The 144,179-nt window shown below is 37.3% G+C and overlaps 11 protein-coding genes and 1 long non-coding RNA gene across 12 annotated transcripts; 5 read left to right on the top strand and 7 right to left on the bottom strand.

Annotated features, from left to right (window-relative positions):
* Window positions 1-1,043: 1,043 nt before the first annotated feature.
* LOC128209153 (uncharacterized) lies at window positions 1,044-3,438 on the top strand. The gene has a single exon (XM_052913052.1). The coding sequence runs from the start codon at window positions 1,776-1,778 to the stop codon at window positions 3,426-3,428; it is 1,653 nt and encodes a 550-aa protein (XP_052769012.1). The 5' UTR covers window positions 1,044-1,775; the 3' UTR covers window positions 3,429-3,438.
* Window positions 3,439-4,933: 1,495 nt separating this feature from the next.
* LOC128209152 (poly [ADP-ribose] polymerase 1-like) lies at window positions 4,934-28,714 on the top strand. The gene is made up of 25 exons (XM_052913051.1): window positions 4,934-5,045; window positions 9,319-9,339; window positions 9,595-9,718; window positions 10,141-10,259; window positions 11,680-11,819; window positions 12,011-12,085; window positions 13,054-13,147; window positions 13,539-13,655; window positions 14,172-14,254; window positions 14,756-14,875; window positions 15,422-15,523; window positions 18,034-18,185; window positions 18,497-18,642; window positions 18,799-18,871; window positions 22,601-22,678; window positions 22,963-23,095; window positions 23,196-23,394; window positions 23,709-23,837; window positions 24,135-24,218; window positions 24,523-24,684; window positions 25,451-25,630; window positions 25,938-26,090; window positions 26,499-26,626; window positions 26,823-26,884; window positions 27,567-28,714. The coding sequence occupies exons 1-25, from the start codon at window positions 5,043-5,045 to the stop codon at window positions 27,758-27,760; spliced, it is 2,871 nt and encodes a 956-aa protein (XP_052769011.1). The 5' UTR covers window positions 4,934-5,042; the 3' UTR covers window positions 27,761-28,714.
* Window positions 28,715-32,917: 4,203 nt separating this feature from the next.
* On the top strand, window positions 32,918-38,134 carry LOC128208102 (beta-galactoside-binding lectin-like). Its single transcript, XM_052911445.1, has 4 exons — window positions 32,918-33,237; window positions 35,561-35,643; window positions 36,122-36,341; window positions 37,361-38,134. The coding sequence occupies exons 1-4, from the start codon at window positions 33,214-33,216 to the stop codon at window positions 37,472-37,474; spliced, it is 441 nt and encodes a 146-aa protein (XP_052767405.1). The 5' UTR covers window positions 32,918-33,213; the 3' UTR covers window positions 37,475-38,134.
* A 77-nt stretch (window positions 38,135-38,211) lies between these two features.
* Window positions 38,212-70,194, bottom strand: LOC128208101 (WD repeat-containing protein 81-like). Its single transcript, XM_052911444.1, has 28 exons — window positions 69,993-70,194; window positions 68,050-68,228; window positions 67,684-67,840; window positions 66,273-67,553; window positions 65,943-66,113; window positions 64,729-64,769; window positions 64,336-64,468; window positions 61,698-61,891; window positions 57,183-58,012; window positions 55,288-55,445; window positions 53,208-53,733; window positions 52,803-52,942; window positions 52,485-52,604; window positions 51,978-52,248; window positions 47,732-47,911; window positions 47,384-47,498; window positions 47,013-47,104; window positions 46,531-46,741; window positions 46,117-46,187; window positions 45,915-45,974; window positions 45,182-45,302; window positions 44,977-45,079; window positions 43,761-43,891; window positions 43,480-43,541; window positions 42,996-43,135; window positions 42,265-42,367; window positions 41,814-41,914; window positions 38,212-40,674 (listed from the first exon to the last, which is right to left on the bottom strand). Exons 1-28 carry the CDS (start codon window positions 70,077-70,079, stop codon window positions 40,546-40,548), a joined length of 5,907 nt encoding a protein of 1,968 aa, XP_052767404.1. The 5' UTR covers window positions 70,080-70,194; the 3' UTR covers window positions 38,212-40,545.
* A 2,941-nt stretch (window positions 70,195-73,135) lies between these two features.
* LOC128207454 (uncharacterized) lies at window positions 73,136-74,957 on the bottom strand. The gene is made up of 2 exons (XM_052910378.1): window positions 74,722-74,957; window positions 73,136-73,962 (listed from the first exon to the last, which is right to left on the bottom strand). The coding sequence occupies exons 1-2, from the start codon at window positions 74,755-74,757 to the stop codon at window positions 73,153-73,155; spliced, it is 846 nt and encodes a 281-aa protein (XP_052766338.1). The 5' UTR covers window positions 74,758-74,957; the 3' UTR covers window positions 73,136-73,152.
* A 1,248-nt stretch (window positions 74,958-76,205) lies between these two features.
* LOC128207916 (52 kDa repressor of the inhibitor of the protein kinase-like) lies at window positions 76,206-76,610 on the bottom strand. The gene has a single exon (XM_052911107.1). It carries the CDS (start codon window positions 76,608-76,610, stop codon window positions 76,206-76,208), a length of 405 nt encoding a protein of 134 aa, XP_052767067.1.
* Window positions 76,611-76,801: 191 nt separating this feature from the next.
* Window positions 76,802-78,342, bottom strand: LOC128208306 (uncharacterized). The gene is made up of 3 exons (XM_052911864.1): window positions 78,017-78,342; window positions 77,566-77,785; window positions 76,802-77,134 (listed from the first exon to the last, which is right to left on the bottom strand). The coding sequence occupies exons 1-3, from the start codon at window positions 78,340-78,342 to the stop codon at window positions 76,802-76,804; spliced, it is 879 nt and encodes a 292-aa protein (XP_052767824.1).
* A 3,590-nt stretch (window positions 78,343-81,932) lies between these two features.
* On the top strand, window positions 81,933-85,849 carry LOC128208307 (aplysianin-A-like). Its single transcript, XM_052911865.1, has 6 exons — window positions 81,933-82,026; window positions 82,220-82,418; window positions 83,421-83,525; window positions 83,746-83,973; window positions 84,223-84,334; window positions 85,175-85,849. Exons 1-6 carry the CDS (start codon window positions 81,933-81,935, stop codon window positions 85,847-85,849), a joined length of 1,413 nt encoding a protein of 470 aa, XP_052767825.1.
* Window positions 85,850-90,455: 4,606 nt separating this feature from the next.
* LOC128208308 (aplysianin-A-like) lies at window positions 90,456-95,945 on the top strand. Its single transcript, XM_052911866.1, has 7 exons — window positions 90,456-90,668; window positions 90,833-91,030; window positions 91,236-91,431; window positions 92,166-92,270; window positions 93,943-94,170; window positions 94,644-94,755; window positions 95,154-95,945. The coding sequence occupies exons 1-7, from the start codon at window positions 90,548-90,550 to the stop codon at window positions 95,826-95,828; spliced, it is 1,635 nt and encodes a 544-aa protein (XP_052767826.1). The 5' UTR covers window positions 90,456-90,547; the 3' UTR covers window positions 95,829-95,945.
* A 3,696-nt stretch (window positions 95,946-99,641) lies between these two features.
* Window positions 99,642-104,810, bottom strand: LOC128209952 (uncharacterized). The gene is made up of 4 exons (XR_008257086.1): window positions 104,453-104,810; window positions 102,382-102,766; window positions 101,924-102,098; window positions 99,642-101,654 (listed from the first exon to the last, which is right to left on the bottom strand). It is a non-coding gene; the product is annotated as an uncharacterized LOC128209952 (long non-coding RNA).
* Window positions 104,811-106,331: 1,521 nt separating this feature from the next.
* On the bottom strand, window positions 106,332-113,625 carry LOC128209951 (senecionine N-oxygenase-like). The gene is made up of 5 exons (XM_052914225.1): window positions 113,584-113,625; window positions 110,775-110,930; window positions 110,382-110,546; window positions 108,446-109,148; window positions 106,332-108,265 (listed from the first exon to the last, which is right to left on the bottom strand). Exons 2-5 carry the CDS (start codon window positions 110,926-110,928, stop codon window positions 107,920-107,922), a joined length of 1,368 nt encoding a protein of 455 aa, XP_052770185.1. The 5' UTR covers window positions 110,929-110,930; window positions 113,584-113,625; the 3' UTR covers window positions 106,332-107,919.
* A 1,152-nt stretch (window positions 113,626-114,777) lies between these two features.
* On the bottom strand, window positions 114,778-118,893 carry LOC128208309 (flavin-containing monooxygenase 1-like). The gene is made up of 4 exons (XM_052911867.1): window positions 118,740-118,893; window positions 116,033-116,356; window positions 115,744-115,896; window positions 114,778-115,001 (listed from the first exon to the last, which is right to left on the bottom strand). The coding sequence occupies exons 1-4, from the start codon at window positions 118,891-118,893 to the stop codon at window positions 114,778-114,780; spliced, it is 855 nt and encodes a 284-aa protein (XP_052767827.1).
* Between the last annotated feature and the right edge of the window lie 25,286 nt (window positions 118,894-144,179).

A 144,179-nucleotide genomic window follows, 5' to 3' on the forward strand; every position in this document is an offset into this window, starting at 1 on the left:
AACGTACTACCGTCTATATAACGGAATGTTATACTTTGAACGCACATCCGCCGCCTACAGCGGACCGTTACAATACCTTGCGGATACATGCAGTCACTGAGTCAGCAAAACACTTATAAGCAAATTTAACGACTTTCGGGCCTTCGTCAAAAGCAAGAGACTGGAAACTACCGGTGTTGCATCTTTGAAAAAACAAGGATGGTTTCCTCCAGAACAGCAATGCAGCCAGGGCAAATATTCTAAACGAACAGTTTCTCTCTGTATTTACCCACGAAGACACCAGCAACACTCCAGACATGGGACAGAGCAATACTAGTATACCATCTATGCCAAACATTTCAGGGACAGAGCAATACTAGTATACCATCTATGCCAAACATTTCAGGGACAGAGCAATACTAGTATACCATCTATGCCAAACATTTCAGTTCAATGTAATAGTGCTTACAAGCTGCTGATGAACATTACGACAAATAAAGCCACTGACGCTGATGAGCGTCATGCCTTCGTCATTATTTAAGTTGAGATTATTTAAGTTATTTAAGTATATATGCACTGTGTTGTTTGTGGAGTTTTGTGCTGTTAATCCATGTTTCTTGTTTTCTGATTTATTTTTTATTTTTGTGTGTTCTACGTCTTTGGCGTTTACCCTATGACATTAAACGGGGTTTATCTTTATACTTTTGGCTACTGAGCTTGTTTCTGTAGTTTTTCACATAAGTATATATATTGCAGCATCTGCTACATACATACGTAATTAGCCACAGCCTTAGCAAAAGTGAATATGACTGGCGGGATGCCTCGGTAGTTCCACTTTGCAAGAAGGACGACCGACACCAAGCATCAAAGTTTCAAATTCTTATTTCTTTATAATATTGATATGTCTTCGAAATATATACAGCGAGATCACTGCGTGAGATTGGTTGATGCAAGGATCCGCACTCTACACCTTTCTGGTCGATTGACTGATTATTTAATAGCATAATATGTTGATAATTTGCTCTAGAATTATTGTGAACCAGTCTGCATTATCTCCCGCCATATTTTGCTGGACATTTTTACATTTTTTGCTAACAACGCATAATTTTGCATTAAAAAATGGGTGATCACTCCGATTTGGGGTTCAAAGCTGAATATGCAAAAAGTAGTCGAGCGTCCTGCAAAGCCTGTAAAGGTGGCATCACGCAGGATAGCTTGAGGCTAGCTATAATGGTTGTAGTGCGAGTGCACTCTTTGACCTGTTGACACATGAAGTGCTGACGTCACTGGTCTGTGAGCACATCACGGGGAGTTCGAGATCAGCTGTAGAAGAAGCAAGACGTACTTTGATATACTGCTTAATAAAAGACCTCACGTGTGCTTTCCCTAAAGTTAATGGTAAGCTAGGTTTGGTCTAAGTAATAATAGGGAATACTTTAATGGTGGCAGCGGTGTTTTATTAAGCCGTTCCAGTGCAATTGTTGCTGAAATTCTGCAACTTTTGTTGGCAAATTTTCCACGAGAATTTTCCCGCGTTTGAAGCCACATTTTTTCGTCAATTTTTGGCCATTGTTAATTTTCTTCTGGTCTTACCAGTTGATTATTTGATTCTACGTCGTAGTCTCCATGGACTGCCACTAACCCGGCCCCTTCGTTTGCTTTTGTTTGTTTTTTGAGGCCTTTTCAGCGTCCTTAGCAACTTTTCGGACGGGAAGAGTAGCCGGACAGAAGACAAACAAGGTCGGTAGTTGTACAATCAAGTTAATCTTCTACTCAGGAGCATTTGATTTGTAAGCATGGCCAGTAATAAAGTGCTTGTAAACTTCTTGTCTGTTGAAGACTTGCAGACAATTCCAAATATTGGCCCAAGGTTAGCATCTACTATTGTGGATTTGCGTGAGCATTATGGCAATCTCACACCAGAAAGTTTGCAGACAATGCTTCGGCATAAACTGCCGGACACTGTCATGCAAGAGTTGGATTTCACCCCAAACAGAGACTTGGTCGGCAACACCTGCCCACCTCCTCTAGGTGTACAAACATCCCATACCACCCCTCTTGTTTCAAAGATTGAGACAGAGGTTGACGGGTTTGAGACCTTGGTTGCCTCTGCACAAAAGCAGTTGAATGACCGCATTGATCAACTTACATCAATGCTACCAAGTGTCCCACAGCACTATAAATCTGATCATGCATTGCCACGCCCCAGTGTTTACAATCAGACAAATGCCCCTGTTCCAATGGCCCACCACTATATGCCAACACCACAACAGCTGAAACCCCAGTACCCCGTTCAACAAAGGTTGGACCTGGGTAGACTGCGAGAAAGCGACAGTGACGAGGATGTCCAGTCAGCGTCTGGTATCCCTCGCTCATACAGTACCCGACAGAAAAAGGTACGTATGCATAAAAGCAGTCGGTTACCTCACTCCAAACTCCTGTCCCTTCACCGTCTTGATTCATCTCCTGATGAGTCCGACACTAGACAAGCCCCAATGATAAAGAGTGAGCAAGTCAAGTTACACTCCTCCTTGCCTGATAAGGACCATATTTCGCAAAAACATGCGGAATACCCCCAAGAGGTAGTACAGGCGTCCCCTCATGGCCACTCTGTGCGCAAGGGTAGTCATGCATTGAAGGATATACCTAAATCTCTGGTATATGATGGTAAATCGAGCTGGCATTCATTTGAAATGAAGTTTCAGCAGTGTGCGCAATCATTTGGCTGGAGTACAGATGATTGTAAACTCTGCTTATTACATTGTTTGTCAGGGAAGGCACTCGACAAATGTGCTCGATTGCTTCAATGCAGTCCAAAAATGCCTTACCGTTCTTTATTGAGCAAACTTAAGGAGCGGTTCGGCTCAGAGTTTCCCGCCTCTGCGCAAGCCAAGTTCGCTGACGCTTCCCAGGAAAAAGGTGAGTGTATCGAAGACTGGGCAGATAGGGTACAAGAGTTAGCGGCTGAAGCTTTCCGGTCACTGCCGGAGACCTTCACAAACCAGCAGGCGATAGACCGCTTCTGTCAAGGCCTGCAAGATCGAGAAGCTGGTCATAGCACCTTCATGCGTAAGTATACAACCATTGAAGAGGCCATGAATAACATCAGGTTGTTTCAGCATTCCAAGAGTGCTATGGGCAAGAAAAAATCTATTCATAAAGCAGTAGATTATGACGAAGATGTAGCAAATGTCTACGCCGTTCAGAATCCTTCTGGACCTGCGTTAGACATGAGCGTTCTCAAGAGAGAACTACAGAGTCTGCGAGAAGAGGTGAAGCGGCTTGGAGAAGCTAGGCCCACTCAACCGCGGAGCAGACAGCAGCGTTTCAACCGTCCGCGAGGTACGTATGGCTGTTACATTTGTGATAGTAATTCGCACTTGATCGCTGAATGTCCCCACAAGAAGGACTTTAAGGCGTTTGTTTTAAACGCAAAAGGGTCAGGATAGGGAGCCAATCCTTGACCCAAGAATACTCCGGCTCAAACCCAGAACAGCGAAACGAGGTATGTAGCAAACTTGTTTCTAATGAGACCGTACCATCCAATTCACTACAAGACGCCCCGTCTGCAGTCATTGTTTCATTAAATGAGACCACAAATGACATACAGTCAGAAGAACAAGGCGAAACACCTTCTCCTTGTTTGACACCAGGTACTCTGCCAGCTGATGGTACAGTACTTGCCCCTCCTGTCAAGGTTTGTTTGTTGAAATCCATATCAGCATTAGCAAAACCGGTATGCGAGTTTGTTCTGAATTGTGACGTGTCGGACAATGTTGTCAGTGCGAAGCTCTTGCAAATTCAGAACGGTACAGAACATGTCATTGCCTATGGCAGTTACATGCTAACGGAAGAAGAGCAGAAATACTGCACTACGAGAAAAGAGCTGTTAGCAGTTGTAAGATTTACTCGGCAGTATAGACATTATTTGCTTGGTAGACCTTTTAAGGTCCGGACCGACCACTCAAGTTTGACTTGGTTGTTAAATTACAAAGAACCGCAGGATCAGTTAGCTTGTTGGATTGAGGAATTGGCTCAGTTCAACATGGTCTTGGAGTGCCGATCAGGAAAGAAGTCACATCCTGGTCACTGCAATTCATATGTAGCTGGAGTTGCAGTTGGAGATCTTCCTTGCGGTGGTTGTAATTATTGTGTGAGGGCTGACAACCAATGTGGTTCATTTTCCCGGAAGGTAGATGTAGTTCTGATGACAGCGCAGAAGGCTGAGGTTGGGGAAGGTCGCGCCTTCGTGAACCCAGCATCCGGGAGCGTCTGTCAGGGAGTGGGGGCTACAGCCACATTGGGTAGTACACAACGGGCACATAGTATCTCGTGGCCGGAGGGCTCAATGATACAGAGTGAGATTGTGCACAGGGGATCAGCGAGTGCTCAATACATTACAGAGCAACAACACCATGTCTGTGACGACAGTGGCAAGCTGGTGGACAGAGTGGGCTCTCAGCAAATAGCTGTCTCTGAAGTAGCCGTTTCAACTGAGCCTGATACTCAGGCTTCTCCGACAACAGCAGAAAGCAGGACATGGGATCCAGGGGGGCATGAAGTATCAATGACAGCCAACACTTATAGTCAGCGGCTGTAAGCAGTATCCTGAAATACAGGATTAGCTGCCTTCCTTTTCTTCTAGGTGGGAGGGGGAAGGTGAAGTAGATGGGTTTACAAAAGTTAAGCCCATAACACCTAGTTGCAGTTGGTTACTCCATGTAGCCTCACCCAGAAGTGCTGGAAGAAAATATTTACTGATGTAGATATTTTGGTAGACGTCGGCGGCTCGTTCAACTTACTGGTTGGACCTAGCCCTAGCAGTGATCTTGTCAGATACTTATGACTTGATCAGCCTTCTACAGACCCTGGTGCCGTCCCAACAAAAGAAACAGGGGGAGAGTGTAGTGCGAGTGCACTCTTTGACCTGTTGACACATGAAGTGCTGACGTCACTGGTCTGTGAGCACATCACGGGGAGTTCGAGATCAGCTGTAGAAGAAGCAAGACGTACTTTGATATACTGCTTAATAAAAGACCTCACGTGTGCTTTCCCTAAAGTTAATGGTAAGCTAGGTTTGGTCTAAGTAATAATAGGGAATACTTTATGGTGCAGGTAAAGAGGCGTTGTTGTTTTCTAGTTAAAAACATGCATGTACCAATATTTTTTTTAATCAATTCTGACATTAACAATGTTGATGCATTTTCATTTTATTCCAGGCATAAGAATGCAAACACTTTTTATTTGAGAAAGATCCGACTTTAACTGGATTTTATATGATTTGTTTCATGTTTTTTTTAAATGAGGTAAGGCACTTATATTTTAGTCCTTTTTCTGTCCTAAAAAAGGTAAAATCAATATAATTGGTTGAACGTTCTACAAACATACATGCCATATCCCCCGGTGGTGGAAAAAATCCCCACGGAATTTCGACCCATCTCCCGGTCTCCCGGAGTGGGATGAATATCCCTTGGAATAAAAAAAAAGTGTTTAAAATTACGCAAATTTATCAAAGGGTTTAATTATATTAGCCTGTTTACAGTTATATTGCCCGTCTTGTCCTTAAGCTTAATTGGATTATCAACTGATGGTGTGTTTTAACAACACCTATTTGAATTTCATGTTTTGAATTATAAATATAAAAACACCATTTTCACTTTGTAGTCTTCTGTGAGAACTTGAAGTGATATAGTATTAAGTACTATATTCTGTCATATCACAGCAGGTCATACCATTCCATGAACATTTTTTGAGAAAAATGTTGATTTTTCTCAGCATAAAGTGAAGTAGCCAGCTTGTGGATGTGTAATTAGAACTGGCATGTGTTCACAAAACATTTATGGATCTCAATTGAGTTTGAGTATGAAATTTTGATATCAGTGTTACCAAACCTCAGGTTTAAACTCCAAATAAGTCAGATAACCAGTACCTAATTATCACTTTCAAATAGTGTCTTAAATTTAGTACTAAACATATTTTTGAGATTTAAATAAGAAATTAAGTTTCATACTCTTAATTCAGTTGAGAATGGAAACGCTTTGTGAACACGGGTCAGGTGTACTTCGGAGATCATTGAAGTGACAAAAACAGCTTCTGACAATGTTTGGAATTTTAATATTCTATCAAATATAAGAATAGCATTATAGCACAAATGTGAAATTGGTAAATATGAAAAATTGACAAATCTGAGGCACTCTTTTTCGACATCTGTCATACAGACAAACATGTTCAACAATACATGCATTTATATTCTAGAAAATGTATATCTATACATTATAATTAATACACATTATACAGTTCTTAATAAATGAATGGACTTGTATTTACATTTTATGCTTTAGTACCTTTTAAAATTGTCTCATACGCAGTTAATATGGTTGTTTTTGAATAAAAGTCAGCCGCCTTCTATTCTAGATCACTTCCCCCCCCCCCCCCAAAAAAAAATAAAAATAAATGCCTACCTACCTACCCTCTTTTTTTTGGGAAGGAGACCGGAAACGAACCTAATTTTTTTTTGGGCCTTAATACATCAGCAAGGCACATTTCATGCATTGTTCTGATTGAAGCTGACAGAATTTGCGAAAGAAATGTAAATTAGACTGGTCAGATAAAAGGTCGATTTTCATTGGTTTAACTATAATTTTTATCCAATCAGGGAGGATGTAACAAATTAAAAAGTTCTTCAAAACATGTGTCGTTGGGATCAAAAGGATTAATAATTTAAAGGTGACAGTAAATTATTCGGTGAAGAAAAGGATTAAAATAACTAATAGACAATGCTGTTCTTTGTTATCATATGCCTCACATAAATGTTTACATACATGACATTGACCTTCATCGCAAATATCAGAAAATAACAGAACTTCAGAAGAGAAACTGAAAGTAGACAATTCGGATGAAATGACAAGTATTTATTTTTTATGGTGTTGATGTTTTTATTTTTTGATGAATGCCAAAAGGAGATATGTTTATGAACTTATATAAAAAATTATGCATTTGCTTTTGATCAAAAGCAAACAAATATGAACATTTGGGAATTGAAATGAAAAATATTGATAATTTGTTCCATTATCCAATTTAAGAGGATGGTAAGCCCATTAAATTGTTTCTGAAATATATTTTTCTATGAAGTATTGTATTTTGTAAGTATTGTGAGTGCTTTTATTATGCAAATGGCTGTGTCTTGTCTATTGTTGAACTGCTTGAAAAAGGGGTAAACAAGGTGAATTGGCACGTGCGCCATAGCGCTACATGGCAATGATGAAAAGCCTCTGGTATTGTGACCCAAATCCCCTTGAATTCTGGACAAAATCCCCTGGGGAGCCTTTCAAAAATATGGCAATTTGTTTTTTTTTCGTACTTGCGTCTTAAAATACTTTGAAATTTTGCCAAATTAGACCTTCTAAAAAATCCCCCTGAATACTACCAAAATCCCCCTGAATTTTCAGCCTTTCTGAACAAATCCCCCTGAATGGTCTCCAGAAAATATGGCATGTATGTATAAACAGTTCAAAATTGCACCTTGTATACTTTTTAAATATGAAATGCACCTAACTATTATTAACAGTCGTCAAATAATGAAGGTATATTAATGAGTAGTTGACCTGCAATGTAAAGTCCTGACTATTTTATGAGCATGGCAGACTCGAGGCGTCCACCAGCGAGCTGAAAGTAGCAAGCGGATTCCTTGTAAGAAGAATCAATGCGCAACAATTTTGAAATAATCTTTTATTATTACTATGTAAAAATTAATGCCTACTATCAAACACGTATTTGTTTGTCATTATGCAGTGGTCGAAATTAGCACAAGCCTGCAAGGTGAAATGCACTGGTAAAATGGTTTCTGGGCTTGCTCAATTTCTGGGTTTTATACCGCAGGGCTTCTTTAAAATGCTATTCCTAGCAGAAGTATATGTATTCAGGCTTGTTCATCCAAAAGACTAATTTTGATGACTGATTATGTATAAAACAAACATGTTCAGATAACATGAAACACTTACATGTTTTGATTGTTTATCAAGTTTGCCAAATTCTGTAAAATTTGTAGCTTGTGGTCATGTATAAAATGGTATAAAGTGTTTGGAATATTTTGGTCGTTGATGGTTCAGTTAAATAACACCATTTTCGATGAAACTTCAATACGCTGAACACTGCCATGTTTGTTTGGTCAAATTCAGAGAACGTATCTAAATTGTGTTTGCATTAATTACTCTTTTCCATGAAAATTGTTATGATTTATCAATTACGATATAAATAAGGAAAACATGAGTAGTAATTGAACATATCAGAGGAAGCTACAATAATGAGAGTTCAGGGCTGCTGTAATTGTTTTCTTGATACTACGGATCCTGTCAATAACTTGTTAGAAATGAATAAAATTATTTCTTGTATTTATTTCAAAAGAACATTTGAAGCGTAAATGGATATTCTTAGCGGTAATAAAATGGGAGTGGGGTAGATAGTGGTTTCATCATGTGTCAATTTGTTCACTAATTGTGCACATGAAACACCAACAGCACCGTCATTCCTCTAAAGAATTCCAAGAAATAGTGCAAAACATATAACTGTACAGATACAAATATGCCTTTATAACAAGAGAGGTTTGTGCATTTCTGTTTATGTATGAATGGCTATCTATATTCAAGGAGATCTTAAATGGGGGGTTTTAGCAAAAATAATATTTATAGAATAAATGAATTCACTTATGAGTTTTTGTTTTGATTTAGGCTTTGGCTGCAAAATTATGATTGACTTAGTTGAACATGAGATTATATTCAAACAAGACTCTTTAGATAGACATTCGGAGGTGCTGGAAATAATTTTGTATTGTGGAGCTAGGGTGGGTCTTGGAGGGGGTGAGGTAGACATATGAGTCTCTCTACCAGACACAACTAAAATACAACTATCCACATATTATCAATTGGTATTAGAGTAATATTGAAACAATCTATTTTTATTTAACCATCAGTATTATCTTTGATGTCAGTAAATGAACATTCAGTGAACATTCAGTTTGACTGCAATTATAAACAGCCTTTATACTTAAATATCTGTATATTATATCATAGTGCAAGAATGTTATTTGACCCACTGAGCATTGAATGACCTTAACTCCGGCTCTGACATTATTATTGAGAGAAATATGAAGAAGATGTTTTCCTTTTAGTTTACTGCTTCTTCTACTATTTTTTAGTAATCAAACTGTTCTTTTTAATATTTTCCTATAGACAAATATGAATGGGTCGGATATAGGCCAATCTGATTGTTTTTAGTCATAAATTTTGATTTCATCAATTGGAACTTGATTATTAATTATTATTTATCTGTTTTTCTTTTCAGTCACCTATGTTCGATGGGAAGGTAAGTCTTTTTAAAGTTTGGTTTGTCATAGAGGATGTTCTATTAATGTACCTTTCTAATTCTATGAAAAAGTTCAACTGATAAGTTCTGGATAAGTCCTTATACATAAAGATGCGTTTACTGATTAACACAATACATTATCTGCATTGTAATCTTTGTTTTTATTTAGAAATAAAGTATTCTTAGAATGATGATATAAACCCAAAAAGCAAGTATGGTAAAAGATTTTTTATTTCCCCCATTTTTTGTTTGCAGATTCCAAACTGGTTTCATTTCAAATGTTTTTGGAAACGAGCTCGCTGCGGTGGCACCCATGAAATCTACGGCTATGATGGCCTTCGATGGGAAGATCAGCAGAAAATCAAGGAGCAACTTGGAGGTAAAGCATAAATTTTGAACATTATAAGTACTCAAATATGAAAGGTATTGTTTAAAAAAATTGTAATGGGAATGATTTGTATAAGTATTACATTTCCGCCCCTGTAGAAAAACAAGCATCTGTTTGCTCTATTAACGTTAATATTTTAAAGAAAACGTCAAGAAAAACTGAAGAATAAAAAGTATGAGAAAGAAAGTACACAATCTCATTATGTTAAAGCAACAAACACTAACAGACAAAGAAAGCACCAAGGAAAATTTATGATCAAAACAAGCATAAACACCAATTTCAACCAAGTTGGAAACACAAATTCAAGTTAAAACTGGCTGGACTCCATGTATGCACTCCTTATTTTAAACCAATATGTATGCAGGACCATGTGATAGCCGTGGGCTATAGCTAAGTTCTTTTATTGCCTGTAGGTGAGGGTGGGGCAGCTGGGGATGCAGGAACCAGTGGCATACCAGTCTCTGACTTTACCACTGAGTATGCCAAGTCTGGGGCCGCCAAGTGCCGGGGATGTGAGGACAAAATTGCCAAGGTGTGTGTGGGACTGTTTGTTTTTATCTTTGTATCTGTATAGTGTATCTGTATAGGCTAAAACGTATGGCACCACCAGACTTTCAGTCAAAAGGCCAAAGCCTCAATTTAGAATAAAAATTATTGTTGCAGTCTTAATGGATTGAACTGTGATAAAGTTAATGACTTATTTTATCCAAAAGGTCAGCCTACTTTGAGCCAAACAAATTGGGACCTAACCAGTATACATATTCGTATTTTGACTGTTATTCAAAGTAGACTTAAGATACTTGGTGGAGACTGCACTTGTTATTTACAAACTGACAATGAAGAAATGTGCTTTCAGTTTTGTTATTGTTGGTACAAATCCATTCTACAGTTCAAGTTGCTTTTTCAAATCCAAAATAACCAAGAATTAAAGTCTTACCTAGTATATTTTAAAAACAATATTTTCATGGGTGAAAGTTTTCCGTATTAATACGGAATTCCGTATTTTCGGTCTTCTCAGGGGTCATTTTTCTGAATCGTGTAAATCCGTGGAGTTTTTCAGGGGGGTGGAGGGGGTACCCCAAACCCCATCATAATCATCGCGATCTACTCAAAATCGAAGATAAAACAAAGTTAAATTTTCTGGTTTCCCAATTTCGGTCTATAAATAGCGTTGTCATAAGTGGTTAAATACTGTCGGCGATATCAGCCGAACGTTTCCGAAAATAGTCGTTTCTTTTTGTAAAAAAGCATAGTCATTCCAATGTTCTCCGAATAACCTCGGCAGTTTCCGCGCCAACAAAAACTTGGATGGCGGAAAAAGCCGGTTTTCGCCGAATATTTATGGTCAGTATCCTTTACGACTTTTACGACACACCGCAAATTGGAGGCAAAAATAAACAATCAAATAAATCGAAATACTGCTGTCAAAATCGAACAATGAAGTTTGTACCCCCAGGGTATAATACTAAAGAGCTTGAACAGCCTGCGAAAAACAAATGGATGTGGCAATGGCTGTCAAAAGTCGATTCGAAGGGTGTGAAATGGTCCGATTGGTGTTTTACCATTCAATATAAATCTTTAAATGTATTCTGCTTTTCATTTTTTAACTTTTATTGAATGAGTTACAGAGTTAAATGAATTCTTGATTAATGAGCAAGAATTGAAGTATTGAGGGATATTTCTGTCAGGGGCCTTATGTACATGTATGTTGACAAAAGCTGCCAGAAATATTATAAATATACAGCATAGATTTGATTAAAAGACAGGAAAGGCTTTGAAATGTGTTTTAAAATGCTAAATTTCTGGCGCTTCCAGGGGCCTCCGGCCCCTTGGACCCCTGGCCAGGGCTTTGCCCTGCGGCCCCCAGCTTAATTTTTCATTATTTTGAAAATTTGCAACTTTCACCCATGTATTTTATGCTAAAGATAATAATGATACATATGTATTTGAAGGGTGAAGTGCGAATATCAAAGAAGGACTATGAAAGTCAGCGTGCGGTGATGTATGGACCAGTAGACTTGTGGCACCATGTAGACTGTTTTGTGGACAATCGTGATGAGCTTGGCTTCTCTACAGACATGAACCCAGACAAGTATGGCTTATCAGCTGTCATCATCATGACATCATGGCTTAATGGACAAGTTTGTCTTTGTTTATCCAATTATCTAGTAAAATACAGCTTGTAACAGCATTTTCATGCATAAGGTGTTCTTAATTTGATGCTAACATTGTACTTCTACATAAAAAGATAAATCTTCACTTTAAAAAAAAAATCTGCTTCAGGATAAAAGGATTTCAAGGTCTTAAGAAGGAAGATAAGGACACGCTGATAGAGAAGCTGGGAAAGGGTGAAAAAAGGTATTAAAACTTACTTTAGCAAACTAGCTGTTAGTTGATTTTAAGAAAGAATATTGAAATGTAATACAGTGGAAACTCACTAAACCGGAATCCTCGGGATACCGGACTTTTTTCAGAGTCCCGGTTTTCCCCTTCTATTTTCAAGAAAATTTGTTACTTGTCAACGTTATTTAACCTCACAAAAGCGGACGTATATTTGTTCAAACATGTCAAAATGATTTTGTGTATTAGGAATTCGCGAATCGCGTGTCACTTTGTCACTTTGTTTTGACAGCCGGTGCGTCGTTAAATATTGCACCTGTGATGTTGTGTTAACTTGATAATCAGTAATGATGATTGCGCTGTGGATTGACTGCCGCGCGATAATCAAACTTGTGAAAAGGAAATTGATTGAAACATTAATTTGTTTGTTGCAGAAAATAAAGAACCAGAAACGGTTATTAAGTGATCATTTTGGAGGGTTGTTTCTATGATTGAATCAAATTAGAGCGGTGCGTTAATTAAACTATCAAACATACTTAACAAGCATTAAATTATTACGCGAGTTGTTTTATTTTAAGACTTTGAAAAAAAGATGATTATAAAAACGCAGAAATGTTTAATTATGATTATCACTTTTGCATGTGCTTTAATCATGTCTCAACCTCCGTCTAAACGTCAACTTCCCTTTAAAGGTTATCTCAGTTAATATTTTGAGTAAACTTACTCCGTACATCAAATCCTCACTAAACCGGAATCCTCACTAAACCGGAAATCTTGCCCAGTCTGGACCTTGTCCGGTTTAGTGAGTTTCCACTGTATAACCCAATTAGTATAGAATCAGTAGCATGATTAAAGAACACAAATGACAAAAAAAGATAAAAGGATGGACATCTGTGGTATGGCAGGTGATTTGTCAATGCTATTTTGAAGTAACAGTCAATGACATGGAGGTTGCTAAATTAAGTTGACTTATTTTGTGTTTTCAGTGCTGCAGGTAAAAAGAGGAAGGGTGAGGAGGCGCAGGGTTCTGGTGGGAAGAAGAAGAAACAGGAAGAGACAGCGGAGGAGAAGGCTCTCAAGGTCAGTACTCCATTCAGATGTGTTACAATACACATTTCAGGAAAAACATAAAGGAATGAACCAGATAATATTGTCAATGTAACCTGGCAGGAAGTATGACACCATAGCTGTGTCTGCTTAAACAACTGGCTGCATCCATGGGGGTGGCACATTTTTATGCCCCCACAAAGTGGCGGCATATAGGGTTGCCCTTGTCCCTTGTACGTACGTCTGTCTGTCTGTACGTACGTACGTCCCGAAGATTGTTTCCGATCTAATTCTTGAAAACCGTTTGTCCAATCCTCACCAAACTTTAAACACATGTTTGTGACCATAATATCTTGATCAAGTTCCTTAGCCATGGAAATCGCTTTTGTCATTTATTGTTTATATGTGTTTACTATGTATTCAGGAACAGAGTCAGCTGTTATGGAAGTTTCGAGATGGCCTCCAGCGGGAAGTCAACAATTCAGCCCTCAAATTGCTATTGGAGCTCAATAAACAGGACATTCCCGCCGGAGAGAGCAAGGTTTACACTTCATTTCTTTCCATATAGTGGTTGAAAGTTCTAACTTTCACTTGCACAGCTAGTACAGTTGTCTCAATAGTGTTAACGTAAGGGATGGTTATTGTTTAGATGAAACAAATGGAACATGTAGTCGAGTGAGTACAAATAACCATATTGAAGTTATTGTGTAGTCATTGATCATTGGTATCTGATATATGGACTAGATCTTTTGCTGAAAATAAATCTGTTTTTTCTCAAAAATGACAGTGGTATAACTGGTGTAGAAATTTACTATTTTGCCGAAGCTGTTACTTAAAAACTAAAGTCAAACCTCGTTGGCTCGATCTCCATGGGACCGACGAAAATACCTTGAGCCTCTGGAAATTGGAGCCAAGCGGGAATGCTTACCTTCAGTAGAAAGAAATTGGTCAACAATGTAATCGAGCCAACGGTGTTTAACCGTATCTAGAAATACTAATACCATTGAATAAAAGTATCATTTAAAACTGTTGAACTTACTGCTACCATATTTTTCAGCTGCTGGACCGTGTAGCAGACTGTATGGCATTCGGGGCCATTGAGAAGTGTCCCGAGTGTAAGGATGGTCAGCTTGTGTACATGTGAGTAGAATAAGTAATTCTTATTGTTTATTTTTGCTTTACTTAGCCATTAAATCAGCATTTTTTGGGAGCAACCTAGCTGTCAAACTAAAGGTGTAGTAAAGCAAAAGCAAGAATAAATGATAACATTCTATTGAGGTGACTGTCTCTGTATAAGCCAGTGCCCATGTCAATAAATGTTTGAAGGAAATTTGGCCTTAATTTTTTGCCAAAGGTTGTTTTTAATGATTCAATCCCTTCTCATCTTGCAATCCTTCTGGTGGGACATGATCATAAACACTAAAGTAAGATAATGGAAGGATTTATCATGCTAGCTGATCGTTTGAGTGCATTACTGAGTACAAAAAAAACATGGCAAAGAGTGCATAACTGAAAGTTATGCAAACACAATTATTAATAACAAAAGTTACTAATATGTATATATACAAAGTATGTGTAAGCGCTAAATGTTCAGACTTGAGTTATCAATGGTGCATTATCTTGTTTCATTTCTATTTCCAGGGCTGATGGGTACAGATGTACTGGCAACATGACAGAGTGGACAAAGTGTATCCACAAGACCATGACACCCAAACGCAAGGCTTTCAAAATACCCAAAGAATACCATGATGCAGAAATCTTGTATGTTTGTTGTATTTAAGAGTAATGTAGCAAGTAGATTTTTGTTTGATTCAGTGTAAGAGCATAATATATTTCACCTAGTGAGCACCAAAATATATATTTCGTGTGTGGCATTGCAACGTGTATGATATTCATGTTTAATGTTCTCCAGTTCAGTTATTTATACTAATTTTACTTTTTCACTTATGGTCAAGTTCAATTATTTATACTTTTTTAGATTTTTTTTCAATTTGTATGCACTCATAACATCTTTTCGGAAATGACTTCGTTGAAATTGTGTCCAAAATTTCAAAACGGTGAATACCAAAGTGATACATTCACTGTTTTAAACATTGAAATATCAATTTTGTTTCACTTATAGATCTCTATAAACCACCAAAAAGCATATAATAAAATAATTTCTTTGATAAAATATGTTTCTTAAATTGTTGGATCAGTTCATATTTAGTTAATATATTATGGTAAATACTCATAATCCTGTAAAATACTGCTCATTTTGCTCATTGTTAGAGTGTGTTATGATAAGGACCATGTGCATTTATGTAGGAAGAAGTACAAATATGTAAAACGGGACCGAGTGTTTCCTGCAGTGACGGCACGGACCACAGAGGGACCAGTCAGCTCTTCGCTGGATTCCGTAGATGGCGCGTATGTCTTTGCATTGCTATTCATTTACAAATATTTGTACTGCAATGTTATTAAGCACTGAAGTACTGTGAAATGAATAAAGAATTATTTCTGTGTTGTAGTATGCATTGTAAGATCCAATGCATTCCGATGAACTGTTGAGTATCACTTAGTTAATAGTTAGATAACTCTATCTTGAATATAATGCAAATTATTGCCCTTTATTATTAGACTTAGGAATTCTGTTTCAGGTTTCGCATGTAACCACATTTAAGTCAATATTTCAGCAACTACTAGATGTATTGCATTGAAACTTTTTACAAGGGCTCCCAACCATCTAACGTTCTTAATTTATTGAGGAAGATAACTGCTTTCGTGCATTTAATGCAATAATTGCCCTTTATTATTTGTCATAGAAATTCTGGTTAAGGTTTTGCATGTAAGCACAAGTAGATTAATATCTAAACAACTACTTGATGCCTTGCATTGAGACTTTATACAAGGAGACAACCTACTTGAATTACCAAGTTAGATAACTGTATTTTTCAAATGATTGCTCTTTATTTTTCGACTTGGAAATACTGGTTAAGGGGTTCTCAGGAGGGAATAAAGACTCTTTACCTCAAAATGTTATCTGGAGCACTGGTGCACACTGACAGAAACTTCTTTCTTCCCTTTCCAAACCACAGATCTGCTTTGATAATTTTTAGCTCGACTATTCGAAGAATAATGAGAGCTATCCTAGTCACCCGAGCGTCGGCGTAACCACTTATGTTAAAGTTTTTGTAAGAGTTTGTGTACCACCTCAGATATTGACATTTGGCTATGAAATTTGCACACTTGTTCACCATCATGCCCCCACTCTGTACACAGGATGAGGTAACTCTATCAAATATTTTGACAAAATTATGCCCCTTTTTCTACTTAGAAATTATGTTAAAGTTTGCGTATCACCTCAAATATTTTTAAAGTCCATTGACATATGGCTTTGAAACATTGCACACTTGTTCACCATCATGCCCCCAACCAGTACACAGGAGGAGGTAACTCGTATCAAGCATTTTAAAAAATTTGCCCCTTTTTCAACTTAGAATTAATGTTAAAGTTTTTGTACCACCTCAAATATTTTCAAAGTCCATTGACATCTGGCTTTGAAACTTTGCACGCTTGTTCACCATCATACCCCCAACCTGAACACAGGAGGAGGTTACTCTATCAAGTATTTTGAAAAAATTATGCCCCTTTTTCGACTTAGAATTTACGTTAAAGTTTGTGTACCACCTCAAATATTTTCAATTCAATTCATGTAAATATCTCGGCACATCATGTATTGCATTGAAATCTAATCTAACAGTGATCCATGCATGTTTCGCCAAATGTTTTCAATCCATACACCGAAAAGCGGCGGGATAGTCTAGCGCGCTGTCTCTATGACAGCTCTTGTTCTATGTGTTTTTATGCCCCCGAAGGTGGGCATATTAAAATCGCACCGTCCGTCTGTCCGTCCTTCCGTCCGTCCGTGTGTCCGGCTCAATAACTAGTGTCCAGGCTGTAACTTTCCCTTGTATGGACAGATTTTAAAATAACTTGCCACATGTGTTCCACATTCCAAGATGACGTGTAGCGTGCAAGACCCGTGCCCCTACCTCAAAGGTCAAGGTCACACTTAGTGTTTATTCACAATGGAGTGCTGCATATAGGACATAAGAGTATAAGTTGTCATGTCCGGGGTGTAACTTTCCCATGTATGGACAGATTTTAAAATAACTTGCCACATGTGCTCCACATACCAAGACAACGTGTCGCGTGAACGACCCGTGTCCCTACCTCTAATGTCAAGGTCACACTTAGTGTTTATTCACAATGGAGTGCTGCATATAAGGACATTGAGTATAGGTTGTCGTGTCTGGGCTGTAACTTTCCCTTGTATGGACAGATTTTAAAATAACTTGCCACATGTGTTCCACATACCAAGATGACTTGTCGCGTGCAAGACCCGTGTCCCTACCTCTAAGGTCAAGGTCACACTCAGATGTTTATTCACAACAGAGTGCTGCATATAAGGACATAGAGTATAAGTTGTCGTGTCCGGGCTGTAACTTTCCCTTGTATGGACAGATTTTAAAATAACTTGCCACATGTGTTCCACATACCAAGACGATGTGTCGCATGACAGACCCGTGTTCCTTTCTCAAAGGTCAAGGTCACACTTGGGTGTTTATTCACAATGGAATGCTGCATATATAAGGACATAACAGTGTTGGTTGTCAACTATGGGTGGTATTTTTTTATGTTTAGAGGCAATTTAAAATAACTTGCCATATGTATTTGACATGTAAAGGCAAGATCAACTTTTCATGTACTGACCTTGTTCATAGGTCAAAGTCACAATCGGGGGCATTCGTCACATACTGTGACAGCTCTTGTTCTATTTTAGCATTGTCCAATCAGTAAAAAAATCACATAAAATTTCTCATTTTCACTTCTTGTGATTTTCGACCCCACAAATGAACCATTTCCATATTTGACAGAGTGAACTTTCACCCGCTGGAGGGGATGAAGTTCTTGCTGTCAGGCAAGTTCACCAAGCCCAAGGCGGAGATTGTTGCCATGGTAACCAGGATGGGTGGGACTGTGGTCACTAAGTGTGACAAAAAGACCACGGCCGTAATCAGCACTAAAGGTAGGAGAGTGTGGAATTGTTTCTTTCATTAGTTCAGTGCAGGAAGTCATTGAAATCAACATTTGTGAGGCAAATTATGGAAATTGAGGATAACATTATGTTAATTCATGGTTTGATTAGATGTGTATTATGCATCATGTTCCACCATAATCTTCTTTCAAATTTGATGCAAAATGCATGATTAAAAACTAAGAAAGATCTGTATTGATTTAAGGTTTTTATCATAAAAAAGTTTTACCATATTGATTTGATATGTTAATTGCGTTCCCCTTTTAAGAAAGCAAGATGACATATGAACCGACTATTTCCAGATGAGGTAGACAAGAAGAGCAAGTCTATCAAAGAGGCGGAGTCAATGGATGTACATGTTGTAGATGAGACATTCCTGGAGAAAGTCACCAAGGGCGGGGCTGCCCTCCTTATCACTCAACACAGCATAGCTACATGGGGGTCAGATGTGAGTCATCTTGATTTCAAAATCTTAGAATGTTCATTCCTAATGCCTACGGATTAAACCAAAATTTAAGACATACAAAAATAAAGATATAATTGTGATACTTTTCATAAAAGATGATGCGTTGTATTTAATTTGTGTTGCTAAATTGTGATTCAGCCAGAGAAGAGAATAGCCCTGACGGCCGTAACAAAGAGCATTGGAAAGAGCAAAGGTGTCTCAAAGAGGGATGGTAAGTGAAGTTTGGTATTCAATTCATGTCATGTTTAACATGGAGGTAGATACTCGGGCTGTGCATGAGCCGAGCCAGCCTGTCACTAAAACTTCCTATATTATTACGCCTTCTGATGACCGTAGGTTCCCAAGCCCCGCCTGCGGACAGACACGAGATGGACACCAATATTAGTGTAGAACTAATTGTACTTGTATTTGAAGAATAAGAGCAGATCAGTAATTTTGTTTTTAATGTTGATTCAAACTTTTGTTATTTAACCTGTAAATGCTATGGAGGTAGATACTCCGGCTGTGCACGAGTCCAGCCAGCCTGTCACTCTAACTTCCCATATCAAAACCCCTTCTGATGACCGTAGGTTCCTAAGCCTTTCCTGCGGACAGATACGAGGTGGACACTGATTTTATAGTAGAAATGTATTTATGTGCTTATATTTGAAGGATAAGAGCTTCTTATTTAGAACTGTTGTATATATGGGTATTTGCCTTGTTGCAATGATAGAAGACAGGGCTCCAGCTAACCCATTTTATAATGGCCCACCCATAATAACATGAAATCAGAACACTCGAAATAACATTGTACACCAACATTTTTAGCTATACTGGCCAACGGCCAGAAGAGCTTATGCGATGGTAATGTGTACGTCATATGTGTGTGCGTCAGTGCATCTGTAAACAATTGCTTGTGAACACGATACAGTTATCAGTTTTGATTGTATCAGGATAAAACTTGTACAGTATTTAGATATCCACCAGAGCTTGGTTCCTTTTGAAAACCAGCCAGACCCGCCCATGCATGCCTAGATCATGGGCCTTGAAAGTGTAAAAAAAAAAATGCTATTTTTAGCTAAGTTTATTTTTAGCCAAGTCTACATGAGCGAAGTCTATTTTTAGCCAAGTTTACATGTAAAGTCAAGTCTAGGATTAAAGGGAGACAACTTGCTTTTTATGCCCCCACAAAGTGGCGGCATATAGGGTTGCCCTTGTCCGTCTGTCTGTCTGTCTGTCTGTCTGTCTGTCTGTCTGTCTGTCTGTCTGTACGTACGTACGTCCCGAAGATTGTTTCCGATCTAATTCTTGAAAACTGTTTGTCCAATCCTCACCAAACTTTAAACACATGTTTGTGACCATAATATCTTGATCATGTTCGATAGTCATGGAAATCGCTTTAGTCATTTAGGAGTTACGGCCCTTTTTTGCCAAAAATACTTCAAAAATATATGTTTCCAATCTAATTCTTGAAAAGTATGTGTCCAATCCTCACCAAACTTTACATACATGATTGTGACCATAATATCTTGATCAAGTTCGATAGCCATGGAAATCGCTTTTGTCATTTAGGAGTTACGGCCCTTTATTTGCAAAAAAAGACTTGAAAAATACGTCCCGAAGATTGTTTCCGATCTAATTCTTGAAAACTGTTTGTCCAATCCTCACCAAACTTTTAACACATGTTTGTGACCATAATACCTTGATCAAGTTCGATAGCCATGGAAATCGCTTTAATCATTTAGGAGTTAGGGCCCTTTATTTCCCAACAATACTTAAAAAATATCTTATCCGATCTAATTTTTGAAAAGGATTTGCCCTTGTGCAGATTATCCTGAATAATCATTATGGCTTATTTTCTGTGACAAAAAATCGAAGTGGGGGCATCCGTGTCCTATGGACACATTTCTAGTTGGTTCTGCAGTTAATTTTATGAATTACTCTCCCTTGTTCTTGTTGAAAAGCCATTCTTTAGCTCTTTTGGCCTGTGTCTGTCGTTCACGCAATCATCAAAACACAATTGGTTGTGAATGTTTGTTCAAATTATGCCCCTAGGGTCATAACTGGCCACGCCCCAGGGTTCACAGGTTTGGTATACTTAAATTGGGAAATGTTTGAAAATCTTTTTGTTTGTTTGCGCATCCATCTAAGCACACTTGCTTGTGAATGTTTGTTCAAATTATGCCCCTGGGGTCATTACTGGCCACGCCCCAGTGTTCACCGGTTTGGGATACTTATATTGGGAATGTTTGAAAATCTTTTTGTCTGAACCAGCTATGCAGACCCTTGCTATTTTGAATAAGGCATAATTTAGTGGTCCACTACCATGGTTGTTCAAATTATGCCCCTGGGGTCAAAACTGGCACTGCCACAAGTTTCCTAGAGACTTATTTAAGAAATATTTTCAAAATCTTCTTGTTTCAAACCACAAGGCTCATATTTGTTGTGGAGCATCGTACAATGACCGTCTAGCGAAACAGTTGAAATTATGCCTGTGGGGCCACAGCTGGCCCCACCCCTTTTGACCTCCTTTTTTAGCTCGACTATTCGAAGAATAGGTGGGCTATATTACTCACCCTGGCGTCGGAGTCGGCGTCCGGTTAAAGTTTTAGGGCAAGTTGGGATTTTCACTTATAAGTCCAATACCCTTCATTTAATTGACTTAATACTTCACACAATTGTTCAGGACCATCACACAATAAGTTAACATAACTCCATATTATCCTTAATACAAGTTATGGCCCCTGATTGACTTAGATTAAAGTTTTAGGGCAGGTTAAAGTTTTAGGGCAAGTTGGGATATTTATTTAATAACTTCTTTACCCTTCATTCAATTGACTTAATACTTCACACAAGTGTTCAGGACCATCACCCAATGAGGTTACATAACTCCATATCCTTAATACAAGTTATGGCCCCTGATTGACTTAAGTTAAAGTTTTAGGCAAGTAAAAGTTAAGGGCAAGTTGGGATTTTAATTAAAAAAACTTCTATACCTTTCATTCAATGCACTTAATAAAATTCAAAATTATTTACAACCATCTTACAACAAGAAACATAACTCCATTTTAACCCTAAATACAAATTATGTCCCTTGAATATTTTTATTTTATTTTAATTTCTTTTGACATTTTTACATTCTTAACCATATTTTTACCAAGGGAAAACTAGGAGGGCTATACTACATGGCCCTTGATTTTTTTTTATATTTTTTTTTTTTTTTTTTTTTTTTTTTTTTTTTGAAAGGCATATTTATATATTCTTTACCACATTTTCATAATGGGAAATCAAGTTATTTGTATGATTTGTGTCATTTTTCGGGTGGTGGGAGGGCAGCATCAAAGTCACCTTATGTATTGAATAATTTTAGTTAGGTTTGACATAAATAGACCAAACGTGGTAATATTACATTGTTATTGTATTCACTTCTTAGTCAAAGCGGTGAAGTCGAGCGCGCTGTCTTACGACAGCTCTTGTTTATTTTAAAGTTACAGCAATGAAATTTGAACCATGTGTGCAGTTTTGCAAATGAGCATCAGTGTTGTCCTCGGATGACCTTTGACCTTTTGACCAACTTTTTTTTATTTTAAAGCTACAGAAATGAAATTTTGACCGTGAGTACAGTTTTGAAAGCAAATATTTTTTTTCCTCAGATGACTTGGCACATATTAAAATAGTTAATGCAACTTACAACACTTTCTGTCCTCAGATGTTGAGCGTGCAACGATTTCAGCTAACCCAAACACAAAACGTGAACTATATGTTTGTTGCCTATTACCCATACATATACATTTTGTATGCTCTGGATTGAAAATGAACACAAGAACCATGCCAGTAGATCATAGGCCCTCATGGGCTTCTTGTTATATTGTAGCATATATTTCTTGTATTGGTTGCAGTGATTTGATTGCATTCTGAAGTGCTGAAATGAGATTGGACTGAATTGAATTTCCATTTATAGAGACCATGTTCACCAAGAATCTGCCTGACAAGCTGAAGATGACTGTGAAGGGAGGTGCAGCTGTAGACCCAGACTCAGGTAAGATTTTACTTGATTCACCTGTATTTCTCATCTGTTAATAAAAATTCAAAAATCACGATATGCTTGTAGTTCTGTTATAACTTTTAATAGATACTGAAAAAAAGGAGAATAAATGTTGTTAACAAGCAAATAAAGTTTATTCCTGAGATTGGCTCACTGATGTTATTTTGACATTTTATGTAAAATGGGACATTGTTTTGTAAGAAGTGGCTGTCAAAATTATATAAATTGTCATTGAGAAAACCCCCTCTACAAATAGCCCCCTCCCATCCCTCTGATAGGTGTGGCAGACAAGGCCCATGTGATCCAGGATAAGGACGTCATCTACAATGCTGTCCTAGGATTGGTCGATGTCGTCAAGGGAACTAACTCTTACTACAAGATACAGGCCCTAGAGGGAGACAGCAAATCCCTGTAAGTGAGCATGCTTTAATGATGGTTGAAAATACTCTTTAAATAAACTGAATCTGATTATTCAATGTGTATGAGCATGGTGCATTTAAACATGTTACAGGTGGTGGGTGTTTCGAGCCTGGGGTCGCGTGGGCACAACAGTCGGGGGCAACAAGGTAGAGAGATTTGGTTCCCGTGCCAACGCCATCGAGCACTTCAAGGGGCTGTATGGTGAGAAGACAGGTAACGCTTGGGAGGACAGGAATGACTTCAAGAAATACCCCAACAAGTTCTATCCCCTGGATATTGACTATGGAGCGGTATGATTATTCATTTATTGCCAAGGTTGGGAATGGGTCATTTTTTGAAATATCTTGTATAGATAGATTCATGATTTGTAGAATTGTATGTAATAATTTTTTTGATCTTCATGTGTGTATGTATAGGGTTAGGAGCTGTACCTGTAAGTTATAGCTTTTGAAATTAACATTCCCATAGAGTTGAGCAGTGTATCTACGCTTATGACCATCAATCAACATATTTTGTGATTACTGCTACAGAAACTTGTACACCAAAAAAAGTCATAAGAATGATTGAACTCTGAAATGTTCTAATCCTTGCAAGGTTTGTTTAGGATGATGCAGGTGATGTGAAGAAGATCAGTATGAAGGGTTCCAAGTCTAAACTTCCCCCGTCCGTCCAGGACCTCGTGTGCATGATCTTTGATGTGGAGAGCATGAAGAAGGCCATGATGGAATTTGAGGTAAAGACTGGGATTGAGACAAGTTTTCTTTAGAGTCGGTCAGACAAATACGGTAACTCAATTAGTTTTTAGACCGTTGACCATCTAGCAAACTTGAAAATCAATTTATGTTATGAGGTGTGAACCCATTTTTTTAAGGGGCTTCCTGCATGCATATTGATGCAAAGAGGGTTGATTTGTGAAAGTAAAAGTTTTAATTGTTGAGTTTAGATGCTTTTTTACCAAGATTGCATTGGTATAGAACATCATTTAATAGATTATGAAGAAATCAAAAGCAATTTATTTCTGTTTATGTAGATTGATTTGAAGAAAATGCCCCTGGGAAAGTTGTCGAAGAAGCAGATCAAGTCAGCATATGCCGTCCTTACAGAAGCTCAGAAGGTGAGAGACTGCTGTGTTTATCTGTACCATATCTGCAATTCCTGCCTCACTAGTGGTGATAAATGGTTTTAATATTCAAAATGTGAAAATGTCTGATAATTATCTTGATAATTAAACTTGTAAAAATAACTGCTGTGGTTGTTTTAATACTGAAGTATTGGTGGAACTCAATTGCAAGCTCCCAGTTCTTGGAAGATGAGCCAGTGAAATGTATGAATTAAGGTTAAATTCAGTGAAATTTGGAAAAGATAGTGGAATAGAAGTCATCTTTAAGATACTAATGATCTTTCGTTACATCTTTAAGCTGGTTGAGGAGAAGGGTACGCCAACTAAGATTCTGGACGCTAGTAATCGTTTCTATACGCTCATTCCTCATGACTTTGGCATGAAGAAACCACCCATGCTGGACACCTCTGATATTATCAAGACAAAGACAGAAATGCTGGATAACCTGCTGGAAATTGAGGTATGTTTTAAAATGACATCAGAGGCAAAAAAAAAATGTATAAACTACAATGTAAATAGACTACGATGGCTCTTAAGCACCACTTACTAAGTGCTGCATCGCAAACAATTATTGACAAAATGCAAATTGCGAAAATGTGTGACAGAATTCATTGGGCATTTCTATAATCTGATCTCTGAAACTGGCCTGTTATTTAAAAAAAAAAAGGGGTTTTCAGTTTCCAACCTCTTTCAAAAATGTAAATCTGCTATTTTAAAATTCTTTTATTTGCAGAGAAAAGTAACAATGTATCATTTTATGTCTCTGTATCATAAACAATGTTTTAATGTTTGACTTTATAGATAACAGTCAAAAAAATTGTTTACATTCAACTCCATCAGTTTTTCATATGTTAAACAGACGTATATGAGCTGTTATATCCACTTAACTGTTTGTATAACCAATGAATGAAAATGAAAAAGACATGTGCAACTATTTATTTGTTTTATATTTCAGATTGCCGTTAAAGGTTTTCCTCAATAAAAAATAGTTGAAACTTGTTTTATGAATATGGCTGGGATTCACATACTCAACTATTTGAACTACATATGATGTCAGTTCAAACTGACTTTATTCATTTTGATGGATGAAGAATTGCTTGATACCAGTATCATATTCAAAACATTTGTAGATTATGTGCACAGGTAGTGTCTGTGTATTTTAGGATCAACTTTCATAATGTATGAGATACATGTATAACAACTACCTGTATGTTGTTTTCCACCAGGTTGCATACAGCATGTTGAAGGGTGGAGATGAAGGGGAGGACCCTATCGACAGCCATTACAAGAAGTTGAAGACAGAGATTGTGCCCCTTGAACCTGGGGAAGAGTATGATCGCCTCGTTACCTATGTAAAGAACACGCATGGTGCCACCCACACCATGTACGAGCTCGATGTTGAGGAGGTATGTTGGCCTACGATGTTTCATTTGCTTCATCATGATAACATTTATGGTTCATGTGTTTATGTTAATATGCATCTATCCAGGGATTGAGCACAGGATCCCCTGCTTGTATGTCAGCAGCTCATTCAACTGCGTCCTGATGACCTGTGCAATACAGTTCAGAGATGTTTACAGGAAAAGCATTATATGAGACTCTTTGCAAAGCTAACATTCATGCTTGCCATCCCGGTTTTCTGTAAGCTGTTATTACTGTGGGTTGTAATTGTTTTTTCTTATGAGCAGATGACTGTATGTTTCATTCTTGTAGATATGGAAGATAAAGCGTGAGGGAGAGTTTGGGCGCTACAAGCCATTCAGGGACCTGCCCAATAGGCAATTACTATGGCATGGCTCCCGAACTACAAACTTTGGAGGTATTCTGTCACAAGGTCTTCGGATTGCCCCACCAGAGGCACCTGTGGTGAGTGAAACAGTGTTGAATGAGACAATGTCTTGGGCCTGTTTTCCTGGTGAAAAACAACCCTTTCTTAAAGTGCTGTTTGCACATCAAAACAAAAATGAGATGTTCATGTTTTAAAAGAATACTGAGTGTAATATTGTGATCTTTGAATGAAGATTGCCCAACTTTCTTTCAGACTGGCTGCATGTTTTTCAAAGTTTTGTTTACACATTTAAAAGATATGACTTTTTAAAAGAATACTGAGTGTAATATTGTGATGTTAAAATGAAGATTACCCAACTTTCTTTCAGACTGGTTACATGTTTGGGAGTTTTGTTTACACATTAAAAAGAAATGAGACGTTCACTTTTTAAAAGAATACTGGGTGTAATGTGATGTTTGAATGAAGATTACCCAATTTTCTTTCAGACTGGTTACATGTTTGGGAAGGGCGTGTACTTCGCAGACATGGTATCTAAGAGTGCCAACTACTGCCGCACCTCCAAACAGGAACCCAAGGGCCTAATGATGCTGTGTGAGGTCGCTCTGGGAAATATGTAAGTAGAAACGCTTAGAGCTGTTGCAACTTATTCAAGTCAGAAAATGTGTCTGTATAAATCTTTCTTATTAAGTGCAAGCTTTTTTACCACTCAAAAAGGGTTCTACTGATGTTTAGAGAGTTAGAAATGTGGAATGAAAACTTCAATGATTAAAAGCATTCTACTTGTAAATGGTGTAACAAATTGATTGCAGGTATGAGTGTACCAGAGCAGAATTTGTCAACAAACTTCCTAAGGGGAAACACAGCTGCAAAGGTAGGAATGGTTGCATTTCTGAAAACTTGGTTTAGATTTGCTATTAATACATGGTACCGTAGGTTGTGCAGTTTGTGGCTGCCAAACAAGCAACATGTTCCATTGATTCTTGGTTTCATTCTGACAAGGGGGATGAGTTTTAAGCTAGATACATTCTGGCAGAGAGATCCCTCTGACACACTGAACACTACTGAATTATAACACAGCTGACCCAGTGTTGTGGGGGTTGTTTATAGACGGTAAGACCATACCAAATTCTTTGTTTAGCTTAAGGTTCAAATTTAAAAATATATTGGAAGAACAAAGTTCTTTAACAAAGACTAATTATCTTTTCTTTTTAAACAATCACCAAATGGATTTACCTATGAGCTTTTAAGGGCATATATATTTGTATGTATGTAACTAACAAGAAATTTAGCCTTTCACAGTTAACATATTTTTTTATTGTCTGATCTTAACTCATTTTATCATTTATGATAGCAGCTCAATATTCTGTTGAGTAGATTCATCATGGGTTGAAAGTGGAATACCAACCTGCCAATGGCACTAAAAATAGATCAAACTTGGCATGGCGGTAAGGTGAGCACTGTCAACTTGATGAGTAATATTCCATTTCCAGAAACCACTGACCTTTAGATTTTACATAATAACATCACAAACATTTTTTTTTCTGCCATTTCAGGTATTGGGTCAACATGCCCTGACCCTGCAGGCTCCTATGTAACCCCAGATGGTATGGAAATACCCATGGGGAAGGGCATGCAGGGAGGGTATAAGGGGCAAACCAGTTTACTGTATAATGAGTTTATAGTGTATGACGCTGCACAGATCAACATGAAGTACATGTTCAAGATGAACTTCAAATATAAGTGGTAACTCTGGAAAGCCGTACAAATGGTTTGAGACTGTTAAAATCCATATTACTGGTAAACATTGGAATTGTGGCTTGAGACTGTTAACAGATTGGAAATCCAGCCTTCATGAATCAGAATGTGTAATTAACCCATTACTGATATATATCCTTTAAATTCCAATACAATCCTTTAGGTGTGTCATTTTTGTAATGGTCACATGTTGTTGTTTTAGAGAACTGCGTTGTGATCAAACAATATAGTTATGTAGTGTATTAGTCTGCACAACCCATGTCCCGACACGATCATAATGACCAACATATCTGTCCTACTTTTGGCATATATTTTTGTGATGTGCGATAGTGCTTAGTTGTGTTTATTTCATGCATTGCATTGTTAAAAACCAAGCATTTTTCAACCAATTATAATGGTTTATGGCACTGTTGTATAATTTCTCTAGTATTAAAGTGATTCATCATTTTGTATCATTTTATGTGGTTGCTACTTTAAGGGTATAAGGAATGTTTGGGTATTAGGAATGTGTGTTTATTGAGTAGAATGATTCTTGATTTCAATACATTGTTTTGTTCACGTCTCTTCTTTTTAATCCTAAATCATGTCATCATTGTATTTGGCGTAAGGTCAGTTGAACCATCTAAATTTAATTTAACAATAAACATCTTTTCAGTAATATTTAAGTTGCTTTATCGTTTGAATGCTGGCCATTCTAGGTGTTTGTTATTAGTAAGAGTTAAAGTTTTTGGAATGTATGAATTGGAGGAATTCAAAAATTGTTAAGAACTTGTTTCATCTTGTTGTAATGTTTTTTTTATTGTTTTTGTTTTATGTAAATAGCATGAATGCATGTAGAAGTGGGGATTTTAATCTGACTATCCACAATAACTTTTTACTTACATAACCATCACCTATTAGAGTTCTCGTTAGAATGTTTTTGAATAAAAAAAGAGAAAAAAGTTCAGTTTGTGTCCTTCTATATTGTGGAGTACAATCGTTAAAAAGTAAACTCCCCGTGGGAACTCTATATGTAAAGTTAACTGTTAAATAGCAATTCGATATTTTGCCTTGATATGACTTTGTCACATAAGTATTTATATATATAATTACATAATATACATAATAACTGCATTACCACATACATTTTTTTTTGCAGGTGCCCTATAGTAATCAATTGTCTATCCATTTGTCTGTCTGTCCTGTGCAAAGTGCTAAGCGTTAGTTATTGTGATAAGGTGATTGTTTGTCATCCATCCGCCGACAACACTTTACTTCAAACAACTTCTGCTCCTAACCCACTGGGACAGTTTCAACCAAATTTCACAGGATGTTCTTCGGGAGGTCCAATTCCAGATTCCTTATAAAAAAGTGGTTTCATGGGACGGGGCTAGTTTTTACTATATTCCTATATGGAAAATCTCGCTTCAAAAACCATTAACTTGATTTCAAAATATTTCCACAGAAATGTTCCTTAGGTGACCCATTGATCAAATTTATTGAGTATTTTCTTTATTTTATTACATGTTTTTTTATAATCTTTATTGATTTAAAATCATAGAATATGTGCTCTCTTGTGACAAGTTATATAACTCCAACTTAATTATTGCAAGAGTTATGGCCCTTAGTTACCGTTTTAAACAAATACATTTTTTTATGTTTTAATACGCCCGTTTAAGAAAACAGGAGTTATTATCCCCCATCGAATGGAAGATTTCGGGAGGGGGATATTGTTTTGGCGTTGTCCGTCCGGTACCATATCTTGGTAGGCATTGATCAGGAAATGATCAAACTTGGTCAGAATGTTCCCCTTGATCATATCTCAACCACTTTTAAAAGTGGGTCACATGGGATCAAAAACTAGGTCAGTAGGTCAAATCTTAGAAAAATCTTTGGAACATACTAGAGGCATTATACATGGTCAAATATTCATTAAACTGAATTAGAATGTTTTCCTTGATGAAATCTTGGACTTATTTATAACTGGGTCACATATGATCGAAAATTAGGTCACAAGGTCAAATCTTAGAAATGTTTGGTCCGGAATTGTAACGATTGGTCGGATTATGTTCAAACTTGGTCATGATGTACCCCTTGATTAAATATGGACCGCTTGTAAAAAAGGGGCATGTGCGGTCAAAAATTAGGTCACTAGGTCTAATTTTAGAAAAATCTTTGAAACACATTAGAGGCAATATGTATGGTCTTATATTCATGAAACTTGATCAGAATGTTTTCCTTGATGAACTCTTGGAGCTGTTTGAAACTGGGTTACATGTGATAAGAAATTAAGTCACTAGGTCAAATCTTTCAAAAATCTTGTCCGAAAACTATTTTATGGTGGTGTTTGGTCTGATTAAAATAAAAAATGGCCAGGTTAAATTTCGACTGCGTTTTAAAATTGGGTCATATGGGTCAAAAACTAGGTCACTAGCTCATATCTTACAGAAATCTTGGGAACACTCTAGAGGCAATACATCTGCTCTAATTTCCATGAAACTTAATCAGAATGCCTCGATGAAATCTTGGAATAGTTTGAAACTAGTAGGTCATGTGGGGTCATAAATGAGGTCACTGAGTCAAATCTTAAAAAAACCTTGTGGACACTCTAGAGGCTATATAATATTTTTTGCATATATCTGGACCAATCTTCATGAAACTTGATCAGAATGTTTGCCTTGATGAAATCTTAGATTAGTTTGGAACTGGGTAACATGGAGTCATAAACTAGGTTTCTTAGTCAATTCTAAATGTTACATTATATACAATTTTTTTTTTCTTTTTCAAACAGTTGCACTCAAACTCATATATATATATATTTCATCAACAATTGATTTCCATTCCTTGACTAAGCCCAATCAGGCGAGTGATATCAATTCAACGAATTTGCTTGTTGATTTATCTGCAGCGCAGGGCAGGATTCATCCAGTATGTTGTCTGGTCAATGACTTAATATCCCTTTGTCCAATCAGGTGATCAATATTTAGAGCCATCTTGGCCCATTAATGCCATAACAATTTAAGTCACTCAAGAGTTATCACACTTCAATTATAGAAATTACCTAAACTTTGTCTTGCCTAATCAATTATTTTTTAATCCTTTGTCCTATCATCACCAATTTTGGTCAGAATATATTGTACAGGTTCTATAACTAGCCATATTGCTTAAGAGTTATGACCAGTTAAGTGGCAAAAACTGTCTTAACAGTGTCCGTTCTCTAAAATTGGCTAAACGTACAACCACTTGTCACCAAACTTGATATTTTAAAATAAGGACGGGTGTATTTTGTGCCAGTTGGCACTCATTAATTACTTTCAACCATTGAAAATATTAATTTCATACATACACTTGCAGTCACAATGTGCTAATTTCTAACGAGGTATATAACTCCAACTTAAATATTTTAAGAGTAATTGTCCTTTGTATTTTTATAATTCATATTTTTTATTGATAACTTATCAACCAATTAAAGATATCCGCTAAAATCTTCATTCACTAACAGTCACAATGTGCTATTTCCTGGCGAGGCATATTACTCAAACTTAAATATTGCGAGAGTCATGGCACTTGTGTAACTTTTAAGAATTCCACATTTTTCATGTGTTTTTTTTCCTACAACCATTGAAGATATCATTTTCAAACATAAGAAACTTAATGAACATTACAATGTGCTCTCTAAAGGCAAGTAACACACAACATTAATTTCCTAAGATTTATGGTCCTTTGTAACTTTTAAAAGGTACACATGTTTTGTTTTATGTTTTAATACCTCACATAACATTATGCTCTTTTCTGATAAGTAATATTACTCCAACTTAAATATTGTAAGTGTTTTGGCACTTATTACTTTTGTTTCTTAATAAGTTTTAAACTATTGAAGATATTGACTTCAAACTTCATACACTTACTCGCAGCAACAATATGCTCATTCTGACAAGTTATAGAACTCAAATTGTGTGTCATTATACTTATGGCTCTTTTTAACTTATTTAAAAATAATACAGTTGTTCTGAATGCTAATATATTGAAACTTGAAACATCAATATAGAGATGGCAATGCAGCCTTATTGAAAGGGAAAAAAACAGATCCAATATTAACATGTGCATATAATAGTGATAAGTGGACGCAACTTACTTATTTAAAAAAGTAATACATGTACGCTGAGCATGTCCCTTTGCTTAATATTCCTCTGCTTAAACTTGTATGGTTTGGTTAGGGTATATAACATATTTAAATATAATCCAATGCATTTAAATATATCTGAAATATAAAACAGTCCTGATGAGATAGACTCATTTTCTTAGAATTGCTCATATTGCCATAGTAATTCAACTTCACTTTAAACATGCCCCTCAAACCAATCCCATACTCTAATATGCTATCATTAGGGGCCCTTGTCACATCGTGTGATGGCTCTTGTTTTGTCTAGTGCGCATTTTTAACTTCTTTGTCATGTGTCAACTTGACCTTCAAGATATAAATCGTCATATATTACCATGACATTTACAATCAAGTCGTCATGCATTTGACCTTGACCTTAAGGGTCACGGCTAAACAGGTCATTGCCATCATTTTCACTAAAATACTTCACCAGGTCATGTAATTATAATATCATGACGTAGACCTCTACGATGTAGGACGTATAATCCTATTATGCTGTTGTATTTTAAACTGAATTGTAGGAACATGGGTATTATGTATATTAAATAGCGAGTTACTTGTATAACTCGGTGGAATAGTTATAATGATACAACAGGATCTGCCTTTAATATAGGTGCGACCAGCCTATTGGTCCTTTCAGACATGGCGCAGAAATATACGTTAATCAACCAAATGCGTTACAACACATGCCTTGAAACGGCATTCCTGCCTAAAAGCGTTGTGAATGAATCTACGATCCCGACAAGCGGATAGTAATACCCATGGATTTACGATACATTCGCAATGTAATAACTACGTTACCCTTCACAAATAGGCCTTGGACGACCTTATCTAACGCCCAAATATTTGCTACAGCCCACGACATTGAGGCCAAGAGAGGGAACAACTCTGAAATGGTGACAGTTTGATAAGTTGAAGTTAACAAGCAATCTCGAGGTCCATTGCTCCCACAGTGGAAGACCATTGCCAAATCTGAAATCGTTAACTATCCCTTGTACTGTTGCGTCATAACTGAATGGTGACTCTATCCGTGTTGTGAACTGTTTAAATACTGCTGCAGAGTAAAATATTTGTTGAAGGTGATAAATCTGTACTGGATTAAAAGGACTGACATACTTTTATAGGATTGGTAACTTTAATTAAACTGATAAACAATCACGCCCTCGACCGGGCCTCTTATCTCTGAAGAGTTCATTGATTATTTTATCGTTGGTAATAAATCAAAACTAGACTATACTATTTCCACCGCGATATCGACACTATCCCGTGATACAGCGACTCAAACGGACTGATAAACGGACAAGATGGTTTTCAAAGTAGAAGATCCGGTAAGTGCATCTAATTTTTCTAATTTTACCTTTCGTTATATTGCTATTTATTATGTGAATTGTCTAATAAACTCATGAATAGCTTCAGGCGCATGCAAATACTACACGTATTTAACGACACTGAACTAATTTCCACGTATCGTTTATTAAACTAAACAAAGAAGGACAATAAACGTAAAGATGTGTACTTTCACACGTTTCAACGCCAGAACATGCTGGAATAAGTCGACTGTTTAATACATAGGTTAATATTTCGTATTAGCATGGGAACGTTGCACGTTGGTTTGAAGTTATCTGATATATCTATATGTTGACCGAGATTATTGACTTGACAGTTTACGTTTTTACCAACGTTACGTGAAAAAGAAATCTCAATTTCCTGGAATACCAGCGGTCTCAGTCACCCGGGACAGCAGCCTGGGACAAGATGGATTAGTTAAAGCGGTATTCTGTGAATTTCAGATACCGTGAACTATAGCAAACGGGTTAATAAATCGCATAAAAGTCTACGTACACGTTGCTAACACAGTATAACTATCGTAGAACCGGTTTGTATATTTAAGTAAAGGAGCGCTAAGATGCCTATGTCACTTTCTATACACGCTGGATATATTTAGTTCATTCGTACCAACTATTAGTAGCGTCTACTACATTCGAGATTTCGAGCAAAATACTAGTACCCCATTTGTTTTCGTATGTGTAGCACACTCTTGTGTATCGAATATTGCTCTAAACCTTATTGAATATCGAGCTAACCAAAACTGACTTTTCATTCTCAAAGCTGGCATACAGGTACCACGCCCACATAAAAGGAAAATAATCATGAATGAACTGGTTCCCCATAAAACACGTTATCTCTGACCCCACATTACAACTTGACATGGACGCTAGTATTCAAACAAACACCAATGTTATCAGGTTTGTGAAAGGACAGATTAGGACATTCTTCCTTTGTCCATCAATATCTTGTCTGTATGGCTTATATAGTTGCGTCACCATAGATACAGTTTGATTCTCATGTTAGGGTGTATGCATAGCGGTTAAGCGGTAACAAACTGCACTGAAGCTGGGATCAAACGTCAAGTAGCCCGTCATCCCCGTTGATTTCGTTAGTAACAATTTAACGTCTATGGGTGCGTCCTGATCATAGTAACAAGCCCCAGATCTGATGCGCATGAGTATATTTAAAAAATGCCAGAGTTACATCTTCTGCACTACAAGCGCTTAAATGATCACGGGAGACTCTATGCTACGTATGGTTTTATTCCGTTCATAAATGTGGATATTGACACCCAACTCTTGAAAGTTCGGCTAGTTTAGTAGACTACATATATAGATATCACATAGTTTCGGCCGGTCACTATATCTGAAAGGCAACAGTGACCGGTTAACCACATTTCGTTTGCCCGGGCTTATCGGTAGGCTGGCCGTGGCCCAAAATGACCACTTCGCTTTCTTTGTAAACTCGCCAAGATTTCTAACATTAAGGCCATAAATCGCACTTACTAAGATAAAAGACCACCTTAAACAATTTAATAAAACTATAAATGACTTCTCAGTTTGATGTTATTTAGCAATGCCGGATAATGTTAACGTTGCTGGTGATGACGCTATGATTATGGTTCAGTACATGCGTGCAGGGACATGTTCATGGAACGCATACACACACAAAAAACCTGCCAAATATGAAGTAGTACATTTATATTACTCATTATGCACGCAAATTTGTCTGGGTCACACCTTATCATTTCATCTATTGACCGATGATTTACCGTGTCTAATGATATCTTCCTGGGGCTTGACGGGCTTAGAATTATGTTTGCATAGACGTATGGGTGTTTGTCTCCTGAGTGGCAAGTTTAAACAAAACTGGATGTTTACTCTTTCGTCTGTTGGCGAAATAATGTATCTTTTGAGATCACTATTTCAATCTTCAAACCAATTTATTACGTTCGCGCCCACTTACATGGTTTTACAACCTGCACTGACACTTGTATTTCAATGCAAAGTGGGTTGAGGACAGAGTGCGTAGCATCAATGGTACTCTTTCAATCGACCCAAACTCATATTTTATTTACCCTGCTACATAAATCATAACCATTGACAAATCATTGATCGAGTCCCAAACCGCCGAAACTTCAATATGTATACGCATAGACATGTATCCATTTGTTCAACTTTTGGCTAGTTTGCACATAGAGGCATTATGATTGATCAACAGTTATTACTTCTTTAGGTTCGTTCTTCTTCTTCTGTAGTAATTTCTACGTTCAGATTATAAAAAGAGAGTAATGTAACGCATTTCCATACCTTGCCATTTCAGGATATTCCTTTTGTCCAGTACATGGACACAGACTGGATCCAGAAAATCAACATCAAAGGCAAAGCTCCGGCCGGCGCATCCAGGTACGTTGACAAACCCTCGAGCAGTTACCATAGCTTTGAGTTGACGGCACCGTCGTGGCAATCAGTATCATTCTCTTAAAATTGTTTGCGTATTGATGTACATGTTTTGTGTCTACCCGAACCAAAGAACGACGAGGCCTCAAGATAGATACATGTTGTGGCGGTAGTATAATTGTATATATTTCTACTGGAGAACGCGTTCTAGATATGGGTTTAGGGGTCAAACGCGATCATAATGAAACATTAACTCATGTTTTAGTACAATAAGGACATGCGGCGCTATATCTTTCATTATGGTTAATTAAACAAGCGCCTGGCAAAACAAATCGTCTTAATGCAGCTCTTGTGCGTATAAAAAAGAGCTGTGGCATGTTTCACACGAGCGCCGCGGAGCGAACACATCGCTGGCAACGTCACCAAGGCTAAACAAAAAGCTAAAATAAATTGTTCCGCTCTAACAAGCCTCTTTCGCCCACAGGTTTACAATCTACCTGCAGCAGGGACCGGAAGACGAGCCAGAAGAGGTCGCGTTCGTGTTTGACGCGCGCTTCAATTTCGGCGCTTCTCAGAACAAGATCGTAACTAACTGCAAGATCGATGGCGCCTGGCAGACGGAGGAGGACAAGGACTGTCCCTTCCCCTTCAATGAGGAGGAGGACTTCAAGATCAAGATCATCGTTGATGACGACTCATTTAAGGTATGGTATCAAACTCCTCGACTATTTATTTGATATCAGTTTTAATGACAGATCTCTTGAATTATGATCTCTCAGTGGGTCAGTTATGTGTAAACTGCGTCAAATCAGCATTTCTGATATCATTTTCCTCAAACTGACAACCTATCATCTAACACCTGTGTGTAATTTGTGATAAATTTTCTTAAAATAGAATGAGCTTTTATGACAGAACTAGATTAGACGCTGTTTAAATTAATATAATATGTATACAGCTATCAAGAGCTATCGCTTGTTGTCAACCAAAAACCTACACGTTTTAAATGTACAACTTGATTCACTGTTGTGTATTGTACAAGCACGTTATCTCTAACGTTCTTGTTTGAATTGCGTCAGTGAAACCGGGACATCCTGCACGTTTTATGCGTTTAGGCAAACCGTGATTTACAGCACGTAATATGCGATGTAGACAATTTTTTTTTATAAAACCAACATGAACTTTGCATTGACACTGCACGCCAAGTACTGGTTGCGTCGAAAATGATTCATGTATCAGCTTGCTCATGGTGAAATAGTAACGGGGTGTTGTTTAAGAGAAGGAACTGATTAAGTCTACTAATATGAAATGGATTTGCGCTTTAAGCTCCATTTACGACAGGTTATATGTACATGCATGTTTGTCTTTAATTTCATAACCATGCATGGGTGTAATTGCTGGACAGGACATGTTTGTTCTTGGACTTATAGCCACAGCTATACCTGTAGGATGTAACTGTTTGTTTATGGATTGATTCATGTAAGATGAGAAGAATTCTTGTTCGTTGACTAATGGCCACAGCCTGTTGGAAAGAATTATTTGCTTATGGTCTTATACCTGTAGGATAAGAATAATGCTTGTTTGTGGACTAATGACCACGGTGCATTTACAGATAATTTCTGTCCATGTATTTGCTTGTAATTGAATGTCCTCAGGTGTGTTTGTCCATGGTTAACTGTCCACATGTGTAATCCTTGTCCATGATTCAATATACCTGTATTTGCAGGTGAAGGTAAATGGTGAGGATTTACTGGAGTATGAGCAGAAGCTGTCCGCGAAGACCATCAACTGCATCCGCATCCAGAACGACGTGAAGCTCACATCCGTCAAACTCCAGTAGCCACCTTATAAGAAATTACACTGACCACTGGCCAGGCCCGAGTTCCAGCTGTGACTTTCAATAATAAAGATATTCTTAACTGGCCGAATAATTGTAGCAAGTTTAGAGGAAAAAATGTTTACATATACGAGGACAACTTGATCAACCGAATCGCGAGTTTGTTGAAAGGCGTATAGAAAGAATGCTATTGATGAAATGTTCTATAACGGAACGCATGCGGCTGCTCTTGGCTTAGCTTGACCAGTGGTCTTGGATTGTTTTTCCATCTGTAGGCAGCAGACTTATTTCTCCAGGTGGCTGTGACCTTATGATACTCCTCTTATTTTTGTACTGTTAATTGTTCTTTTGTATAACTGATATATCACCTTCTAACATACTATTCCATAGCTTTGTTTAGAAGTCAAGCCATCTGGTATGTTATACACAGACCATCAGATGTTTTTGAATCTATCATATTGAAACTTTATAATTATTTATTTAATTGAAACAATACCAAGCCTTCATTATGTAAATCATCAACTTGTAAGGCATCTATGGAATAGACAGGCAGCAATTTAATTGGTCCATTTGTTTACTTGTTAAAAGCTTTATTATTGGTGCTAATGTATTCTGATGTATTGGGCATTTTACTATACAACTGAATAAAATAACTAATAAGTCTATACTGTTGGCTTTGTTGTTTTCCTGCAAGTACAGGGCACTAGTTCATGCATAAACTGATCAACATATCAACAATGTAGTTTTCATTTCTTTAATAATAATTTATTTATGTTTCTTTGCATCTTGAATTTTGATTGCACAATATACAAATGTAAAAACAAACAAAAACAAAATATAAAACATTAAAAACAAACTTGTCATCAAATTGGTTGATAGTTAGTTGCCTTGTTATATTGGAATAGTTCAAGTTATTATGGCATGCATGTACAATGCACATAAATGTACATGTTTCATATAATATACATATTATATGTACTGTTGTATCTGGCAAGAAAGAACTACATATACACACATACATAGATGCAAGGGTACTTAAAACAGTTCTGTTATATGGTAAATGTCATGTAGACCATAACATGTACACACAATCACTTTGTTGTAACCCCACAATATATGACCCCTGTAGATACAGGCATTTCTGTATTCCTTCTAACCATTATCTTTAACTGTCAGAGTAGTCTGCCCTTGGTACATGTTCAAGGCACTGGCACATTTATTTTTACAGGTCATTTCTAGTATTACATATACGCCCATAAACACAGACACTTTAAATTGAATTGTTTATTTAATAACTTAAGTTCTTACTTAATTCCATGGTCAAAATATTGGCCAGTATACATTAGATGTATATACTATAAATTATACAAAATATTACTCCATCAACTTCTATGAGTTTCATGTTTTGCAGTTAAGGCTTGACCGACATGTTCCAACAAAGGTTTTGAGAAAATAGGTTAAGTTTACCATGTTATATCATTTATAACAGACCATTTTGAAGTACAATCGTTCGTATGTGAGGTTGTCTACGAAAACGAGTCCTGTTGACGTGTTCCAGTTAACAGCAAGAACAATCTTCTACCAAGAGATATGTTTACAAATAAACTTATAACAATGAGTATAATTTAATACAAGATCCTTTTCGAAATTATGTAAAACATTGCCTTCTTAAGAGGCATGAAACCTTGAAAAGATGAAAAGGTATCTTTTCCTCCATAGGACTAATTTTCACTTAAAACATCACATATATCTGTCTTTGACAAAGAAGTGTAACATTAAAAAGAACTACACATATATACATGCATATATCTGTCTTTGACAAGGTGTAATATTTTGAACACCTTTGCAACCTAAACTGAAGTTTGGTCCCTTTGGTGTAATTATATTGCTGAAAATACCCTTAACTTTATAACAAAATGATACAACACAAGCTACATCAGATACAACACTATTGCACCAATCCCGCACTTAACATATTGATATAGTAGAATTAAAATGCAAACTTATCAACATATATGATATGAACGTTCAGTTATGGCAAGTAGAAAGTCATTTGATGAAATCCTGAAAGTCTTGAATACAAACAGGAAGTTCACACTAACTAATAAATGGTATAGTTAAGATTAATAATATCATAATAAGAATAACTAACCCATAACTTCAGGCTGTAGGGACGTGCTTGTTTAAGCTATGGTTTAATGATTTCAGACATATTGGATTGGAAACGATGTTGATTTATATATCATGACCAAATACAACTGCCCTTACAAATACAACTGCCCTTATCAAATTTCTCAACACTAATATTACTCTTAGATGCCGGTAATGAGGCCGAGAGCATGATCTCTACACTTAATTTGAATGCCCAGAATAACAAACTGTGCGGAACAGGTGTTGTAATTACTCTTATAATTTCACTCCGGTCTGTTTAAAATTAGTCATGAGCAAGTCCCACGTGCTTACATGACAGTTAAAATGGCTACCAGAATGAGATGTAGTGAGTAAACCAGGTGTTAAATATGTATTATTGGAAAGTTTTGAGTACAAGCTTACAAGCTCTTATTTTTCCAATCAGGTATTTCTGTTATATAATATTCACAAACTAAAATTACCAAACTGGCCAGAAATGTGTTGAGTTTAAACAGCATCTGGATGGGAGCTTTGTGATCTATACTGAGTCATAGAACTTAGAAGCATAAACAAGTACAAAATGAGACATGCCAGAATGTTAATATAGACCTTATTACTAAGTAGCATAAAAAGTAGATCTTAATAACTATCAGCCAACAACATAAATTTACTACCTCAACTTTTGTTCCCAAACTGACACCTATACTGGTTTGTATCTTATATCTGATAGACAGGCCTTATAAGTCCGTGTCTGATCAACGATACCCTGAGTCTGAGTGTTATCCCAAAGTCTTAGACATGGTAAGATGACGTCTACAGTTGCAGATCAAAAGTAAATTGTCTGCCTTCAGCGGCGAGCCACAGACATCCATGGATGTGAACAACCCGAGAAATGCTGTGACACTGACTACTGTCTATTATATATGAATTCTTATTGTGTCAGTTTAGCAGATGAGCCTGATAAGCCCATTGTCTGCTCCCAGCAGCAGGCTCCGGTTGAGGGGCAGGATCTCCATGCTTGTTAGGACCCCCTTGAAAACCTCGCTACGCAGCTTTGTGCTGGTAAAGTTGGCCTGAATAACAGAAATATTATGGCCTTAAGGTTTTACAAGCGAAAATAAAAACAACAACAAGGGAATTCAAAATCATTTTAGAGTTTATAGAGTTCTGGCGAACACAAGATCGGGATGTACAGTAAAAAAGACAGACAGATAAACAAAGTGGAAACTACATACTCTGCCATTGGGGAGCAGGGAACATAACACTAGGTAAAAATATATCAATATAATTATATAGCTGATCCCCCCCTCATATTCAAGGAGCAATAAATGATATCAGAAGAATGACTGGAAGAGAATGTTTTTGAAACCAGTGATTGTGTGATTGATTATAATTTGAAATGGGACTGATTATAATTTGAAATCCCATATGAATATCAATAAAAGGTCAGTATGAGAAGAATTTTATTAGTTGCAAAATAGCTGCAAAAAAAAGTTTCCGAGTGCATATTTATGTAGAATTGAAAACAGTCTTGATTTTTCTATAAACCCATCCAAATTTAAACACATTTCATATTCATGTATTTCATACGAGTAGTTAAATATGATTATAAAATAGAACATAGCATTTCATACTGGCTGAAATATTGCTAAAATATACAAGAAGAACAAAAAGGTTTTTTGACAGTGATGAGATTGTAGACAAGATCTCAGTACCAGCACAGACATGTCACAAGCATATTTAACAGGGATCATATTTTCTCTGCTGATACTGACCACTATAATACAAATCTTCCATGTACCAGGTCACGCGATGTCAAGTTTTTGCACAATAATGCACAAGTGCATCTCAATGCACTGGCTACATAATATTTGCAACAGCACAATCTCAAAGTTATGCGATCTTCTCAATTCAGGCCAGACCTAAAACCTGGAGACTTCTGATTGAATCCCCACGTCAAGTCCTGTCTATGCGGACATCCTTTGAAGACATGCAGTGCCATTGCGATAGGGAGTGCCTTATACCAGTGTATAAACAGTATACCAAAAGGAGAGTTTGCAAAGGCATTTTCAAACTTGATTTTACCACTCAAAAAGTGTGTGGATACCAAGAGAAAATATTTTGACGGGATAATACTGCACAGACACAATCTTTAACGTTAACGGCTGCTGTTGAAACTACATTTTAAATGCTCCTCATAAAAAGCACCAACCTGAGTGTCTACAGCAGTGTGGACCCCTATCTTGTTGCTGGTGCTGGCACTCACTATTTGGTTCTTGTAGAAGTTCACACAGTGGACTGGTTCCGTATGACCTAGAAACACATACATGTATAAGGTCTGTGTACTGTGGAAACATATGCTAGAGTTTCAAACCAGAAGGTAGATATATATAGTATAAGGTATATGAACTGGTTATAGGAAACTTAAACACCAACATTCATTATGTCCAGAAAAAAGCAATTGTTATCTTCTACTACACAGTCACTAGTATTATTAACGGAACAACAATGGACATAGACTAAGAACATCCTGATATCATATTTGAGAAAATGAATAAGCATTACTTGTAAGAACAATGGTCATAATACGACAAAAGCTTATTTTAACAGAAGACATTTACCACCCATGTTTATAAAGTGAAAAAGCAAAGAAAGTGTTTTACCTCTAAAGCTGCAGAGTTCCTTGGTGGAGCCGTCTACAGGCCAAAGTTTCATGGTCAGGTCAAAGGCCGTGGACAGGAATGATGTCTTGTTATGGGCCTTCAACTGAAATGAAATGAATTTTTCTTCTTTTGTTCTCAACATATTTTATTTTTGAAAGAAACATACAAAGTATGCAAGGTCATATATACAGTATCAAAATATAGGACTGGACTGAAAGATGGTAAACAACTTATGAAAGTCCTTTCCCACTAATTTAGTATGTGAAGTGGTAAAGCATATCATGGCGTTTCAGTTAATATTAACTTGTAAATATTAACATTTATTTAAACATTTATCAGACCATCCAAAACAATCTGTTTCTGATATAAATACTAAAAAATATGGGTAGGTAGGTTGGAATAGTTAAGAATCTGAATATCATTTTTACACCGAAACCTATCATTTGTGCAAGGAACTAATGGAAATACATGTATATCCCAATAGGAAAAAACAATAATGGTAACTTTTCTAAAAACATTGACCACAAACATATAAGGGTGAGAGCAAAACATTAGGGTAGGTCTAAAAAATGGAAACGAATAAAAGTTCTTTATACGCATTAGGCATTACCGCATTAGGCATTAATGTATAAAGTACTATCCCTTGATTATTGTATAGTTTTTATCAATTTCCAATTTTTAAATAATAGACTTCCGTGTGATCAGGCTGTTTAAGGTAGCTGTGTTCTTACCTGTAATATCTCGCCATCATGGGCCTTCCATGTGCCCAGCAGTATGCCAGTGTGGAGACTGAGTAGGGAAATCACGCCCGCTGAAAACCCTACTGCCACCCATGACCCATCAGGGCTGGTTGCTATGTTCCTTATCAAGCCTGTATACGATAAATGCTATATGTTATTGTGCACAAAATATTCATGAAATCATATCAACAAAATCATGAAAAAAATAAATACATTATATAACTACATGGATACAATTTTAAAGTAATTTTATTAGAAATTTCATAATTTAAAACTATTATAAATGAAACTGTGGAAATTAGCATCAAGACATCGATTGAAAGTAAAAGCTATAACACTTATAATGGAATACTTTACTTGCAGACATCCATATATCATATCTGTTTTAAACAACTAAAGACAAAGCCATAGTCATGTGTTTTATACATGCAAGTCCAAATGCCTACAAGTACTTGAGAATAAGAAGAATTTTTACCATGTGATCCAATGACACACTTGTATTCATGTGCATATCTGGCTGACCTCATGTCCAGGAACCTGCAATACAGTGTGAGTTTTGTGAGTCGGAATGACAATTATCGGATATGCAAAACCACACATATTATTACTACACAAGTTTTCATGCTACCTTTGTTTTCCATTGAGCAAAACAAACTGATGACTTTGTATGATGAATGCATGTATCTACATGTATGGGCACAATATTCAGCAGACAATAATTTGTGTTCATATAATTTACAATGAGCATATTCTTACCTGAGTGTGTTATCTGTAGTAGCTGTGACCACCACGGTGCTGGGTCCGGGGATTGGGGCAAGGGCGATCACAGGACTGTATTTTTGTGATTCCAGCTGACGCACAGGGTCTCCTGTGAATGGGTCCCACACCTGAACACAGTGGACAGTATTGTTAATATTATAGTATTAAGACCAGGGAGGTATACAGGATACACTTATGGGACAGCTGCCCTGGCATTCCAGAGAACTGGTCTTATACCCCAATAGAAATAAGTCAATTTAATGATAAATATGAGAAATACAGTTTGATTTAATGTTGATTATATCTAGGGATGCAAACGAATATTCGAATATTTGATCAAATGTTTGGTATACGAATGTCAAAATCAGTATTCGAATATTCAATGATTTGTTCAATAAATATAAGAATAAATATTTTGCCTTCAACTCTGTTGTTGTGTTTAAAATTCGTTTGTCTTGTTTTTACAACGATTGTCCCATAATACCAGAGGTGTGAATGTGATGATAATACACTATACATGCGTCATATGTCATTTAGGGACATATCATAGGGTACTTTAAAAAGTCCCCGTAATTTTACAATAACTGGCTGTAAGTCAAGTGAAACAAAAATCCAATTATTTTCGGTAAATTAAATGCCTCTACTAATTAAGGAATAAACTAGTTCCAGAGTTGTTTTTTTTTTTGTTTTTTTTTCTAGTAGAGGTCAATCCCAGAACGAGGCCGTTCGTCCCACGGAAAGACCCTCCATTGGCGTATGGCGCAATTTGACCAGAAATCCATCGAAGTTCACGTTGTTTACAAATATGAAGGCAGAGGAATATAAATTCAAATATTATGTATTACTTTTTGTCTTTCTGAAATGAGGAATTTCAGAGGCTCATTTGGTGAAATTCAGGGTCGGCTGTGCGTAGCGGTTACAACAAAGTAGAACTAAAATGCCCCGGCTGTTACTTAAGCGAATATTATAATAGTTTACTACAAGTTTTAAAATATGTAGTTTGGTAATCAAATATTCGAAAATTCGTTCGAAAGAATTACCGAATATTCGAATATCAATTTTTTCATTTGTTTGCATCCCTAATTATATCATAATGATATGCAAACCTGTTTTTTTATTGGTAATCTCATGAATCTAAAAATAACAATATCATTGCATGAATTCATAACTTATCATTTCATGACTAGACAAAATATGTAGTAACACTTCTTACATGGACTGTACTATCACAGGAGGCGACCAGTTTCTGGTTCTCCATGTAGGCGACAGAAAATACTGACTTCTTGTGGAGGTTATATGAAAATTGGCTCCGGCATCTGAAATATGCAATAAAAAAAAAATGTTTAAGGGTGATGACAAAGCCTTGTCATATATAGAAGTTTAAAGCCCATAAAAACAATGAAATTAAGAAATCCTACCTCCCTGTTCCATCCCCAAAGCTTTGTATGGACCAGAGTTTCACTGTTTTGTCCTTGCTGGCACTGATGAAGGAGTTCTCATTGTCCAGTCTTGTTATACATCGAATACTGTTGGTGTGGCCTACAGGGGAGAGATGTTGGTTGTACATCCAATTGGCTTAAACTCTAACTTAAACACAATGTCAATTACCTTATTGCTTTTTCTAGATCACTGGCCCATTGCCAACATTTATTCATTTCTATATTCAAATTATGCACTGATTGTTTTAAACTGTGTCAAGGTTAAACGCTGTTAACATCATTTTGGTTGACTTAAAGCTTTATTGCTCTGGATGGTCCTTGAACACACCTGTATTCAGCAGTATTTCTCACAGGATTTGAGACAACTGTTTCAGCTGCGTTTGTTTAATTTAAGTATATGGTTATAGTTTACACTAGTTAGTTAGTTAAAGATGCCTTTTACAGCATTGTTTACTTCAACTAAGTTTTCAAAAAGCAGCGCAATGTTGTATACACCAACTAAAAAAACAAGGAATAGTTCCAGTTTACGACAATTTACAAAGAATTTGCAAATTAAACTCTGAACCATTAAGTGAACATTCCTAGTTCATGTCTTAAAGTAAAGGAAGCCACAACCTGGTTTATATTGTTAGTAAAATTATGTGAACACGTGAGTGTCGAAGTTGAAATGTAGGTGTTTTTGTAAAAACATTTTATATAATATCTAATTCACCTTGGAATGTCTGAAGTTTTATCTGCTTGAAATTGAACAGTGTGTCTCTCTCATTCAGACCTGGAACAAACAAGCCACAAGATGAATGCTTACATATTACTAAATACATGTAAAGACATGCAATGATACTGTACAGGATTCATGTTAGTTTAAATACCATTACTAGAAATTTATTCTTTTACAATGATGTTTGCGATCTTACCAAGCTCATGTTCCCAGTAGGCGAGCCAGTTGCCCTTCAAATGTCTGAGATTTTTGTGTTCAAGGTCATCACTGGAAATTCATGTGTATATAGGTCAATATATTAAAAATATCATCTTACAGGTTGAATGTTGATTACTAACAACGGCTGTTAAAATAAGTTACAGGCCTGATAGTTTTTTGATACTTTCATTTAAAATTAAACAAAGAAAAGTAATATCTGAGCATAATAAGCTTATTACAAGGATCAAATTTTGAATCATAACCCACTGTATAGAGCTAGTATAAATTCTTGGGTAAAAACAAGGTATTTTAAGGGAAGACAAATTGTTTTAAACAATATTGAATATTTACAAATCTCCATTACCAAGGAGCAGTACCAAATACACTAAGCACCCAAAAAAGCGAGACTTACCTACGGGTGTCCTCGGGGTCAATACGAAGGATGCCTCGGTGTTTGGCATGGGGTCGAAGGCGGATCACCTCCGGACTTGGGGTCGGGGCAGGGTCCTCCTGTAGACACAGCTGGTTCCCAACAAGGGCTACATTGCTGCCTAGATCTGTATCAGCCTGTGTACCAGAGAGGTCTGCTGGGCTCATGTCTGATGGAACTGGACCAGTGGGGTCTACAGGGTCGAGATATGTGAAAAAATTGTAAACAACGACACATATTATTTGGTACGACAGAAGAATCCGAACACACATAGTTACCATTATGAAAAGCAGAGCATAAACTTAATGATACTGATTAATTTTGCCATAAAAATTGTTTATCTTGTGCACTCTTATTTTCTTTAAATCTTTAATAATGGCAACAAGAGCAACTCAAGATGTTTAGACTTTGTTTGGGCATTTAAAACTCAGTCCCAATTATGCCTCATCTCAATCCAAGCTCACCTTCATTATTATCACTATAGAGGGCACTGTCATATTGGGCACACAGCCGTCGGATCAGGTCGTCATTGGGTAGGGCTCCCTCCATGTGGTGACTGGAATATCATCATTTCATAAGACTGGAGATCAAAACATTAGCTTGTTCCATTACAGAGTATTAAATGAAATGAGGAAATCAATCACTTGCAGGTACCGAATGTTTGTCTGAATTATGATAATGACCTAAAACTAAAGCTTAAGCAAAGTCGCAATAAACAAGTATCAGATAATGGTAACATTCCTCTTTAAATAACCAGATGAGCTAAAGATTCTTTTTATTTGTGCAACTTTTTTCTATCAAAAATCTGTACATATAGCACATGTTTTACACTTACCTTCCAAACACGGATGTGAGGGGAATATATGCCGCCAGTGCCAGCTCGGGGCTATACGTCTGTCTGAACTCAGACAGTAGGATCTCCTGGCTGGTCGACCGCCCATCTACCTCATCTGCAATGGAAACAGGATAAATTCAATACATATAGTACAGCCTCCAAAACTCTCAGTACAGTGGCATGGATTTATTTTTATTAAACTTTTTAGGTTTTTTAAAGTACAAACGGAATTAATGTTTCAAGACTTTATTCAATATGAAAGTCAACAATACAGTAATAAATGAGATCATGAGGTTTCCCCCTTTGAAAAAATCACCACTCTGTTGTGATAAAATGAAGCCAACCTACCTCGGTCATCCATCGTGTGTATATCAGTGAGGCTGTAGTTCAACCAGGGGGCACGCCATTTCTTCACGTGGTCTGTGGGCCTTGGGGACGTGTTGATGTTGACTGGAGAACCAATCATAACCTGGTTTGTGACAGTGTCCATCTTGATGTTTAGATACGACTCATCCACTGAACTTGTGTCTGTGAATGAGAACAGTCTTATACAGTTTGAAGCAATTTTGTTTCAGCTATGCATCTGTGGGCCAGATGGGGGAGGGGATAATTGGACAAATTTTCTTATTGATAATTGAATCAAAATGGACATCTACTTGATCATCAAATCAGAAATAATCACAGAGTATTTTCATACTAAATATTGTTATGATTTTTATATTTATTTCAACAACTTCTATGATTTACAAATTCAAAAACTTAACAAACATATTGAATGACTGAACAAGAGGCCCAAAAGGGCCTATGCTCTACTGGCATGGCTCTTATGGTCATTTTCAATCCAGAGCATGTACGTTTGAGTAATAGGCAACAAATATATAGTTCACTTTTAGTGTTTGGGTTAGCTGAAAATGCTGCACATTCAACATCTGAGGACAGGAAGCGTTGTAAGCAGATTAGTTGCATGAACTATTTTAATATGTGCCAAGTAAAGGTAATCTGAGGGTAAAAAAATATTTGCTTTCAAAACTGTACTCATTGTCAAGAGTTCATTTCTGTAGCTTTAAAAATAAAAAGTTGGGCAAAGGTCAAAGTTATGGACATCCGAGGACAACATTAATGCTTGTTTGGAAAACTGTTCACATGGTCAAAATTTTAATACTTTCAAATTCCATAATCTAGGCATGCATGGTCGGATCTGGCTGGTTTACAAAAGGAACCAAGTTCTAATGGATATCTAAATACTGTACAAGTTTCATCGAGATACAATCAAAACTGAAGACTGTATCGTGTTCACAAGCTAGTGTTTACACAATAGCATTTTTTTTATACTATCAAGGGCCATAATCTAGGCATGCATGGGCGTATCTGGCTGGTTTTCGAAAGGAACCGAGCTCTAATGGATATCTAAATACTGTACAAGTTTCATCGAGATACAATCAGAAATGAAGACTGTATCGTGTTCACAACCAATTGTTTACACAATAGCACATAACCATCGCATAAGCTCTTCTGGCCTTTGGCCAGTAGAGCTAAAAATAGAAGAAAACAAGAGCTGTCACAGTATGTGACGAATGCCCCCGAATGTGACATTGACCTATGAACAAGGTCAGTACATGAAAAGTTGATCTTGCCTTTACGTGTCAAATACATATGGCAAGTTATTTTAAATTGCCTCTGAAAATAAAAAAAACACCCATATATGACAACCTACACTCTTATGTCCTTATATTCAGCATTCCATTGTGAATAAACACTCAGTGTATCTTTCACCTTAGAGGTAGGGACATGGGTCTTGCACGCGACACGTCCTCTTGGTATGTCGAACACATGTGGCAAGTTATTTTAAAATCTGTCAATACAAGGGAAAATTACAGCCCGGACACGACAACCTATATGCTATGTCCTTATATGCAGCACTCCATTGTGAATAAACACTAAGTGTAACCGTGACCATAGAGATAGGGAAACGGGTCTTGCATGCGACACGTGGTCTTGGTATGTCGAACACATGTGGCAAGTCATTTTAAAATCTGTCCATACTAGAGAAAGTTACAGCCCGGATTCGACAACCTATTCTCTATGTCCTTATATATACAGCATTCCATTGTGAATAAACACCTAAGTGTGACCTTGACCTTAGAGGTAGGGACACGGGTCTTGCACGCAACACGTCCTCTTGGAATGTGGAACACATGTGGCAAGTTATTTTAAAATCTGTCAATACAAAGGAAAGTTACAGCCCGGACACGACAACCTATACTCTATGTCCTTATAAGCAGCAGTCCATTGTGAATAAACACCTAAGTGTGACCTTGACCTTAAAGGTAGGCACATAGGTCTTGCACATGACACGTAATCTTGGTATGTGAAACACATGTGGCAAGTTATTTTAAAATCTGTCAATACAAGGGAAAGTTACAGCCTGGACACGACAACCTATATTCGGTGTCCTTATAAGCAGCACTCCATTGTGAATAAACACCTAAGTGTGACCTTGACCTTATAGGTAGGGACACGGGTCTTGCACGCGACACGTCGTCTTGGTATGTGGAACAAATGTGGCAAGTTATTTTAAAATCTGTCCTTACAATGGAAAGTTACAGCCCGGACACGACAACCTATACTCTATGTCCTTAAATGCAGCACTCCATTGTGAATAAACACTAAGTGTGACCTTGACCTTAGAGATAGGGACATGGGTCTTGCACATGACACATCGTCTTGGTATGTGGAACACATGTGGCAAGTTATTTTAAAATCTGTCAATACAAGGGAAAGTTACAGCCCGGACACGACAATCTATACTCTATGTCCTTATATGCAGCACTCCATTGTGAATAAACACTAAGTGTGACCTTGACCTTAGAGGTAGGGACACGGGTCTTGCACGCGACACGTCATCTTTGTATGTGGAGCAATGTGGCAAGTTATTTTAAAATCTGTCCTTACAAGGGAAAGTTACAGCCCGGACACGAGTTATTGAGCCGGACACACGGACGGACGGAAGGACGGACGGACGGTGCGATTTTAATATGCCCACCTTCGGGGGCATAAAAAATGTACGTTCATAGCACCAACTTAGATATAGGATGTAATCTCTCAATAAATGATAGTATAGTACTAAACACATATTTAAAAGTAAACTAGAGCTATCACTGAAGGTGATTAATTTGATACCCCCGAAAGCCGCCTCTCATTATGATTAATCATTGTATAAAGTTTTATGAAATTCCATCTAGTAGTTTTCAAGTTACTGTGCGGACAAAAGTTTGACAAAAAAAAAAACACAGAAAAGGGCAATAACTCTGTAATTTGCTAAAATAGTGTAATGATTCATGTACACTGAACTCCTTCTCATTGTGCTGTACCATTGTATAAAGTTTTATTACATTCCTTCCGGTAGTTTTCAAGTTATGCTCCGTACAAGAAATAAGTAACAAAGGGCAATAACTCTGTAATTGGCTGAAAGAGAATTGCGGTTCCTGTACACTGCACTTCCTCTCATTATGATCTATCACTGTATGAAGTTTTATTAAATTCCATCCAATAGTTTTCAAGTTATGCTCCGGACAAGAAAAAGTAACAAAGGGCAGTAACTCTGTAATTGGCTGAAATAGAATTGCAGTTCCTGTACACTGCACTTCCTCTCATTATGATCTATCACTGTATGAAGTTTTATTAAATTCCATCCAATATTTTCAAGTTATGCTCCGGACAAGAAAAAGTTACAAAGGGCAGTAACTCTGTAATTTGCTAAAATAGAATTGCGGTTCCTGTGCACTGCTTCCTCTCATTGTGCTTTACCATTGTATTAAGTTTTAATAAATTCCATCTAGAAGTTTGCAAGTTAATGTCTGAAAAAAAATGACAGAATAAAAACAAATAAAGGGCAATTACTCAGTAATTAGCTAAAGTAGCGTTATGGTTCTTGAACACTGCACTTCCTTTCATTGTGCTTTACCATTGTATGAAGTTCCAATCAATTCCATCCAGTACTTTTCAAGTTATACTCCGGACAAAAAAAAGTAACAAAGGCAATAACTCAGTAATAGGCAAGAATAGAGTTATGGTTATTGTGCACTGCACTTCCTCTCATTATGCTCTACCATTGTATGAAGTTTAATCCAATTCCATCCAAGTTATGCTCCGGACAAGGTAAATTGCAACGGACCGACCGACAAACCGACTGACCACAGGGTGACTCCAATATACCCCCTTCAAACTTCGTTTGTCGGGGGTATAAATATTGAAGTTTGATGAACATTGGTCATGAATGATCATAACTGAATATAGCCAATGTTGGGCAACCATGGACAATTATTTATTTATATTCGATAATCACGCCATCACTTATTATACAATGTCATTAAAGAATATTTGACCAGAAACGCAATTCACAAGACATAATTGCATGAAAGGCTATTTATGAGAGTACTTAGTAATTTGAAATATATATAATAATTCTAGAATACTGATTTCAACTTTACTTTTACTTTTTAAATTTTCATTTTTTTTTTTTGCAAAATGAATAAGATTGATGAATTGCACACTTGATAAGAACTGAAGTGAGCACATTGTGTTGATTTATTACCATCTTTGAGCATTTCTGAGGAGCAACTTTTCCACATCCCATCCGCGTCCATTGTTGAGTACACCTGATCAAATGGGGCAAAGAACATCTGTAGGGTGGGGGTGAGAAACCTTCGGGTGTTCTCAAAGCCCAGTCGCAGGCCTATGATGTACAGTAGGTCAATTATCTTGTACAGGATCAAGGAGCGCATGGAAGCACCGCTCGGGAAAGCTGTTGAGGCTGAGGAGACCAGCTTGAGTATTGGCCTCAAGGCATCACGTATCACAGAGTCCTGTAAATGAGATGAATAAAACACTAATTCATATGCAATGATAAACATTGTTCAAATGTATAGTTACATTTAATTAAATTGATTGATCAAAACAGTGAAATCTTCATCATTCCTGAAAATACTAAGTCACAAAGAGTTATGCATCCTAACTTTTATAACACTGTGTTAAACCTACCCAGGAAAATATAATGTATTTTGAACAACCATTACAGATATGTACAGCCTATAAATCTTACCAGTAGCACCTGCATGAATGTTTTATCCGTCAGTAAGGGGAGCATACTCCGTAACAGGACTACAGCAGCCACCAGTCCGGCCTCCGCTCTGATAGTCAGGCGTTTCCGGGCTACATGGATCTACAGAAAAAAATAATTTGAGTGAATTTATGATTTTTTTTGGTTTAGCTGTTTTTTAAGGCTTATTCAGTGGTCCAGATTAGCCCAAGCCCACAAGTTAAATGGTTGTATGCTTAGCCACATAGTATTGTAAGGAATCTGGCATGCTGATCAAAATTCTAAATTGGTGCCTGCCTACGAACAAATTGATGTACAAACCATGTCAGTGATGCAGGGTAGGTACTGTATAAGTATGACTTGCTCCCCATATATACAGGCCACATAGCTGAGACACTCAAGCACCTTGTGGGCATTACTGTCACCCTGGACCTGCCGAGTGGACTGGGCAAGGCTTGAACCTGCATAACATGTAAGGATGGGGAGGTACATAACAACTTGTGGATATAAATACATAAATATCCTGTACATTATACTCAACTGTGGTTAGATATATGTACAAGCCACATTCCTTATATAATTAAATCTCAATAGAAATCCATGAAGTGTATAAAAGAAACAATATTTGAAGGGTGACAATTAATGCATTAATTGCTAGGATTTTTCATTAAAAGATTTTAAATCATATGGTAAATGCTGTTTACAAAGTTATGAATTTTCACCTACACTGTTCATGTACAGGTTCTATCTGTTCCTCTGCAAGGTAGCACAGTGCCAGCATACGGACAAGATTCTTGGAGAGAAACTTGGCTGTCAGTAGGGGCCCTAGGCGATGTGATAACCATTTAATACTCTCAGCAGCAACGTCACAGATGTTTATAGTGTGACTGTAGTGGATCTGCTGAAACTCATCCGTCTCACTCCGGATCATGAAGGAGCTTAATTTTGATTCCTCCTCTCCATTTTCTACTACCTCTGCTTTTTCCTGATCATTCTGGTGTTCAGTACTTGTGTTTAATTGACTTCTACCCCCATACAACTCCTCTTCCATTTCAAAGTGCACTGAGTGGCTGTGTTTCATCTTCCTCTCCTCGCTGGTATCTTCTGGCTCCTGTGAGGCCCTGCTAGAATCCTCTGACATATCGAGAATGTGGGAGATACTGTGGACAGAGGCCTTGTCAGAACTGCTGGGATCAGTCCGCCCAGAGTCATCATCCCTATTGGCTTCATATTCATAGCTCTGCTGGGACATCTGGAATTGTACAAGAGTCCCAGATTTAAAAACAATAGCACCGAAAGCAGATTCCAATGATCATCCATTTGTTCTCATTTAACCAAGGGACATGAAAAAATTTCCCTCAGAGTTATTGGACTTCCCATGCATAAGTACATTGCTAGTGGGTACAAACATAAGTAATAACTTTCATATGAATATCTTTGTTATGGGAATCATTTTTTCATGACTGGAACTCCTGTTCAGATGGCAAAACCAAGGCTATGACAATACCAACTGTCATGCTATAAACAGGTTTCAGAGATCTATTGTATTAAGAATTGGCCAAGTGATTTAATTGCATAAACACAATGAAAACATCTTTCCATGACTTACAAAATGCATTAAATTGTGTTTTAGCTTGCAGTAAGGTAAAATAAACAAGAGATGTTTGTCAAACATTATTCTCCCCTGAGCGCCATGTTGTCAGGATTATAAGGACAATTGATTGAAATATGCATGGATCAAAATGACAGCTGATTTGTCAATGACATTGGATGCCATTGAGGCATTGAAGATTATGACCATTCAAAATGTGAGGATAGAGTGTGTTATCAGCTGGTCACCAAAAATCTAAATGTCAAGTTTGAGGGCCGTGGGTGCAGGCATTGACAAGTTATCATACAGACAAGCTTTTTTCGCTCAATGTCACTGTGACCTTACCTTTTACCCTATGACCCCTAAAATCATAAGGGGTCATCTACAGGTCAGACGCAACTCCAAGTCAAGTTTGAGTGCCATGGGTGCACGCATTGTCGAGTTATCACTCGAAACATTTTCGCAATCAAGGTCACTGTGAACTTGACCTTTGACCGGATGACTCCTAAATTCAATAAAGGTCATCTACTGGTCAGGCCCAACTTCCATGTCAAGTTTGATGATGATAGGTTCAGGCATTGTTAAGATATCACTGGGAGAAGATTTGTTAATTTTTTTGCTTTAAAGGTTGCTGTGACCTTGACCTTGGCCCGATGACCCCCAAAGTCAAGAGGGGTCATCTACTGGTCAGGCCCAACCTTCATGTCAAGTTTGATGACCATAGGTCCAGGAATTGTCGAGTTTGCTTTCAAGGTCACTGTGACCTTGACCTTCGACCCCTAAAATCAATAGGGGTCATCTACTGGTCAGGCCCAACCTCCAAGTCAAGTTTGAGGGCCATGGGTGCAGGCATTGTTGAGTTATCACTCTGACAACCTTTTATCATTCAAGGTCACTGTGACCTTGACCTTTTGCCCAATGTCCCCGAAAATCAATAGGGGTCATCTACTGGTCAGGCCCAACCTCCAAGTCAAGTTTGATGACCATAGGTCTAGGCATTGTTGAGGTATCACTCGGACAAGCTTTGGTCTACCGATGGACCTCCAGGACCGACAGACCGACTGACCTACCGACCGACCGACATGTTCAACGCAATATACCTCTCTTCTTGGAAGGGGGGCATATTAAAATACTGACACATCATGCTAATTTTTTGCATTATTGTGATTTTACAGAAATATTTTTCTACTGCAGAAAAGACTCTTCACTGCTCACCCTATCTGTACTGAGGGAATCCTCAGACTTATTGTGGTGTCCCAGAATGAGGCTAGGGAATGCCCCCTCCAGCTCTGTGACATCATCGTCCTCTGCGTAATCCCCAAGGTAGTCTGGCTGCTCATCCTCTCTCTGGTCCGGTCGAACATCCTCATCTTCTGCGAAGAGTAATTGTTAAATAATGTTATGAATGGCTGAATGGTTCACCACTTATTTAAACATTTACCAGATGCCAAAATGTTTTGGAAAGGTACTTATAATAAGATATTTAAAACTAGAGATTGCTTTTTTGAAAAAGCGCATGTCTCCCCCATTGTGTGGTCGTAGGTGAGAAATAATCAATGATGGATCCCAAAATCAATAGGGGCCATCAACTAGTCATGACTAACTGGCATACCAAGTATGAAGTTCCTGGGTGTAAACGTTCTTGAGTTATTGAGCAGAAACCGGTTCTTCACCTCAAGGTCAGTGACCTTGACCTTTGACCAACTGATTGCAAAATCAACTAGACATCATGACCAACCTCACTTCAAAGTTTGGTGAACCTAGATCAAAGCATTCTCCTGATATTGCACGGAAATATTTTTTTACATTAGAGGTCACAGCGACGTTGACCTTTGACCTTGTGACCCCCCAAAATATAGGAGTTTTCTAAACCTCATGATCAACCTCCCTACCAAGTTTGGTGAACCTAGGTCAAACCATTCTCAAGATATTGAGCGGAAATGTTTTTTACATTGGGGGTCGCCGCGACCTTGACCTTTGACCTAGTGACCCCAAAAACAATAGGGATCTTCTACACCTCATGACCAACCTCCCTACCAAGTTTGGTGAACCTAGGTCAAACCGTTCTCAAGATTTTGAGCAGAAATGTTTTTTATATTGGGGGTCGCCGCGACCTTGACCTTTGACCTAGTGACCCCAAAAACAATAGGGATCCTCTACACCTCACGACCAACCTCCCTACCAAGTTTGGTGAACCTAGGTCAAACCATTCTCAAGATATTGAGCGGAAATGTTTTTTACATTGGGGGTCGCCGCGACCTTGACCTTTGACCTAGTGACCCCAAAAACAATAGGGATCCTCTACACCTCACGACCAACCTCCCTACCAAGTTTGGTGAACCTAGGTCAAACCATTCTCAAGATATTGAGCGGAAATGTTTTTTACATTGGGGATCGCCGCGACCTTGACCTTTGACCTAGTGACCCCAAAAACAATAGGGATCCTCTACACCTCACGACCAACCTCCCTACCAAGTTTGGTGAACCTAGGTCAAACCATTCTCAAGATATTGAGCGGAAATGTTTTTTACATTGGGGGTCGCCGCGACCTTGACCTTTGACCTAGTGACCCCAAAAACAATAGGGATCTTCTACACCTCATGACCAACCTCCCTACCAAGTTTGGTGAACCTAGGTCAAACCATTGTCAAGATATTGAGCGGAAATGTTTTTTACATTGGGGGTCGCCGCGACCTTGACCTTTGACCTAGTGACCCCAAAAACAATAGGGATCTTCTACACCTCATGACCAACCTCCCTACCAAGTTTGGTGATCCTAGGTCATGCGGTTTTCCAGTTATCGATCGGAAACGAAGTGTGACGTACGGACGGACTGACGGACTGACGGACTGACGGACTACCGGACTACCGGACTGACGGACAGGGCAAAAACAATATGTCTCCCCCAGAGAGGGGGAGACATAAAAACAACAAACCAAATGAAAAACATTGTGACAACAGGAATTTGAATACTTCAAACACACACTAAAGAAAAAGGTATTGATAAAGGTCTCTTTAGTTACCAATGAAGTATGTTATCAAGGACGGTATTTAAGCGCAAGACTCTTCAGAAATGATTAATGAAAGGCAATCAATTCACTTGTGCATACCAACTTGCATTGGATCCTGTTCGTCATCATTTTCTTCACATTCAGGTATTTCTTCATTTATCTGGTCCTCTGCTTCATCTTGATGGCTGCTATGGTGATCACTGTTGCTAGGAAACCCCTCCTCCTCTTTCTCTTCTTCCATGTCATCCTGTGAGGTATGAGGGATAACCACAAAGTTTTTGTATCCTGCCACAGCTTCCACCAGGAGGGTAGAGAAATTAGACAAGAACGACTCTAGACCAAGATGGAGCAACAGTTGAACCAGAAATGATCGATGGTAGAGTTTCATGTGTTTTGGTGTTGAGTCTTCACCACTGTATATTCTGATAAGACATGGCATGAGGTTCTTGGCCAGCTGGGCCGGACCCAGCTCTCTTCCTACATGTCCCAGGATGGACCAGGCTGCCTGCACAGTAGTCACTGGGTCCTCAAACAGGTCCCTGATGTAGGGTAGAAGGATCTCAAACCCTTCATCTGATATTCTACCACTGTTTTTCCTTAAATACAACTCCAATATCTCAACTTTCTTTCTGAGAAGGATTTTTTCTACCTTATTTTTTTCTCGAGCAGATTTCAGCTGGTTGAGTTTATAGCTGACATCCTTGTCAATGTTTTTCATGTTATTGATGAGCTCATACAGCCCACCAAAGTATGGAGGGAAGGGCAATACATTACAGCTTGGTTGAACTAGCAGGGCCGGGGTAGGTGGGGGTAGACCTAGGCTGTTCACCATGGGGTACTCGAACAGCAAACCACTAGTATCAGTTTCTTTACCTTGTTCCTTGAAGTTTTCAAGATTCAAGAGAATCTCAGCAGCAGTGTGGATAATTCTGCAAAGGAAATAAAGCTAAAAGATCCATTCACCAACTGCTTAAGCTACATGTATGTATTTATTATGTCCTTAAGTTAAGGCTTAACATTACCATAAATTATGTTTAACAAGAGATGTTTGTCAAACATTATGCCACTCTCAGCGCCATGTTGTCAGGATTATATGGACAATTGAATGAAATATGCATGGACCGAAATGACAGCTGATTTGTCACTGATATTGGATGTCGTTAAGACAGTTTTATGATTATGACCATTCAAAGTGTGAGGATAGAGTGTGTTATGACCATGACCTTTGCCTCTATGACCTCAAAATCCATAGGAAAATCCATAGGAGTCATTAGCTGGTTACCAAATATCTAAACGTCAAGTTTGAGGGCCATGGGTGAAGGCATATACAAGTTATCACACAGACAAGCTTTTTTGTCAAGGTCACTGTGACCTTGACCTTTGACACCTAAAATCATAAGGGGTCATCTACAGGTCAGACGCAACTCCAAGACAAGTTTGAGAGCCATGGGTGCAGGCATTGTCGAGTTATCACTCGAAACATTTTCGCACTCAAGGTCACTGTGAACTTGACCTTTGACCCAATGACTTCTAAAATCAATAATGGTCATCTACTGGTCAGGCCCAACTTCCATGTCAAGTTTGATGATCATAGGTTCAGGCATTGTTGAGATATCACTGGGAGATTTTTTTTGCGTTTAAGGTTACTGTGGCCCTGACCTTGGCCCGATTACCCCAAAGCCAAGAGGGGTCATCTACTTGTCAGGCCCAACCTTCATGTCAAGTTTGATGACCATACGTCCAGGAATTGTTGAGTTTGCTTTCAAGGTCAGTGTGACTTGACCTTGGCCCGATGACCCCCAAAGATAAGAGGGGTCATCTACTGGTCAGGCCCAACCTTCATGTCAAGTTTGATGACCATAAAACCAGGAATTGTGAGTTTGCTTTCAAGGTCACTGTGACCTTGACCTTTGACCCATAAAATCAATAGGGGTCATCTTCTGGTCAGGCCCAACCTCCAAGTCAAGTCTGAGAGCCATGGGTGTTGGCATTGTCTAGATATTACTCTGACAACCTTTTATCATTCAAGGTCACTGTGACTTTGACCTTTGGCCCTATGACCCCTAAAATCAATAGGGGCCATCTACTGGTCAGGCCCAACCTCCAAGTTGAGTTTGAGGGCCATGGGTGCAGGCATTGTCTAGTTATCACTTGGACAACCATTTACCATTCAAGGTCATTGTGACCTTGACCTTTGGTCCGATGACTCCCTCCTCCCCCCCCCCAAAAAAAATAGGGTTCATCTACTGGTCAGGCCCAACCTCCAAGTCAAGTTTGAGGGCCATGGGTGCAGGCATTGTCCAGTTATTACACGAACAACCTTTTACCATTCAAGGTCACTGTGACTTTTACGTTTTGCACGATGACCCCCAAAAACAATAGGGGTCATCTACTGGTCAGGCCCAATCTCAAAGTCAAGTATGAGGGCCATGGGTGCAGGCATTGTCGAGTTATCACTCGGACAACCTTTTACCATTCAAGGTCACTGTGAACTTGACCTTTAGCCCGATGACCCCCAAAAACAATAGGGGTCATCTACTGGTCAGACCCAACTTCCATATCAAGTTTGATGACCATAGGTCTAGGCATTGTTGAGTTATCACTCGGACAAGCTTAAAAATTATTTTACCATTAAAGGTCACTGTGACCTTGACCTTTGACCTGATGAGCCCTAAAATGTATAGGGGTCATCTACTGGTCAGGCCCAACCTTCATGTCAAGTTTGATGACCATACGTCCAGGAATTGTTGAGTTATCACTCATACAAGCTTTGGTCTACCGACGGACCGACATGACTGTGCAAAGCAATATACCCCTCTTCTTCGAAGGGGGGCATAAAAATGGCTTGGAACAGCATACACTGATTATGATTTTTATAACATCAGAATCTTCATAAATTTTAGGTATTTTAATTTATTTTTTTTATTTGTAACAAAATTATCTTAAACCACATAACTTTCATATCAAACACCTTAAGTGGTCCCGTTTTGTAAAACAAGAGGCCCAAAAGGGCCTATGCTCTACTGGCATGGCTCTTGTGGTCATTTTCAATCCAGAGCATGTACGTTTGAGTAATAGGCAACAAATATATAGTTCACTTTTAGTGTTTGGGTTAGCTGAAAACGCTGCACGTTCAACATCTGAGGACAGGAAGTGTTGTAAGCAGATTAGTTGCATGAACTATTTTAATATTTGCCAAGTAAAGGTATTCTGAGGGTAAGAAATATTTGCTTTTAAAACTGTACTCATCGTCAAAATTTCATTTCTGTGGCCTTAAAAATAAAAAGTCGGTCAAAGGTCAAAGTCAAGGACATCCGAGAACAACATTAATGCTTGTTTGCAAAACTGTTCACATGGTCAAAATTTCATTACTGTAGCTTTAAAAATTAATAAGTAAGTCAAAAGGGGTGGGGCCAGCTTTTGCCCAAGGGGCATTATTTCAAATGTTTTCAATTACATCATATGATGCTCCACATGCTCCACAACAAATATCAAAGGTATGGGCCTTGTGGTTTGAAACTAGAAGATTTTGAAAATATTTCTTAAATAAGACTCTAGGAAAATTGTGACACCCAAGGCAGTGCCAGTTTTGACCCAAGGGGCATAATTTGAACAACAACTTGTGGGACAATATCCGGGGGGGGGGGGGGGGCAGTAATGATCCCAGGGGCATAATTTGAACAAACTTTGTACACTTGGCTGAAAATAGACTTCGTTCATGTAGTCTTGGCTAAAAATTAGACTTAGCTTAAAATAGCATTTTTTATACTTTCAAGACCCATAATCCAGGCATGCATGGGCAAATCTGGCTGGTTTTCAAAAGGAACCGAGTTCTAATGGATATCTAAATACTGTACAAGTTTTATCGAGATACAATCAAAACTGAAGACTGTATTCTGTTCACAAGCTAGTGTTTACACAATAGCATTTTTTTATACTATCAAGGGCCATAATCTAGGCATGCATGGTCGGATATGGCTGGTTTTCGAAAGGAACCGAGCTCTAATGGATATCTAGATACTGTACAAGTTTCATCGAGATACAATCAAAACTGAAGACTGTATCGTGTTCACAAGCTAGTGTTTTCACGATAGCATTTATATACTATCAAGGGCCATAATCTAGGCATGCATGGGCAGATCTGGCTGGTTTTCGAAAGGAACCGAGCTCTAATGGATATCTAGATACTGTACAAGTTTCATCGAGATACAATCAAAACTGAAGACTGTATCGTGTTCACAACCAATTATTTACACAATAGCTTTTTTTTATACTATCAAGGGCCATAATCTAGGCAAGCATGGGCGGATCTGGCTGGTTTTCGAAAGGAACCGAGCTCTAATGGATATCGAGATACTGTACAAGTTTCATCGAGATATAATCAAAACTGAAGACTGTATCGTGTTCACAAGCAATTGTTTACAGATGCACGGACGAACATACTACGTACACATTACCATCGCATAAGCTCTTCTGGCCTTTGGTCAGTAGAGCTAAAAATGTTTAAGTCCTGCAGAATGTTCTCACTTTATGAAATTATAACCATTGGATTTTTTTTCTTTCAAATTTCTGTTATTTTTTTTTTGATATACCGGGTTATGAATATAGACTCACCTTGGTAGACTGCCCTTATCCCGAGACCAGAGTCTCCCAATGGTGTTGTACCTCTCCCGTAGACTGGCTTGCCTGGTGAGGGCCAGCAGCTGGTTCCCGAGACACAGTTCACACATGAGGCAAGCAAACTGCTGTATGTCCCGCCATACCACTCCCATGTTATCATGCAGCTCAGTAAACCTCATCTCTACTTTCTATAATAATTAAAGAAGAATTCCTCTTCAATCAACGATGACTTAAGGTTTGTTTTAGTATAATTAAGTAAAAGGTGATTATTACTGGTAATGTATTTTCTGTTTAAATTGTGGAACAGACCAGGGGTCCTGATTACGAACAGTCTCAAGTCCAAGTCTTGATTCATGCTTGAACAGGGTTTTATACGGGTTTTCACCATTATGATTCACGATCATGTGTGTATTAATAAGGTGCTGATATGTTGCACAGTGAATCTGGGAGTCCCCATGTAAAACAACCACAGGGGCCGCCCCAGGTTTATTGAAGCATGATGGTAAATGAAAAATTAATATTTGACAATAAAATTAATGTCGCTGTGTAAGAAGGCAAAAGGATGGAGAATGTAACCAATCCAAGCAGAACTCCATCATATGGTGTTACATATGAGTATATATATACTTATCAAACTTTACTCATTAGAAAGAGTTTGCCTATGTTAGCCTTGTTATTCACAAAACAACTTCGAAAATACAACAGATTAAAGAGAAATAGTTTCTTAATTAAAATGATGAAAATTTAAATAATTGATTTCAAACAATTGTAGATGAAACACCTAAAAAAGTTATTAAATCTTGGATATTTTCTCATATTTACACCAAATCAGCAAACATAGAAATCGATTCATTTAAATAAAATTCCATTTACAAAAATAAATGCACAAACATCCGTCTATACGTACACTATAAAAAGTGTGTGTGTGTATATATATATATATATAAAAATAAAGTTAGCATAAAATCTTTAATTTCAAAACATTTTTTCCTTCATTGTCTATATGGTCAGCAACTCTCTTCTATTTTCTATATCGTCAGGTAACTCATCAGCACTTTAGCATGTTTGTTATTCCCACGTGGGCTATCAAGTGATGTTTTAAGCAGGGAAACTGTGCAATCATTGAGATCAATGAGACCATTGTTGCATTCTAGGTCATTCCAGGTTTTAAGATGTAAATACATTTGTAATTCCTAAGCAAGGGTAGGTCTTTATGTCCAGGTTACCATATGTAGCAGTTTGATAGTTCAAACAACAAACACAGTGCTCTTCAATATCTTTATATTCAACATTATCGAATGTAGATATAATATCGGAGCGTCCTGAAAATATAAATATAAACAATCATAAGATAATGAATAATAACATGTTTATTAAGTTAACATCGTAAACAGTCTAATATCTTATATGATTTATTCGTGTGCAGTGGCAGATTAAATTAAATGGCTAAAGCATATAAAACACACATATAATACGAGCGATTACAACAACAAAAACAACACAGTACATCATAAAACAAAACATTGACATGGAACTTACTGATTTATGGAATCAAACACTCCTACTCCCTCGTACTCCCATGGTGACTTCTGTTATCCATGCATGTTATCATCTGTTACCAAACCCACATATATTAGTATATGGAAAGAGGCTAAAAGAAAATCACGGAACTGCCATTCTCGTTTTAAATACAAAATCTGCTGATGTCGTAAAAATACATGACAAAACTAAATAAATGCAGCTGAATGAAATAATGATCATTCCAATCCATTGCTAACCCAAGACAAACACAAAAGACTACAAATGCAAATCAATACTAACCATCAGAACATCAGATTCCAAGTAAAACAATCATGTTTTCTAAAACAAAGTAAAACAAACATCTCTGTAGACTTCAACTGTGCACGACAATCAATCAAGCTTGAGAGTTCCCGCTTCTTATTTACAAAGACAAGGGAGAGAAATCTGATTAACTTACTGCATTATCTCATTTGGGATTATCTCTCTTCGACTGTAAATTCACTTGGCTTCATCATTGTGTCACGTGATTTAATGATGCGCTTTGAGTGGATAGTAATTCTTTGTGTACGTTTCGATCTTCATTCATTTTTTGGGATACTACTTTAATGTTAATTCTATCTAAGTTTATCAGATTAAATTATTTAAATAGATATTGCGTTATGATTGCTTCTTGCTTTGTCAAATCTTACTCTGTTATTGGAAACATAGCTTGCAATTAATATAGTCTGCACTTTCTCAAACTATATTTTTGGTGGTAAATCAGCAGGCGACATTTGTTACTATTAATAGGAATTTTCTGTTGTGAGTGTCGAGTTTGTGGCTACACTGAACAGGGTTGAAACAACCCTGTTCAAAAACACTTTTACAAAATAACAGAGAATCATCTTTATTCAATTTGTGTAACAAAAATAAATGTGAATAATTGTACAATTGCATATTTTGATTTAGCAAATGAAACAAACTTTTTTAAGATTTGCAGTTTTGCCTCATGAGTCTGAACTTAAGACTTGAGGCTGTTCATAATCATGGCTCCAGAAATTGATTGCAGTGAGATTAATTAATGGTCTGTTATAATCAACCATTAACATGACAATGGAGGAAGAATTCCTACCTTCTTCCCAGTACAGTTGGGTGGCAGTCTGTCAGCAGTTTTCAAGGTGAATGAATGCAAAGCCTCCAAATGATCCAGTGCAGCAGTGGGATCAAAGTCATCTGGAAGCTTTATAAGACTATGCTCTACATCCCTGTAGAAAATATATGTGAACTGGTTACATGTATGGATGCTAGAAACAGTCATGCATGCATGCACTTCAGATAAATCAAATATATCAAATATAACAATATATTGCTAATGCGTTCTATTAACTATTTACTCAATACAAATGCGATATCAATGCTTGTAATGGTTTATGATTTATAAGTATATAATTGCCAAGCTGTGGTCAGTGTGCTATCAAATAAGCCTCAAAAAGCAGAAACATTCTACAATATCGGGATGAATTACCTGTCAGACAGAGTTGCTTTACTGGAGGATGGATGCATTGTCTGAAAGACAGGGAATGCAAGGATAAGCAGGTGAGAATAAATTCAGCAAATATATACTACACCAAGGCTACATAATACAAGAAGGTAGCACCTGTAGACTACAATGTATGTATATACAAGACTTTCAGCGTCATGCTTCGAAGGATCAGGTCCATGACCCAGGCCCTCATACAGGGGAATCAATCTGTCCTACAACATCACAGTACATTACATTAATTAGTGCTCAACTGGTCATTACAATGTTTTCAAACTTTTCTTCAGAGTGTTATTATGATAATTAAAAACTGCATTATTTTATGATATTTTGTTGAAATGCATTTGCAATTAAGTGTACTTAGATAACCTTTCTTTCATAACAACATGATCACAAAGAGGTTACATCATAGAAGTTTGACAAAACAATGTACTAATATCTGAAAATAGTTCACACATCATGCACATACATTAAGTTTAAAACCCCAAACATTCATCATGCATTTTTTTAAATTACACCAAAAAGAGTTGTTAAAGAAAAACGTTTCCATGTTATAGCATATAGTAGGACATTTTAATATTCTTTTAGGGCGTCTGTAAAGGAAGATTGCTAGTATATAACTAAAGGTGAGGATTAAGATAGTAACAACTGCAGCCAGATGTATATAACTGGTTATTTCTTTGGTTTGGTTCAAGCTAGTCGAAATGATGGTCGATATTTATCCATTTATGACTGATGATGAAATAAATTGCTTGCATGCGCAAACTGACCAAAATATTATAAGTACATGTATCCAGTTTTATACAAATATCCCCTGGTGTCAATGCTGCATTAAAGGCCACATTGTCAATAAGTTTTTAATGAAATTATTAGTTTAAATGTACTTTTGTGGATTTGCCATATCTTACATGTAGTTGCAAATTACATATTTTTTTTGGTCAGAATTGTTGTACAATAATGGAGAAAATTGCTGTGTTTGAGAAACTTGAACTCCCATGTTTGGCAGAAAAACTTCCAAAAGTGATGGCAAGGAACTTTCACTTTAAAATTCTTAACGGAAACCTGCTCTTATATAAACAATTTCTTAATAACAATTTAAATGCCCTACATGTCAATACAACACCCTATATGCAATATGCCCAGATATTTTGCTATGTTGCAATTATTTAGTATATTTTATCATTTTAACCCTTTCTTACCTGAGGTTTGCGTACCCTGATGGGGAGGAGTGAGAGTGTGTGTGTAAAGGGAAGCCTGTGGGGGTGGGGCTGGGGGAACATCTGCACCACACCATGGTTTTGGACCGTTCGGTGACCATCAACTAGGTGCAGGTACACATTCTTACACTTGATGGCGGAGTAGCCACTCAGCTGCATGAAGAATAGAATGGACACATTTATTCACGTAAATATGGTTTGGTATTAACAAAATACTCTGTACCAACCCAATACTTTAATTATTTACACAGGGAGTATCGCTTCTCATATCAATTCAATGTATTAGTTTTCTACCTTTCAAGAAACTTTTACCTTGAAGCCAAATGTAGTGTCAATCCAGTGGTGCAGGTCACATGAGACCTGTTCACTCTCAAGCATGGCGAGATGTCGCTCCACGAACTCAGGGGCAGATGAGCACCAGCTGGGCAGCTCCAGGTCAGGGAGATCTTCATGGATGGAGGTAAATATAGTAGGATCTGTGAAGAACTCTGGGATACACTCATCTGGAGTCCATTGGTACATTCTCTCAATGCTGGAAGGGTACTCATTTGGCACCCATTTAGTTCTAACATATGTGCAGAGTAAATGTTTAGGTGTTCTTCTTGCCTTATACAAATAATAAGTGATGTCAGAGAGAACATCAGACACATGATGTGGGATGTGTTCACTGTCCCCTCCAATCTCTCCCATGGCTTCAAAGGTGAAGTCAAGTTGACTGTCACCTTTATTTAACCTAAACTTTGACATAGTCAAGTCTCTTAGTCCAGAATGGGTAGAGGTGAAGTCCATGACCCAGGGTATTACAGGATGGTGGTTTGGATCTCCTAGCCTACGACCAGCAAGATAGTTCAGGTACATCAGATATCGGAAATTGCTCATTTTATGATGGACCCACTGCTCAGTAATGGATGCCAAGTTGTCAAGGCTGAGGTTTATAACCTGGAACTCGTCCATTACATCCAGAGCATCCATCATGAAGTTCTCTTTATCACTGAGTCTGGATAATTTTCTCTCTAATCTTACTTCACTGTCACATTCACTCATACTACCTGACTGAGTAAGGCCTTCAACAGAACTCACATTCAACTCCTCAGTATAGTTTGATTCCAGATCATTGCTTTGGGTATCCTTTCCAATATTTATAACAGAACTAGAGTATTCTACCTGATTCTTGACTGACACATCCTTAAATAAACCAGGAATGCTTGGGTATGTACAATACACCCACAGTTTCTCATCAATTCTTACATTATCCAACAGTAAATCCCCCACTGATAAGCCAATCCTATGGAATGATTGCATGGCCTGCAGTATCTGGTAGAGCACAAACAGACATTTTGCATGTGAACTTTCAAACACAGCTGGGCTGTAGGCCACTATGTCCCATAAAGAGTATGCAATGTAAGGTTGGATGATATAGAATGTCGACATTGTCTCTATCACAGCAAAGGTTGGAATGGCATTGTTACCAAACATTTTGTCATGGTAACAAGTGTGGTTGCTAGGTAACTCATCAATTTGGTGGTTGTCTGGCAGAGTTATATACACTTCTGGCTTCAGTCTTTGCAAGTAGCTCCGCAGTACATTGCTGAACTGTACAAAAGAAAACCATCTCATGAAACATACAGTAAAGAGAATTTCACATTTTGAACATATATATAAATACAACAAATCATTTTTGAAGAGTTTACCACATATAACTGGGGCAAAATGATGTTTATACCTTATCCTGCATATGGTGGACAGTGTCCATTGGTTGTGTTGTGTAATGCATATGTGCAGCTGACCAAAGATTACTGAAATTTTCCCGTGCTGTCTGAGCTAGATGCTCCGTGCATGTGGTTACGCGGCTTGTGTTGCATAGAGGACCATTTCGTAAGCTGTAATGATAAATATTTCATAACAATTTTACACACAAAAATTGATACATACATCATTCACAAATTTACCTTTGAATCTTTGTTCACGACAATATGGTTGATTACATACGGGTCAGCTCAGAAGTACACATTCCCAACTACAAGTGTCTTTTTTGTTTTAAGATAAATACATGGAGTTGTTGTTATTTAACTTTTCATTATGATCTTACAGTTTGCATGGTTGATCAAACTTCTGCACGATCTTCACACTAATTCTTTTCCAGTATTTTGGCAGCGTTTGGTGAGAGGGAGCAAGAAACAGACTTGCATCATCACGCCCGATCAACGCTGCTTTTGGACACTCCTGCAAAGTCTTTTGATGCAAACTCTTCAGCCAATCCTCATGCACCTGCAGTTTTAACATGATCATACCTTAACGACATGGAACGGCTATTTAGAAACAACTTATAACTGACCTGAATGCTACAGATTAATCATGCTATCAAAATAATATCTCTAAGGCTAAGATTAGTTTTTCGTGTCATTATTTTAGGGTATAATTAGATTCGTCTGACTCCCAACAGCAATATTCAAGTTAGAACAAAATTCATTGAAACTTGACCTTTGATCAGATAAAAATTGTTTAGGTTTTTAAACATTGCTTTATTTGAATGTGTCGCGTTCCAGACAAAGCTAAATCACATGAAAAAAATAAGGACTTCAAAATCATAATATTCAGAGTAACAAAATAAGGTTGGAAATGACTGATGCTATTAAAGAATGAAGAAAAAGTAGTAAGGTAAACTTCTACATAAAAAGTAGTAGGGCTTAATATCGACTGAAATAATCGATATGATATTTGTATTAATACGAAATTAGTAATATCTGATATTTCCCAGTAATAAAATGGATAAAAAATGCATAAAAAATGTATTAATATATTATATATATATATATATAAGGTAAAAACATCTGACGATCAACAATATTTCTTTCTATTCTTATTGTTGACATTGTGTAAAATTCACTCATTCTCTGACTTTTCAACCTCTTAGTCACTTAATCATATTTTCCTTGGTAAATCCAGGAATACTTCTGTACCATGAAATGTATCCAAACTTGACTAGATGATGATGGCTACCAAAAAAGGACAGTGTGAAGCAACTGCCACATGCCGGTATAAACTATAATTAGCATGTATCAGCAGTTAGAGAGTGTCAGAATATCAGAAGAGTGCAAGCAAATACCCTGTCTGTAATCCTTGTCATTAGATTTAATTCATTCAATGCAGAAAGTGTGAATGGAAGTAACAGATGCAAATCATGCGATGAATTGATTATTTTTGTATATAAATTTTATAAACAATGCAATTTCAAATTCAGAAGTAAGATATCTAGAGGCAAAATCATGTAGCTTGAAGCATAATCAAAGAGTTTTAGACTACAGGCTGACAGGACACTAGCCACAATAATGCTTGTATAGGGAACGTCTTTTTTACATTTTCATATTTTGTTTCCAAAATGCCACAAGTCGACTGATTCATACCAATGTAAAATATATTTTTCAACTGTAACTCCACAATATTTAACAATGCATTGTTAAGTAAAAACACAAAAGTTACACATAAATTATTATTTGCCAATACCTTTCTCTTAATACACTTAAGTGTTTCATGAAACACAAATTCCCGTTATCTTTCTGCTTAATATACTTAGTGCTGGTGAGATCATTCTTGGCTAGGAAAACAACAAATGGGATATGGAAGCGTAGAGTTGCCAAAACAAATATTGTCAAAGTCTCTGAAGCAGCTGTTAATATGGACTAACAGGAGAGTTGCCAAAACAAATATCGTCAAAGTCTCTGAAGGGACTGTTTATATGGACTAACAGGTGAGTTGCCAAAACAAATATCGTCAAAGTCTCTGAAGCGACTGTTAATATGGACTAACAGGAGAGTTGCCAAAACAAATATGGTCAAAGTCTCTGAAGCGACTGTTTATATGGACTAACAGGACACCTGTTTACTTCAAATGCTAAAATGATCTGAATATATGTGAAATCCCCATAAAAGAATTAAGAGTGAATGTTTTGGTACTCCACCCCCCGTAATCAGAATGTCGAGAGGAATACTTCTGACAAAATAAAAGTAGAAAACAGTGACATATCATTATTACCAGACATATATATCTCGACAGGGAAACACATTTCTGATGGTGTTTTGGAATAAATAGAACATCTCGAAGCGAACCATCATGTGCCATTTTACACTGGTATCTTCATATGTCAAAGAATGTTTGATGACATTTCAACTATATCGAAACGGGAACGTATTGCTGAAACACCTGGAAACTTTTAGAATGGGGGAGGAAATTTAATTACAAATGATGAAACTCAAAATAAGGGAAGTCACTCTGCTAAATTATTTTAAGTCAGAACGTCTCTATATCAAACGGCCAATTAACGAAATGATATCATTGCCTGGAAAATGTAAAAGGCGGGAGAAAGGAGGATTCCGCCACCTCAGGCCACTATAGCTGTCATTTTTGTGTGAAATAACGACGACAGGACAGTATTCCGAAAATAAAATTCGATTGATATTACAAAGCTTGACTGTAGAAACTAATTAAATAGTACAATTTTTCTTTACTGGGGTAATAGGAGGTTGTCACCCGCACTTTGCACACACACGTCACATTTCGTTTTTCGGGCTAGGTTTACATTAATGTGCTCATTTGTTGTCCTTACCTTGTTTATTACATTTATTTGATAACTCATATAATTTGTATTAATCTATTTTGAATACTATAAAAATATATATTTAAGTGTGTACTTTTAATGATGTTTGTTCTTTAATAAAGGCTTTTATGCTTTGTACTTATTACCTGAAACCAATATATAATCGACTTACTCCCAGTTATAACGGATAAAAGTGTATATTTTCAATGTTCGACAATTTGATATTGTGCTCTTTAATGTAATGGAAACATAAAAAGCATCTATGCTACCCAGACACAATCATTTTCCTCACTTTTTAAATCACGTATCGTAACAAATGTGTTGTCTTCTTTAAACTTGACACTTTTTCTAATATTTTTGTGTAGTTTTCGGGTAAACATAATACATTGGACATTTCATTTAAATCACTGATATATATTCAAATTTGTTGTATAGTTAACACCTTCAAGGAACATAAAAGGGTATTTTTTTATACTGAATTCAACGGTACTGATAAATACACATGTACGTTTTAAGGTCAATTTAAATCTAAGAGGAATGGTGGATCGAGAATTTATAGGTATCAATTTAAGGTTAAATTAAGGTGATTATATAGTTCATTCGCCATCTTGGGTGGGGCTCTAGTACCCGAGCTGTAGACAGTATTTTTCTGCGCCTATATCATATCGCATTTGTTTCGGGTCTTCCGATCCGAAGAATTTTCCTTTCCCACTCATTCCTCCCTCACACAACCATTCGTTTGGTTTATTTGAGTTTATCAAGGTCTGCCCGCGCCCATTGGCTGCATTATGGCTTGACCTCGCCATCACGTCATCACGAATCAAATTGTTTTTAAATGCCATTATATATTTTTAATATAATTTTATAGTGTACAGTTATAATAATAATAATAATAATAATAATAATAATAATAATAATAATAATAATAATAATAATAATAATAATAATAATAACAATAATACTCCATTTATAACATTGAAAAATGCCCCGCTATGATATAGCGCTGTAAATTGCTACATAATTGACCAAGGCTGTTTTTTTTAAAACAATTTTAGAAAACTCGTGTTTTAAATTCCGTATTGAATGACACGAATGTGATAATCTATTTATATCATCACTACTTTTGTGCAAATAAAAAAATAGGACGTTGTTTCATGATGGCGCCGTCATTTATGATATAAACCCGTTTTATTATACACTTTCAGGTGGTTTCTAGAGTTTTACATATGAGAATTTTTTTGTATATCACTGTTTTGAATGTTTAGCCCCGCTCTCGAAATCAAACGTCAGTGCGCACATGGTCGGGGCACAATTCCAACGACGTCATATTCGAAATGACGTTACGTTCGCATACGAAGTTTCGTGCTTTTCTGAAAACTTTCATTTTATTTCACTTATAGGCATATAATAAACAGAAACATTGTTAGTTTCAGTATAAGATCGCAGGCTATCGGCGAAATATTTATTGCGATGAAACAAACAATCATCTTCTCCTACTTTTCCATTTTCAATCCTTCACGTGTTTACCGTTTCCATTTTCATTTCCCCTCCAAACGTTCCTGTTCTTTTTCGAAATTTTCTCTTACTCCGAAGGCGGCGCCAAACCTTTTCCTAGGGTTAACATTGAACCATTCATTCTCAAGTCCGACAGGTGTTTGGCTACTACATTGGTGTTCGCAATGCTCGCTAAGTTGTAACATTTAAACTGACAGGTGTCATAATGTCACAATGATGGTTATCGAAAAGATGTTTGACACATATCTTTCAATCATAAATGAAATAGTTCAATTGACATTTAATGTACTTAAATTGTATTTTGAGCTCATTTTGTATTATTATACAGCGAACTGTTTCTTAAAACCACGCACTTCATGCATACTGGAAAACACAATAAGATTTAAACAAAAACGTATTTATTTTCAACCAAAAAAACAAAAACAATATAAAGGATAATAACAATACGTCATTAGCAATTACATTCACGTACTGGAACAATTCATTACCATCAATCAAAAACTACACTGTACGCACATACATGCTCAAGATACTAAATAGCATCTCAAGTAAAACGTTAGTGTAAACATTGCATAAAGCTAGATGTATAATTATCACGGCTGTCATGTTAATGAGGGACCATGGACGAAATGTTAATTATGTGGACAATGTAGATGGCCGGAAAACGCCTGTTATCGGCCCAGTATGACAATCACCAGGGTCAAGCTTCGCCATAAACGCACTGAGAAACTTGTACAAAGGCAGAGTTACTGACATAGTAACCCAATTACATGAATTACTAAGGACATGTACTTGAATGTGTCCAACAACAACCCATTGAGATCAGTCTCTATTTGTAACTGAAAGTTATTACTGATAATAAACCGTAGCCCTAGCATTCAGTGTAAAATATCTTAAGTAGTAAACAAGGAATATATATCTATTCGACAATCAATTAAATGATAGGATAGCTTAATAAAACAAGACAACAGAAACGTGTGTCAGTAATATTGTCATTGTTTATATGTCGAAATAATTTAATCGCACGTACTATTTCATGTAAGATAATGATTTATGACACAGAACATACTTTCATAATCAATTTTATTTCTTTTCTGAATCTGACAAAGACGTGTTTGAAGAAGACTTGGGTAATGTCTGCAAATCCTTCCAGATTTCGTTGTTTGCCGGGATACCCATGAACAAGTCTGAGGTCTTGCCTGTCACTGAGAGCGGGTGTAGGGTTTTTACTGTGAAGTTCTTGTAGTCCACATCCTCAACTGTTTTGGTGACCTTTTTCCGTTTAAGACAGAACACAGATGCTATGAGTATAATGCAGAAGCATGCGGTGCCGCCTGCCGTTGAGATGACGATGATCATGTTTCTTGACAACCCAGTCTGTTTATCAACCGCCTTCGTCCGATGGTGAGTTTCAATTGCACTGACCGGGCGAGGTGTCTTTGACTCGAGCCAATTTCGAAATTTATCTGGAGGAAATTCTTCGGGGTTGGCATGATCAATATTGACTGAGGTCTCGGTTTCTGTGGGCTTCTGCGTTCTACCAGGCTCGATACTGTTCAACCATTTCGCAAACTCCTCTGGCGGCATAGTGTCAGGACTGATTTCGTTTGTGTTTTTATTAATCGCATCAGGGTATTGTTGAGTTGCTGATGCCTCTGTTGCAGAGTTGTCAGAACTACTTGATTGGGTCATACTCTGCTCCGTAGTATAATCATCCGAAAAAGTTACGAACTCTTCAATCAAACCGATGTTCCTTTGTTGATCTGGAGACATTCCTTGACCGTACAGGAAGTTCCATATGCCACCCGTGGCCGGGGCAATGATTCCGCCATCTGTGGTGCCGCTTTCAATTTTGTCCGTTGGTTGAGCGAGCGCTGAGGCTACCAGTGACACCTGATGAGAAAAAAAAACGTCATGTAAATTGGGCATACACGAGCTGGGGTTTTTTTTACATTAAAGCTGCACTCTAACAGATTGACCGTTTTATCAACTTTATTTTTTTTTCTTGGGTGAGCCAAATTTTGCGTAAATGTCTGGAAACCAGCGATATAAGACTGGTGATAAAATGTCAGATGGCAGTTTTAAATATTAACGCTTAAAAATTGATGTTTGATGGAAAAAGGCGTTACTAACGCGTAAAGAAAATGTAATTTTCGGAAATTTACTATACGATTGAGATATGTTCTATTGTGAGATACCTTATATGAATAATTTTAAAGCAATGATGTCGAAATCAGCTGACTCTGAGACAAAATTTGAAACAATATGTGAAGTCGGTCAATCTGTGAGACTGCAGCTTTAACGTTAATAATATAACATTCCAATCATATCGAACATGAGACACAATTATAAACGTTATGCTAGTTATATGTATAAAACGTCCTAAAAGTGACTGTACAAACACACACAAGATAAATTGATGAAAATAAATTGAAAAGATGAATGGTAATATTTCCAAACCTTAAAATTTGTATGCCTTTAAAATGTTTTATTGAAATAAATATTGTTTAAACTAAACATAAAAACATGGTATTTTGTAAAGTATCGTTATTATCACTATGAAAAACATCAACGCCTATTCTAATTGTTTTTGGGTTTTTTACGATTCATTTGTGCTACAATGTAGATAAAACACGAACCATTAATACTTACTGATAAGAAATAGGCCCATCCATATTTAATTTTCATTCTTCGCTTAATCCGAAATATGTTCTTTTATATAGATATAAATCGACTATAACTTAAAACTGTTTATGAAAATTAGATATCCTAACAAACTTTCACAATATTTCCCCGTTTATAAAGTTACACCAATTCGTTGCTGTCTGTTTCGTTTCTTTTGTTATATACTGGTGAACTATTTTTCCTTTACATCATAAGAGGACTTTCCACACCTACATATATGTGTTTATATTCAACGTAAAAGGAAGTTATTAACCAATGAGTGAAGGAGATACCGTTTCTAAATATAGCGAATGATCAAAGTTGACAGACACGCGCTATTGCTCACTGTCAACATTCTAAAACGTCTACTATGTCTGAACTATTAACTGTTTAATAATTACAGCTATGTAATTAGTAATTAAAAATCAAGACATGTTCATGTATGGGCTATATGCTTGATAACTGCTCACAATGACATGACATGACATGTTTATCAAATGCCTAATTATTTACAAACACGTAACAATGAAATAAATGATTGACATATTTGTCAATCATTTATTTGATTGTTACGTGTTAAATTTAAGGTATTCCAAAGATTCACAAGTGATTCACACATGTGTACTAGATTCTTTAAAATGTCGTTTGAATTATCAATATAACTTACAAAAAGGTTACATGTATAAAATACGTTTGCTCTTATGTATTTAAATTAATATTTGTATATTTTGAGTGTGTGGAGGACGCGATGGAAACTACAGGGAACCCATCAGCCTAAATGGTAACGGGATTGGCCAGATCAGTGTCCATTTATAACTTGCTAAAATAATTTCGGTGGGTTTCCTTATCAGACAGAAGGGAAATACAAAAGCTAATTTTAGTTTATAAGGAGAAAAACAATGGTTTACCGTCATATTTAGTTATTTAGTCAATCTTTCTTACACACTGTTCCAAACGCTAATTCATACTGGTTAGTGGTTAAGATATTCTTATAATTACCCGTCAATACCCCGAAGGACATACTATATATTTTCATAATAGCTGTTTTTTCAAGTGTAAATTTAAAAAAGGGATACAGGGGCGTAGCTGGAACCCAATTTGAATAACTCCCATTTTTAGCGGGGGGTCAGGGGGTCCTCCCCCTGAATTTTTTTGTTTACTCGTGCGATTTGGTGGCATTTGACGCATATCTGGTAACTTGAAATGCAAGTTTTAAGTTAATAATAACTGAAGCAAAAAAGGAAAACTGCAAGATCGAGCAATAAATATTCAAAACATATTTATACTTGGTGGAGATGTCTCCTTCCGAATATATAGGATATACAGATGAACAAGTTGCATTGAGGACAAATATCACATATAGTTTGATTTAAACATGGAAAACATCACAAGCAAATAATACACAAATGTATACATAGTTTATCTTATGGATTTTTTCCCATTCTGAAACATTTTTACACAACAACACACGTTTAAACTTTGACCACTAACGCCAGCCGACGGTCTTTTCTACGTGCAAAAACATCCACTACGTGCTCAGCGTTGATATCTCGCTCTTGATAAATGTTAAGAAGCTCAAGCCCTGAAAGCCTCTCGGCGGTCATCGTGTTGCGGAGGTACGTCTTGACTCTCCTCATCGTGGAGAAGGACCGCTCTGCCGTAGCTGTTGAAACGGGCATGCACATCAACACCATCATGCAAAGTCTTATGTTTGGATATGATGCCTCAGTGGCCACTCGCAAAGATGTTTCCAGGTCTGGATACTCAGCTGGGGATGTTGTGGTCCATTTAGCAATCCATCTTTTACACTCCCGGACAAACGTCTCCTCGTCACACTCTAAGTCTGGACTGTACTCTGCATAAATCTCTGCGGCCATAGCAGGTGTCAGTTCAGTAGCATATAACAAAACAAACATGACCCACTTTTTTATAATTAAACAATAAAATAAGCAATTGATTTAGAGAAAAATATAGATATTCACAGAACTTAACGTTTTGGTACACACACTTTGTTTTTTTACGGAACAATAATATAATTGATGTTTTATTTAACTATACATGTATAACATTACGCACTTCCAAGTATTTTCATTGATATCACATATTTTATTTCATCAAAAAAGGATGAATGAAAAGCTACTTTCGTCGGCAGAAGATATTGTGCAGTAAATCTCCCATGCGGTTTAAGCAGGCGGGTTGTTAACTCAACGACTAGGTGGTCAATGAAAGGAAGGAACCTGTTGACCTTCCAGTATTCTGTGGGTGTTGCCGCTGGTGCGTTAGGCCTGTTTGCCTGTCGCCCCGGGCCTCGAGGAATGGACGGCTCTACCCCAATGTCTCTTGCTAGTGACACAGCCTTTTCGCACAGGTTGTCCAATACTGTTGGATCGTTGCGTTCAGACTCAAATGATATTTGATAGTGACGTAACATTAATCAACGCATTAGTAAAGCGCAGGGCAACGTCCATCTTTCTTTTTGTAAGTCAAAAGATGGGGAAAACATTTAATACATATGACTGCAAATAAGTTCAGTTCATATGTACACACACAAGAATTGAATTGTTTCTGTAAACATATATACAAGCTATGAAATTAGTGCACTGTTTATGAGTGACGGGTCTAGGAAAAAAAAATTACGTGGCCATTTACGCCGATGAAAAGTATAACTATAGTCCGACCAAAAGTAATATCAAGTACACTGGTACATATTGACTTACATATGATTTTGTCGGTTAACCGAGGCGTGATTAACACTATTCTACAACTTTGCTGTCATAACGAAATGAATTCATCCCACAACTAGCCGTTAGGAAAATGAATTAAATAACAAACCTCTAACATAGCGACAACAACACGTGCTTCTTCTGTTGCCTCCAGAAAATCACACGTCTTCTTCTGGAGGAGTTTCGACAGGTGTACGAGCCCTGACAACGCATGTTCGACAGCCACTAGGGTAGTGATGAACTCGAAGTTCTGAATAGAGCGACTGTATCCCGCGGCTTTGCTGTCACCATAGTCGCTAGCGAGTTCGTCCAAGGAACTGACAACAACTCTGGAAATTCATGACACAATTAAATCAATGTTTCGAGAATGGTTTGTGAGCGAACAATATGAACATCAAAAGCCTTTCTATTCAGACGTACATTATTTTAAATAAAAAAAGTGATAAGATAACAGACTAAGAAATATCACATAATTAGGAAAAAATACAATAAACACTTTGAAGAATATTGATTTAGGGCATTAAGGCTTATATAATTTAAGTATGTTTACTCAAGATTACCTAAATGAGCATAGGAAAGTGTGCAAAGCATCCGCCCTAGCTGCCCAGCGGGTCTCGCACAGAGATTGCAGTTTAGTGCGCTTATCCATCTCGACACGGGCAACTTCATCGTTGTCAAGGTTTTCCTGGAAGCGAAGGAGGCGTTTAACGGAGTAGTTAAAAGCAAACGCTATTTGTTGTACGGTAGCCATCATGTTCCTTGCATACATTTCTTTTGATGCGTGGAAAATAGCCAGGTTGAGGCAGTGGGCTTTGCAGTGGGTGTACACAGCCCCAGGAATACGCTGTTGGATCCTTGCCTGTACGCCTCTTCGGATACCGGACATATTGGCAGCGCCATCACATCCCTGGCCACGAATTTTGTTTACGTCAACACCCGCCAGTTAAAGATTTGCTAAGAAGGCATTGGCCAACGTCTCGCCTGTAGTTGATTCGCACTCAGCGAACCCCAAAAAATCTTCGCGTAAATCAGCTCCGTCGAAGTATTTTAGGCACATGGCCATCTGTTCCATAGTGCTGGCATATGTTGCCTCGTCAGCCATAAACCCGAAGCAGGGTGCGCTGTTGCACTTTGACACGATACTGTCTGCGATTTGTTTTCCACAAATGGAAATAAGCTCATTTTGTATATCGGGGCTAAGGTACATAGATCTTGGATCTCCGTGTTCTAGATGCTCTTTTAAAATGGGATCCTGCTTGGCCTGAAAGCTCAATAGGGCCTGAAAATTTCCCTTATCACCTTCATGCCCCCCTCAAGGCAATGTTCTGTTTCCCACAGAACACTATCGCTTCTGTTATACTAACAAGGATCTTCCTGTTCTTTTCAACGACCACATTGTATTGGGATGACATGTTACATAGTATGTCTTTTTTTCGCCCTTCATGATTGCTAGGAAATGATCTGCTGAATCACAGTTAGACAGATGGGCCTCTGATTTCATGTGGCTCAAACTACCTTGGATATGTTGCTCCAATCTCTCAATACTGTGGTGACTAATGTTTTCACGCGAGCATCAGGACCACCATCAGTGACCACATGCTTGGAACGTCGTAGTAAACGATTATATGTACAATTCTACAGATGAAATTTTACATTTAACTTTTATAATGCCGAGCTGGATTGGTTTCAAATTCGCCTGTAACCCCTTAGGGTTCAAGTTTTACACCGGATTTAGGCCATTTAGAATTTTCATTTTTCAAAATCGAAGTACTCCCGGGAGTATGGGAGTATGCCTGGCTACGCGCCTGGGATATCGGCGACAACCTTTTTTTTTCCTGCTCTTTTTTGTGGTTGCATGCATGCATTTAAAATACGTTGTATCAACTAAATTCAACTAAACTTATTTTAATACAATTAGTTTACTGCAAGATGTTCTAAACGTAGCAGTTTATATCAAAGTGATTATTTATTGCTTTTTTAAATATTATTCTGACAAAACGGCGAGGGTCGCTAACATACGTTGTCGTAGAAACTAGTGGCCTTAACCTTTTGTATAAATAAACGCTGAAATATCTGCATACGAATGTGTTTAACGTAAACTATTCTATATGCAATGAAATATTATTAAATCAAAAATTATAAATTTTAACTTAGGTCAAACAAACAGTTACCTAGTAAAACCGTAACAAGACAACGACTCATTAAACATAACTTGGGGTAGCCGAGGCCGTGTCACGTCCGATAAAAACTTACTAAGAATTCACTGGGCATTGATTAAATCACTCAACCTCACACTCGTCTCCAACATTTATCAATACTCATCGCAGCCAGCATCAACTTGAAGGCAATGGAGCATACATTCAACTAAAATTTAACTTCAAGAACTCATTGACCAGATACAGACGTGCACTTGAAATGAAATCGAGTTGGAACAATAGTGCTGACTACTCCGAGGACACGTTGCAATCGTATACGTTGACAGACACGCCCACTTTTGAATACATGACGTGATTGCATCTTACATTAACATGTAAAGGTCCTGTATGTTTTAGTAGTGTAAATTTATCGAATTGTATACAACTGATTTTTCTCCCACCCCAGATAAGTTGATCCAAAAATTTGGCCATGCTGTTAATCCTTATCTTGCCCACGGTTAAAGATAACAAAGTACCCGCATGTAACTACTTTTTTCACTACTCAGAAAGAGTTCCAGCCATTTTTTTTAAAAAATATTTTGTTTATCTGAAGTGGGCGATAAAGCATCTACAATGGCCACTTGTGTGAAGATGGGTTCAGCCATATCATCGCGCAGGGTGTTCTGTAGGAACTCGGTAAACCTCGTTTCCGCTTATACTCTTAACCTTTAAAACTAGCGGTTCCAGGGATAGGCCTCTGCAATCGCCCAAGTTTACTTTTTTTCAATATACGAGACAATAAGTAACACCTAAAAGGCACCATTTCGGACTAGAAATGGTTAAATATTTCCTTGGGGAGTACCTGCAAATTCCCCCCCCTTAACTCCCCTGCCAACACTTTACACCAAATAAAGGAGGGGCACAAGTCAAAAGGTTGCGCCCCTAAGTTACGCACCCTTTAACGTCGAATACTGGACCCGCTCCTGTTTTAGACATTTTTACCCCCCCCCCCCGGAAACAAAAGTATATTCTAAATTTAGCGCGCAAAACGTTTCTACGAAATTTGCATACAGTGACTTTTTTAAAGGCTTGTTTTAACAGTGGAAACTTATCAAAGTGTATGTATATCCAAATAAATTCTCTTAAAACTTTTGACGTTCTTTAACCCACAGCTTATAACAAAATGCATTTATCGTAATTACAAACATGCAACAAAACCAGAGAGTATTCTTAATTTAGCGCCCACGTATCTACCTCATTAGCATATAGCAATGACAAGTTGAGTTAGAGATTACGTTGAACATTCCCTTATATTTCTGTTTAGTAAAGCATGTTTTAGCACACATTATATGATATTGTAATATAGTTATATAATTTCTTTTATTTTCTCTAAATTAGTTTACCCTAAAACATCTTTGACCTTAAAATAAAGCTTATGTTGCTTCATTAAGGCCTGGCCGATTGTGGTTGTTTAATATTGGAAATAAAATCTTACTCTTTGATATGATTTGTGCTGTTTAATTATTTCATTATACTCGTATTATAAAAGATTATATAAAGGTGAGTTTTGACGTTGAAAACCGTTTGTTTTAATGCTGTATTATTCTGTTGTTTTCGACCATTTTAGAAATGGAGTCGAGGACTTTCTGTTATGAAAAAGTATGTCTATTTGACTAAAATCGGTAATTCCTATTTTTTTAAAAAAAAATAACAAGAAAGCTTCAAAACATAGACATAAAAGGGTAAGACAGATCAGGGTTTTGTCATAAAAAAACATCAAGAAAAAGCTTTGGCAATGAGAGGAAGAAACAAACCACTGCTATATGAGCTTTATTGTCTCTTTCTTTTGACATGAAAACGTGTTTCTTAAAATACGGACCGAAGGCTGTGTGTTGTTTGGGTTATCTGAGAGACAAAATATTTCAATATTCGTTAAATTTTATATATATCTTATTTATAGTACTTCATAAATATATACATTTATATTCAGATACTGTCCGCATGGCTGAGTTGTTAAACGAGATGAGTACACTTCAAATCAATAGTTTTAGATGATTATCTTTCAGACATCTATAGATGTCAACACATAGTTTGGTAACTGGCAAATCAGTACCAGGAATACATTAAGTTGTACCAAGCTTGCTGTTTTGAAATGTTCAATTTTTGTGTTGATGCTCTTGCTGCCAAGTTGACGAACTAAACAAATACGTTAGCTACAAATACGTAAGCTACTTTCTGGTAGTGTCGGTATGTGCAGGAGTAATAGCTGCTCTTTTTATTGGTAAAAAATATCAAGACACCCAGAGTAAACCTGTGGAAAATCGCGGTTTAAGTTTCAAATATGGCGTTTAAAGGAAAGCATTGCCGCCATGAGTTGGCTTGCATCATCATCTTTGACCTCCTGTTGATCTCTGTGACTGGATTTGTCCTGGACGGTACGAGAGAGGAAGACCTGACTTCAAATATGCTGAAGATGATGTTATAACATATAATGCGCACCTTGGATGGCATTTTGTTTATTACACAGTAAAGAAGATCTGTATGATACTTGTTTGGTCTTTCGGCTCTCATCGTATACAACGGTACTTTTTTAAGAAGCCATATTTAGTGTTTTAAATCATGTTTCAGACCAAACTTGCGAAGATGTTGCCATCATTGGCGCTGGAATCAGTGGGTCTTATGCTGCCTGGCGGCTCCGGGACCGCAATCTCAGCGTCTCCGTGTACGAATATTCAAACAGGGTCGGAGGTCGGTTCCGGACCATTCGGTTTCCGAATTCACCCGATATCAACGTGGAACTAGGTGCCATGAGGTTTTTTTCCAGCAGGTACGCCTTTCATCCCCTTTGAAACTTTTTTCATTTTATCTTTAAAGAAAAAAAAACTCACTAATTTTGCGTTAACATATATTATACTATTATCAGTTTCGAATACAAAGGTTGAACTTTGAAAAACTCTGATTAAATGTTAAATGTAGAGTCAACATTGGACACAACTGATTGCTAATATTAGCTCCATTTCTATTACTGTATCAGCCCATCAACTTCTTATATCTACGATACAAGACCTTGGTCTAGCGGCGGTTGATTTCAAGCCGGGATTTGGCGTCGAAGGGGATGATATTATGTACATGCGGGGTCAACATTTTCATTCTGGTGACATCAAAAAGGGTCATATACCTTACAATTTGCATGAAAACGAAAGAAACCTGGACCTGCAATATTTCCGGTGGTAAGTGAACAGGCATGCCATGTTTGATACCCATTTTCAACCTGAACTACAGGCCAAGCCAAAATGTCTGAATACAATGTACAAAAAGCTAGTACATTGGTACCAATGACATAAAAGTCAAAATACAAAGACTGACACTACGAGATATAGCATACATCAACTAGCTTTCAAAAATCCAACAATACAAATTTTGATGCAAGACATCAAATACGCGGCTGAATAAGTTCAAGTGTAAAAGGCATATTGTTTTATCATAATTCGAATTAGGGTAAACATAAGTTTAAACGTTTCTAATAGGTGATGGAAAAAGGCAGGGATAGAATGAATTGATATACCCCTGTAAAACATACTATATCAAGTCAGAAACTTGATTAAATAATAAAAATGCACCCCCCACCATCGAATTGCAGCCAATAAGTAATTTCGCATTAAATGTATGAGGAACAATTTAGAAGATACGCGGAATATGTTCCATACACGTAAAGTCGATATCTAGGTGCGTAATTAAGCTATCAGATAATCTAATTTACCGATGCAGCCGGTGATATGTGCAACGGAAATTATAAAGATATCATTTGTTCGTATATACTTTATTTCAGGGATGCGGTTTTGCACGGGACTGACTTCCCGGCCAACGGAACCTTCAACGATTACGCACTCCTTCACACCCGCACCAAAGATGGACTGGAACTGTATAAACAGAGGTGGGCCTCTCGCGTTGTATGCCCTACACTGTATTTATCCATGATACAAACATGGTTTTGTAATCTTATCAATTGTTTAAAACATAACATTACATAGTATAACATAAGAAATAAACTAAACATTAATGTATAATAAATAACAAGTTTTGCCTGAACACTTGAAAGATCTATATACGCATCTTGGTATTGTTTCATGCTTTGAAACACTCTTACTACTAAGTGCAAGGGCGGCGTATTTCACGATGGGAATCAGCAAGGAGATGTCCGACTTCATTCGCGATGTGACAGGATTTCGCTTCTTGTTTGGCGACGTCTCCTCCTCAAATGCCGTACCTGCTTTTAATCCTAATGACATTCGAACAGGACCGCGGGTTGTGCAGACCGTCAAAGAGGGTATGGAGGCAGTCCCGCACACTCTTATGGACCGATTTCTCCAAACGAGCCATAGGTACTCGAACATAGTTATTTCTAGATTCAAGCCAGTTCATCAGTGGTGCATATTGCATGAGGGAATGAATTTGTTAAAGACCATCGCCTAGAAATGTAACGTCTTCTATTCAGTCTTTTAATTATATCCAATTATATGTATAGCTTCCTTTCTGAACGGAAAATACAGCTGTCATATTCTTTTGTTTAAAATACGCACAGCAAATCGCAGATCGCTCGTGTTAACATTGATTTATTTATCCTTTTGCAGCCACAAACTTTATCTAAATCGTGAATTAACGGAGGTTATACGTACAGGAGCGACTTACACGCTCAGGTTCAAAGAAACAGTGACCATCAACGGTATAACTACATATGCAAAAGTAAGTATGTCTAAATAATACAAGTGACTGCACAGGCACGAGCCCGGTAGCCAGAAATTTGACTATGAGCTTGTTAAAGACAAAAAGACAAAAGTTAAAAAGAGGCTCAACGAGATGCACACACAAGAAACAACCTAGATATGTAGGAGAATATCCCGCATTATAACGGTCAATGGAAACGTGAGCTCACAAGCGATTAAAGATATTTCACCATTCCGTGGGTGTATATCACGTGATAAATTACGTCATATATGCTACATCTTGCTTAAAATGAAGACTTAAAACAAAGATTACTTTTCTTTTACTACACCATTTTAAATGAATCAGAGGGCAGTCTTTCCCGCCTTCGTTTAATTACTGTAGTTTGATAAGGTGGTTAGTTTCATCAAACACTGCGACAAACCTATTTTCAAAATAATGTTATGATAGTGCTCCGTCAGACGGCCGCATTGTGAAAAGGTTTTTCGAAGTGTTTTAAGAAACTAAACACTCAATCAAACTCTGGTAAAAGACCGAAGGCGGGGCTCCGTAAGCACAGTAGATTGCGCTATGTTTAATATTAAAATGGTGAAGAAATAGTAAAGTTATCTTTGATTAAAGTTGTCATTTGAAACAAAATGTTGCCTTCCGTCGTAGCATTTATGACGCAATTTATCACGTGGTATACACACACTGACATTATACTTGTTCGAATATTTATCGGCGTGAGGAGCATTTTCATTTTTCTTATCAAATGAAAGATGAAAGCAAGAACTAACTATAACGTTAAATATTTTTAATTACAAAATGTATTTCCTTTTGAAATGACCATAGCCATTTACACAATAATTATTTTTTTAGAATTTAAGAATGGTGGAAGTTTGCGCGAAAAGAGTAATATTATCTGTGCCTCAATTAGCATTGTCAAAGGTCACATTTTCTGGACTATCAATATCTCATGACTTGAGCGACAGCATAGAAAACGCCGTGAAAGACGTGCCTGCCTTCAGGATATTTCTAGCGTACGACACACCATGGTGGAGGATGACCAACGTCACACACGCGGAAACAGATCTCCCAAACAGACAGGTGTACGACTTCGGAACTTCGGCTCGATCGAGTACGTCTGTATTGGCCGCGGCTTACGGAGATATGGACATTGTGAAATTTTGGCGGGAAGTGCAGTCACGTGGGCCTTTTATGAACTGTTTGAACGGAAATGGTACATGCCCCTCGGAAGCAGCGGTAAAGCACGTTACCAACTTCCTGGCAGAAATATTTCAAATTCCATTGGAAAGTATTCCCACACCGGTAGATGGGGCCATATCTATATGGGATCAGTTTCCCTTCGGTGGTGGTTGGCACGTTTGGATGCCAGGATATAACTGGGATGATGTATGGAGAGATGTTATTCAACCATCACCAACCGACCACGTGTACTTCGCCACCGGATCGTACGCTCCTGGCGAGACTGATAGCTGGTCAAACAACGCCCTGGAAACTGTCGAACGGGTTCTCAAGTTGTTAAGTATTTAAGTGTAAGGGTATAAACAAAAGAAATACGACGTCGATCTCAGTGGACCTGCATAAATTGTTCAAATGAGATACTTATACAATACACACTTTTGTAACATTTAAATGCACTTGTTCCTTATCTCTCATACTAGTAATATTACTGAGACACGTGCATTTTGATTTCTATATCGTTCTGAAAGGCGGCTACTGCAAACATACCGGTAAATACCATTGCACCTCTATATAGGTTTTCTAGAGAGACGTTTCATCTCTTCGATTGTGTTCGGCTACCCCCATGTACCCGCAATGGTTGAAACAGTTCACCTAGCTATGAGTAAGATCAGAAATACATGTAACATCAACATTACATAACACTAACACTTACACATTGCTGGAAAGTCACTTTACCCGAGCTAGTTACGTATGATTTACTCCGATAGAGATAAGTAAATAACGCTGCGTCATTAGACATAAAGAGAAAAACGTATAGCAAAAAAAAGTAATAAATATAGTTAATAATATTCTAAAAAAGTTACTGCGCTTGCATCGCCATCAAAACTGCATGCTTAAAACAAAAGATTAATAAAATAAATCTTATAAGATTCAGTCACAAGCTTGCCAAAATATGTATCAGTTAAGATAACACCTTCACCAGACCAAAACAAAATAAGAACAGAAACCACAAACGAAAACAAAACAACACCAAATTCTATCAACACTTGTCCAACTTTTTAAATAAAATAAGTGAGTGGTTATCGCCTTAGCAGGTTTATACTTAATTTTCTATCCATGCAGCAAAACATGGTCAAGATATACAGTGCAGTAAGGGCATTAACCAAGAGAATTTTGTTATTGGCAACACCAATGCACACGGTCGCCTTGTATAATTTCTCTGGATAGAGAGCAGTTTTCTGTTTCTGATAGTGTCAGTTTCTCTTCCTGGAAAAGATAAAGCGTTTGATAGCCGGTTGCAAATATAACTATGGCCACTCGGGCCGATTCTCCGTCCTTAAACAGTACGGTGTTACTTTAAAAATCAAAGCGCTGATAGCGCTGCATGAACAGGGTTTTATACGGATTTTCATCATTATGATTCACGACCATGTGTGTATTAATAAGGTGCTGATAAGTTGCACTGTGAATCTAAGAGTCCCCGTGTAAAATAACCACGGACCGCCCCAGGTTTATTGATGCATGGTGGTAAATGAAATATCAATATTTTATTGACAATAAAATCAATGTCGCTGTGTAAGAAGGCAAACAAGGATGGACAACTTCGTAAATACAACAGATTAAAGAGAAAAAAAAATGATAAAAATTTAAATAATTGATTTCAAACAATTGTAGATGAAACACCTTAAAAAATATTAAATCCTCGATATTTTCTCATATTCACACCGAACCAGCAAAAAAAGAAATCGATTCATTTCAATAAAATTCCATTTTCAAAAATAAATTCATTTCTATATCGTTAGGTAATTCGTCAGCCCTTTAGCACGTTTGTTGATCCCACGTGGGCTATGACGTGATGTTTTAAGCAGGGAAACTGTGCGATCATTGAGATCAATGAGACCATAGTTGCTTTCTAGGTCATTCCAGGTTTTAAGATGATAATGCATTTGTAATCCCCAAGGGAGGGTCTATATGTCCGGGTTACCATATGTACATTAGCAGTTGTTAAAAATAGTTCAAACAACAAACACAGTGTTCTTCAATATCTCTATATTCAACATTATCGAATATAGATATAATATCGGAGCGTCCTGAAAATATAAATAAAAACAATCATAAGATAATGAATAATAACATGTTTATAATTAACATCGTCAACAGTCTAATATCTAATATGATTTAATCCTGTGCAGTGGCAGATTAAATTAAATGGCTAAAGCTTATAAAACACATATACAATACAAACACCATAAAACAAAACATTGACATGGAACTTACTGATTTATGGAATCAAACACTCCTACTCCCTCCCATGGTGACTTCTGATATCCATCTGTAACCAAACCAACATATATTAGTATATAGAAAGAGGCTAAAAGAATATCATGGAACTGCCATTCTCGTTTTAAATACAAAATCTGCTGATGTCGTAATAAATAAATGCAGCTGAATGAAATAATGATCATTCCAATCCATTGCTAACCCAAGACAAACACAAAATATTACAAATGCAAATTACTAACCATCAGAACTTCAGATTCCAAGTAAAACAATCAAATTTTCTAAAACATAGTAAAACAAACATCTCTGTAGACTTCAACTTTGCACGACAATCAATCAAGCTTGAGATTTCCCGCTTCTTCTGTATAAGGCAAGGGAGAGAAATCTGATTAACTTACTGCATTATCTCATTACTGGATTATCTCTCTTTGACTGTAAATTCATTTGGCTTCATCATTATGTCACGTGATTAAATGATGCCCTTTGAGTGGATAGTAATTCTTTGTTTACGTTTCGATGTTCATTCATAATTTTTTGGCGCAGGGATACTACTTTAATGTCATCTTTATCTAAGTTCAACAGATTAAATTATTTAAATAGATATTGCGTTGTGATTGCTTCTTGCTTTGTCAAATCTACCTCGGTTATTGGAAACATAGCTTGCACTTTATATAGTCTGCACTTTCTCAAACTATATTTTTGGTGGTAAATCGGCAGGCGACATTTGTTACTATTAATAGGAATTTTCTGTTGTGAGTGTCGAGTTTGTGGCTACACTGAACAGGGTTGAAAACAACCCTTTCAATATACCAGCGAGTGTTCGTGAACATGCCTATTAACCATTTCATAACAATAGGTACGCTGTGATTCGATATCAACACTTCCGTTGCCCCGAATTAGACCCCCAAAACGACCATAGCCTGTGCGGACCATCCTGCACCAATAACAAATACCTTGTGACCGTCCAGCTCTTCGGGGTGTTTGCAGTCATACGAATGCATGTCCCGGCAAGCGTTTTGATTTCCGGGCGTTTAGGGTAACAATTGCAAATTTGAAATTGCAAACATTTGTACTGCTCATTCTAAATAAAAGATGGGAAACGATCTAAGTCTTGTAAAGACTCCACTGTTTCTTAATCATTATTTAACTGATGCTATACTCATTGTAATTAAATGACCAGGTTGTAAATTTAAAAGGCATGATCAATGATCAGGCATATAATAGTCATGCCGTATGCAAGGGCGGGTCCAGGATCCGACGTTAGAGGGAGGGTAACTGTGGGGCGTAACTTTTTGACTTGCGCCCCTCCCTCAGAACCGAATTTTAGTTTGTTTGATTTGTTGGCAGTTTTTTTTGTATTTCCACACGAATATTTTAACAATTTCTTGTCTAAAATTGTGCATGTTGGGCGTATTTTATTAGCTTTTTTTCTCCTGTATTGCAATGAAAAATAAACATGGACGATTTTAGGGGAAGGGGGCGACAGGTGCCATTAGAATATTTCGGTTTGTGGATTTGTGAATAATGCCAGTCAGATGCCTGAAAGATCCGGTCTGTATCAGTCATATACTAAACAAAGTTTGTATAGGTAAAACTATGTGTACAAACTATCAATGCAAAAGAGTTATTATTAAAATATATTTGACCGTGAGATTCTTGGTCACCAATTTCTTTGAAATAGCTTTACATTATTCATATTAAAATGTTTGTTATATCCACACGGCCCATATAAGAGTAATTTATTTGACCTTCGGGTTAATACATATGCTGTAATTTAACCTCAGACGTTTGTATGTTGAAAAATTGGATTTATAGATAATTTAAGTTTGTGACACAATTAATACTCACATTGCTATACAGAAGAGGAATAACAACTGCATTAATGCATTTTTATGATTTAAGTGTGATATTTACTTATTTAACCCTAATATTTGAAATAAAATCTTACTCTTTCATATGATTGGTGTTGTTCAACTATTTCGTTATATTATAAATGATTATGTAAAGCTGAGGTTTGACGCTGCAAACCGTTTGTTTTGATGCTGTTTTATTCTGTTGTTCGACCGATTTAGAAATGGAGTCAATGACCTTCAGTTTTGAAAAAGTATGTCTTTTTTTGAATAACATCTGTAATTCATAAGTAGTTTTAAAGACATTAACAAGAAAGCTTCAAAACATAGAGAGAAAAGTAAAATAGGTATCAGTTTTTTTTTTCGCAAAACAAGAATAAGCTTTGGCACTGGGAGGAAGAAAGAAACCACTGCTATTTAAGCTTCTTTGTCTCTTTCTTTTGACATGAACACGCGTTTCTAAAATACTTTCAAGAAATGTGTGTTCTTGGGGTTATCTGAGAAAATATTTGAAAATTGATTGAAATTTGTCTTATTTAAAGTACAGTATAAACATTGACATATACATTCAGTTATCATCCGCGTGGCTGAGTTGTCAAACGAGCTGAACACACTTCAAAACCATAGTTTTAGGGTATTATCTGTAAAACATCTATGTATGTCTTCACATAGTTTGGTGACTGACAAATCAGTATACGTTAAGCTGTACCCAGCTTGCTGTTTTGAAATGTTCAATTTTTATGTCAACACTCTTAATAGCAAGTTGACGAACTTAACAAATACGTCAGCTGCAAATACGTTAGCTACATTCTGACAGTGTCAGTATGTGCAGTAGTTATAGCGGCTCTTTTTACGGGTCAAAACATCAGGGACATCCAGAGTAAACCTGTGGAAAATCGCGGTTTAAGTTTGAAATATGGCGTTTAAAGGACAGCGTTGTCGCCATGAGTTGTCTTGCATCATCATCTTTGACCTCCTGTTGATCTCTGTGACTGGATTTGTCTTGGACGGTACGAGAGCGGAAGACCTGACTTCAAGTATGCTGAAGATGATGTTATAACATATTAGGCGCACCTTGGATGGCATTTTGTTTATTACACAGTTAAGAAGATCTGTATGCACTTGTTTGGTCTTTCGCCTCTCATCGTATACAACGGTACTTTTCAAGTAGCCCTTTTTAGTGTTTTAAATCATGTTTCAGAACAAACTTGCGAAGATGTTGCCATCATTGGCGCTGGAATCAGTGGGTCTTATGCTGCCTGGCGGCTTCGGGACCACAATCTCAGCATCTCCGTGTACGAATATTCAAACAGGGTCGGAGGTCGGTTCCGGACCATTCGGTTTCCGAATTCACCCGATATCAACGTGGAACTAGGTGCCATGAGGTTTTTACCAGCAGGTACGCTTTTCATCCCTTTTGAAACGTTTTTCATTTTATCTTTAAAGAAAAAAAAGCACTAATTTTGCGTTTACATATATTATAATATCATCAGTTTTGAATACAAAGGTTGAACTTTGAAAAACTCTGATTAAATGTTAAATGTAGAATGAACATTAGACACAACTGATTGCTAATATTAGCTCCATTTCTATTACTGTATCAGCCCATCAACTTCTTGTATCTACGATACAAGACCTTGGTCTAGCGGCGGTTGAATTCAAGCCGGGATTTGGCGTCGAAGGAAAAGATATTATGTACATGCGGGGTCAACATTTTCATTCTGGTGACATCAAAAAGGGTCATATACCTTACAATTTGCATGAAAACGAGAGAAACCTGGACCTGCAACATTTCCGGTGGTAAGTGATCAGGAATGCCATGTTTGATACCCATTTTCAACCTGAACTACAGGCCAAGCCAAAATGTCTGAAAACAATTTACGAATAGCTAGTACATTGGTACCAATGCCATAACAGTCATAACACAAAGATATGAGCAACACGAAATATATCATACACCAACTAGCTTTCAAACATCCAACAAGACAATTTTTAATGTAAAGAGCATTGACATAAAAAAATGAACATTTCAAAACAGCAAGGTGGTTACAGCTTAACGTATATCAATTAATTTTTATTCATGCTTATTTCCAACACTGATTTGAACCTTTATACTTGTGTTTTCCCTCATTCGAATTATGATAAAGCAATATGCATTTTACACTGGAGCCTATTAAGTCGCGTCTGTATAAATGCATATTGCTTTATCATAATTCGAATGAAGCAATCAGTGATGGAAATAAGCTAAGTTAAAATGAATTGATATACCCCGGTAAAAGTCAGAAACTTGATAAAGATTAAATGAAATATATATATCCCTCACCACCCGAATTACAGCCAATAAGTCATTTCGCGTTATATGTATGAGCAACAATTTAGGAGTTACGTGGAATATGTTCCATACACATAAAGTCGATATCTAGGTGCGTAATTGAACTATCAGATAACATCATTTACCGATACGACCAGTTATATGTGCAATGGTGAAACGAAAATGATAAACATACCATTTGTTCGTATAATCTATATTCCAGGGAAGCACTTTTGAACGGGACAGACTTCCCGGCCAACGGAACCTTCAACGATTACGCTTTCCTTCACACCCGCACTAAGGATGGACTGGAACTGTATAAGCAAAGGTGGGCCTCTCGCTTTCAATGCACCACACTTTATTTATCCATGATACAAACATGGTTTTTAGCTCTACTGACCAAAGGCCAGAATATCCTATGCGATGGTAATGTCGTATGTGCGTCCGTGCGTCCGTGCGTGCGTCTGTAAACAATTGTTTGTGAACACGATACAATCTTCAGTTTTGATTGTATCTCGATGAAACTTGTACAGTATTTAAATATCCATCAGAGCTTGGTTCCTTTCGAAAACCAGCCAGATCCGCCCATGCATGCCCAGATTATGGGCCTTGAAAGTTTAAAAAAAATGCTATTTCTTGTTAATTTATTTTTAGCCAAGTCTACATGAGCGAAGTCTATTTTTAGCCAGGTTAACATGTATATGAGTGAAGTCTATTTTTAGCCAAGTTTACATGTAAAGTCAAGTCTAGGATTTAAGGCATGGTTTTGGTTCTGCAGTTGATTTTGTGAATTATTCGCCCTTGTTCTTGTTGAAAGGCGAAAATGTCTGTCGTTCGCTCATCCATCTAAACATATTTGGTTGTAAATGTTTGTTCAAATTATGCCCCTGGGGTCATTGCTGACCACCCCCCAGGGTTCACAGGTTTGGTATACTTAAATTTGGATATGTTTGAACATCTTTTTGTGTGTTCGCGCATCCATCTAAACACAATTGCTTGTGAATGTTTAAATTATGCCCCTGGGGTCATTACTGGCCATCCCCCGGGGTTCACAGGTTTGGTATACTAAAATTGGGAATGTTTAAAATATTTTTGTTTGAACCAGCTATGTAGACCCTTGCTATTTTGAAAAAAGAATAATTTAGTGGTCCGCTACCATGATTGTTCCTAGAGACTTATTTAAGAAATATTTTCAAAATCTTCTTGTTTCAAACCACAAGGCTCATACCTTTGATATTTGTTGTGGAGCATCATATGATGGCCGTCTAGCAAAATAGTTAAAATTATGCCCCTGGGCCAAAGCTGGCCCAACCCCTTTTGACCTATTTTTATTTTTTTTATTTTTAAAGCTACAGCAATGAAATTTTGACAATGTGTACAGTTTTGCAAACGAGCATCAATGTTGTCCTCGGATGACCTTGCTTTTGACCTTTTGATCCAACTCCTTATTTTTAAAGCTACAGAAATGAAATTTTGACCATGGGTACAGGTTTGAAAGCAAATATTTTTTTCGTCAGATGACCTTTACCTTGCACATCTTAAATTAGTTCATGCAACTAATCTGCTCTCAACACTTTCTGTCCTCAGATGTTGAACGTGCAACATTTTCAGCTAACCCAAACACAAAACGTAAACTATGTTTGTTACCTATTACCCATACATATATGCTCTGGATTGAAAAGACCACAAGAGCCATGCCAGTGGAGCATCAGCCCCCCCCCCCCCATGGGCCTCTAGTTATAATATTATCAACTATTTAAACCATAACTTTACATAGTATAACAAAAAATGACATAAATGTATAATAAATAGTACTTTTTAAGTATCACATATATAAATCTGTTCTATTTGATATAGGTTTTATTGAACTTTAAATTATTTGGAAGATGTCCTGTATTGACACATCATACTTTACATATATAATCACACAGGTGATGAAATGTTTGCAATGCAGTGAACACTTCGAGTTCTATATACGCATCTTGGTACTTATTACTTAGTGCAAGGGCGGCGTATTTCACGATGGGAATCAGCAAGGAGATGTCCGACCTCATTCGCGATGTGGTAGGTTTTCGCTTCATGTTTGGTGACGTCTCCTCCTCAAATGCCGTACCTCTTTCTAACCCTAATCGCATCCCAACAGGACCGCGGGTTGTGCAGACCGTCAAAGAGGGTATGGAGGCAGTCCCGCACACTCTTATTGACCGATTTCTCCAAACGAGCCATAGGTACTCGAACATAGTTATTTCTTGGTTCAAGCCTGTGTATCGGTCATGCATTTTACATCAAGGAATGGATTTGTTTGAGATCATCGCCAAAAATATATCGTATTCTTTTCAATGTCTGTTAATTAGGAATAAGAATTATATGTATATAGCTTCCTTCCTGAACGGAAATTACAGCAAATGTAATATCACTCGATTCTTTAATTTCTTGTGGTATAAGTTCGTACAACAAACTTTTTAGTAAATCTACACATCCGCGGTTGGTCGAGAATTTTAGCTAGGATGAGATGCTTTAAAAAATATTATTTCAGATACAATATAATTTATGTCAGTTAATTGATACCGGATGGCGAAACACACAACCATCTTCTATTCGTTTCTATGTGTCCTGACCCTAGTTATACACACTTACAGACATCTGGAAGGCAACACAGCAGATCGCTCGTGTTAACATTGATTTATTTATCCTTTTGCAGCCACAAACTTCATATAAATCGTGAATTAACGGAGGTTATACGAACAGGAGCGACATACACGCTCCGGTTCAAAGAAACAGTGACTACCAACGGTATAACTACATATGCAAAAGTAAGTATGTCTTCATAATACAAATAACTGCACAGGCACGGGCCCAGTTGCCAGAAATTTAACTATGGGCTTGTTTAAGGCAAACTGACAAACGTTTTATAAACAATCAACGAGAAACAAACATGTAGACACAACCTAACTATGTATGAGAATATTACGCATTAAAACGGTCAATGGAAACACTGAGTTCACGGCGGATTTAAGATATTTCACCAGTACACGTACCAATATTTATTTATCGACGTGAGAAGCAACTGAAAGACAAAAATTATTTCATTTTCCTTATCCCATAAAAGAATAAAGCAAGAACTAACTATAGAAATAGATAATTTTTAATTACAAAATGTAATTCCTTTTGAAACCACCATAGTCATTTACACAATTATTTTTTTTTTTAGAATTTTAGAATGCTGGAAGTTTGCGCGAAAAAAGTAGTATTAACAGTGCCTCGATTAGCATTGTCAAAGGTCACATTTTCTGGACTATCAATATCTCATGACTTAAGCGACAGCATAGAAAACGCTGTGAAAGACGTGCCTGCCTTCAAGATATTCCTAGCGTACGACACGCCATGGTGGAGAACGACCAACGTCACACACGCGGAAACAGATCTCCCCAACAGACAGGTGTACGACTTCGGAACTTCGGCTCGATCGAGTACGTCTGTATTGGCCGCGGCTTACGGAGATATGGACATTGTGAAATTTTGGCGGGAAGTGCAGTCACGTGGGCCGTTTATGAACTGTTTGAACGGAAATGACACATGCCCTTCGGAAGCAGCGGTAAAGCACGTTACCAACTTCCTGGCAGAAATATTTCAAATTCCATTGGAAAGTATTCCCACACCGGTAGATGGGGCCATATCTATTTGGGATCAGTTTCCATTCGGTGGTGGTTGGCACGTTTGGATGCCAGGATATAACTGGGATGATGTACGGAGAGATGTTCTTCAACCATCACCAACCGACCACGTCTACTTCGCCACCGGATCGTACGCTCCTGGCGAGACGGATAGCTGGTCAAACAACGCCCTGGAAACTGTCGAACGGGTTCTCAAGTTGCTAAGTATTTAAGTGTCAAGGTATAAACAAAGGAAATACGACGTCGTCTTCGGTGGACCTGCATATATTGTTCAAATGAGATACTTATACAATACACACTTTTGTAACCATTAAATGAACTTGCTCTTTTTCTCTCATACTTGTAATACTCCATAGATAGGCGCCGTGCATGTGGATTTCTATATCGTTCTGGAAGGCGGCTACTACGAACATACATGTAGATACCATTGCACCTCTGTACAAGTTTTCTAGACAGACGTTCCAACTCTTTGATTGTGTTCGGCTAACCCCATGTACCCACAATAGGTGAAACAGTTTACCTAGCTATGAGTAACATCAGAAATACATGTAACATCAACATTACATCAAAACTAGCACATCGCTGGCAAATCAACACCGAGCCAGTTACGTATGCTATATTCCGATAGAGATAAGAAATAACACTGCGTCATTCGACACAGAGAGAATAACGTAAAGCACTTTAGATATAGTTAATAATATTCTTATAAAGTTACCGCCCTTGCATCGCCAGCAAAACTGCATGCTTAAAGTAAAAATAGTCTAATAGAACTCAGTCACAAACTTGCCAAAACATTTATCAGTAAAGATCGATAACACCTTCACCGGACGAAAAAGAACAGAAACCACAAACGATAACAAAATCACTCAAAACTCTATTAATACTTATCCAACTTTTTAAATTAACTAAGTCAGTGGTTATCGCCTTGTCAGGTTCATACTTAATTTTATATGCATACAGCAAAACATGGTCAATGTATACAGTGCAGTAAGGGCATTAACCAAGAAGAGTTTGTTACTGCTAACATCAGTGCGCACGGTCGTTAGTATTCTGTTTCTGATAGTGTCAGTCTCTCTTTCAGGAAAAGATAACGCGTTTGGGAGCCGGTTGCAAATATAACTATGGCCACTCGGGTAGATTCTCCGTCTTTAAAATATTCGGAGCCAGCCCTTGCCTATTAACCATTTCATAACAATAGGTACGCTGTGATTCGATAACAACACTCCCGTTGCCCCAAATTTGCCTCCAAAAACGGCCATATCCTGTGCGGACCATCCTGCGCCAATAACAAATACCTTGTGACCGTCCAACTCTTTGGGATGTTTGCAGTCATGCGAGTTTATGGTCCGTCCGGCAATCCTTTTGATGCCGAGGATTCCTGGGTGTTTAGTGTAACATATGCAAATTTGAAATTGCAAACACTTGTGCATGTGTACTGCTCATTCTATATAAAAGATGGGAATCGATCTAAGTCAATTGTCTTGTAAAGACTCAGTTACTGAATCATTTTATTTAATTTATGTTATGCACATAGTATAGTAAAATGATCAGGTTGTAATGATCAGGCATATAATGGTCATGCCGTATGCAGGGGCGGGTCCAGGGTCCGACGTAAGAGGGGGCGTATCTTAGGGGCGTAACCTCTTGAGTTGCTCCCCTCCTTTAGAACCGAAAACTAGTTAATTTAATGTGTTGGTAGAGGGGTTTGGGGGTACTCCCCCACGAACATTTTAACAATTTTTGCCCCAAATTGTGTATTTTGGGCATAATATTATCTTTTTTCTCCTATATTGAAATAAAAGTCAACATGGACGATTTGAGGGGGGGGGGGGGGGAGAGGGCGCACCTGGAGCTGCTAGTGGTACGAACGATTACAATAAAAAGTATTTCGGTTTGTTAATTTGTGAATAATGACAGTCAGATGCCTGCAAGGTCCAGTGTCTATCAGTCATTTAAAGTGTGTAAAGGTAAAATTATGAGTACAAACCATCAATGCTAACTAGAACATCTCACGAGGTAGTGCTGTTTACTTATACTTTAAAAGAGTTATTATTTAAATATATTTGAGCTTGAGATTCTTGGTCACTAAATTATTTGAAATAGCTTTACCTTATTCATATTGAAATGTGTTTATAATTAATATATCCACACAGCCAATATAAGAGTAATTTATTTGACCTACATGTTAATACATATACTGTAATTTAACCTCAACCGTTTGTATGTTGAAAGAATGGGTTTATAATTTAAGTTTGTGACACAGTTTATACTCACTTTGCTGTACAGAAGGGGAAGAACAAACGCATTTTAATGATTTGAGTGGGATAAAAATTATCTTACCTCTGTAAAACCATTTCGTAAAGAGAAACATACGCTTTATAAAACTATATTAGAAGGCGATCTAAGCAATTTATACAAACTCGATGTCAAGTGATAAATTGATAGACTTGATACAAGTCATATCAACTGGCATAGTAAATAATGAATCGTTTTATTTTCGACAGTGAATTGATGAATTTTATGATTTTATAGAATACTTTCTTTTATTCATTTTACACATGTGTATGTTAGAACGTACCTAACATATTAATCAGTTCACATAACATAATGAACTTTGTACATAACGAAATGGAGAATGCACCTCCTAACATGTTGGTAAGTGTACATAGTATAATGGGGTAAGCACATGATAGTATGTAGACCAGTATAATGAGGCAGCAAAGGCGTTTCATATTCAACCGTTCTTCCTCGATATGTTATGCATATTTGTTTTTAACTGGATTAATGAACGTCTATACAAACTAAACGAACGCTCTGCCAGACTATGCCAATATCATATACGATACCCAGAACATTTTTGAAAGGGTTGGCTATGTTACCCGTCCTCATTTTATATTCAGTATTTAGCAATGCAATTGAATGTCATTTTATCAGTTATGCCTTTTTTGTTTTCTTTGGTAATGCATGCAGTAATACCATGATCCTGGATTGTGGAAAGTTTCCCAGTTGTGACCGAACGGTCCTAACAATAAAATCGCCAAGTTAATTCCAGAACCGTTTTTTAAAAAATACAGTAAGTCTGTCTAGGAGTAGTATCTCGAGGCTCTCGTAAATTTTCAAGTTACGATTCATATAAGGTAGGCGCTAAGGTTCGCCTACGAAAGCCTTACTTCAATATCTGAAACGCTCTCTTAAAGGTCTCGTAAGTAGCGTTCTAGTTCGTAAGTTACGAGCACGCTGTATACACTTAAATAAGCAATACTGCTAGCAGTACGTGTGTAATGCAATTGTTTTCGCGCGAATTTTTTGTTTACGAAGAAAATCAAAGCACTGAAAGTGCTGAGGGACGGTACTGCTGAATGCTGGCAACAGCAATGTAACCTTCGGTAGTGTAAATATATGCAAAGGCAGATAAGGCGATACGTTTCATCAAACAATGACAAACGGGTTTCCAAAATGTTTTGACAGTGCTCTAGCCTCTGTCAGAAGGCCCTAATGTGAAAATGTTTGTTGAAGCATTTTAAGAAACTAAAATCTCAATTGAACTCTGGTGTTTGTCTATTGATCTATATGGGATTGAAAATGAGTCCATTCATAACTGCTAGAAAAGAGACATTTTTAACAAACAATGATACCAGAGTTTATTAGATTATTTGCAGTTGAATGGAAGGCTTACTTGAATGTATGTCAACAATGAAGTAATTATTAAAGAATTAATGACTGTTGACAGGTGAGGTGTGCTCAAGTTATTTACATAAAATTATTCATTTCTGGCAGTACACAATGAGTACCATTTGGATATCAGCCCTTGTCTGTTTAATTTTTGTGAATTGACAAAACAGAAAATCATGATTTTTAGTAGTTTTTAGTTGAATATTCAGATGTTTAAGAAAAGGTAAGGCTTAGGGTCATGGTGGATGCAACACGAAAGCTGTATCACAAGATTGATTTTTTGAAACTTAAAAAAAAATACCATAGCAATTGAGCAAATGAAAAATTTATTTTTAACAAAAGGGCCCTGAAGGTCCTATATCGATCAACTGATCCAATTCGAGTTTGACATAGACTTCATAAACACAAACATTCTGACATAGTTTCATGGTGATCAAAGAGAGAATGTAACCTCTACAGTGTTTACAAAGTTTTTCTATGATTTGACCCTAGTGGCCTGGTTTCTGACCTCTGATAACCCAATTTCAATCTCTACCTAGAGATCATCAAGAATAACATTCTGATCAAGTTCCATGAACATATGCTCATAAATGTGGCCTCTAGAGTGTTAACTTGCTTTTCATATTATTTGACCTGGTGACCTAGTTTTTGACCACACATGACACAGATTTGAACTTGGCCTATAGCTAATTAATATAAACATTATGACTTTACTGAACAGACAGTCATATCGTGACCTCAAGAGTGCTAATAAGCTTTTTCTATTATTTGACCTAATGACCTAGTTTTGACCAAACATGACCCTGATTCAAACTTGACTAAGAGATTATTTATATAAACATTCTGACCAACTTTCATGAATATACAATTATAAATGTGACCTCTACAGTCTTAACAAGCTTTTCCTTAAATTTGACCTTGTGATCTTGTTTTTGACCACACATGACCCAGATTCCAACTTGGCCTAAAGCTAATGAATATATACTTTCTGACTAAGTTTCATGTCATTAATGTGACCTCTAGAGTGCTAATAAGCTTTTCCTATGATTTGACCTGGTAAACTAGATTTTGACCGCACATGACCCAGATTTTAACCTGACTTTAAGATTATTAATATAAACATTCTGACCAACTTTCCTGAAGATACAGTTATAAATGTGACCTCTAGAGTGTTAACAAGCTTTTCCTTTAATTTGACCTGGTGACTTATTTTTAACTCTAGATGACCCAATAACGAACTCGTTCAGGATTTTATTGAGGGTAACATTTTAACCAAGTTTCATTAAGATTATGCGTAAATTGTGACCTCTAGAGTGTTAACACTCAAATTGTTGATGACAGACACAGGGCGATCACAATAGCTCACCTTGAGCTAGTGTACTGACTATCGGGTTCATAAATATTAATACCTGTTCCGACAGCAACCACATAAAACATACATGTATCATTACATTTGAGACAAAGAATGGGTCGGTGGCTTGCAAAGAAATTTAGATACAGCTTTTCCTGAATGAAAAGATGCAGCTGACAATTATCACATATTACATGAAAAACTAGAAAGTATACCCATCATAAAAATCTATTGAGTAACATTTGTATTAGACAAGAGAAACATAAAATGAGATCAAAACTTAATCATTTGTGGTTTAGTTATGTGCTAACAATTAAATATACTTGATACAATTGAAAGAACATTAGAAGTTGATATACTTGCAGCGATTTGTACAAACAAATTTCAAAACACATAGTAATAGTGAATATTTCCAGTTTTTAGAAATAATGTTATTGAAGTTGAATTTCATGTATTTTCAGGTTAAGAGGTTCTCTTTGCTGGTGAAATACCTATTTATTTCATACTGTAAACTAATGAAATGTTTTTTCGAAAGCAATTTCATTACTGAAGTGTCTTTGAGTATGTTTTCTAAAACTTAACAAAATATTATGTTGTGAGAAGCTGTTATTTAAATTGATTGTTCATATAAAGATATTTCAAGGCATAAAAATGTTCATGAAGGATAGGCAGAGAATTGAAAGTTCAAAATGTTAAAAAGCTTATTTTGATAATGTTAAGAACTAAACTGTTCACTACTAAATGTCCAAGCACACATTAAATGTGTGTTTATGACTAAAGTTGGTTTCATTCCAAGCCGTTCAGTTCTATTTTTACGAAGCTGCTGTCAGATGTCAGAACAGTTTTATTTAAGATGCAATTGATCTGCTGTCAGTTGATCAAAATGTAGGAAGTGTAAGGAAGCAAAATCAGTTCCATGGAAACAGTCAGCCTTGGGACATAAGCCAAATGTAACTCCAGTCTGCAGTAGGTTGATGACCTTGATGCTCTCTTGAGTCTCTTTAGCTCAGATTTTCTGCAAATGTTCACACATACTATTATTAAATTTTAATCTTGAACATTCTATGTACATAGTAGTTAGTTGAAATGTATTTTGATTTGTTAATTTAGTACTGCGCTATTTTAATGATATTTCATGTAAACAAATATATTTTAGTTGAATGGAAATTAAAGGTATGACTTGGCAGGGGTGAACTGATGGTTGTAACATATACAATATGGTAGCTCCATCAATGCAGAAAATGTGTTTAGAATGATTTTGGGCTGGCTAAAATATTTAATTACCTGTATATTTGTTGTTGGTGTAAAAGGTGATGTGAATGAGTTGTGGGTGTTGGCAAAGACATCATTTATGCACGACATCAGTACGTCTCCTGCCCTCCCATTTCTCTGTCTACAGCATGGAGCATAATAGTCATATCCACATTGTATACCTTGTCATTATGTGCTGAGCTTCAACCTGCATAGATAAAAGGAAATAAAAAATAACCTGCGTAATTTACATTTACTGTTCAGAAAGCAGTATATGCAAAACTAAAAGAAGTTATGGTCATATGTACTTTATGGTGTTTGAAAGGGATGAAGGTACACAATTCCTTGGAACGGTTTAAGCTTCAAAACAATGCGACATGGGTTCGATTCGAAGCCTGTGAGTTTTGTTGGTGGTCACATATCCAGACAAGAGTGCTACATGTATATTGAAGATAAAATGCCTTTTAAGAAATGTATGAAAGATTCCATACCTGAACGATTATGCCAGAGACACACACCTTTGTTTTCTATGGTGAATGACGAGCCATCTGGAGGAAACAATGGCAACCCCTGAACATTTGCTTTCCCGATGAGCCTTTGCATTTCACGCACACTCAAACAACTGTTACCAGGACTTTTGTGTTTTGAGAATGTGAACTGTCTTGTCCTCAGTCTTCCAAATAATGTCTCCTGATGGTAGAGAACATCCAACTTTTGATTTGCTGAAATTGGTGTCATAATAAACCTTGGCAAGATAAAATCATTGCTATCACCAAATGCCATCTGGGCTGCTGCAGTATACCGCACTATTTTGACTTTCAAATAACTTAGGTATGGCCCACTTGATTTTTTCAAAGCTTCTTTGATGGAAGGCATCTGCAAATAAGTATTTTACATTTTAATGATATGGTTTATTAAGGAATTTATTACAATTTTTAAGCACAATATTTTTTTTTATGAAAAATGATGGAACTAAGGTTCATTTTCAGTACAACAACACTGAGCTACAGAAGCATTTACAGCCTCAACTAGTTCTTAAACAAGTAATAAGGTTTCAAGGTGGCAATTTAAAAAGATGTTTATTAAAAATGATAGTGAAATAATTAATTAAAAACCTTACTTTACGTTTATTTATGTTGAGGCGAGTGCTTTATCTAATCACTGGTACAAAATTATATAAAACTATTTGCACACAACCCATTTTGGTTTGGTAATTATAACATTTGGATGTTTTTGCTTTCAGGGTAGTGCTAGTTTCGACCACGGTGTATCTTAATTTGTTATTAAAGTTCAGGCAAGCTTATCTCCAAAACGTGTATCAAAGAAGTTAACAAAGGAATAGTTCATACAAATTTTTCATGCCTACAGCCTACTGAAGGTTTTCCACATGTAATACGTCAAATTTATGCAAATAAGACGATGTGTTTATTTTAGTGTAAGTACAAGTTTTGTACGAAAAGTGGGTAGTTATTCCGATCGGAATTCCTGGTTAAAGCATATTGCACCACAAAATATAATAAAAACAAGAAATATTACCAAATAACGTTATTTTATATTAGTTCTGTACATAAATATCCTATATTAGTTCTGTACATAAATATCCAACGAATAATTATGGGTTTAAAGTGTTTTCTTCATTTCATTCTGTCAAAACATAATGATATGATCATATGTACATGAAGAGCACCTGCAAAGCTTTAGGGCACAATTTTAAAACATTCGGAACATTTTGGCCATGGAATTGTGACGAACGTATTTACGAGGTCTGTCTAGAAGCTTGTCGGATGTGGCCGAGTTCTTACGATTGGATCAAGTTGTTCAGCTTGGCATTATTGTTGTCTGTGCCAGTCAACTTTCAATTAATTGGAAAGGTAAACAATGTGTTTTAATGCATTAAATGCTTGTTTTGTGCAATATAATTTTTCACTTACATGGTTAAATATGAATATAAACCTTTATGATCAATTTCAACCATAGAATACTTCAATTTTAATATTTTTCAAACACACCCGTTTTTGCAAAAACCCGTTTAGACATTAGGGATTGGAAGAATCCCGTATAACCCACCAGTCAATTGTAACCACGCCCCCCCCCCCCCCCAGGTCCGGGGTTAGCCGGGGAAAAGGGCCGTGTTTTTACTTTCCAGGTGGCCCGCTATTCCCCGGACCTTGGGGGCCATGGTTACAATTGACTGGTGCATAACACGTCCATTAATTTTAGACTAATGTACAAGTTAACATATCTTACAAAGAAACCTGCAACAACAGCATATTAAAAATATCACAAACACTGATGTAAACATTTATTAAAGACAGATTAAACACAATTTCAATCAAGATCTACTTCAGACTGTAAACAAAATAGCATTTATTCAATAGTACATATCACATTCTTGACCTGCTTTCTTCACACGGTAACTTGCCTACTTCCCTTATTATTGGCTTGCAGTTAACGTATCTAAATCATGTAATACCGTCTTTAATGGTAATATAAACCGGTCGGCTACATATGTTTTACCAAATAATGGGTTTATAAAAAGCCACCTCATACAATGATACTTACTTTAGACTAAATACGATTTCATCAGTCTGCTTTCTCAAACCGTTCACAAACATCATAAGAACATGGATGTACGAATACGATTACTGCTGAACGAAAATCAAACGACGAACTTAAATTAATTTTGTACAAAATTAACTTTCCATAAACTAAAGCTGAAAGATATATGGAAGAATTATAATCATTTTATCAATTTTATACAATATGTACTCTTAATGACCGTGATAAAATAATAAATAACAAACCTTTTTCGTTCTGAAATTTCGGGGTTAATTATTAAAGGTCATAAATGATCATGATCGAGGTGAGAAAAGAAGTGCGTATTCATTCATCTATTTTGAATGCATATGATACTCCCGAGTTTGAACAAAATTGAAACAGCAGTTGTATGACCAGTTTTCTATTCTAAATAAGATTTCGTCTTTAACTTTCATTACCTATACAAATGCATGTTCAGAATATCAGATATCTCGCTTCGCGTCTGGGACTATTAATAAAAGTGTAATCTTACTCCCAGTTCGCGTACATAGAAAATATTTCTGAGTGATGTGACGGTGTATAATGCTGGGTATTCAGCTTTGAATGCGGGAACCAATTGATGCACGCCTGTCGGAAAGTAGCATGGTACCTATGAACGGTACTTGCAGTACCGTCCAAAAAGGATGATCGCAAGCGGAGCAGTAAAAAGATTTTTCAACAGGATGCCGGGACTGTTATTAAACATATCAAAATGTAACGAGATGAGAAGTCATTTGGATAAGTTTTCATTACTGATAGAAACTGGGACTGGGAGTTTATATAATATATAGAATATAAGTGGGTTGAAAACAAACAACATTTTCAGCCAATGAAATGCGAATAAGCAATCATTAAGTACTAGACTTAATCATGAAGAACTTTCGCGGGCACATCCATACACACACCTTGTGTCAGATTTCGCGTTGACAGTGCGTCAGCTAATGAGGTTGTATTCTAAGTCAGTTAGATGAGCTGAAGTAACACCTTAATGCTAAGGAAGGGCTCGTTCGCAACGCTCATTTCGCCAATTCTTAACTTATACCTAAAGTTAGATAAATAAATGTATTGAGTTTTACTATTTTGGTAACAGTTAGATGACTTGAATTAAAATCTTAATGATTCGATAGTACTGATAATCTTGACACAAACACAGATTCATTTTGTATTTAGACATTTCTAAAAATGCTTTCGTTGGGAAATCTGATAAACTCTTCTTTCGTTAAATTTGCTCAACTACTAATAACAATTACATTATAACAGTTGTTTTTGTGTCAACATTATCAATAGTACCCAATTAACAAATTCTTAAGGCTGGTTGTAATTGCAGCTATTTTAAGAAAGATATTTGCACTTAGTAATCAGGAAATGAATTTAATCCACGATTGTTCATTATTTTATTGAATATCTTTCTTATTTGAAAGTACATCACGAGGAACCAATATCTGCTACACTTTTGATGAACACTGATTTCTGTTTGACATTAATGAACAAGATTTTCTAAATTATCTTACACTTGTTAATTCTATACCAGCATTATTAAAAACTTAACTTATGTCTGTTATGATTATCCAAACACCACCAGATAAATAAACTGATAAATTACTGAAATAAAAACAGACAAAGATTTCCTTGATTGATCACAGCAAAGAGGTATATGTTAACACCGCCGTTAGAACGTTAATGGCGAACTTTATTCTATTTTTTTTTCTTTTTGGAACTGCTTAAGTATAACAGTCCGTTTATTAGATTATAAAAGCAACAATGTCACAAGTAATAAAGTAATACATAGACAAAGATTTAAAAAATAATATACTCAAAGTATCTATTGAATGCATTTAAGGTTTTTTTTATAACGTCATTCAGGAATCGGTAATTGACATTTTTTATTCGTAGGTATGTTTCTAAAGCAATCAGATCGTAATATAAATAAGACAATATATTTATGGGCTTCATTCTCCGGTCGCATATGAAATATGTTTTATAAATACAGTAACATGATTGACTTAAAACAATATTTACACAGTTGTATTCTTTTTGGTGTATCTTATATCCTATTACAATATATTTGATGTCATTAAACATTTTCTTTAAACCACATATTTTCGTCGACAAAACATTGGATAATGAAGAACAATGGATAAAAAAATGTTGATAATCTTCTTCTCAATTTCCATGTAAACAAATTTAAGTTAATCGCCACTAGATTATTAAATAATTTAATTTTGAATTGTTTAACTTATAAATATATGTATACATGTACATGTAATATAAAATCCCATAAATATCTGTATACATGCTAAATAAAAACAACACCTCTATGTGACTTCTGTAACATAGACACAGAAACAATAGAGCACGTATAATGTGACTGCCAGAGGATACATCCTTTATGGGACGAACTCAATATGTATATTGCTTCTCAATCAATACATATCAGGATAACAAAACAAGAGGCATTCAAGGAAATGTAATATACACAGTAATATGTATTTCCTTAATTTTGTAAATGAAATTTTATATCTTCTCTATTAAATCTAAAAACAATATACCGACTTTCAACTCAAACAAACAGTATTTGATTTTGAGAAAAAGAATTGAATTGCATATCGCACAGTAAAATGATAAATATGAATCACACGAGAAGTTTTAGATAAAATTCACAGTAAATACGGCACTCCACCATAACGTTTTATACAGCCACGAATGGCCCATCGTAACTAGTATTTGGTTCAGTATTTTATAATAATAATCATTATTACCTTTTCACCTTTAAATATAACTTACTACAATACTTGGCTTCGAAAATCCATAAAGGGAAAAAAGCCTGAGAGATTGGAAGAATGTGTACACGTGAGTGGATCGTGTGGGTCTGTGTGCATGCGTGCGTGTGTGTGGGCGGTAGAAGGTTTATGCGAGAGTGCATAAAGCTATAGAAACATAAACTCGTTATTTTCCATTACTGTGTTCCAGCATGTAAAATGATTTGTACTCTGTGTAAAACAAATGAGTAAAAATGAAGAACTCACGAGACATTTTGATTAGATAGTCTTGGGCATTTTGACACAACAAACAAGGTTATAACGTCGACAGACTTTATCGAAGAAAAATAATGTCCTTTGATAAAATTTCGTTAAATTTGGTGACCTCCTTACTACCCCAAAACATGTCACAAAAATGTGTTTTTTTTACTTCCGAAAAGATCGTTATCCAAAGCTAAATAAAACATAAACTTTAGAAACGTTTTAATTTTGGCCTTCCCCACTTTTGCACTGCTGAAGGCCCTTAATTATGAGATGAAATACTATAGACGAAGCTTATGACTGTAAGCAGAGAATACATAATTCGATTTCGTTTAAATTACTTGATACTTTTTATAGTCACGATGGCAACTTGTAACAGCAACTTGTGTACAAAACTGTTTGTATGTATGGAACATCATATGCCAATTCACTTCAGTATTGCAGCCATGTCTCAAGACTGTCGTCGAAAATTGAGATATAGGGCGGTATATCATGACCCAGGTTGCCCGTCACTGATGACCGAAACTGACCATGTCTCCCGTTTGTGACGCAGTTTGCATCTGTCCGGTACTTCTTCCAGACTTCAAACGTCTGCATCAATTCCGAAGCGGTCGTTTGGTATCCAGCGTCTGCCGCAAGCTCCAGCATTATGTCCTTCTGAAAGGTCGCAATTGAGACGAACTCCTTCAGCTCATTTCCCCTTTTTACTAACTTCTTCGAATGAGATTCCATATCTGCGATTGACTTTGGCTCATCCGGAATCAAATTCATGATGTATCTGTAAGCAATAAGAAAAAAAACAACAACATGTTTTAGACATCAAGTAAAATTACCAAAACCAGTTTAAAGATGAAGGCGGATAAATTAATTATTAAAGTGATTTAAACTGAAACTTTCTTTGCAAAAAAATCCCCAAAACAGAAACACTCGTTTCTGACCTCTTTTGAGCTATACTCACTTAGCTATCCATGCTGCGACATTATCGAAGAGGCTAAAAGAAAACAATCCGGCATGCGTTCCGAGGAAGAACAATTTGTGATTGGCCACACCGATGCGCAAGGCCGCCTTGTATATCTTCTCTGGGTAGAATGACGTTTCCTTTGAAATTGCCAGTTTCTCATCAAGGAATGGAAACAAAGATTGGTAGCCAGTTGCAAATAGGACGGTATCTACTTGTGCCGATGCCCCGTCCTTAAAGAATGCGGTGTTACCTTCAAACTTCTCTACCATCGGGTGTTCGTGTACACTCGAAGGCCACCCCTTGCCAATTGGCCATTTCTTACCAATGGGCACGCTACGATAAGATAAGTAGATCATCTTTGCCCCAAACTTCACACCCAAAACCGCAATATCCTCTGCGGACCATCCTGCTCCAATAATTAAGACTGTCTGACCCCTCAGCTCTTCGGGGTTTTTAAAGTCATGCGAGTGCATTATCCTTCCTTCAAAGGTTTCGATGCCAGAAATTTCCGGTGTGTTAGGATAACAAAAGACACCGCTTGCAACAATAACGTGACTGAAGTCCATATGTTCCATGGCGCCGGTCTTCAGGTCAGCTGTGGTAACGTGGAAAACGTCATTGTCTTCATCGTATTCGACCAGCCGTACAACCGTATGGAACCGGATCTTCTCTTTTAGGTCAGGGATCCTTCCGAAACGCCCTTTAAAAATTCCATATGCACTTTTAAACGTTATGGTGGTAAAACATTATTTAATAAGGCTTGTCTGGCACAGCTTACTATTAAATCTTAGTGTAGTTAAGAAAATAACGGTAAACTTAATGATTGCGCACAATAAAATATAAAACAAAATTGCATTATGAACACCCATTCGTACATTTTTTTTATTTGTGAGTAACTTTTTGTATATCTCTGTTGGATGTATGATTTTCCTTTTTTTACTTTCGTGTAACAGTACGATATCTTATTTCTGAATAGTAATCAGTTAAATATGTTTCTGTTTTATGTAATCTGGCAAAACGATCGCTTTGTTGTTATTACGATTGAGAGTGTATAGATTTTGTTTCAAGTTTCAAATGCATTCAGTAAACTAATGTCATACACGCATGACGAAATGAGCAATGTAGTGAGCATTAGCTGTTACATTTGCAGAATACAGAAATGACTTAATATGAGGTTCCTGAGATTAAGCGTTTATGGCGAGACGGAACGAACAAATTAGTCTATATCTATTTGTAAAGGCTTAACACCCGTTTCACCATAAATAATATTTATACATTTAATGAAAATTTGAAAAAAAAAATAATAATCAATTGATTCTTTTCGGGTATATAATTGTTTCCAAATCCCCAACATTCACAACCGTATAGTAAAATAAGTTTGATAACTTTGTCGTACAAATCTAGTTACAAAGTTTTTAAGCAGACAGAACATGGCCTTTGTTGCCTGCTTTGTTTTACAAAACGCACCACTTAAGCAAAAATAGCACTTTAATATGAATATGCGGTAACAACATCTATTATCATTACATAAAAAATATATAATGATTTCCTCTACCTCTGAAGGAAATGACAACCTTAGTTTTTGAAGTATTAACAGTTAACTATAATTGCAAACGATAGTTCGCATACAGGTATAGTGCATTAAGTACATGTCAAGCCGATTCAGTCAATATAACTGACTATCGTCAGCATAAACTAGTAAAAACAACTTAAAAAAATCAATTAATCTGTAATCGTGTTCATGATTATCAATTACAATACAATTTACAACGAAGCTGTTTAGAAACTATTAATGCAGATCATTTACATTCCGAATCATATACATATATTACAATATCAGTTTTTTATCCGTTGATAAAAGCCCGGAATCATTCACTTTCGTGTCAGATGAGCTTCAGAAAGCAATTTACAGTTTGAAACAGGTTAACCTTACCTTCAATGTAATCTCGAATGGCTGCTCGGGGAGCATATGAGGCTGTGATCTTGCCAAAATGATCCTCGAACGAATAGTCTGGGTATTCGAAAACTTCTTTCGGCCCATTAGTCCACAGGTGTTTATAGGTGGTGTTGTGAGCCGGCTCGCCATACTCATCAACGCCTGTAAAATGAGGTTGGTAGACTTAAAAGGCTAAAAGAGACTCATTTCAATCGTTATTTTAATCGGAATAGATATATAACCTATATATAACCTAACATAAATAAAAATGTAATTCTTACAACACAACGTATTTCATTCACAAAATAATATGTAGGAACGAATAAATATTTGCTTAACGCTCTAATTCTTTATAGGAACTTAAAATACATAAAAAAATAAAATCAGTACCAACTCGCCAGGACAAATTCCAGATTCCTCCCCATGTGTCCTGTTTCTCGTAGCATATTATATCAGGTATGTCCGGAAGCTTCATTAATTGATACACTGCAGAAAGTCCCGCGGCCCCAGCTCCGACAATACATATAGGTAGTTTTAAAGCCATATCTAAGTCATAAACAAAAAATAATAAATAAACCCATTTTGTCTAATGCAAGGTTCGTCGGTCAATATATATTGAGTATACCTGACAAATAAAATAAAAACCAACTCGTGAAAATTCGGTAAGTAGGGTATCCAACTGAGCGTTAATACTGTGAAATAGTAATTATTCGTTGGGCATTAATTTTCGTGGATTTCGAGGATTTCGTGGGTTAGCTTATCCACGAATTCAAGACCCAACGAATTTTTTACCTTTAATTCTGAAATTATACTGTCTATGTAAAAGGGAGTACATACATTTAACTGAATATGCATGGTCGCTGTATACAATCTGTGGGTACCTTATCATTGTTTATGTTACAATTAGTGTTTTATATTATACATTATTTAACCTCATTGATAGATAATAAGTTTAAGTCAATTATTTGTACATGCATTCAGTTTCTATGTATGACATTGCCGGTTTCTTTACCTCATGTGTACAACTTATGCTACAACGCCAATTATTTGCAAATAATTTACTTGTAGCAATTTAATCACTGTATTTTATATTATGAAAATACATATATATTTTGTATTATTTAAATGCTCATTGCATATTAATTTTACAATGTATTTTTTTTCGTTAAATATCCACTACGTTACAAGTACATTCTTTAGATATCTATCTTTAATGCTTATTGCCCTAGGCGCATTTTGTTGTTAAAACGTCTTATTTCTAAATGCGGCGGTCCAGCATGGATAAAAGTTATATTAATGAATTTATAGCCTTATGACAGTCATGTGGTAGATAATAACCAAAAGATATTGATAAAACCTTCTGGTTTTGACAAGCGTCGAGGATACAAATCTGCTAGGACTTCCTTTCAAATTGACAAAAATATATATTAACATTTTAAACTAGTGTAAGGAAATTGTTATCACTGTTATTGATTATCTTCTTAATCAAATAAAATACTTAAAACTGGTATGCTCTTTTACTATGAGACTTTCGAAGTGAGCGTTAGACAACTTATAGTTATAACAACATTGCGTCACAGTCGACTAATACAGTGTGCGACACCGTGTATTCCCGACATTACATCTAAAAACACGTAACACGATAGTTTTCATCGTGTCATCACTTATATAAAACGTGCTAAACGTAGTGCGTTTGTGACTTAGTTTCTTTGATAAAATATTGAATCGATTATTTCTGAGCTGCATACAAATGAAATGTACAGATATCGAGTGAACGTAAAAAAGATATTCATTGAAGGAAATACAGAAGAAAAAATATTGAAATGATATGAGCTTAACATTAACATGAATAATTGTCAACAAGGAATACACTACTGTGCAATATGAACGTGAGAACAGAGCTCGAGCACATCTGCAGTAGTCGCCTTAAATGTTTCTCTTCTGGCCTTCTTGTATCCGGCTATATCTTTAATATTTGTTTGCAAAAAACACTTTACTGACATTCAATGACTTCAGTATTTTATATCCTCAAGTCAATGTTTTTCTACCATACCATAGCATATGGCAAATGAGGTATATACAATTAACATAGGGATGAGAACTTGTCATAAGTGTTATTCTTTTTGAAAAAATAATCTTCTCCAAAATGCAATACTTTCTTCTATATTAATCGATAAAGGTTTCATTCCTGTTTCGCCGTATACCATGTTGTTTGGCGTCGAAAGTTTCAATTTGAGTATATATTTTATATACTTAAGTTCAACTCTACAATTTATCATTGTTACCAAAACACCAGATTTCTGCATCATAAAGCAAAATAGGTTATATTGTGTTTTTTTTCCAAAAAGTTCTATGCGATGTCAATTGGTAATGATAGGCGATTGGAATTTCGGATTGGAATTTCGGATCACATCCTTGATGTGGGTGCATCATTTTAATGGCTTCGCGTGTGACTAAGCGATAGCTGACAGGGCTTTCTGTGCCAACTGGCATATTGTAATTAGTGCCATGAATTACTTGACGAAGATTAAACATAGCACGAGATCAGCGCGTGATGATTTTGCAGACGCTTTACGATCGCTGTTGTGATTTAAAAAATGCACGAATTCAAGTACGCACGATATTGTCCTTTTTCGAAAAACCACGAAAGTTCAAGCTCACAAATAGAAATGATTTAACAGTATATTAGCTTTGTGACCCAGTTAATACTCACCTCTCTGTACTTCAGGGGAAGGACAAAAACATCTTTGAAATAGTATCACACTTACCTTAATTTATCTAGTTAATTTGTATAACTCTGTCAGATTCCGTGAATGGCAGATTGTGACTAAGCATCCCATAAACTACAAATGCACTGCTTTGTAACTGCCAGTGCACACAGTGATTTGGAGGGAATATGCTGAATTTTGACCTCTACAAAATTTAGTGCCATTTTACCTAAAATAACCTAAAATATATATTTTTTTCTTCAGATTTACCAACTATCTAGCATAAATAACTATGAATTAGGGCACCTTTACAAAGTCAGAAAATCTCGATTTGTCTAAATAGAGTAAAGTGAAACAACTCCAATTTCATCGAAATGTGACAGCTAAGAAAAGCATGCCTACTAAAACTTCCAAACGAAAAGTTGCAACAAAAACATGCAGCCAACATGCAGAGAAACCTTCAATCTTTCAATTGCAACCACTATTCTCACCTGAACATGCATCTAGTTGGAGAAATTTTATAAAGACACAGACTTGCGTCGCATTAATGAAAATAAACCAGTCTATTTTTTTAATATATTATGTAAAAATACAATCAACTTTACTAATATTTCATCAATTACCTTTCATTAATAAACGAATGCAAAAGCCTTTACTTGTGAAAAAATATGTGAATTTAAAAAAATAGCATACATGTTGTGGTTACATTACACTAATACTTCTTCATAGCCGAATTGGGGAAGAAGTAATAGTGAAATGTAGAGATTTAATTTGAAGACTGATACGGTTGTTTCTTAAACTGTGGTGTTAGTCTTATGGTGATATTAAGAATGCAATTAATTTATCTGTACACTGAGGCATAAAATAACTTCAGTAGGACTGTCATTAGTACTGTTTACAAGGGGAAAGTTGAAGATTTGAATTTGCTGTACTCTTTCCGACTAAAGAAAAACACAAGAATTGGACATTGAATTATGCTTGTTTGCCTAAAGGCATTATAGATATACCAACATATCGCACACCATTTTAAAGGTAATTGACTCTTCTTTCCATGTCACTTATTTAAAAATGGATTGTTTTTATGTTGGTTGAGAAATTTGCATAAAACTGGACTCTAATGTGAAATCGGGTAAGTTTGAGTTACATACCTTGTTTCTTTTTTGTATATCAAAGGCACTAAATATCTTCAGATGTGTTGTTTATCTCATTGTATGCACTCAAAATGGTTTTAAACAACATTTAAGTGACAAACAATGATCCAGATGCCTGTGAACATAACTATGTCATTTGTCAAAGATGAGACAAATAACACGAGAAAGTAAGTGTGCAAACTTCATCTTAATAATCATCTTCAATATGAATAAGTACGTTGATATGTGTTATAATTCGGCTAAAAAGATATGTTGATGGACAGATTAAGCTACTTTATCATACACCCTAAACCATACCGTACGTATTGGTTAATAACATAGAATATATAATGCTATAGAAGAAAATGGATATAAGCGACATAAAATAATGATATTTGGACTTTGTATAACTAACTGAGTTATTTGTCATTGAAATAAAAATGATCGGCATTTGTTAAAGCAACACATTCACAAAACGATCTATAAAATTCAAAATGCAACTTCGGTTTTATCGGTCAGTATTTCAGCCATGATTCAAGGCTGTCCTTTTATCGGTCAGTATTTCAGCCATGATTCAAGGCTGTCGTCAAAGAGTGTCTTGTACGCCGGAATTTTCTTTCCTTTGTTGCCCGTCACGCATGACCGGTACCGACCTTGCCTACCGTTTGTGACGCAGTCTGCCTTTGTCCGGTACTTAATCCAGTCTTCAAACACTTCAACCACTTTCGCCGTGCATGTCGGTATCCACTTTCTGCCGCAAGCTCCATCATGATGTCGTTCTGAAAGTTTGCAATGGCGACGACATCTTTTAGCCCTTTTGCCCTCTCTACAAACCTCTTCGAATGGATTTCCATTTCTTTGATTGACTTTCATGATATATATGTAAGAAAAAAGGATGTATGTCTTAGACATCGAGAAAAAGTCAATATTTTAAAGTGACACTTGTATATAAATACACATTTTTACATGTTTGTGTATTACATACACATGTATAACAAACAAATTTTGAGTGATAAACCTTTAACTACTTACTAAATAATGCATTTATGGAAAAAACAATTACTGACAACAAGATTGTATCCGTGTATTTAATAGCTTAACACGCAAAAATATTAAGTGTTTGGTGAGTGCTCAAAGATTTATAGTGATAGTTATCAACTGAAAAGGTAGAAATACCATGTTTTCTACACAATTCTTTCAAATTAAACACGGTATCCTTCATAATAACCACCGTTTTCGATATTTATCTTTCCTTTCCGGTAAATTAAAATAATTGCTGAAATTGTGGTACATCTTATTTGGGCATAAGTGTGCATCTTTAAGCATACAAGGTATAATTAAGGTTAAATGACCAATAATGCAAAAGCAAAGATATATACTTGCAATTAACAATAAAACACTTAATTCACTATATCATAAGCTATGCCCACTGAGCTATCCATGCTGCGATATTGTCGAAGAGGCTAAAAGAATACAACCCAGCTTGGGATCCAATGAAACATAATTTGTGATCGGCGACACCCATGCGCACGGTCGCCTTGTATATCTTCTCTGGGTAGAATGACGTCTTCTTTGACACTGTCTGTTTCTCCTCAATGAAAGGAAATCTCGTCTGGTAGCCAGTCGCTAATATGACGGTATCTACCGTTGCCGATGCCCCGTCCGTGAAGAATGCTGTGTAACGATAATTTTATTTCAACCATCGGATGTTCGTGTACACTCGGCGGCCAGCCTTTGCCAATTGGCCATTACATGGCGATAGGCACGGTGTGATAAGATAAGTACATTTTCTTGGCCCCAAACTTCACACCCATAACGGCAATATCCTCTGCGGACCATCCTGCTCCAATAACTAAGATCGTCTGGTCCTTCAGCTCGTTTGGATGTTTAAAGTCATGCGAATACATGACCCTTCCTGGGAAAGATTCGATGCCAGGAATCTCAGGGCGGTTAGGATAACAGCAAATATTACTCGCAACAATGAAGTGACTGAAATGCTTATGTTGGACGGCGCCTGTCTTCAGGTCAGCTGTGGTAACATGGAAAACACCATTGTCGTCATCGTATTCGACTAACCGTACAGCCGTACGAAACTGAATATTATTTTTGAGGCCGGGGATTCGCCCGAAACGCCCTAAAAAAACAACACCATTACTAAATATCACGAAAATACTTAAGTTGATTCTCAATCTCAGTCTCAACTCAGTTTGACCACATAGCATCACTAGTTATAAAAAACGAATGTGGTTTAACACCATTTAAAAGCACATTCCATCATAGAAAATGTTGATTAAGGCCTTTGGGCAATACTCAGAGAGAAACATATTTTAGAGCCAAACTTGTATTTGAGTACAATTCATTGTTTTTGTTTTGTTTCTTTGAAATATTGTCAAAATCTTTTTATCAACACATTTGATGAGGAAATACGTTTTCAATGAATATAAACCCACGCAATGTTTTGAATCATATTGTACTTTTATGTGGTAAATTGAGTTCAGATTGAGATTTGACTTGAATATTTTTGTGATATTGGCGCCATGTGTTATGAACGTTTTTGATTGTAATTCTCGTCCAAATTGTGTGAGAAAATGACACTGTTTATTATGAAATTGTCTGTGCTCGATTTTCGGGACAAAAATGGCGCAAAGTATAATACAGGGACGAGCACACCTCTAATGAAAACCTCGAATTGAAACTGCTTGAGCCTATGTTGCTGTGTGGGTTTCAAGGTAGATGTTGAAATCCATCCAGAAGCACAAATATTTTTCTCATTGTTTTTATTCGCTAATACTGTTTACAGATGTGCAAATTGTGTTTTCATTAAAAGGTAATTAAATACATATCTACACATAAGTGTAAGCTTCTTTGAATATTGTATTACTTGCAGGCTGAAATATGTGGTTTGAAATTTCAAACTGTAATATTTGCTCAAACGAGACGGTAAATAATTTTGATTCTTTGGCAAATAATTAAAAGGTTAAAGTTAATCACAATAAAGAGCTGGCCCCAATATCGCGAAAAAACTTAAGTCAAATCTAAATCTCAGTCTTAACTCAATTTTACCACATAGCATCACAAGTTATTAAAAATAACATTTGCTTTTACACCTTTGAAAAGACATTATATCATATAATATGGGAATTTATACCTTTGGTCAAGATTTCAAGGGAATAATATTCTACAGCCAATTTGAGTACAAAATCTTGTTTTTAACAGTAACTCAAGTCTTTTTTTTTGCTCTGGAATTAAGTTTCTTTGCAATATTGAAAAATTATTTTTATCAAAAGATTCCAAGATAAAATATGTGTTCAAAAAGTATAGAATCATGCAAGATTTTAAATCATGTTATCATGTTATGCTTTCATGTTGTAAAATGAGTTTAGATAGAGATTAAGATTTGACATGAGTATTTTTGCAACACTGGGGCCAGGTCATAAGTAGTTCTAGAACTTATTGATTTTGCTATCGAGCGTCCATCTTCCAATTTTTACGCGGTCAAAATAGTATGTTAAAATTCTAATACCATGTGCATGTTATTTAAGTACAGTTTGATTTTATTTGTTGATACTGTGATAAGTAATTATTTCTGAAAGCAAATCTATTTCGTGTTACTCTGATATCAATTTATTACCAAAATGATGAAATTAAAAAAAGATTGTTCTTGTCTTTCTGTTGATGTCGTTTTAATAAAAAAACATCTGAAATACATGTTCAATTAAAATTGTGATTTGACGGTCGATTTCTGTTTTGTTTTTTGTTTGTTTTTGAATCCAGGAAATGATACACCTTAAGAAAGTATCATGGTGATCAATTTTTGAAATGATGCACAGAAGGATCCTTACTACCTTAATGAGTGTACATATTAAAATGAATAAAACATCATTAACATTCATTAATACAATGGTATTAGTATATGATTGTATCTGTGCTAGTTGTCTGTTATTATTTTTAACAAATGATAAATTGTTTATTCGATTTTATATTTATCATGTTTCCATATGACAGTTTACAGTAAGGGGGAGTATTGCATTGCCGAACTTAATCAATGAAAGTACTTATTATAATATGTATGGTGATCCGTTGTTAAATTAAAGCCCCAAAACCTTCATACGCTTGCAACATGTCTCCAAACTTAAAACAGTCACGTTGTAAATCTATAGCAAGAACGAAATTGACATCGATTATCTTTACCTTCGATGTAATGTCGAACGGCTGCTCGGGGAGACCAAGAGGCAGTGATCTTGCCGAAATGATCCTCGAAAGAATAGTCCGGGTATTCGAAAACTTCTTTCGGTGAGTTCGTACACATGTGATTGTAGCTACTGTTGTTAGTCGGCTCGCCAAACTCATCGACGCCGGCGAAATGATGATGGCAAATTGAATAAACAAAATATTGTATTTCAATAAACAGTTGAGGTTATGGCATATGGTTGAAGATTCGCAAAACGATAAGTAGTAACAACTAATTGTTTTAAAAAAGTTAATTAAAAAATCTTAAAACATTAATTTCAACCTACCAACTCTCCAAGTCAGGTTCCAGCTTCCGCCCCATGTATTTTGTTTCTCGTAGCAGACGACATCAGAAGTATCCGGAAACCGCATCAATTGGTACACTGCAGAAAGTCCAGCGGGCCCAGCCCCAATAACACATATACGTGGCCTTGAGGCCATTTCTTTAGTTTCAAATAAAACAAAAACAACTCCACCCGTTAAACACCACCGCAAGGTTTGTGTATCACATACAGTATGGCACTCAAGAGTGGAGTGTGTCACATACAGTATGACACTCAAGAGTGGAGTGTGTCACATACAGTATGGCACTCAAGAGTGGAGTGTATCACATACAGTATGGCACTCAAGAGTGGAGTGTGTCACATACAGCATGACACTCAAGAGTGGAGTGTGTCACATACAGTATGGCACTCAAGAGTAAAGTGTGTCACATACAGTATGGCACTCAAGAGTGGAGTGTGTCACATACAGTATGGCACTCAAGAGTGGAGTGTGTCACATACAGTATGACACTCAAGAGTGGAGTGTATCACATAGAGTATGGCTCTCAAGAGTGGAGTGTGTCACATACAGTATGGCACTCAAGAGTGGAGTGTGTCACATACAGTATATGGCACTCAAGAGTGGAGTGTATCACATACAGTATGGCACTCAAGAGTGGAGTGTTTCACATACAGTATATGGCACTCAAGAGTGGAGTGTATCAGATACAGTATGACACTAAAGAGTGAAGTGTATACATACAGTATGGCACTCAAGAGTGGAGTGTATACATACAGTATGACACTCAAGAGTGGAGTGTATACATACAGTATGACACTAAAGAGTGAAGTGTATACATACAGTATGACACTAAAGAGTGAAGTGTATACATACAGTATGACACTAAAGAGTGAAGTGTATACATACAGTATGACACTAAAGAGTGAAGTGTATACATACAGTATGACACTAAAGAGTGAAGTGTATACATACAGTATGACACTCAAGAGTGGAGTGTATCACATACAGTATGGCACTCAAGAGTGGAGTGTGTCACATACAGTATATGACACTCAAGAGTGGAGTGTGTCACATACAGTATGGCACTCCAGAGTGGAGTGTGTCACATACAGTATGGCACTCCAGAGTGGAGTGTGTCACATACAGTATGACACTCAAGAGTGGAGTGTATCACATACAGTATGGCACTCAAGACTGGAGTGTGTCACATACAGTATATGACACTCAAGAGTGGAGTGTGTCACATACAGTATGGCACTCAAGAGTGGAGTGTGTCACATACAGTATGGCACTCAAGAGTGGAGTGTTACACATACAGTATATGGCACTCCAGAGTGGAGTGTGTCACATACAGTATGGCACTCAAGAGTGGAGTGTATCACATACAGTATATGGCACTCAAGGGTGGAGTGTATCACATACAGTATGGCACTCCAGAGTGGAGTGTGTCACATACAGTATGGCACTCCAGAGTGGAGTGTGTCACATACAGTATGGCACTCCAGAGTGGAGTGTGTCACATACAGCATGACACTCAAGAGTGGAGTGTGTCACATACAGTATGGCACTCAAGGGTGGAGTGTATCACATACAGTATGGCACTCAAGGGTGGAGTGTATCACATACAGTATGGCACTCCAGAGTGGAGTGTGTCACATACAGTATGGCACTCCAGAGTGGAGTGTGTCACATACAGTATGGCACTCAAGGGTGGAGTGTATCACATACAGTATGGCACTCAAGGGTGGAGTGTATCACATACAGTATGGCACTCAAGGGTGGAGTGTATCACATACAGTATGGCACTCAAGGGTGGAGTGTATCACATACAGTATGGCACTCAAGGGTGGAGTGTGTCACATACAGTATGGCACTCCAGAGTGGAGTGTGTCACATACAGCATGGCACTCCAGAGTGGAGTGTGTCACATACAGTATGGCACTCAAGGGTGGAGTGTATCACATACAGTATGGCACTCAAGAGTGGAGTGTGTCACATACAGTATATGACACTCAAGAGTGGAGTGTGTCACATACAGTATGGCACTCAAGAGTGGAGTGTGTCACATACAGTATGGCACTCAAGAGTGGAGTGTTACACATACAGTATATGGCACTCCAGAGTGGAGTGTGTCACATACAGTATGGCACTCAAGAGTGGAGTGTATCACATACAGTATATGGCACTCAAGGGTGGAGTGTATCACATACAGTATGGCACTCCAGAGTGGAGTGTGTCACATACAGTATGGCACTCAAGGGTGGAGTGTTACACATACAGTATATGGCACTCCAGAGTGGAGTGTGTCACATACAGTATATGGCACTCAAGGGTGGAGTGTATCACATACAGTATGGCACTCCAGAGTGGAGTGTATCACATACAGTATGGCACTCAAGGGTGGAGTGTTACACATACAGTATGGCACTCAAGGGTGGAGTGTGTCACATACAGTATGGCACTCAAGGGTGGAGTGTATCACATACAGTATGGCACTCAAGGGTGGAGTGTTACACATACAGTATGGCACTCAAGAGTGGAGTGTGTCACATACAGTATATGGCACTCCAGAGTGGAGTGTGTCACATACAGTATGGCACTCCAGAGTGGAGTGTGTCACATACAGTATGGCACTCAAGGGTGGAGTGTTACACATACAGTATATGGCACTCCAGAGTGGAGTGTGTCACATACAGTATGGCACTCCAGAGTGGAGTGTGCCACATACAGTATGGCACTCAAGAGTGGAGTGTATCACATACAGTATATGGCACTCCAGAGTGGAGTGTGTCACATACAGTATGGCACTCCAGAGTGGAGTGTGTCACATACAGTATGGCACTCAAGGGTGGAGTGTTACACATACAGTATATGGCACTCCAGAGTGGAGTGTGTCACATACAGTATGGCACTCCAGAGTGGAGTGTGTCACATACAGTATGGCACTCCAGAGTGGAGTGTGTCACATACAGTATGGCACTCCAGAGTGGAGTGTGTCACATACAGTATGGCACTCAAGGGTGGAGTGTATCACATACAGCATGACACTCAAGACTGGAGTGTGTACATACGTGGCAAGAAGAATACGAACCACCTGCGAGTAGGGTATGCAACTGAACTAAGCGCATATACTTGCATTTAAGTTTGTGACACAGTTAATACTAACTTGGCTGTACAGAAGTGGAAGAACAAATGCAATTTTGTGTTATGAGTGTGATAATAATTATCCAACTTTTGAAACACCATTTCGTAAAGAATGCAATTTATACAAACACCATTTCAAGCGATAAATTGATAATTGACACACGGGGCTTAGACATACATAAGTCCATATACAATTTATACCAACGCGTCAAATTTCAAGTCGAGGTTCGTAATTGTTTAACTCATAAAGTAGGAGCGAGCACATCTGTTTTATATATGACGTATTCAACCTTGACCTGACACAATATAGCTATTACTTTAGCAAGTTACGTTCCACAGGGCTCCAACTCAGTCAGGCGATAAAAGGTTGAATGACGAGCTTTTTTAACAGAAGCATGCATACAGTGTCTCAGATCATCCCGAGATCACAAAATGTAAGCAAGGGTTGACTTCATTTGGTGAATAATGTTATAGCATGGATCAACAATTGCAATTTAACTCTTATTCAGTGAATAAATCCTTTAATTGTTGCTAATTGAATGCGTAAAACGCATATATGTCACTTTTAATATCATAACGCATATTGCATTTAAAAAATATTCGCTGAATAATTAGACATTTCAGCCCTATACAATTCGTAACCCTATAGATTATAGTTATGTATGCACATGATATGATTGAATTAAGATGTATTTGACGACGATTTAACATTAAAAGATTTCAAGTGAAATGCAAAAAATACCGTAATAATTAAGAGGCAGTGCTGTATATATTTGCCTCCAACCTAAGAAAGCTGAACATTGAAACTGTATGCTCAGTAATAAAAAACCGCTATGTACATGCATTGCTTAACAACAGTAATGTTTGTTAACAGAAATACATGCATAGGAACAATACAAATCATCTTACGCCGCTTCGTATTGCAAGAAACAAAATATGCTAGCTGAAAATAAAAGATATAAAATTTGACTTAAGATTAACCTTGGGCATTTGATGACTACAAATTGTTCCATCGTTCCCTGGAAGAGTAAGCACTGTTATTGCGTTTACTATCATTCATTTGTAGGTGATGTCTGTGTCTAGTCGTTAAGCACTTATATATAATTTATAAACGGACTTAATGTTGTTGTATACTAATTATTTACGTTTGAGGTCGACTTGTTAACCGGTTAACACCCTTGTAGATTGTTTCTTAGTGTTCACTATCAGTACCAAGGCTGTTACCCCAACACTTTCTAAAAGCTATGTGTTTGATATATATGTGTAAGTATGTTTTGTATTGTGACCTTGTAATTCTTTCGATTAGGATTCCATTGACCTTGATTCACGTTCTTGGTCTTACGTTTATGTGTGGATGTTGACCCACAATTTGAAAATTCCGCTTAGAATTAAGGAAATACGATAAAAGGCTAAAATGCCTTTTCCGAGGCTGCCCAGGGAGTCCATACATACGGTAAAAACCCTTTAGTAAGCGTCGTTTTTTAAAAGAAAATAATTAAGCATGTAGCTATTTACAGTTGTGAAATATGGTGTAACTCAACTGCGCATAACATTTATATTATTGACAATTTTCAGCATATTATTGTTTTTATATTTTGACTAGATCTGATATGTGTGGAACAGTATCTTAGCTGCTGAATGTTAGGATATTTGTGTGTTCACACAACATATTGAGTCTTAATTGTAAAAATACATGTCGAAATATGTTTATACGTAGATATCTGTCATTTATATATTGTAATACTACCATTACAAACGGATTTATTTTTCTGATATTTGTCACATCTTCTGCAAATATGATCTTCATTCTGTAATCAACAATGGTTTTAACAGATCGTTTTTTATTTATTTATATGCACACAGAATAGCACACGTATGTCAAGAAGAGACCGTATCTGTTGTTTTAATTATGTAGCTATAATTGATTGCCAAATAACTAATTTCTGTGTATAGTTACTATATTCAAACTTTCGATTTTTCTTAATATATACAATTCATCACAAAACATGTATCAGAATTAGAATGACGTAGTTTCGATTACCCACCGAGAGTGAATTGTGATAATTCGTCCGACGATTGGGTTCGAAAATCGAGAGCATTTTGGGTCCGATTTTGCAACAATAGTATTAAAACCACTCATATTTAGTAAAACTGTTAATTAATTGTATCTATATGGCTAGAGTTGTATTATGTTTTTAATGGTTATTGATATATTGACATGCTCTTGTGAGTTTTACAGTTTTAATAAGTTTTTTAAGCTGTTTAAATTTTCTCCAAAATAGATCATGCGCAAAAGCTTCTCAAACATGACCCACCAGAAGAAATGTCTTCCTTTTCTTCCTCCGCTATTAAACAAAGAACGCTTGAAACATTAGACGAACGATTGCAAGACAGTGTCCAGTTCCCTAAACACAAGTTATTAAATGGGGACCGGAATGGTGCGTTAGATACTTTATGAAAGCGACTAAAAGACAGCATCACAAACCTAGATCACATTTCACACCACCTCTACATAGAAATAACATTTTGATTAATTTCAACATTACTATAAGCAATAGGCTTACACCATTAAACAAGAGTAAACACAGAGATAACACAACACTAGGATCATAAAACAAAATTGTGCCGTTACACAAAGCTGAAGTGTGCAAATTTGATCTAATTTATGATCTTCAATATGTAGGGTGTAATGTGTAATAGTTCGGCTACACATTTGTACAGATGGACAGATAAAGCAGCTCGAAGAATATACAAGCCTTGTATAACTCCACTGGATGATTTTGTCTTTGAAATTGCCAGTTCCTTCTCAAGGAAAGGAAGCGTCGTTTGGTGGCCAGTTGCAAATATGACAGAATCTACCTTAACCAATGCAACGTCCTTGAATAATGTTGTGTAATGTTCAAACTTTTCAACCATCGGGTGTTCGTGTACACTCGCAGGTCAGCCTTTGCCAATTGGCCATTTTCATACCGATTGGTACAGTATAAAAAGATAAGTAAATTTTCTTGACCCCAAACTTCACTCCCATAACGGCAATATCCTCTGCGGACCATCCTGCTCCAATAACTAAGACCGTTTGGTCCTTCAGCTCGTTTGGATGTTTAAAGTCATGCGAGTGCATGACCCTTCCTGGGAAAGATTCGATGTCAGTAATATCAGGGCGGTTAGGATAACAGTAAATAGTACTCGAAACTATGAAGGAACTTAAGTTCTCAAGTTAAATGGCACCTGCCATCAGGTCAGCCTTTGTAACGTAGACAATGTCCTTGTCATCATCTTATTCGCCTAACCTTACATCCGCATTGAACCAGATCTTCTATTTCAGGTTGGACTTCCTCTCTAAACGCCCTGGAAATATAAACATGTCTTATTAACGGAGTGATTGTAACTCTCGTCTGAATGGTGTGTTCAACAATTGTTTCTTGAAGCGATTGCACACCCTATTATCGAGTTGCCTGTGCCTGATTTTCAGGTCACAAATTGCTCAGATTGTAATACAGCGATGAGTGTCGTCTAAATGAGTTCATATAATGCAATGGAAAATCAACAACCGTTTGTTTCATGTTTTTAAACTGTGTTGGTGGTCCTGATTGAATGTCAGATCGTTTTTCTGTTTTGCTTTTCCCTTGACGTTGTGTCATTACATAAATCACAGTATAATGATGGGATGTAGTATCTTGACCCACAAATCCGATCCGTTGTTAATTTAAGAGTATCCTTCATTCTCTTGCCACATTTCTTCTTATTTAGAACAAAGTCTCAGTTGTTGTTCGCCTTATGTCGAGGGGGTGCCGAAGAGATGTCGCCATATGTCGAGGGGGTGTCGAAGAGATGTCACCATATGTCGAGGGAGTGTTGAAGAGATGTCGCCATATGTCGAGGGGGTGCCGAAGAGATGTCGCCATATGTCGAGGGGGTGTCGAAGAGATGTCGTCATATGTCGAGGGGGTGTCGAAGAGATGTCGCCATATGTCGATGGGGTGTCGAAGAGATGTCGCCTCATGTCGAGGGGTGTCGTAGAGATGTCGCCTCATGTCGAGGGGGTGTCGAAGAGATGTCGCCATATGTCGAGGGGGTGTCGAAGAGATGTCGCCATATGTCGAGGGGGTGTCGAAGAGATGTCGCCATATGTCGAGGGGGTGTCGAAGAGATGTCGCCATATGTCGAGGGGGTGTCGAAGAGAGGTCGCCATATGTCGAGGGGGTGTCGAAGAGATGTCGCCTCATGTCGAGGGGGTGCCGAAGAGATGTCGTCATATGTCGAGGGGGTGTCGAAGAGATGTCGCCATATGTCGAGGGGGTGTCGAAGAGATGTTGCCTCATGTCGAGGGGGTGTCGAAGAGATGTCGCCATATGTCGAGGGGGTGTCGAAGAGATGTCGCCATATGTCGAGGGGGTGTCGAAGAGATGTCGCCATATGTCGAGGGGGTGCCGAAGAGATGTCGCCATATGTCGAGGGGGTGTCGAAGAGATGTCGCCTCATGTCGAGGGGGTGCCGAAGAGATGTCGTCATATGTCGAGGGGGTGTCGAAGAGATGTCGCCATATGTCGAGGGGGTGTCGAAGAGATGTTGCCTCATGTCGAGGGGATGTCGAAGAGATGTCGCCATATGTCGAGGGGGTGCCGAAGAGATGTCGCCACATGTCGAGGGGGTGTCGAAGAGATGTCGCTTTATGTCGAGGGGGTGTCGAAAAGATGTCGCAACATGTCGTAGAAAGTTATATAAACTTACGTTGTCACTTCTCACACAGCCTGCAATTACTTTTTAAAGCTGATTCAATGATTGTGGCTCAAAATTTTGACAATTGGCCAAAGTAAAGTAAATTGCAAAGTATTTAGAATGAATGGTCAGGTGTTTCAGTTTCATTAGATAATAACACCAGGTGCTGATACTATTTTACAAACATGGTGGTGTCAATGTCAGAAGGTTTCAAGCGACATTGAAATACATGTATTAAAATATATCGCCATCCCATTGGTTAAAACATATTTCAACCATTTCAAGATAGAACTTTTTTGTACTAAGTATTTCATTGCATTAACCCCACGAAGTGAAATTTTTTTTACAAGATATTATATATTTCTTACTTAGCCGTGCACGTTGTTGCAACATCGCCTTTTCCCGTAGTCTAAACACAAATGCCGAATCATGTTGACAAAATAATAATAAACGTAATGAATGATTAAGCGAGACTTTCGACAATGCGCGAGCCATTTTACTGGCAATGCAATGTCATCTCTTTCACGTGACATAACCCGTCTACGAGGAGCCACATCCTGGTCAAGCATGAATTATGCAGGAAGTGTACCAAAATAGAGTAACCTTTGAATGCTGCATATCAGTATGTATTATTTTAACCTCGTTTCTTGCAATGCCAAAATATCGTACCGGGCACAATTAAGTATGCAATAATCCCATTATAATACTGAAATGCAGGGCTCGGAATATCGAACACTTCAAAGATTGCTGAAATACATTTAAAGGGACTCGCTCATGTGTTTGGACCAAAAAAACCCTGGCTGTAGTGGGGAGTGAACCCACGCCTTTAGTGTCAATTAAGAATTAGAAAACTGATACCATATCCACTCGCCCACAAAGTCGCAAAGTACGCTAACGGAATTTTTAACCCTTATTGAATACATTGGTAGCATCACGTGGCAATGTCAATCAGCCAATCACGGTACAGCCTTTTGTTAAATCGCATTAGTAACACTTAAAAATCGTAGACTTCAAAGACAATATTTGAGCATATATCAACTTTTGTTAAAGGGTTCCAGCTGTCAGTATCTCAGTTTTATCTTCTCAGCTTAGCCGCACATTATTTCGTAATTGAAATATTTTTGCCTTAAAATGTGCATTTTACTAAACATAAAATAGTCCCTTTAAACAAGACAATTGCTTCCAATGGTGTCGATTTAAGTTTATGCATCCATTTGATGTACGTGAAGTTAGCGGCCTAGCGGCCTAGCGGCCTAGCGGCGTGAAGTTAGCGGCCAAGCGGCCTAGCGGCCTAGCGGCGTGAAGTTAGCGGCCTGGCGGCCTAGCGGCCTAGCGGCCTAGCGGCGTGAAGTTGGCGGCCTAGCGGCCTAGCGGCCTGGCGGCCTAATTATTTTTTCTATGTCCAAGCAATTGTTAATGCGTTTTTTTAAAACAATGATAAATCAAGGTTTTTTATTCATATAGTTACATAGCGGCCTTAAATTGTTATCTATTCAGAATATTTTTCTTTACCTTTTATTCTAAAACAATTTAAAATTAACTGTTTTATGCACAAATTGGTATCCTATTTCAAACCATGTATACATGCATTTTCTTCTAAAACAATGACATATTAGCTGTTTTTATGCACAAATTAACACTTTGAAGCTATTAGCGATTATCAACATTTTTTTTAAAGCGTCGATTAAGCAGTCAGCTATTTCAAAGCATTACACATGCCTGATCTTCTAAAACAATGATATATTTACTGTTTTATGCACAAATTATCACTCTAAAGCGTTTTTTATTTTATTTTTTCAAAAAAGTTGATCGAGCACTTCAGCGGCCTAGCGGCCTAGCGGCGTGAAGTTAGCGGCCTGGCGGCCTAGCGGCCTAAAATGGTTTCCTATTTCAAACCATGTATACATGCATTTTCTTCTAAAACAATGACATATTAACTGTTTTATGCACAAATTAACACTTTGAAGCTATTAGCGATTATCAACAGTTTTTTTTCAAAAGTGTCGATAAAGCAGTCAGCTATTTCAAAGCATTAAACATGCCTGTTCTTCTAAAACAATGATGTATTTACTGTTTTTATGCACAAATTATCACTCTGGAGCGTTTTTCAATTCTTTTCCAAAAAAGTCGATCGAGCAATTCAGCGGCCTAGCGGCCTAGCGGCGTGAAGTTAGCGGCCTGGCGGCCTAGCGGCCTAGCGGCCTAAAATGGTTTCCTATTTCAAACCATGTATACATGCATTTTCTTCTAAAACAATGACATATTAACTGTTTTTTTATGCACAAATTAACACTTTGAAGATATTAGCGATTATCAACAGTTTTTTTTCAAAAGTGTCGATAAAGCAGTCAGCTATTTCAAAGCATTAAACATGCCTGTTCTTCTAAAACAATGATGTATTTACTGTTTTTATGCACAAATTATCATTCTGAAGCGTTTTTCAATTCTTTTCCAAAAAAGTCGATCGAGCAATTCAGCGGCCTAGCGGCCTAGCGGCGTGAAGTTAGCGGCCTGGCGGCCTAGCGGCCTAGCAGCCTAAAATGGCATCCTATTTCAAAGCATGTATGAATGCATTGTTTTCTAAAACAATGATATATTATCTGTTTTAAGCAAACACTATCACTCTGAGGCGATTATCAACCTTTTTTTCAAAAAGTCGAACAAGCAGTCAGCTTTTCAAAGCATGTGAACATGCCTATCCTTCTCAAAAATATGTTGATAATCGCCTCAGAGTGATAGTCTGTGCATAAAAACAGTTAACATATCATTTTTTAGAAGAAAATGCATGTATACATGCTTTGAAATAGGAGAGCATTTTAGGCCGCTAGGCCGCTAGGCCGCTTACTTCACGCCGCTAGGCCGCTAGGCCGCTAGGCCGCTGAAGTGCTCGATCAAATTTTTTTGAAAAAAAAAAAAAAAAAAAAAAAAAAAACGCTTTAGAGTGATAATTCGTGCATAAAAACAGCAAATACATCATTGTTTTAGAAGATCAGCCATGTTTAATGTTTTGAAATAGTTGACTGCTCAATCGACTTTTTTGAAAGAAAAAAAATATGTTGATTATTGCTAATAGCTTCAAAGTGTTAATTTGTGCATTCAAACAGTTAATATGTCATTGTTTAAGAAGAAAATGCATGTAAACATGCTTTGAAATAGGAAACCATTTTAGGCCGCTAGGCCGCTAGGCCGCCAGGCCGCTAACTTCACGCCGCTAGGCCGCTAGGCCGCTAGGCCGCTGAAGTGCTCGATCGACTTTTTTGGAAAAGAATTGAAAAACGCTTCAGAGTGATAATTTGTGCATAAAAACAGTAAATACATCATTGTTTTAGAAGAATAGGCATGTTTAATGCTTTGAAATAGCTGACTGCTTTATCGACACTTTTGAAAAAAAAAACTGTTGATAATCGCTAATAGCTTCAAAGTGTTAATTTGTGCATAAAAACAGTTAATATGTCATTGTTTTAGAAGAAAATGCATGTATACATGGTTTGAAATAGGAAACAATTTTAGGCCGCTAGGCCGCTAGGCCGCCAGGCTGCTAACTTCACGCCGCTAGGCCGCTAGGCCGCTGAAGTGCTCGATGAACTTTAAAAAAAAAAAAAAAAAAAAAACGCTTTAGAGTGATAATTTGTGCATAAAAACAGTAAATATATCATTGTTTTAGAAGATCAGGCATGTTTAATGATTTGAAATAGCTGACTGCTTAATCGACGCTTTAAAAAAAATGTTGATAATCGCTAATAGCTTCAAAGTGTTAATTTGTGCATAAAAATAGCTAAGATGTCCTTGTTTTACAAGAAAATGCATGTATTCATGGTTTGAAATAGGAAACCATTTTAGGCCGCTAGGCCGCTAGGCCGCCAGGCCGCTAACTTCACGCCGCTAGGCCGCTAGGCCGCTGATGTGCTCGATCGACTTTTTTGAAAAAAAATTGAAAAACGCTTCAGAGTGATATTATGTGCATAAAACAGTTAATTTAAAATTGTTTTAGAATAATAGATAAAGAAAGATATTCTGAATAGATAACAATTTAAGGCCGCTATGTAACTATATGAATAAAAAACCTTGATTTATCATTGTTTTAAAAAAAACAAAACGCATTAACAATTGCTTGGACATAGAAAAAATAATTAGGCCGCTAGGCCGCCAACTTCACGCCGCAAGGCCGCCAGGCCGCTAACTTCACGCCGCTAGGCCGCTAGGCCGCTTGGCCGCTAACTTCACGCCGTTAGGCCGCTAGGCCGCTAGGCCCCTAACTTCACGTACATATCCATTTGGTCAAATCAACTGAAGTCTTTCTTAACTGTTTACCAATAAAGAGACCTGCTATGTACAAGGGGCGATTACCATTAAGTGGACATTTGAATGTATTGCTACAGCTGAATCATATTTACACGCTTGATTTGTAATCTTTTGTATACAAAAGTACGAACCATTGTTGAAATACTCAAAATTTGAATGATTTATGACTGACTGAAACGGGATATGAGACCTCTCGCTGAGCACGCCAACGGACTTCATTATGTGTAAAATTAGTTTAAATTATTCATTTTAATTCTGATATTATATCACAATTCATCTAAGTAGAAATATCTTGAAAAATCACCGCTTGTAAAGTTGATATTTTTTATCAAACATTTTAAATTTCGAATTTCATTCTTTGCTGATATTAACAAATCTATGCAATTTCTTGCGTCATAATAAAATGTAGAAAACAAATGGTATTTTGGAGGACAGGGCATATGCATTGCACAAAGCTCGTTTATCGTCAATATTTGGAAACGGGCGACTGGAAGCATTCAGGGTTTCCTGATGCTATTCTAAGTTAATTTCAATCACCACGAATATCGTCTGTCAACACATCAACAACGTGCCCCGGGTACCACGACAGGAACGTTTTCAAGTCAGGCCAAATTTTTTTTACCTGTGTTTCCGGTAACATGGCGAAAAATAATGGGGTCGGTCGGTCGGGATTTTTTTTACAGTTTCGATTGCATGCAACATTCTGTTGCATCAAATCAATTATATTATATCTAAGCTTTCCAAAATAAACAAAAAGTCAGAAAAAGCAGCATTGGTTAATGTCTGAAATCATTTCTTTACCTTCGACTACCGAATTTTCCCGCCAATTTTGCCCATGCAATTTGGTGGTTTTTGGTATACAATACTCCTTTATAAGACGCGATCGGTTTTAAGAATAAATCCAGCACTTCAATTTCTACAAATCAATGATGATGTTCTAGCGAAACAGTCATTTATCAACTAAATTTGTTAATTTGATTGAAAAAAATCACCGATTTTCTTGTCAACTGTGAGCTCTTTTATGTGGAGGTAGGTTAATAACAGAACAAGTAAACGCGGATATGGATTTATTTTACGTATCTTATTTTATTATTTATAGTATATCATTATTCTCGTAGCAATCAAAGTTTCATTCATATTCGTAGTGAATTCAAACATTTCGGTCATTGTTTTAAGATTCCCAGGCGACGATTATTGATTATTATATTTTTTTCGATCGTATGGTATTTTCTTACCATCCTAGACGAAATCCTGGCAATCAAGTGGTATCATACGGTATTCGACCAACCGATTTAAATACAAACCATAGGCGCGCGCCTTCGATCTTATTACCGCTCGTGCTCTGACGTCACAAATTGTACCGTTTGATCCATTGTGTACACACCGGTCTTACTGACCTGTGTGAAAGCACTCTAAGCATGATGGGAACGCACTACTTTTTCAAGATGGCGGCTTAAACACGGAAGTGTCAAAATTATAAAATTGTAAAGTGAAAAACAATTCAATTTAAACGCCGTTTTGTGTGATCTACTGCAGATATTGATAATATTTATTTTATTTAACTGTTCTTTTATTGTATTTTATTTAGATGTAGTATATATATCAATATTAAGCAAACAGAAGAAACAAGGTCATACTTTGCTTTTAACACAAATGGGGCCACTTGAAAAATCAAACTTTTCCCATATCCGGTTGGCAAAATAGCCATCACATCATGTTTACTTAAAACATGCATCAAACATTCCCTCTGACAGTCTTTCAGTGGTTTTACAAACCCAATTTCCTTAGACGCGCGTGTTATTATTTCGTCCATTGTTAGTTAAAAACCGAAAGTGAAAGTACATAGTTTTAAATATCTGAATAAAATAAAAGTAACACGGTCGAACTTTTAATTGTATCTTGAATTTTAAGACCACTGAAGAATAAGTAAACCATTTGTAATCACTTGAAAAAGATATAATGTGTTTTATTAAAAAATCGCGATCCCTACGCGGACTACTTTATGTCGGAGTCTTTTTTACCCCAAATGGGGGTGAGTAATGCGTCGTAAGACACAGGTCTATTTTTGAGACCGGTGTGTACACATTGCGTTTAATCTGCAACCGACACATTCCTATAAATGTGTTGTTAAAACTTTCGCAGGTTTTTGTTTGGATTTTAGTTGATGGGACTTAAATTAGGCGAAATAAATAACCATTGATAATTGCGGATAAATTAATGTGACCCTCACAGTTAAGCCTGCATGAATTGGCAAAGCCAAATCGTAAGAAGCCTGCATGATATACGCAAAGCCTAATGTAAAAAAAAGTAAGTTCTATTTTGGACATGGATAAATAACACCGCGAACTTTATCCTAAATATTTTCATTATGAAGACAGCAAAATGTGTCTCCTGTGATCAACCATGTGTTTGAACCATAAACGCGCGTCTGTCAATTTGAAGATATCGGACAGGGATCGCCGAACTCCGCCATTTTGTTTCCCTGTTGACAAAGCGTCTCGGTAATACATTATCAGGAATAAAAGTTAATTCTCCGGAAACAGAGACAGACAAACAACGAAATTAACGACGATATATTTAATTTTTGATTTTTTACTTTTATGCCTAAAAAAAGATTAGGGTCGGCGAGGAAAAAATAGGGTCGGTCGGGTTACCGGAAACACAGGTATTTTATTTTTGGCCTTAGTATTAAATCCACCTTTAACAGCCATATCTGATGAAACATTACATACCTGTTCCAGACGGTTTAAAATTGGTTTTGGTGAAAATTGCAAGAACAGTTTTGAAGCCATATGAAAATTCCACGTTATTTATAATTATACCACGAACATAATGTTGGCACGTGTATTCAAATATTTATGTCAAATCAAATATGTAGGTACTTATTGAGGGAGGGGTGGGGGTCGTCAATCTTTGAAAGCGTCATATCAAAGAATATTGTTGACGACATTAACCTCCTATAGCAAAAGAAGGAGCAAATCCCTTTAAGTTTAAAGTCTAAATCCGTCTTCCATGTGCATGTTTTCCGTATTTCCGGTTAAAGATGAAGTTTTTATTCATTAGATTCATTTTTAAGTAGAAAATAGACTGACTTGAACGCATACATGTTTAGATATGTTTAGATAGGAGTTTCAGTCGATAAACACCTAAACACTAGTGAATTATAACCTGCCATCAAATAAATAATACATGTACGTGAAGTTAGCGGCCTAGCGGCGTGAAGTAAGCGGCCTGGCGGCCTAGCGGCGTGAAGTTAGCGGCCTGGCGGCCTATCGGCCTAGCGGCCTAGCGGCGTGAAGTTGGCGGCCTAGCGGTCTAATTATTTTTTCTATTTCCAAGCAAATGTTAATGCGTTTTTTTTAAACAATGATAAATCAAGGTTTTTTTATTCATATAGTTACATAGCGGCCTTAAATTGTTATATATTCAGAATATTTTTCTTTACCTTTTATTCTAAAACAATTTTAAATTAACTGTTTTATGCACAAATTATCACTCTGAAGCGTTTTTCAACATTTTTTCAAAAATGTCGATCAAACACTTCAGCGACCTAGCGGCATTGCGGCGTGAAATTAGCGGCCTAGCGGCCTAAATTGAATCCTATTTCAAAGCATGTATACATGCATTTTCTTCTAAAACAATGACATTTTAACTGTTTTTATGCACAAATTAACACATTGAAGCGATTATCAACAGTTTTTTCCAAAAAAGTCGATTGAGCAGTCAGCCAGGCCGCTAACTTCACGCCGCTAGGCCGCCAGGCTGCTAACTTCACGCCGCTAGGCCGTTAACTTCACGCCGCTAGGCCGCTAACTTCACGCCGCTAGGCCGCTAACTTCACGCAGCTAGGCCCCTAGGCCGCTAGGCCGCTAACTTCACGTACATAAATAATACATGTATTTTAATAAATTGTACACAACACAAAAACTGCCGTAGGCTCACATTATGTTGTCGTATCAGAGAGTCGGTAAAAGGTAGTTTTTTTTAGTTTATTTATCAAGATTTAACTTGCGATTACAGGTTTCATAAATGAAATCGGGCCTATTTATCCAGTTATAGAACGCGAGGAGTTCGAACCAAGCAAGTTCTAGCCAATTGGGTTCGACTGTACAAGGCGGAAACAAGAGAAAGGTAGTGATCATGTGCACATATAAAAGCCAGCTTATGCTACCACAGTACAGAAATCCCGAGAGACGCAACATCAGACAAGGCCTCTATTTCATTCTAGCGGTCATTCAAAGATTATAAAATTATAACAGCTCTTATTGTATTTAAATAATATTTATTATTTTATTTGGTCTTGGCAAGCATGAGAAAGCTATATAAAAGTACATTTACCTGTTTGAAAATTGAGATATTTATTTTTGTCATACTAGTAATTAATTAATCGAACTAAGCAGATAAGGAACCCCCGTTCTAACTATTTGATATCGGGTTTGACATTCACTTTTGTCAAAATTGAATATCCAATGTCATTCATTTTGTTCCATTCGCTGGTTATGACTGATATCGTTTAGTCATTTCGGTATAAAGAAGAAAGGAACTGAAAAGTACAATATTAATACGAGTACGGATAATTGTCCGTTAAACATGGCCCGTAACACATATACCGAGAAGCGAAATGGATGTGTATTATAACACTGGTCAGATAAAAAATTTTGACGATCCAAAATATAACACAATACCAGGTTTTATAACTGTGATTGTCATTTATAAAAAAAATATAGTTTAAACTTTATCCATTTTTACAAGGATTGAGATTTATGTAATATTAAAATACGATAAGTCCGCACGTTGTTGCGCGAGAGTGTGGTCTGTAATGTGGGAACATTGGAATGTCTGGAGAAACCCCACTCACGGACGCTCAAGCCGGGAAACGAATCCGGTCGGTCTGCCTTGGTTAGAAGCGAGTGCGCTTACAATTGATATATAACCGGACAACATAAAGTTTTAACACATAGTCAATTAATGAACCTAGCTATATGTGTTGTTGAAACTAAGCACGTACTGTTTTATGAGACTTAATGTGTGCAATGCTCAACCAATGGCAACCGTGTCACAGACAGACATCCATTTGATGAACAACTATATAAGTAATGTACAATATATTTTGGCACTTTCAATCACATTCCAATCTCATCAGTAGTTAGCTTAAGAGAGTCTTTCAAAGACCTATTTACGTCAAGTGACAAGAAATGGACGTGTTTACGAGTCATTTTGAACCTTGTCAGCATTTAAATCTGGCTTTGTTTGCTGTTTGATTTCTGACGCTATAACGAGCAGCTGGGTAGGAAGTGAACATAGAGGCCACTTATCTAAGGACATGTCAATGCATATGATAATCGGGTTAAATCCATTTCATAAATTACCTGTCAAGAGTTTAGAAACCAGCAAATGTTGATTTTTCATAATGTTCATTCAAACTGTTATGTACCAACTGAAAAGGTTGACAAATACACTTTAATAGATAAATCTGACTTGTTCTCAAAGCCCGTTTTAGATTCCGCACTTATTTGATTAAACGTATTTTGTTAATCTTTATCAATTCACAGTTCAATATGAAGGAAATTGATTCTATATTTGGGATTCAATACTTTTGACAAGTATATCTCTACAACGTCAAACGAGGTGAAACTACGCGTTGTAAAATATAATTAAATATCAGATGTTGTGGTATTGGTCCGATCACAGGATTTTAACCACACCTAGACTTGCAACGCACCTTTGTCACCGCGTCTATAGATGTAAAAGGCGAAAAGAAGTTATATGATACTGTGAACCTGAGCCCTGCTTTTCGCATACGCTGAGATTCGCGCCTTCATTAGTTGGACATTTAACGAAGTAATTGGAATAAAAAATATACTTTCCAAAATGGTTCAATGGCCTCGATAGTATTGAAACTGAACGCCGCGTGTTTATTGAAAAAGAGATTTCCATTGAAGTAAGACATTTAACACTTCAACTATCATAATAAAGTGTAAAGTTTAATGACAATTCTGTCGTACAATACGACGTGTTTTAAACTCTAAGTCAATATTTTACTGAACGTTTATTCGGGTGTTTGGCCTTAAAGACATCGAGGACAATTTCACGGGACATTAGGGAGTGTTTATATGATGCTTCGCTAACTCAATGACGATATAAATTGAGATATTCGCGATTTGGTTTAACGAATTGGCAGTCGGAATTTTTTGTCCAATCATAATCATAAACTTAATGATTCAAGGATGATGTGAAGGAAATATTACGTCGGTAAACTGTTTTTGTTAAACTTAACATTGTCATATGTTATAATACAACAGTAACAACTGCTTATAACGAAACATTCATATTGGATAGTTTATTTTTGTGAACATCACGTGGAATTATTCTGGCCAGATGGTGTCTAAAGAACCCCGACACGTGCGGTTTGTTTGGGCGGGAAAGTCCTTCAAACCACAGGCGGTGGTGTCGGCTGGTGGAGAAATGGACAGCAGGCGCCGCATACAGCCGCCGCTTCAAATTCCCAGACCCACGTACAGTTTGGAACGACGTCCCAGCATTGATAGTGGCGCTCTTGCACGTATGAGGAAAAAGGTACCAAGTGCCACAGTGCCGACGGCAAGTAACAATGTTTCAGCGCATGCGCATTTAGAACCGTCTAATTCCTTAAAACACTCTCATGTCGTAAAACCTTCTCATGTTGTCATAGAGCATATGGCGAAAAAAATAACTGTTCCGAGTGCCACCAGGAGTGTTCAGCCTAGCTCCGAGATTAGGTCAATTCTAAAGAGCAGCACAAATAAACAATATCAGCCACCAAAAGATAATTCAGACTCATCTCTGTCCGCGGATGACAAACAAGCAAAGACGGAGAGTAAGTTCTGCTATCGTCTGCAAGAAAATTCAGACGAGAACCAACTGCGAAAGTCTGTGTCCTTTAAAGACGATGTGCTTATATCAAGAGTTGGCACAAGACGACAATTTTCGCCCGCCTTTTCTATGTCAAATGGTGTTCATACGTCGAACGGTTCTGAAAGAAAACAAGTCTTTGTTTAATCTAAAACATTACAGTGCGATTTGGTGCTTGGAAATATATCTATGTGAATTGTGTTCACAGGTGTTGTAGATATCTGCATAACACGTGGGAAATGTTGAATTGTTACTCAAGCTAATGCAAATGTTATCATTACTTCAGGAAAGAAAATAGATATATAATTATAAATTGTTTAAAAATGCTATACACAAAAAACACTCCCATTGTTGTTTATTCGCTTAAAAAGCTTACTTTCCTGTTGAACTAAAGTCTATTATTAATGTAAGCAATGTGATAATGTTGCGTATTCTAAAATTGCTATGTAATTGAGCGGCGTCTTAACGACATACATCCAAGTACATGTATAATGCTATTACAATACACTTAAATGTAAGATTTAGAAACATTACATGTGCCCACATATAATAATCATAGCGGGTTTACTATAATATTCAATAAAAAGAAAACTAGACGAGAGTATGTTATACGTTCGCATTTCTATATTTATTCTAAGCATGAGGGGTTTTACTCTTGGTAATTTAGCAGTGCATTTTACACGAGAAAATAACTCAAACCATTGCGCATGGCTTCTTACGATGATGGAAAATGTGGCGATTTGATGATAAATTAAGAAAAACAGGAATTCTGTGGAATGAAATTAACAGTTGGTGGTTGTTTCGTTACTCCGCCAAACTGGATCAACGGCAGGATTCACGTTTACTAATTTAGAAAGCCTCTCTAGAACACAAACGTCAAATTTCCACATAGACATTGTTTTATATCGTGTGTGATTTAGAAGCTCGCGCATGCGCGGGGGGCTGTTATAGCAGCACTTGGCGCTCAACACTACGAAAGTTTGCATTTACTATGGTCTTCTAGACTAGTAGGACTGCGCCAGGTCGGACAAAATTAAATACTAACTATTTAATAATGCTGAAGTGTTATTCAAGATATACACCTTTTGTATTCATGTTAAAAGCTTTTTTTTTTTTATCTTATATCATAGAGAAGTATTGGATCAGATGTTCAGTGTAACCGATATCCGGTACATTCTAGAGGTTGAGCAGGAACCCCTACCACATCCAGTGTTTACAAACCATGTCAATGTCGTAATATTCCTACCGATAATTATATCTTGCGTAATGTAAACGAAATGTTAATTAGATTTTAGGCTAATATATGTCTACATGTCTCAGTAGTATTCATTGTTCCTATTAAAATTGTAGTAAAACTTATCAAAAAAAAAAAAATACCCATTTACTTTTTGTAAATTTTACCTAAGCCCCCATCCCCATCCCCTTTTAATAAGCTATGAATTCAATGTATTGGTTTAAAACACATTTATTAGTCGTTTTATATCAATTGTAGATCAAATATTTCTTTATCTTTTGAATGTTTGTGCTTTAACATTGTTCTTATATGCAGACAGTAGGTCCGAGTTTTGTTGACTTTCTCACCTAAAGTGTAGTCTGTCCTTGTTGAACCCAGTGTGAATAGTCCTTCTGTGATAGCAGGAAGAGGCAGAGGAGATAGTCAGCCTAGAGGAGTAATAATCTATGATAGGAGAAAGAGGCCTAACATCATGTTTTGACGGTCAACATATAGCCCGGTTGCGTCTCAAGAGCGCTTGGTTAAAAACGAAAATTCTGATACGAGTACCACCAGAACGTATTTACAGATGTAATAATAGTATTAATACGTCCATTTTAATCCAATTATCGGCCTTTGGTTTATTCTTCTTTACTTTTGCTCGATTGTAAAGACCCCTGAATGCTAATGAGAATTTCTCTCGATTCCGTTTCTTGGGAAGAAACCAGTACTGTGTCTTTTAAAGAGACCATGAGAAAGTGCCCCTGTTTGGGCTCGAACCTATAACTCTTGAGTGAAAGACGGACATCTATACCACTAGACCACTCTCACCCAATCATCGGCCTTCGTTTGCCGAAGAACAATTAATGCAACCGCAAAACACTAGATATTATGTATTTACTTCAGTATTAAAAATCATTTACCCATGACAGAATCATTTCCTTTGTTTGACGGCAAACCCTTAATACGACTTTAACAGGGGTTATTTTATAAGACATCAGATATAATCATTCGATCTCAACCCAATCATTCGTCATCCTCTATTACCGCACGCCTTTTACGTCTAGCACTTTCTTAACCATTATTGCATTTTTCTGATTAGAAACTGAACTATGAAAGGGTACGTACGTCATACAAATATTCATAATATTGTACTTCATTGATTTTGGTGTTTAGGCTTCGATGATCAAATCAAGTTTGACTACGATAAAAGGCCTTTGACAAAACTATTTTATCGACATAATCTCAATATTTATTTGCCGCGATTTCAATGTTGACGAACTGTAATTACTGCAGTTCCGTTAGGGATGTGCATTAATAATTAATATTTATCACTAGTGCGATTTAAACATTCACATCTGTAAACATGAACACTCACAGACACGCAAAGTGTAGTTGGTATCAATACAGATATGAACTCGGAGGTTCTCAAGGCTAAGGCATTCTGGCACAAGATATGATTCATTAACAAATACTTGACAAGCTAGCATGACATGTTATATCAGTCAATTACTCACAGACAATATACTATATCAATTAGGTAGGAAGATACGGCGCCTCGCCTTGGCTAGGGCGACCTCCTGTGCAAGTCAACAACCACTCTAGGCTCCAAGGTTCTGAAGTATCTTTGGCTGGAGAGTACCAATCACCGCATGTGTATACCAGCTGTCTTTACAATACAACGGACGGTATAGAATCTCCCGCATCCGTTCGATGTCCAAAGTCCCATGGCTATGAACATGAGACCTCTGTTCGATGGCTGTGTTTATGAGGCCACAGTTAAATAGATGTGTACATGATGCTACTGTATGATGGCTGTGTACATGATGCCACTGTATGATGGCTGTGTACATGATATCTCTTTTCGACGGCTGTGTTTATGAGGCCACAGTTTAATGGATGTGTACATGATGCTACTGCATGATGGCTGTGTACATGATGCCACTATATGATGGCTATGTACATGAGACCTCTGTTCGATGGCTGTGTTTATGAGGCCACAGTTTAAAGGATGTGTACATGATGCCACTGTATGATGGCTGTGTACATGAGACCTCTGTTCGATGGCTGTGTTTATGAGGCCACAGTTTAATGGATGTGAACATGATGCTACTGTATGATGACTGTGTACATGATGCCACTGTATGATGGCTGTGTACATGCGACCTCTGTTCGATGGCTGTGTTTATGAGGCCACAGTTTAATGGATGTGTACATGATGCTACTGTATGATGGATGTGTACATGATGCCACTGTATGATGGCTGTGTACATGAGACCTCTGTTCGATGGCTGTGTTTATGAGGCCAATGTTTGACGGCTGTATACATAAGGCCACTGTTCGACGTCTGTATACATAAGGCCACTGTTCGACGGCTGTATACATAACGCCACTGTTCGACGGATGTATACATACGGCCACTTTTCGACGGCTGTGTACATAAGGCCACTTTTCGACGGCTGTGTACATGAAGCCACTGTTCGACGGCTGTATACATGAGACCACTGTTCGACGGCTGTGTACATGAGGCCACTGTTCGACGGCTATATACTTGAGGCCACTGTTCGACGACTGTATACATGAGTCCACTTGTCGACGACTGTATACATGAGGCCACTGTTCGACGACTGTATACAGGAAGCCACTTTTCGACGACTGTATACATGAGGCCACTGTTCGACGACTGTATACATGAGGCCACTGTTCGACGACTGTATACATGAGGCTACTTGTCGACCGCTGTATACATGAGGCCACTGTTCGACGACTGTATACATGAGGCCACTGTTCGACGACTGTATACATGAGGTCACTGTTCGACGACTGTATACATGAGGCCGCTGTTCGACGACGGCTGTATACATAAGGCCACTGTTCGACGACGGCTGTATACATAAGGCCACTGTTCGACGGCTGTGTACTTGATGCCACTGTTCGACGGCTGCATACATGAGGCCACTGTTCGACGGCTGTGTACTTGATGCCACTGTTCGACGGCTGTATACATGAGGCCACTGTTCGACGGCTGTGTACATGAGACCACTGTTCGACGGCTGTGTACATGATGTCACTGTTCGACGGCTGTGTACTTGATGCCACTGTTCGACGGCTGTGTACATGAGACCACTGTTCGACGGCTGTGTACTTGATGTCACTGTTCGACGGCTGTGTACTTGATGCCACTGTTCGACGACTGTATACATGAAGCCACTGTTCGACGGCTGTATACATGAAGCCACTTGTCGACGACTGTGTACATGAGACCACTGTTCGACGGCTGTGTACTTGATGCCACTGTTCGACGGCTGTGTACTTGATGCCACTGTTCGACGACTGTATACATGAAGCCACTGTTCGACGGCTGTATACATGAAGCCACTCTTCGACGGCTGTGTACATGAGGCCACTGTTCGACAGCTGTGTACATGAGGCCACTGTTCAACGGCTGTATACATGAAGCCACTGTTCGACGGCTGTATACATGAAGCCAATGATCGACGGCTGTGTACATGAGGTCACTGTTCGACGACTGTATACATAAGGCCACTTTTCGACGGCTGTGTACATAAGGCCAAAGTTTGACTGCTGTGTACATAAGGCCACTGTTCGATGGCTGTGTACATAAGGCAACAGTTCGACTGATGTGTACATAAGGCAACTGCTTGACGGATGTGTACATAAAGCCACTGTTCGATGGCTGAATACATGAGGCCACTGTTCGACGGATGTGTACATAAGGCAACTGCTTGACGGATGTGTACATAAAGCCACTCTTCGATAGCTGAATACATGAGGCCACTGATCGACGGATGTGTATATAAGGCAACTGCTTGACGGATGTGTACATAAGGCCACTGTTCGATGGCTGAATACATGAGGCCACTGTTCGACGGCTGTTTACATAAGGCCACTGCTCGACTGATGTGTACATAAGGCCACTGTTCGACGACTGTGTACATACGGCCACTGTTCGACTGATGTGCACATACGGCCTATGTTCGACTGATGTGTACATAAGGCCACTGTTCGACTGATGTGTGCATAAGGCCACTGTTCGATGGCTGAATACATGAGGCCACAGTTTGACGGCTGTTTACATAAGGCCACTGTTCGACTGATGTGTACATAAGGCCACTGTTCGACTGATGTGTACATAAGGCCACTGTTCGACGACTGTGAACATGAGGCCACTGTTCGACGGCTGTGAACATGATGCCACTGTTCGACTGCTGTGTACATAAAGCCACTGTTCGACTGATGTATACATGAGGCCACTGTTCGACGGCTGTATACATGAAGCCACTGTTCGATGGCTGTGTACATAAGGCAACAGTTCGACTGATGTGTACATAAGGCAACTGCTTGACGGATGTGTACATAAAGCCACTGTTCGATGGCTGAATACATGAGGCCACTGTTCGACGGATGTGTACATAAGGCAACTGCTTTACGGATGTGTACATAAGGCCACTCTTCGATGGCTGAATACATGAGGCCACTGATCGACGGATGTGTATATAAGGCAACTGCTTGACGGATGTGTACATAAGGCCACTGTTCGATGGCTGAATACATGAGGCCACTGTTCGACGGCTGTTTACATAAGGCCACTGCTCGACTGATGTGTACATAAGGCCACTGTTCGACGACTGTGTACATACGGCCACTGTTCGACTGATGTGCACATAAGGCCTATGTTCGACTGATGTGTACATAAGGCCACTGTTCGACTGATGTGTGCATAAGGCCACTGTTCGATGGCTGAATACATGAGGCCACAGTTTGACGGCTGTTTGCATAAGGCCACTGTTCGACTGCTGTGTACATAAGGCCACTGTTCGACTGATGTGTACATAAGGCCACTGTTCGACGACTGTGAACATGAGGCCACTGTTCGACGGCTGTGAACATGATGCCACTGTTCGACTGCTGTGTACATAAAGCCACTGTTCGACTGATGTATACATGAAGCCACTGTTCGACGGCTGTATACATGAAGCCACTGTTCGACGGCTGTATACATGAAGCCAATGATCGACGGCTGTGTACATGAGGTCACTGTTCGACGACTGTATACATAAGGCCACTTTTCGACGGCTGTGTACATAATAAGGTCACTGTTCGACGGCTGTGTACATAAGGCCACAGTTCGACTGCTGTGTACATAAGGCCA

This window comes from Mya arenaria, chromosome 11 (genome assembly GCF_026914265.1).
Source record: "Mya arenaria isolate MELC-2E11 chromosome 11, ASM2691426v1".
Taxonomy (NCBI): Eukaryota; Metazoa; Mollusca; class Bivalvia; order Myida; family Myidae; genus Mya; species Mya arenaria.

What these genes read in the sequence shown, in the direction of transcription:
- LOC128209153 (XM_052913052.1), top strand. Translation starts at nt 1,776, where the DNA reads ATGGCCAGTAATAAAGTGCTTGTAAACTTCTTGTCTGTTGAAGACTTG.
- LOC128208308 (XM_052911866.1), top strand. Translation starts at nt 90,548, where the DNA reads ATGGCGTTTAAAGGACAGCGTTGTCGCCATGAGTTGTCTTGCATCATC. An exon ending in AGCGGAAGACCTGACTTCAA is followed by an intron (nt 90,669 to 90,832) that starts GTATGCTGAAGA and finishes ATCATGTTTCAG; the next exon opens with AACAAACTTGCGAAGATGTT. An exon ending in CATGAGGTTTTTACCAGCAG is followed by an intron (nt 91,031 to 91,235) that starts GTACGCTTTTCA and finishes TTACTGTATCAG; the next exon opens with CCCATCAACTTCTTGTATCT.
- LOC128209951 (XM_052914225.1), bottom strand. Translation starts at nt 110,928, where the DNA reads ATGGCTTTAAAACTACCTATATGTATTGTCGGAGCTGGGGCCGCGGGA. An exon ending in GAATTTGTCCTGGCGAGTTG is followed by an intron (nt 110,547 to 110,774) that starts GTACTGATTTTA and finishes CTCATTTTACAG; the next exon opens with GCGTTGATGAGTATGGCGAG. An exon ending in GTCGCAGCATGGATAGCTAA is followed by an intron (nt 108,266 to 108,445) that starts GTGAGTATAGCT and finishes TATTGCTTACAG; the next exon opens with ATACATCATGAATTTGATTC.
- LOC128208101 (XM_052911444.1), bottom strand. Translation starts at nt 70,079, where the DNA reads ATGGCACATGATGGTTCGCTTCGAGATGTTCTATTTATTCCAAAACAC. An exon ending in CATTCATGCAGGTGCTACTG is followed by an intron (nt 52,249 to 52,484) that starts GTAAGATTTATA and finishes TCTCATTTACAG; the next exon opens with GACTCTGTGATACGTGATGC. An exon ending in GGAACTCTGCAGCTTTAGAG is followed by an intron (nt 41,915 to 42,264) that starts GTAAAACACTTT and finishes ATGTGTTTCTAG; the next exon opens with GTCATACGGAACCAGTCCAC.
- LOC128208102 (XM_052911445.1), top strand. Translation starts at nt 33,214, where the DNA reads ATGGTTTTCAAAGTAGAAGATCCG. An exon ending in TTTTCAAAGTAGAAGATCCG is followed by an intron (nt 33,238 to 35,560) that starts GTAAGTGCATCT and finishes TTGCCATTTCAG; the next exon opens with GATATTCCTTTTGTCCAGTA. An exon ending in TTGATGACGACTCATTTAAG is followed by an intron (nt 36,342 to 37,360) that starts GTATGGTATCAA and finishes CTGTATTTGCAG; the next exon opens with GTGAAGGTAAATGGTGAGGA.
- LOC128208309 (XM_052911867.1), bottom strand. Translation starts at nt 118,893, where the DNA reads ATGGCCTCAAGGCCACGTATATGTGTTATTGGGGCTGGGCCCGCTGGA. An exon ending in GAACCTGACTTGGAGAGTTG is followed by an intron (nt 116,357 to 118,739) that starts GTAGGTTGAAAT and finishes TTGTTTTTTTAG; the next exon opens with GGCGTTTCGGGCGAATCCCC. An exon ending in AGAGGATATTGCCGTTATGG is followed by an intron (nt 115,897 to 116,032) that starts GTGTGAAGTTTG and finishes ATCGTTACACAG; the next exon opens with CATTCTTCACGGACGGGGCA.
- LOC128207916 (XM_052911107.1), bottom strand. Translation starts at nt 76,610, where the DNA reads ATGGCCGCAGAGATTTATGCAGAGTACAGTCCAGACTTAGAGTGTGAC.
- LOC128208307 (XM_052911865.1), top strand. Translation starts at nt 81,933, where the DNA reads ATGGCGTTTAAAGGAAAGCATTGCCGCCATGAGTTGGCTTGCATCATC. An exon ending in CTGGAACTGTATAAACAGAG is followed by an intron (nt 83,526 to 83,745) that starts GTGGGCCTCTCG and finishes CTTACTACTAAG; the next exon opens with TGCAAGGGCGGCGTATTTCA. An exon ending in GTATAACTACATATGCAAAA is followed by an intron (nt 84,335 to 85,174) that starts GTAAGTATGTCT and finishes TTATTTTTTTAG; the next exon opens with AATTTAAGAATGGTGGAAGT.
- LOC128207454 (XM_052910378.1), bottom strand. Translation starts at nt 74,757, where the DNA reads ATGAAAATTAAATATGGATGGGCCTATTTCTTATCA. An exon ending in GATGGGCCTATTTCTTATCA is followed by an intron (nt 73,963 to 74,721) that starts GTAAGTATTAAT and finishes TTTTCTCATCAG; the next exon opens with GTGTCACTGGTAGCCTCAGC.
- LOC128208306 (XM_052911864.1), bottom strand. Translation starts at nt 78,342, where the DNA reads ATGTCCGGTATCCGAAGAGGCGTACAGGCAAGGATCCAACAGCGTATT. An exon ending in ACTTTCCTATGCTCATTTAG is followed by an intron (nt 77,786 to 78,016) that starts GTAATCTTGAGT and finishes ATGAATTTCCAG; the next exon opens with AGTTGTTGTCAGTTCCTTGG. An exon ending in TTGTTGTCGCTATGTTAGAG is followed by an intron (nt 77,135 to 77,565) that starts GTTTGTTATTTA and finishes ATATCATTTGAG; the next exon opens with TCTGAACGCAACGATCCAAC.
- LOC128209152 (XM_052913051.1), top strand. An exon ending in CTGGGAAAGGGTGAAAAAAG is followed by an intron (nt 12,086 to 13,053) that starts GTATTAAAACTT and finishes TTGTGTTTTCAG; the next exon opens with TGCTGCAGGTAAAAAGAGGA. An exon ending in GAGGGAGACAGCAAATCCCT is followed by an intron (nt 23,096 to 23,195) that starts GTAAGTGAGCAT and finishes AACATGTTACAG; the next exon opens with GTGGTGGGTGTTTCGAGCCT.